This window comes from Myotis nattereri (assembly GCF_964212035.1).
Source record: "Myotis nattereri genome assembly, chromosome: 3".
Taxonomy (NCBI): Eukaryota; Metazoa; Chordata; class Mammalia; order Chiroptera; family Vespertilionidae; genus Myotis; species Myotis nattereri.
In genome coordinates, this window is record NC_138077.1 from 42,236,328 (window position 1) to 42,373,228 (window position 136,901).

The 136,901-nt window shown below is 42.3% G+C and overlaps 3 protein-coding genes across 6 annotated transcripts; 1 reads left to right on the forward strand and 2 right to left on the reverse strand.

Moving 5' to 3' along the window:
- Nucleotides 1-7,521: 7,521 nt before the first annotated feature.
- Nucleotides 7,522-81,171, forward strand: YEATS2 (YEATS domain containing 2; the record flags this gene model as incomplete). The annotated part of the gene is made up of 30 exons (XM_081086391.1): nt 7,522-7,621; nt 11,540-11,637; nt 12,167-12,259; nt 15,760-16,005; nt 17,939-18,054; nt 25,504-25,665; nt 27,730-27,841; nt 31,469-31,513; nt 33,661-33,841; nt 37,033-37,272; nt 38,733-38,891; nt 40,774-40,877; nt 42,790-42,897; nt 43,389-43,571; nt 53,093-53,351; nt 53,870-54,031; nt 55,895-56,067; nt 57,078-57,236; nt 58,651-58,827; nt 59,867-60,050; nt 68,212-68,340; nt 68,916-69,014; nt 70,369-70,471; nt 71,597-71,670; nt 73,081-73,160; nt 73,770-73,971; nt 75,806-76,032; nt 76,786-76,860; nt 77,804-77,877; nt 79,424-81,171. 30 exons carry the CDS (start codon nt 7,522-7,524, stop codon nt 79,530-79,532), a joined length of 4,233 nt encoding a protein of 1,410 aa, XP_080942517.1. The 3' UTR covers nt 79,533-81,171.
- Nucleotides 81,172-85,385: 4,214 nt separating this feature from the next.
- Nucleotides 85,386-90,670, reverse strand: MAP6D1 (MAP6 domain containing 1; the record flags this gene model as incomplete). The annotated part of the gene is made up of 3 exons (XM_081086389.1): nt 85,386-85,466; nt 85,975-86,092; nt 90,291-90,670. 3 exons carry the CDS (start codon nt 90,668-90,670, stop codon nt 85,386-85,388), a joined length of 579 nt encoding a protein of 192 aa, XP_080942515.1.
- A 2,352-nt stretch (nt 90,671-93,022) lies between these two features.
- Nucleotides 93,023-119,205, reverse strand: PARL (presenilin associated rhomboid like). 4 transcript variants are annotated; one of them, XM_081086383.1, is made up of 11 exons: nt 119,050-119,202; nt 116,051-116,243; nt 115,205-115,345; nt 111,252-111,300; nt 110,824-110,866; nt 103,115-103,210; nt 101,465-101,614; nt 99,047-99,117; nt 97,245-97,346; nt 97,008-97,105; nt 93,023-93,335 (listed from the first exon to the last, which is right to left on the reverse strand). In XM_081086383.1, the coding sequence occupies exons 6-11, from the start codon at nt 103,146-103,148 to the stop codon at nt 93,224-93,226; spliced, it is 567 nt and encodes a 188-aa protein (XP_080942509.1). In that variant the 5' UTR covers nt 103,149-103,210; nt 110,824-110,866; nt 111,252-111,300; nt 115,205-115,345; nt 116,051-116,243; nt 119,050-119,202; the 3' UTR covers nt 93,023-93,223. The 4 variants fall into 4 exon arrangements, with proteins under 4 accessions (XP_080942509.1, XP_080942510.1, XP_080942507.1 ...); XM_081086384.1 differs by having other exon boundaries at nt 111,196-111,300; nt 119,050-119,180; XM_081086381.1 differs by lacking the exon at nt 110,824-110,866 and having other exon boundaries at nt 119,050-119,205.
- Nucleotides 119,206-136,901: the final 17,696 nt, after the last annotated feature.

The window sequence follows — 136,901 nt, forward strand, 5'->3', positions numbered from 1 at the left end:
TCACAACTGTAAACCTACTTTTGCCTTCCCCTGTATGATTCATGATATGGATCATATGTATTTAGATTACTAACAGGAAGTTGCATTGTGTTCTTAAAGGTCCAGCATTAAATGTGTCTAGTACACATTACCTTGCTTCTGGATCTGCTTTGTTTATTGCTGCAGTAATACCTTCTAGTTATGGTGTACTATTCTTTTAATACCCTGTTGGAAAGGAATTGTAATCTGTATTCACAAATGAAAAAACATGTCTGTCATTTTCCTCTGAGGATACCTTTAGACCACATCTCCATAGGTTTAGATATATTGTTGTTAACTTTTCAATAGTCTGTTCTTTTAATTTTCTCTTTGAGTCATGAGTTATTTAGAATATCATATTTTCCATATCATAGTGAGTTTTTGTTAATAATTTCATATTTAATTTTATTAGGATCAGAGAATATAACATTTTCACATTTTCAAATTGTTGAGGCTTTCTTCATATTCTGTTATATGATTTAATTTTAATGAAGTTTTATAAATATTTCAAATGGATTATTCCATGCTGCGTTCATAGTTGTATGTATCTGTTAAATCTGGCTTCTTAATCACATCTATATTACCTGTATATTTATCTGTTGTTATCTTGGTCTTTTAAATTTCTGAGAGAGATATATTCAGATTCTATTATAATGGTGATTTTCTTAAATCCTCCTTATATTTCTGCTTTGTTTTGTATTTTGTATATTTTGACACTATGTTGTTTGGTGTATAGGTTATGATATATCTTTGTGATTGTGCCTTTTAATAGTAGCAGTCATTATTAAGTGTTTTCTTTGCCTTAAATTATTGTCTGTTATTAATCTTGCTAAGCCTGCTATCTTTTTGTTTGCACATGCCTGTGTATAACTTTGCACATCTCTTTTGTTTTAATACGTTTGTATTGATTTCAGAGAGGAAGGGGAGAGAGAGGGAGAAGCATCAGTGATGAGAGAGAATCATTGATCTGCTGCCTCTTGCACACCCCGTACTGGGGATCAAGCCTGCAACCCAGACATGTACCTTGACCGGGAATCGAATTGTGACCTCCTGGTTCATGGGTTGATGCTCAATGGCCAGACATTTTTGCACGTCTCTTTATTTTAAACAGTTAGCCATAGTGCTTTTGAAGTTGTAGCAGTACAAACAAATAGATTTGTAAGTATAGTATTGTGGAAAGCATGATGAAAGCTAGTGTAAACTAGTAGTTATAGTCCCTGTGGATATTTATATTTTATCATGTATTTTAGTTAGCCATTAATTTATTCATCAAGTAGTTTATTGAGACCTTACAGGAACTGTGTAGGGGAAAGATAGGGAGAGCTGTATTGGAAGGTATGATCTGGGAAGGCTTTCTCTGATAAGGTGGACATTTGAGTTGGGATCTGGTAAAACTAACCTAGGGGAAGAGCATTCCAGAGAGAAGGAACCTTAAGTCCAAAAACCCTAAGGAAAGATTGAGGTGTATTTAGGGAACAGAAAGAAAACCAGTATGTCTGAATGTTAATGATGAAGAATGGAGAGGAAGGCTGGACCCAATTCATGTATGATCTTGTAGGTCATGTGAAAGAGAGTGATTTTATTCTAAGTGTTAGGAGAAGCAATTGAAGATTTCAAGCAGGGATGACATGATCAGATATATATTTTTATAGTCCTAAACTGAGGTATAGTGAAGTACACAAACAGTTGAAATACACGGATTTTAAGTGTATGGTTGGATGAGTTTTCACGATTGCATATTACCCATGTAACCCCCTTCATTATTAAGATATAAAATATTTCTATCACCCCAGAATGATCCTTATTCCTCTTCCCAATCAGTCTCCACCACCAGCACCCCACTACTATTCTCATTTCATTCACCAAAGATAAATTTGTCTGCTTCAGAATTTCATATAAGTGGAATCATTTTAAACACTCTTTTATGTCTGGCTCTTTTACTTACCATAATGATTTTGAAATTCATTCCTATAGTTGCTTGGATAAGGAGTTCATTGGGTATACCACAGTTTGTTTGCCCATTCTGTTTTGGATTTTGTAGATATTTTTTAAATGTCTCTTTGGCTAATAGAGGAGAATGGTTGCAGATTCTCTCATTCAAATATTTGATAAAGAAACACTGGTTGTCATGTTAACAAAGGGGAAAATATTTTGAGGGAAGTGAAGACTATAGAAACAGGGCCAAAGAATTATAAAAACCATTATTAACATCTTAGAAACATTTGTCTATATGGAAGCAGATGGAAAATGATTGTTCTGCTCCTCCCTATTCTCCTTTTTAAATCAGATGGGCAAAGTTGTCTTGAATGAGAGCACAAAATCCAGTGATTCTAATGAGATTCAAATGCCATAAAGATCATAGAATTTTAAATAAATTTTTATTGATTTCAGAGAGGAAGGGAGAGGGATAGAAACATCAATGATGCGAAAGAATCATTGATTAGCCCTAACCGGTTTGGCTCAGTGGATAGAGCGTCGGCCTGCAGACTGAAGGGTCCCAGGTTCGATTCCTCTCAAGGGCATGTACCTTGGTTGCTGGCACATCCCAGCAGGGGGTGTGCAGGAGGCAGCTGATCGATGTTTCTCTCTCTCATCGATGTTTCTAACTTTCTATTCTCTCCCTTCCTCTCTAAAAAAATCAATAAAATATTTTTTTAAAAAAAGAATCATTGATTAGCTGCCTCCTGTATGCCCCCTACTGGGGATCGAGCCTGCAACCCTGGCATTTACCATGACTGGGAATCAAATCCTGACCTCCTGGCTCAACCACTGAGCCACACCAACCGGGCGATCATAGAATTTTATATTGAGAAGATACCTCACATAGTACATAGCAAATTTTTCCCTAAGAATTGGCCACCTTGTAAGCTATGTCTGCAAGACAGGGTTCTAGGACTAAATTCTAGGTTTTCTCTGACATGAGAACTAAAACATTTTACTAAGAATATCTAGTGACTATGTATTACCTAATTTTTATGTTTTTAATTATATAATTTTTAAAAAATTATTTTCTCTTGGAGTTTATTTCAAAATATAGAATATTAAAAGGTTTTGGTCTTCAGTCTTTTTAAAAAATCCAGACTAGTTTATGTTATTTGAATAGGTGTGATACAGGCTAGTTTTGCTTTTTTACATTATACATGGGAAAAATGTGTATTTTTTAAGGTTAACTGGACAACATTTACTGTTTATAATGAGGCTGTTTCAATGAGATGAAAATTTTAAATTACAGGAATGAATATTACAGATATTTCTGTATTTGTATTAGTATTTGACTCCATGGTATGGAGAAAGTCCTTTCTCACAGACAAATTATAAACAGTAACAGATTTTTTTAACAGTTCACAGTAACATTTCAGTATTCTTTTTTATTTCATTTTATTTAAAACCTAAAAAGGATTTGTAGGACATTTTGTTTCAGAGTTGAATCTGAAAATATCTAACAACTGTTCACATTTCCTTTTCATAAATCTTGAAACCAGACAAGAAGAATCCAAAGGTTCATATTACCATGGTTTGTTACATATTCCATTCACTTATTTATTACATCATGATGATAGCATGCTTCAGCATACGTGCCTAGCCTTAGCTAGCATATACTTGAATGCAGCATGTGTATACTTTAGTATTCTTGCTAGACTGAAGCAGACCTGACTTATTTAAACACTAGAGGCCCGGTGCACAAAAATATGTGCACGGGGGGGTGGGGGGGGGGATCCCTCAGCCCGGCCTGCGCCCATTTTCAGTCCAGGACCCCTTGGGGATGTCCACCTGTCGACTTAGGCCCACTCCCCGGGGGATCAGGCCTAAGCTTGCAGTCAGACATCCTTCTGGCAGCCAGGGAGCCCTCGGGGGATGTCCGACTAAAGGCTTAGGCCCCCAAGGGAGCTGTGATGAGGAAGCTGGGGTGATAGAGGAGCCACGCTGTCCTGCCCTGGGTTGGGTCGCACACGGGACACCCAGGCGGGCTGGCCGATCGCTGCTGCCCGCCCAGCCGCCCTGGGTCAGATCAAACATGGGACGCCCGGGCGGGCCGGTGGGTCGCTGCTGCCCCACCTGGCCACCCCGGGTTGCGTTGCACACGGGACGCCTAGGCAGGCAGGCCGATCGCTGCTGCCCCACCCAGCTGCCCCGGGTTGGGTCACACATGGGATGCCCGCCGCCCCAGGTCACAAATAGTAGGTCCAGATGGCGGTGGGGCAGGCGGGATGGCGCTGACCTGCCCTGCCTGCAGCATGCAAATTAGCCGCCATCTTTGTTGGCGGTTAATTTGCATATCATGCTGATTAGCCAATGGGAGGCATAGTGAAGGTACAGTCAATTACCATGTTTGTCTATTATTAGATAGGATGGTCAGTACACTCCTAAATCTTCCGATAATGTTTATCGGAAGCTCAAGTCTATGCCCAAAGATGGCAGAAGGTTGCTTACAAGGGCTGCGTGAAATAGGGATTACCTTGGCTGAACAAGTTAACTCACTGGTGGTTTCTTCCTTACTTACCCAAGCCCTCCACTACCAAATCCTTCCATTTTTCCTCTTCTATTTCCCCAGCTTCAGAGCAAAAGTTAAAAGGGAGGTTTTGCTTCATTCCTTAAGTGAGGGTAAAATAAGTACTGTTTTCTTCAAGAAACCCCAACCTTTCTGAGGAATAACCACTGTAATCTTGAGATTACTTGAGGGGTGGTGGGAAGAGAATATGCAGATTATGAGCTCCATGGAATGGGTTAGTGAAGATGATACTGGACTCACTCATCTTCACAGGTAGTCCATAAGACTCTTGGAAAACTGGAAGACAGGTGGTCTCTAAGGAAATGGTATGATGCAGAAACACATTTGGAGATCTGCTGGGTTGTCTCTGCCTCCGATTTTAGATTTGTCTGAGAGTAAGAGTGTTATTTTTTTTTTCTTATTTGCATTAAGGAAAAAGGAATGGGGTTTATTGATTTTTTTAAAGAATGTATTCTTCATAAACTGTTCCAGAATTTCACTAGAAATTCTTAGTGACAATTTGTCTAAAACTAGTTGCAGACCAAATGGAGAAGGCTGAAAGAAAAGAATAAGACTTTACTCTCACTTTTTATAAGCTCTAAAAACAGAAAATAATAGATTCAGGGTCTCTATAAAAATAAAGACTTATTTATATTCTGAATTAGAGCAGGTTAGGTCATGATGGTGAATAACATTAAATGGCTTGATTAAATATGTTTATTAACACTGAAGTTTTTAAAACATTTTAAAGCTTAGGGCTATTATGCACGATAACAGTTATAGGGAAAATGTTCTCTTAAATCCAGGATTTACATATACATATATCAGTACATGAGTCTGACACCTGAATCAAGTGAGTCTGTCTCTGGGATGGGTGAAAGAACTGAACTAAGAGCTGAGAGACTTCTCTTTTTTAAAGAATAGATTTTTTTTTAAATTCTCACCTGAGGATGTTTATTGATAAGAGAGAGAGAGGTGAGAGAGATGGGAAAGAAACATTGATCCATTGCCTCCTGTACACTCCCCCACTTGGTATTGAACCTGCTACCTAGGTATGTGCCCTGACCAGGAATTGAACCCACTTTTTTGGTGTATTGGACATGCTCCAAACAGAGCCACCCAGCCGGGCAAGAGACATTTAAATTGTTATTTCTGTTAACTTTGAGTGAATAAAAAATAAATATTTTTGAGTTAACATTTCATCTTCATTAATTTTATTTTGAAACTTTGTATTACCTCAATAAATACTCATTGTATTTTTGTCTTTGGTTAGGTACATAATCTCTGTTAGTGATAGAGCTGAGGTTTGGAAATCAGAGAACTCTTCTTGTCTTTTTTTTTTTTTTTTAAATATATTTTATTGATTTTTTACAGAGAGGAAGGGAGAGAGAGAGTTAGAAACATCAATGGGAGAGTAACATCGATCAGCCGCCTCCTGCACATCTCCCACTGGGGATGTGCCCGCAGCCCAGGTACATGCCCTTGACCAGAATCGAACCTGGGACCCCTCAGTCCGCAGGCCGATGCTCTATCCACTGAGCCAAACTGGTTTCGGCATCTCTTGTCTTTTTTTATGTCATAGATTAATACTAAGGGGCAATTCATGTAACCACCCTGGAGCAGTTTCTTTTTTTGTGTGTCAGTAGAAGCTGGCTGCCCAATAAGGAGCCACTAGCCATGGTTGGTTATTGAACCTTTGAAATGTGGCTATTCTAAATCGAGATGTGCTCTCAGTTTAAAATACACACTGGATTTTAAAGACTTAGTACAAAGATAAGAATGTAAAAAGTATCTTATTGCTAATTTGTTTACATTGATTACATTACTGGAATGATAATATTTTGGGTATATTGGTTGAATGAAATACATTATTAAAATTATTTTCCCTCTTTTAAATGTGGCTGCTAGGCCCTGGCTGGTTTGCTCAGTTGGTTAGAGCATCATCCTGATGCATCAAGGTTGTGGGTTTGATCCCTGGCCAAGGCATATACAAGAATAAACCAATGAATGCATCAATGGGTGGGACAGCAAATTGATCGATCTCTCTCTCTCTCTCTCTCTCTCTCTCAAATAAATAAATAAATAAGGCTGCTAGAAGATACTAAATTTGTTTGTGGCACACATTATATTTATTTTGGATAGTGCTGGTCTAGACAGCATATACTACAATGACTTATGAAATGTTAATAAATGCTCAGTGAAACACAGTTTGGAAGAGGAGCAGTGTCTAGTAGAACTTTTTGCATTGATATAATTCTTCTATGTCTTTGCTTATAGTAGTAGCTACTAGCTACTGATGACTATTGAGCACGTAAAATGTAGCTAGTTCTGAAATGTGAAATATTGAAATGTGGAACAAAACTGAATTCTAAATTTTATTTAATTTTAATTAACTTTAAATAGCCATGTGTGAGTAGTGGCTCATATATCAGGACAATGCAATCTAGAAGATTTATTGGACTTTACTATAAGTTTATACAGCTTATTATGAGTAATAATAAACTATCAGTAACAATATTTATTGAGTACCTGTTCTGTAGTAGGTATTGTGTAAGTACCAGAGAGAGGATTTATATAATAATTTTTTTATTGAGACTAACTATATTGCTCATATTTTGTAATATGCTTGATGCATTATGAATTTCAAGATAATGTGTAGGCCTACCATGTTTTCATTCAAGTCTGTTTTTTTTCCCTTTCCTTTTCCTTACGATGTCCTTCTGTGAAAGCCTGGCCCTTTAAAAAGTCTGAACAGTGTGCTGCCTTGTTAAAGGATTTTCTCTTGGAAGGAAATCCATGCTTTGTAACAGATCATGATGACATGATGATTTTTTTTATTAAACTTTTGAAGTTGTGTCTTGGGGTTGAGAGGGATATGTACGTATTTACACTGACTTTTAAGTGTCAGTATTTATTCCCTTTGTGTGTACACATATATTTATAAGTACTAATACCCAGCTGTGTTATTAATGAATTAATTTATTATTGCTTCACAGTGAAGAACGGATGTCATCATGTCTGGAATCAAGCGAACAATTAAAGAAACTGACCCTGATTATGAGGATGTATCTGTGGCTCTTCCAAATAAGCGGCATAAAGCAATTGAGAATTCAGGTAGAAATTCAGCTACCTTAGGAAATTATGTGGGTTTTTTTTGTTGGCACATGCTAAAATGAAATGCATTTCCACTGTTGTATATAATTTGAAGAGGCTTGTGAGAGGGATAACTAAGTGCTCTGTTTAATAGTAATATACCATGTGTGGCATAAAAGATAGGAACAATCAGGTAGACTGTGAAGCATCAGTAATGAGACAGGCTGTAAGTTTTAGTCATTATTATATGTTAGGTGTAATCATAAAGTTTTATATAAGCTATGTGTACTACAGTGTGGTGTCATGTGAGATGATTATAGGTGGTACATGGATTCAGGTTTTTTTATATTAATAGTTATATATTATTTTAATATCTATAGAAAACGATGATGGTCTCATGAGACTTGTAGTTGCATGACTAATGTTGCTAAGGATAAGGCTAAAATTATTTAAAAATATTATTTAATTATATGTTTCACGTGGTTCTCAGATCTGGTAGGTATCTTGAAGGTGGTATATGAATGATGGAAATTTGGGAAATATTGATCTAGTTTACCTCTGCACATAGAGGATAGTAGTTCAGGCTCAAGAGCATTAAATTACTTGCTCAAGATCATATAATTAGTAGTTCTAAGTTGAAGAGTAGATCATCAATTAAGTGTCTGTAATTACCCAGAATGTTTTAAGCTATTTTTAAAAATGGAGCTAAATTTTGAGTTTTCAAAACAAATTACTATTGAAATTTATTATTGTTCATTTAAATGATAAATCTATGTAAGTTAATACTTATTGCTGAGTAAAGAAGACATCAAAGTCATAAAAAGGTGTTGCAGCTGCAACAAAGATGAAGACCCCTAGAGTTTAAGTAGTAAAGTAAATTCCTGTCTCTGTAAGTGCAGTCAAGTCATACTGTATCCTCCACCAAAGTCTTTGTAGAGCAAAAATTACCAAATCTAATTCCAAATAATGAAAACATTTCACTGCAACCCCCCCATTCAGTAGTAATTTTATTTACAAGGAAATGTTGTTTCCTTTTAGAAACAAACAAAATAAATGTGAAAGTATCATGCAACTCAAATGTATCACGTGACATAACTTTTTTTAAAATACATTTTTATTGATTTCAGAGAGGGAAGGAGAGGGAGGGAGAGATAGAAACATCAGTGATGAGAGAGAATCATCAATTGCTTGCCTCCTGCACACCCCATACTTGGGATCGAGTCTGCAACCTGGGCATATGCCCTGACCAGGAATTGAACCGTGACCTCCTGGTTTATAGGTCGACACTCAACCACTGACCCACACCAGCCGGGCAACATAACTTTTTAAAAATAAAATGAGAATAGGGAAAACTGAATGCTTTAGTAAACGTCATAATTTCAATTTAATCTAGTTTAAATTCCCAAGCACTGAGCCTGCGCAGGGATACTTTTTTGTTATTGAGTCACAATTTGCTATTCTTCCTCTTGATGTTCATATCCTACCTAATTCCCAATCATATTTTTCAGAATTTTCTCAAAGTAGATTTGGTAGGATGCTTCCTTTCCCTGTATTTTATTTTGTTTGTTGTTTTTACTTATTCCATGAAAGAGATAATTTAGAAGAGTTTCTTTTTGAGGAGCTTATAATAAAATAGCATACAGTGATCATTGTCTCTAGGGAGACTTTCAGTCTCTGCTGGTTTCTGTACACAAGGTTTGTATAAAGGATATATACAGTAATACTAGAAAATATTCTTTATCTCAAATATGAGAAAAATTGGTCATTTGCCTTTGGTCATATGCAGACATCTAGAAGACTGTTTATATCATTACTAGTTTTAAATTGCCAATTTAATGGCTTATTTTATGGGGAGAAAGTGACATGGGTAATCACGGGGTCCAAATTTTCTCTGTAATTTTTCATATACTCCAAAGCATAGGGATTTTTTTTTTTCATCTTACAAATTCAGAGTTGTTTTTCAAAATCCCAGGTTGTTCAAGTGGTTATTTGGCTCTTCTATTTTTAAAAATTATCAAGCCACATTTTATATTCTGATATTTTTAACTCTTTGAGTTGCATATTACTTTGAGTAGTCATCATCTAAATTGTATCACCTTCAGAGGCATTTTCTTTCCTTTTGAATTTTCTTTATTCATTCCTTTGGGTAGTTGTGGTCAGAAACTGATGAATTGCTTGCTAGATCCTTTTCTACAGAAGGAAACTTCCTGTGTTGTTATAAACTGCTCTCATGTTACTGCTCTAGCTAATTCTTTACTTCTTTCTCCTAAGTCACCAAATATTTCTCTCAAAATCTTCATGTGTTTTTTTTTTAACATTTTGGTAATTTTATTTTGATGTAATTTCAAACAAGAAAATTTCAAGAATTACCCATACTTTTAAAATTAAGATTAATTACCAGTTGTTTACATTTTGCCTCCTTTGGTTGATTATTCTCCCTCACCTCCAGTGGGAGCACGCGCGCACACACACACACACATGTGTATACATGCACGCAGGTATTTGCACACATCATTCTTTCTAAATCATTGGGAAATAAATTGGACACATGTAAACACTCCTAAGGACATTCTCTTATGTAACCACAGTACAGTTATCAAAAGCAGGAAATTTTTTTTTTTAATATATTTTATTGATTTTTTTACAGAGAGGAAGGGAGAGAGATAGAGAGTTAGAAACATCGATGAGACAGAAACATCGATCAGCTGCCTCCTGCACATCTCCTACTGGGGATACGCCCGCAACCCAGGTACATGCCCTTGACCGGAATCGAACCTGGGACCTTTCAGTCCGCAGGCCGACGCTCTATCCACTGAGCCAAACCAGTTTCGGCAAAAGCAGGAAATTTTAACATTTATCCAGTACATTATCTAATCTGTGGTCCCTATTCAAGTTGTACCAGTTAGCCCAGTATTGTGTTTTATAATGTCAACATAAGAAATATTCAAACCTATAGAGAAGTTTTGTGAGTTTACTTGAGCCAAACTGTCAACAGTTCCTGGGAAGCAAAATCTCAACAGATTGAAATAATGCTCCAGAGAATGGCAGTTTTGCACCTTATTTTATACATTATAATAAAAAAAGAAGACAAGTAAGTTACATAAAATCCATTGGTGATAGACTAGGGAGATGGGAGAAAGCAAAGTGGAGAAGCCTTTGGGTTTGGGTGAAAAGTAAAATAATAGACATATATCTTTTACATAGGTGGGTACAAGATAGTTAACAGTCCACAGTTAACATGATAAAATAATGAGAGGCTTTATGGTCTCCGCCCTGGTGCATTAATTGTGCTCTGAGGGGTCTGGAAAAAGGGGGAGTTACCCTGACATTCCAAAGGAATGTTATCGAAGATGCATTGACTTTTGTCAGGGAAGATTCTAGTCTGGGACATGACTACCTGCCATAAACTGCTTTTAGTTAAAATTTTTTTAATTTCAGACCATTCACTGTGGTTACTTTAAGTCCCTGAGCTTGCAAGGCCATCATCCTGCAGGTCTTCCCTAACCTTGTCAGGTTATCATGTGGCCCCTTTTCAACCACAGTAACTATTTTTCCCTCTCTGGGAACCAGTCCAGGATCGCACAGTGCATTTAGTTGTCATATCTCTTTAGTCTCTTTTAATCTCCTCAAATAGTGATGTTTGAATTATATAGGCCAGTTATTTTATAGAATGTCCTTTAGTTTAGGTTTGTTTGTTGTCCCTGTAACTAGATTCAGCTTTTTGGCTGAGTGATATAGTCTTCTCAGTGCATCCTATCAGAAAACACAGACGTCAGTTTGCCCCAGTATTTGTGATGTTCACTTTTCGTCATTGGTTAAGATGATGGCCACTAGGTTTCTCCACTTCAGAGTTACTATTTTCCTGGGTTTCTTTTTTGCTTGCTGACTTAAGACAACCACTGATTAATTAGACCATGGATTATTTTGTTCTTTGTGTAGCTCGAGATGCTGCTGTGCAGAAGATAGAGACTATTATCAAGGAGCAATTTGCACTTGAAATGAAGAATAAGGAACATGAAATTGAAGTCATTGACCAGGTATAATGATGACAAATTAAAAAAGCACACAAAGCTATTGAAAAAAATCTACACGTGATGACTTGAAAAAAAATCTCTTGAGATAGAATCATAGTTTGTTTTTTCCCTTTGCTTTTTTTTTTTTTTTAAAAGAGCTTTCTCATTTTTTGAAAAAAGACATGCCCCCTCCCTTTTTTTTAATTAATGAAATTACAGGAAAAGATAAAAAAATTTACCTGAAATTTCATCCCCAAAATAATTCCTCTTTGCTCTTGTGCTCAAATCTTTGTGGATGTTTCAATGACAATGCATGTGTACACATAAATATACATATTAATATGTCTGTATACTCTTGCAAAAACATTGGTTTTTGTCTTCTTTTAGGTCTTTTGCCAACCTGATTGGTGGGAAATGGTCATTTTTATTTGTCTTTGATTATTAGAGAGGTCGAGCTTTTGTTGGTCATTTGCATTTCTTATTTTATGAATTATTTATATATCCGTCCTGTCATTTCTATTTTTTAAAGTAATGAGTTGACATTTGTTTTTAGCGACTGATTGAGGCAAGAAGGATGATGGATAAACTTCGTGCCTGCATTGTCGCAAACTACTATGCTTCTGCAGGACTTCTAAAAGTTTCTGAGGTAACTTTTCCTCATATGCAGTCATTTCTGGCCACCCATATTGGTTGTGTGAAGGGGAAATTAGTAGTGTTGATGTGGAATTCCTGCCTTTGAAACATATCTTATATTGACCTTTAGAATTCAAGAAGCCTAGCCTACTTTCCTGGGAATGTACATAAACTTATTGTGTTCACCCATAATCCTTTATTCGTCCTTTAATCATACCTCTCTACGTTGTCAATAATCCTAAGTAACATTTTTTTCTTTTTAATTAGTCCCTTTCCTACTAATATTTAGCAGTGTTGTTAGGCTTTGCAGATACAAAAATAACTTGCCTTCTTTCTCTTCATTTGATTATGGTTGGCTTTGGAGTAAGTTGTAGGTTGATTTTTTTTTCTTTGACCTTTTATCTAATGAATGGGATTTTTTTGTTTCAGTAGATTTGCCCTGTTCAGGAAGCCCTGATTTCCATCCCCCCTTACTTTTTATGAAAAATTTCAAATATGCAGAAAAAGTTAAATAAGCACCTCTTAATGCATCACTTAGAATGAACAGTTTTAACATTTTTGCCACATTTATTTTATCTGTTTTATTTTTCTCTGAAGCATTTGAAAATAAGTTTCAGGCATCATGACACTTCACCTCTAAACATTTAATTACATATTTCCTAACGGCCATTCTTTTATGTAATCACAATACCTAAGAGAATGATTCACTGCTATTATCTGTTAACCAGTCCATATTCAAAAATTTTCCTAGTTGTCCCCAAAATATCTTTTAAAGCTGGCTTGTGGTGGTGGTTTTTTTAAACACAACCAGGATCTAATCAGGGTTCGTAGCTACATTTGGCTATTTAGTTTCTCTAGATTAATTTTATCTAGACTGGCTCTCCCACCTATTTTTCCCCCAGAATATTGACTTATTTTAAGAGACCAGGACATTTATCTTGTAGAATGTTCCACATTTTTAATTTATTTTTTCCCTTGTTTATTTCTTCATTCCCTCTATTTTTCCTGTAAACTGAAAGTCAAGTCTAAATACTGGATTATTTTAAGGTTAAATCTTTTTGGCAATAATGCTTCATAGGAGATGCTATATACCTCATGTTGTTTCACTTCAGGAGATATAATAATCAGGTTGTCCTGCTGTTGGTGATAAGAGTGTAATTATTTGGTTACTGTGATTGCTACTAGATCACTCCAGTTCTAAAGGATGTGGATAGGATTGAAGGCAATAGGACAGATTGTTTGACATTTTGATAATTTCAGCATAACTTTGTTGTTCACTCTTAAATTTTTTTTTTCTTAAGTTTTTTTCAATTAGAGTTAGGTAATTCTTCTTTTGGACAGTACTGGCTCTGTGAGAATGGCGGGAGGTATGATGGCATACTGCTTTGCATCGTTTCCTACGGTTTTTATAGATAAGAGGTACCTTTCATATTTAGGCATTCATGTCATCCCATGGAGCTTTAGGGTGCCTGGTATTGGTGATACTCCTGTTGTTGTCTTAGAGAAATCTGGAGTATTATTCGAATTTAATTTTAGGTGGTAGACAGTTGTCTCTTCTATTGCAGGAGTTTCCATAAAACATTAGAGTCTGAACCACTTTTCTGCAGCTAACAAATCATAACAAATTACCACAAGCTTGGTTGGCTTTAAACAACAGGAGGTTATGATTCTGGAGCCCAGCAGTCCAAAATCAAGGTGCTGGCTGGCGGATGCTCTCTCTGAAGACTCTTAGGAAGAATCTTCCTAGCCTTGTCCTAGCTTCTAGTGGTTGCTGGCAATCCTTGGTGTTCTTGTTTGGAGCTGCATCACTCTAATTTCTGCCTCTGTCTTCACATGGATGTTTTCCCTCTGCATATCTTCTCTTTCTCTGATGTTCAAGTTTCCCCTTTTTTAAAAAAAGAAATATGTTTTTGTTGATTTTAGTGAGAGAGGGAGGGAGAGAGAGAAACTACCAAGTGAGAGAGAAACATTGATCCGCTACCTCCTGCACCACCCCTGGGGGATTGAGCCCAGAACCCGGGTATGTTCTCTGGCCGGGAATCAAACTGGTGACCTTTTGGTGCATGGGATGGCAATCAAACAACTGAGCCACCCACGCCAGGCCAAATTTCCCTCAAAAAAGCACTTTAAATTGGATTAGGGCCTACCTTCACCCAAATGACTTCATCTGAACTTGATTACATCTGCAAAAACCCTATTTCCAAATAAAGTCACATTCATAGGTTTAGGGTGGACATGAATTTTTGGAGACACTGTTTAACCCAGAGTAGATTCTGATGTCATTTGTTATGTGGCTTGCTGTTGGATTCAACAAAATGGACATCATGATCAAATGTTGTATGATGTAGGACTGTAGCTATTCTGAAGAGCTGATTATTCATTTAATGTTTTGTTTCCTTTTTTCTTTCTTTTTTCATCATTAGCAGTTTTGAGTTGTGCTATTTTGTGGTCCAGAAATGTAATGATTTTTATCTTATATTCTGATTAGGATATATTCAATGATATTTAGTTATAATAATTTTTAGTTTGTTGTAAAAAATATATTATAGCTCTAAAAGATACCTTTATTATTGAAATTCAACAGCTTTGTTGCTTTGATTCTGAAATACAAGTATCTGGCTCCTTTTTCTTTCTAAAACAATTATTTTAATAGCACAAGGTTTTTTTTGTTTTTTAATTTTATTAATTAAATTGATAGGGTGAAATTGTTCAACATGAACATAGTTTTCGTATGTGGGTTTCTATGTTACAAGATCTGTATATTTCAGTATGAATGGCACAAGTTTTAAAAGCTGGGCTTCCTAGGAATGTAGCACAGTGTATCATACTAGGTAATAGAACACACTGTATTTTGTATGCAGGTTAATGAGATACAGAAAAATACCCTAGGCTTCAGTACTGAACTGAGGGCAAAGTTTATGTCAGTATTAATAATTTTAAAGCATTGTATACTACATTTTTCCCCTACGTGGGAACTATTTAACATATGCATATATTTTTATATTTCTTACAGGAATGTTTTATTCAGAGCTGTTCTAGCTATGTAAAGCGATGTGAAACTTATTTTTTTTAATTTTTATTGATATGAGAGAGAGAGAGAGATCAATTTGTTGTTCCATTTTTTTACATTCATTGGTTGATTCTTGTATGTGCTCTGACTGGGGATCAAACCTGCAACCTTGGCAGTATCAGGACAATGCTCTGACTGAAACATATTTTTTTAAAGTCCAATTTTGCTTTCCATATGTTACTATGTATTTACCTTTATTTTTCATTTACCTAATACTAAAGGCTAAAGAGGACTTGTATCTTTAGCCTTTGGTGTTAGGATCTTTGCATAATTACTTATCACTTTCTTGTTTTGGTGGTTCAGACCATGTTAAGGAATTAGGACTTTATTTTATTGGTTTGGAGAGATTTTGAAAGATTTTAAGCATGATCTTACAGTAGATAATTTTGCCTACTTTTGATGAATTTGATTAAAGTTTATTTTGATTGCTTTCACTTTTGCAGGGATCAAAGACGTGTGATACAATGGTTTTTAATCATCCTGCTATCAAGAAATTTTTGGAATCACCATCTAGGTCATCATCTCCTGCCAATCAGAGATCAGAAACTCCATCAGCCAATCATTCTGAAAGTGATTCTTTATCTCAACACAATGACTTCTTGTCTGACAAAGACAATAACAGCAATATGGATATAGAGGAAAGACTCTCAAACAGCATGGAACAGAGACCAAGTCGAAATACTGGAAGGGTATAGTTGGATGGACGGGAGGGAACCAAAGGAAAAGGGAACTATATTTATTAAGAGTATGTACATGTTATTTCATGTAACCTATTCTATAGGAACCCTGGGAAATAATTATATTCCTTTTAGAGATGGGGAAACTGAGTCTCAATGAGATTCAAGTTATATGTGTCCACAAGTATCAGAACTGAGAGCTAAACCTATGTCTTGCGTTTTTGTTGTTGTTGTTTTTGTTACTCCTCACCCAAGGGCATTTTTCCATTGATTTTCAGAGAAAGTAGAAAGGAGGGAGAGAGACACATCAATAAGCTGCCTCCCGCACATGCCCCCATCAAGGCTAGGGATCGAGCCTGCAACCGAGGCATGTGCCCATGACTGGAATTGAATTTGGGACCCTTTAATCTGCAGGCTGACACTCTATCCACGGAGCCAAACCAGCTAGGGCTAAACCTATGTCTTTCTGATTTTAAAATTCAGTGCCCCTGCGTATGGCGTCACTCCTAGTGCCATTCACATGGATATGAAAGAAATGTTAAGGAGTTGGCAATGCTGTGACCTTGCCCAAGGTCTTTCCACTCTGTCATGTTTATTTGCAAGAGCAGTGATTCTTTAGCATTTTGCTCTGTGAAACTTGATATTCTAAGATACTTTGATAACTGGAGGAAATTTGACAAATGATAAATAGAATTAAAAACCATTTATTGCTCTTTGATCCTGCCAGTTTATGGAGTTGCCATCTCAAGATACTCTGAATTTGTTGGTATAATATTTGGCTTCATTTGTTTTTAAAATAATTTTTATTAAAAAAAAAAACTTTTTGAGAGAGAAAAAGGGAGAAGGAGAGAGAGAAACATTGATGTGACAGTGAAACAGCCCTGGCCAGGAATCAAACCAGCAACCTTTTGGTACAGGGGCAATGCCTACTAACTGAGCCACACCAGCCAGGGCAATATTTGGCTTTGGAAATAAGACTGATGGTTTTTCTCATCTAGGTGTTCTATGATAGAAAACATTTCAGGGTTGCTTTTCACAAACTCAGACATCAAGGATTTGATTTATTTTTTATAAAAATGAAAGTGGACATTTTTATTATTATAAATTCATGTATTCATTGCTGAAAAATTTAAACTACAGAAAAGTAAAAAATAATAGAAAATCAATCATAATGCCACTAAAAAATCGGAACTCTTACTGTTTGGATTTACTTGCCTTTTCCAGTATTATTTCTGGGAAAATACTGTATATTTTTTCTTTTTATAATAAAAAAGAATTTAGGTTGTATAGATCATTGGATTTAGAAATTTATCATCTTTTATATAATATACATACTCATGTTTATGTAACAAATATTTAGTACTTACTATGTTTCAGGCACTTTTCTAAGAATTGTACAAAGCAATCATGTAAGGTAAAAACTATTATCATCCTTATTTTATAGGTGAGGAAACTGAGACAGAAGTTAAATAATTACCCAAGATTACACATTTACTAAATGGAAAAACCAGGATTTAAACCCTGGCAGTCTGTCTCCATAATTAAACTTGAACTATTGTGTTTAAATTACTTCTCATCGAAAATGTTTTGATAGTATAGAAGGTTGAAAAGAAAGTAAATTCCATTGAGCTCTTTACCATTTCCCAGAGGTAATCATTGTAATTAGTTTCTTGTGTATCCTTCCACGCCCTATTTGCATAGACAAAGCATATGTGTATGCCCATTGAGCACACACACGTAGAAATAATAGTGTACAAACTTTTTGCCTCAACTAATGCAAAAGTTAGAGTAAAATTATTCTTTTATGCTCTGAGGTGCCACGAAGCCAGAGAATTTTATAATTAAAAAAATTGCAATTTATTCTATTCATACCTTGTATGATTTTACAGTTTCTGCCTATTGAAAATTTTCCAAATTGAAAATGAAAATTATGATTTCTTTTCAGGACACCTCTAGTATTACTGGCTCCCATAAAACAGAGCAGCGGAATGCTGATCTTACAGGAGATGAGACTTCACGACTTTTTGTAAAGAAAACAATAGTAGTGGGCAATGTGTCCAAGTGAGTATCCAGTTGAATTGTCTCATTTTCAGTCATCTATTTATGTTAATAGAACTCTGGCATACTCCTGTAGTATTATAATAGATAGAGAGCTCAGGAATTCTTTTTTTCAAACTCTCAGTTGTTTTGTTTTAAAATATATTTTTATTGATTTCAGAGAGGAAGGGAGAAGGAGAGAGAGATAGAAACATCAATAATGAGAGAGAATTGTTGATTGGCTGCCTCCTGCACACCCCCTACTGGGGATCGAGCCCACAACCTGGGCATGTGCCCTGACCTGGAATCAAACACTGACCTCCTCGTTCATGGGTCGATGCTCATCTACTTAGCCACACTGGCTGGGCAAACTCTTAGTTGTTTTTTTTTTTTTTAAATATATTTTATTGATTTTTCACAGAGAGGAAGGGAGAGGGATAGAGAGTCAGAAACATCGATGAGAGAGAAACATCGATCAGCTGCCTCCTGCACATCCCCCAATGGGGAAGTGCCCGCAACCCAGGTACATGCCCTTGACCGGAATCGAACCCGGGACCCTTCAGTCCGCAGGCCGACGCTCTATCCACTGAGCCAAACCGGTTTCGGCCTCTTAGTTGTTTTAAAAGAAAAGTAATATCCAGAGACTCGAGAACTCTGCCTTAGTGTGTCTGCCAATCTTTGACATAGAGTAAATTATGATTGGTAAAAATTTCTAAGACATGAGGTTTTACACAAATGGTGTATTTCAATAAGCATGTAAGCGTGGATAAGTTTAGAGGAACTTTTGACTTCTTCTGACCTCGTTTTAACTTAGGTAGGTAGTTCCTAAAAATGTTTATTTGGTTGCCAAATTGAAGTGTTTTTAATTTATAGCAAAAGGTTGCAGACCAGTTCTTGAAGACAGAATTCCTTCAAGTTAAAGAGCTATCTATCTCTTTTAACAGTATGATCGCATGCTATCTTTTGGGAGTGTGAACATTTTTGCCAAGTATCTAGGAATGAATAAAGACATCATAAATCTTCAAATAGCGAAAGATTGATATTTACTCACAGTCTTATTTGCCCTTTTCCAACCCTGTTAGGTATATTTCCCGTTTTTCCTTGTCATTTTTCTCAAATAATCATTTTCTGTTTTCGTACATTTTCCCCAAATCAGACTGGAATCTCTTTTGGGTAGGAACTATGTATTATTTATTTTGTACCTTATATTAGTTGGATTTCAGTAAATATTTGCTTGATGAATAAATTGATATATTTATGGAAATTATAATTAGATTCAATTATTTTTAAAAGGATTTGTAATTACAGTAATTATCTGGGAGGAAAATCAGACGGGGGCGGGGCGGGGGGCGAGGAGGGGATCTTTCAAGCCCCAATTAATGGATCATTAATAACAAACAAGAGGTACATAAAATCTCAGGATACTAGAAACAAAGATTCTTAATGATCCATGTGAAAGTATTTAAATGGAACCATAAAATATGATTAGGCAATTAGATTTCTGTTTTATAGATTATTTTAGAGTTAGCATGTATTCAGCTAAGGAAACGAAATAGTTTTGTGTGAAGTGTTAGAGCTGGGGTCTTATATATAGTACAGGACAGATCAGCCCAGGAAAGGTCTAAACTAGAAATCTAAATAGATCCACTGGGCCACAAGAAGATTGGGTAGAAACAGTCATTGACATTTTCAAACAATTATGTCTAATTTGTAGGTTTTGGGGTTTTTTAAAGACAAGCTAGAACTAAAATACTGGTTAATCATAAATTTTAAGTAGAGGGAGTGATTGGCATGAAAATTGTAAGGTCTTTGTTCTGGAAGAGGGTAAAAATACTGCTTTACCCTACGTTTTGTTAGGAGTGCTTGCTGCAATATCTAAGATAACTAAAAGAATAGATAGAGAAATTTAAACTTTAACAATAAGGGAGGGGTGGAAAATGAATGAGAAAAAGGGGGAAAACTGATTCTAGAAAAAGGCAAGCAGGGGCAGGAGGAGGGATATAAAGAAAAGAAAAAATAAGACGTATAAAATAATTTAGTAATAACAAATCTAAATGTCTAAACAGTCATAAAAATGCATATGAATTTAACTAGTTAGAATATAGTAATTCTTATATTGAGATAAAATAACCTAAAATTCAGATCTATGTTATTTATCAGGGACATCTAAATACAGAAAGATTGAGAGTAAGCTAATAAATAGGATCTTGCTCCCAGCATATGTCCTCAGTTTGGCCCAAAAAGAAAAGAAAGTAAGCAAATAGATAAACTAGCAGATTGTAACCAAAAGAAAACCAGTGTAACATATTAATATCAGGCAAAAGAGACTTTAAGACCAAAAACATTCATAGAGGTAAAGATTTATTATATAATGATAAAAGGTTTTCTTCACCAAGAAGATAAAAAAAATTCTTAGCTTCTGTGTACTTGATAACATAGTCTTAAAATGTCTTAAAATGATAACAGTCTTGAAATTGATAGAACCGCAAGCAGAAATTACCAAATGCACTACCACTGACTTTATATACATCTCTCAGTAATTGGTACATCCAGCAAACTACTTATATGAATATGAAAAGTTGGAATATCAATTAACAAAGCTAAAGTACACACATAGAAGATTACACAGAACGAGAAAAAAATTTAAGCATACAAGGAACATTTATGAAAATTGACTATATAGTAAGCCATAAAGCAAGCTTCAACAAAGGACTTGTATTTTTTCTAACCACTAGTGCAGTAAAGCTAGAAATCAATGACAGTAGGATAACTAAAAAAACCTCCAATATATCTGGAAATTCAAAACACTCACAACAACTCATTAAGGCAATGAAAAAAAATCACATTAAAATAACCAGAACTAGCCGAAACTGGTTTGGCTCAGTGGATGGAGTGTCGGCCTGCGGACTGAAAGGTCCCAGGTTCGATTCCAGTCAAGGGCATGTGCCTGGGTTGCGGGCACATCCCCAGTAGGAGATGTGCGGGAGGCAGCTGATCGATGTTTCTCTCTCATCAATATTTCTATCTCTCTATCTCTCTCCCTTCCTCTCTGTAAAAAATCAATAAATTATATTAAAAAAAAAAAAACAGAACTAAATAATAACTCAAAAGTTGTAGGCTAACACTAAAGGGATAGTTAAATGGAAATTTAAAGTCTTAAAAGACTACAGTAGGAAGAAAGCTTAAAATTAATGAACTAAGCAGCTTAATTAGACAATGCAGTGGGGGAAGCAAATAATTTAGAGAGGAGCCCTAGCTGGCTTGGCTCAGTGGATAAAGCGTCAGCCTGCAGACTGAAGGGTCCCAGGTTCGATTCCGGCCAAGGGCACATGCCTGGGTTGTGGGCTCAGTCCCCAGTAGGGGGCATGCGGGAGGCAGCCAATCAATGATTCTCTCATCATTGATGTTTCTATCTCTTTCTCCTTCTCCCTTCCTCCCTGAAACCAATAGAAATATATTTAAAAAAATAAATAAATAAAAAGAATTTAGAGAGGAAAAAAATAAACAGCATACATAAACATGGTGGAATTAAGTAAGGAAAAAAGATACAAATAAATATTAGAACTGAAAAAAGACATAACTTCAGATACTGCACTATTAAAGAGATAAGTGTATTTGAAAATTTAGATGAACTGAAGAATCCCTAGAAAAATACAACTTAAAAGTGATACGACAAAGGAAACTTGAAATAGTCAAAGAACTACTAAGTAAATTTAATTATTGATTTTTTTAAACATTCCTGGGACAAAACCAAACCACACCACTTGGCTTAGATTGCTTTACAGGCAGCATGAATAGATAATTCTAGTTGTATACAAAATCTTCTGGGGACAAAGAAACAACACTTACCAACTTAACATTATGAGGATATCCTAACTGTTCATAAAGCTTGACATGGAGTTCATAAGAAAATAGAAATTATAGGACATCACACTTATGAATATAGATACAAAAATACTGAACAAAATCCTGAGCAAACTGAATTCAGTAACTATAGAAATGGTTATTGTGAGCAAGAAATGCAAGTTTGGAATAACATTAGATATCAATAAGTATAATAAACACATTAACAGATTAAAGAAGATAAATACTTGATCAAAAATGCAGAAACAGCCGGAACCGGTTTGGCTCAGTGGATAGAGTGTCGGCCTGCGGACTGGGGGGTCCCAGGTTCGGTTCCGGTCAGGGGCATGTGCCTGGGTTGCGGGCACATCCCCAGTGGGAGGTGTGCAGGAGGCAGCTGATCGATGTTTCTCTCTCATCGATGTTTCTAACTCTCTATCTCTCTCCCTTCCTCTCTGTAAAAAATCAATAAAGTATATTTAAAAAAAAAAAAATGCAGAAACAACCTTTGACAAAACTCAACATCTATTTGTGATAAGTCTTCATGGCAGACTTAGAATTTAGTTAACTCAGATAAAGAATATCTTTGAAAAACCTACAGTATATTTTATACTCAGTGGTGAACTCAAGTCTTCCCTTTAGGATTAGGAACAAGACAAGAGATGTCTGGGGCCACCACTCCTGTTCAGTATTGCTCTTGGAGATACTAATGTAGTCCTGTTTAAAAAATTAAAAAGTATATGGATTAAAAAATAAAATGTCTTTAACAGATGATACTGTCTACATAGAAAAATATAAAGCAATTTTTGACAAAGTTTTAGAGTTAATGAGAGAACTTCACCAGGTTGTTGAATATAATATCAATACACAGAGATCAGTTGTTTCCGTGTGACAGCCACAAAATTAGAAAACATGATTTTAAAAGATGTATTTACTATAGCAATAAAAATACAGTAAATAAGAGACAAGTAAGCTTTTCATGAATTATAAAAACTTTAAAGACTTAAAAGAACTTAATAGTATACTATGTTCGTGGATAGAAAGGCTCAGTATAATAAAGATAACACTTCTCTTCAAATTGATATGTAGATATTCTGATTAAAATCCTGACAGGATTCATGAAATCCAGAGGCTGGTTTTTATATATGGAAGAGCAAAGAATCAAGACTGAACAAGAATACTGTTGATGAAGAACCAGATTAGGCAACGTGGCCTACTGCATCACTAAGGATAACTATAGGCATAGATGACATATAGAAGGCTATGACCATATTTTCTAAAAGAATGTGATAAGGGGGCCTTGTGAAATAAAATCACCTGCATAAGGGAGGGCTAAAGATACTGGCTTTACTATGGGCAGAACTTAAGGGAATGGCTTGTTCTTTTTTTTTTTTTTTAAATCTTTATTGTTCAGATTATTACAGTTGTTCCTCTTTTTCCCCCCATAGCTCCCCTCCACCAGTTTCCACCCCACTCTCCTCCCTCACTCCCCACCCACTGTCCTCATCCTTAGGTGCATGATTGTTGTCCAGTCTTTTCCCGCATCCCCCTCATCCCTTCCCCCCCCCAAGAATAGTCAGTCCACTCCCTTCCTATGCCCCTGATTCTATTATAATCACCAGTTCATTCTGTTCATCAGATTATTCACTTGATTTTCAGATTCACTGTGTATTTGTTGTTCATAATTTGTATCTTTACCTTTTTCTTCTTCCTCTTCTTAAATGATACCTTTCAGCATTTCATATAATACTGGTTTGGTGTTGATGAACTCCTTTAGCTTTTTCTTATCTGTGAAGCTCTTTATCTGACCTTCAATTCTGAGTGATAGCTTTGCTGGATAAAGTAATCTTGGTTGTAGGTTCTTGTCATTCATCACTTCAAATATTTCTTGCCACTCCCTTCTGGCCTGCAAAGTTTCTGTTGAGAAATCAGCTGACAGTCGTATGGGTGCTCCCTTGTAGGTGACTGACTTTCTTTCTCTTGCTGCTTTTAAGATTCTCTCTTTGTCTTTTGCTCTTGGCATTTTAATTATGATGTGTCTTGGTGTGGTCCTCTTTGGATTCCTTTTGTTTGGGGTTCTCTGCGCTTCCTGGACTTGTAAGTCTATTTCTTTCACCAGGTAGGGGAAGTTTTCTGTCATTATTTCTTCAAATAGGTTTTCAATATCTTACCCTCTCTCTTCTTCTGGCACCCCTATAATTCTGATGTTGGTATGCTTGAAGCTGTCTCAGAGGCTCCTTACACTATCTTCGTATTTTTGGATTCTTTTTTCATTTTGCTTTTCCGGTTGGGTGTTTTTTGCTTCTTCATATTTCAAATCGTTGACTTGATTCTTGTGATCCTCTAGTCTGCTGTTGGGAGTCTATATAATATTCTTTATTTCAGTCAGTGCATGCTTAATTTCTAGTTGGTCCTTTATCACAACTTCGAGGGTCTCATTAGATTTCTTGTAGGTCTCATTAAGTTTATCGGCACTTTCTAGAAAATTCTTGAAAAACCTTAAAAGTGTGGTTTTGAACTCTATATCCAGTTGTTTGCTATCCTCCATTTCTGTTATTTGTGTCCTTTTTCTTTGTCTCCGCATTTTTTATGCTTCCCTGTGTTGATAAAGTGGTTTTCTATGCTAAGTGTCCTCTAGAGCCCAGTGGTTCAGCCTCCCCAATTATCTGAGGAGGACACTCTTGGTGCACCCCCTTGTGGGCTTTGTGCACAGTCTTGTTGTAGTTAAGCCTTGATTGTTGTAGGAATCACTGGGAGGAATTGACCTCCAGGCCAATTGGCTATGAGAATCCACTGTGTCTGCAATGGGAGAACTTCTGTGCTGGAGACACCCGTCTGGGGCAAGACTTGCTTCAATGGGGCTTTGGTGCTCACTGAGTCTGCCCCCTGAGTGTGTCCTTTATGGTTCCACAGAGCTGCAAACTGTATGGTCCCACTCTGACCTCTGGGTTTCCTGGCTCCTGGATCTCTAGGAAGGTGCTAATCTAGCCTTTGCCCGAGGCTATCCCCAAAAGCCTCCCTGCAGGGCTTAGGCAGGGCGAGTCCCACGGGATCAACAGGGCGGGGCTAGCAGTTATGGCTGCTCTCAGTCTTGCCCTCAGAGGCTCTGCTTCTCAGTGTCCCGGTAATCGCTGCAAGCCCCTCGGAGAGAAAGCTGCCCTCAAGTTCTGACCGATGCCAGACAGTCCTGCTTCTCCCGTATGAGTCTGGGTCCCTAGAGACTCGCCCGGAACTGGAGCTCAGAGCCTGAGACTACCTCCCGATTGAAAACGACAACCGCGCCCTCAGCCGCCTGCCCTCTCTGCATGCACCTCCGCACCTTAGTATTTTACTTTCATACTGCGCCTCCTCTGAGTCTCGGTATGCTTTTCTCTTTCCTTCTAGTTGTGGAATTTCCACTCAGCCAGCCTTCCTGTGGTTGTGGATGATGTCCGTTCTGTCTTTTAGTTGTATTTTTGAAGTGGTTGTTCGACACAGCAAACTCCAGTGTTTACCTATGCCGCCATCTTGGTTTTTCCTCCCAGTTTTCTTTTTGTAATTTATTTTTAATCTTGTTTTAAGTAGGTGTTAATTGTTTCATTAGGCTTTTGAAGGAAAAAAAGGATTCTGTTTCTTTTTCTTTTCCTCTAGGTATATACCTCCCGATAAGAGAGAAGAAAATGACCAATCAACCCACAAATGGATGGTGTATGTCCGAGGGTCTCGTAGAGAACCCAGCATTAATCATTTTGTCAAGAAAGTTTGGTTTTTCCTTCATCCCAGCTATAAACCAAATGACCTTGTGGAAGTTAGGTAAGCATACTTGAGTTTAAAGAAGTGCAGATTTATTGAAGTGGAAGAAAAGTGATTTAATTTGAAAACACTCCCTTGAAATCCTTTCTTCCCTCGTCCCACCCTCTCTCCCCCCCCCCCTCCTTTTCTTACTTCCTTCACTTCTAGTCTTACATCTATCTTTTTTTTTTTTTTTTAAATATATTTTATTGAGTTTTTACAGAGAGGAAAGGAGAGAGATAGAGAGTTAGAAACATCGATGAGAGAGAAACATCGACCAGCTGCCTCCTGCACACTCCCCACTGGGGATGTGCCCGCAACCCAGGTACATGCCCTTGACCGGAATCGAACCTGGGACCTTTCAGTCCGCAGGCCGACGCTCTATCCACTGAGCCAAACCGGTTTCGGCGCATCTATCTTTTTTAAATTTAATATTTTAATTGATTTCAGAGAAAGGAAAATTTCAAACATATACAAAAGCAGAGTATATTGAACCCTAATGGATCCAAAACCAATTATTAACAGTTTGCCAGTCTTTTTTTCCATCAAATTTTCTTTTTCTTTCCTTTACAAATTAGGTTCTGACTGAAAATTCATTGGTTCAATTAGCATTCTCATGAGTTCCTCTCTATCCTCTGAAATCATAGTCACTATTTGGGGAAGATCATATTGTGAACATATCTTTTAAGTCCTCTTAGCAGATACATTCAAGTAAATTGTCACTTTCAAATAGAGTATTCATGACTTACTTTGTTTTTGCCAGAGTGGAGGAATAAATGAGTGTCAGGGGTAGCGAACATAATATTTCAGCCTATGTCTGTCAAGTAGCTATCAAGGATTCTGACTCAATATTGTGACATTCATCAAAAACTTTATTTTTTAAAATATATTTTTATTGATTTCAGAGAGGAAGTGAGAGGGAGAGAGAGATAGAAACATCAGTGATGAGAAGGAATCATTGATTGGCTGCCTCCTGCACACCCCTTACTGGGATTCGAGCATGTGCCTGACTGGGAATTGAACCATAACCTCCTGGTTCATGGGTTGAAGCTCAACCATTGAGTCACACTGGTTGGGCCATCCAGTCACTCTAGTTCTTTATCTGTGAAAATAATGACATTGTATTATATGGTACCAGGTGCTCAGTGCATGAATTCGTGCACCTTGAAAGGAACTGTGGGCCGCGAGGCTACGGTGGGTACAGGGGTGGGTTTTGGCCCATCTTCCGTGCCCCCGGGCCCCTCCTACCGTGGCCACACACCCCTGCCCCTGTCCCCTGTCTGAGGCAACCCTGCTCCCACCGCCACCTATCCCACATGCTGATGGCGCTGGCCCCACTCGCACCAGCTCGCACCCGCTGATGGCACGGAGTGATTGGGGCTGGCACCAGCAGTGGATGGGAGCAGGGCCGGCACCGTCAGCAAGTGCAAGTGGCAGCTGCTGCCTCGATAACCCCTCAGGAGCAGGGGTAGGTGGAGAAGCCCTTGGGCGATTGGGGCTGGCAGCCACAACTTGCACCCACTGATGGCGCCGAATGATCTGGACTGATGCCAGGCGCCGGCAGTGGGTACGAGCATTGGCTCCAGCGCTGGCTGCGGTGCAGGCGCTGGGCAGGACCTCAGTGCATGGGAGCAAAGAATTTTCAGTAACCACCAGAGGCTCGCCCCAATGACAGCAACCAGCGCCCTGCCTTGGTCTGGTGCCCCCACTCACCTGCTCCACCATCCTTCCGCGGCCAACGCCTGCCATGTTCCACGTGCACCCCCTGGTGGTCAGCGCATGTCATGGTGACTGGTTGTTCAGTTGTTCTGCCATTTGGTCTATTTGCATGTTAGCCTTTTATTATATAGGAAAAGTGTCTTAGCTCTAAGTATCCAGTAATTGAAAATTTAATGTAGGTTTGAGTTAAATTTTTCTTTTATAATTTAGCATTTTAGCATAATGCAGCATACTGATTTAACTTTAAATGAGGAAATGTAAATGATTGTCAGAAGGATGTGAATTTCTAACTTATCCATTATGAGAAAACTTTTCCTCCAGAATGATTACACGTGGATTAATGTGTTAATATCTGCTCTTCCATAGAGAGCCTCCTTTTCACCTGACCAGAAGGGGCTGGGGTGAGTTTCCTGTCAGAGTTCAAGTTCACTTTAAGGACAGCCAGAACAAGCGGATAGATATCATACATAATCTGAAGGTATTGTAACAAATCACTGTTCTCTGGAAATGAAGTATCTCTTTCACCTGGTATTGAACAGTAGTAGGTTAGTCCTGAGAGAAGCAGCCAGGTGAAGGATAGTGGAAGCAGGATAAATCTTTTTGAGTGTGTTATGCTATAACACTCCTTTGTCCCCTGAAGGTTGGGGGAGCAGGGGGGGCCTTTACAGTTGAATGTATGTTCTTTAAATCAGATCATCAGAACACTTGAATTTCTGACCAGATCTCACTGTTACTGTGTTACCTGTGGTTAATCTCTTTTTTAAAAAATTTTACTTTTCTATAAAATGAAGCAAATACAGCCCGGCTGGCATGGCTCAGTGGTTGAGCGTCAACCTATGAACCAGGAGGTCACAGTTTGATCCCTGGTCAGGGCACATGCCCGGGTTTCGGGCTCGATCCCCAATGTGAGGTGTGCAGGAAGTCACTGATCAGTGATTCTCTCTCATCATTGATGTTTCTATCTCTCTTTCCCTCTCCCTTCCTCTCTGAAATCAATAAATATATATATATTAAAAAAATAAGGCAAATACAGAAAGTCCTAAAATGATGCTTCATTCAGTGTCATTATAATGATGAGATGTCGTAGGAACTTAACTCTTTTATATATCATTTAACCTATAGTAGGTTTGGTTTCATTATACTACTAGAGGCCTGATGCACGATATTCGTGCAAGGGGCTTGGCCCTCACAGCCCCAGCTTTGTCCGCAAGGTCGTCCGCAAGGTCGTTTGGCTGTCCGGTCTAATTAGCATATTACACTTTTATTATTATAGATAGATGTTTTGCTTAAAGTTGTAGAACCTATCAACGACATTAGGTGAGGAGTTCCTGAAGTAAGCCTTGTCTGTTTATCTCCTAAGGATAAAGAATATATTTATTTCCGAAGAGTAACAATTGAAGTGAACATGTTTTAGAAAATGTAAAGTACTGTAGCAGGTTGTAAAACTTTAGTTATTTATCCTCACCTGAGGATATGTTTATTTATTTTTAGAGAGAGGAAGGATTGATCAGTTGCCTCCTGTATGTGCCCTGACTGGGGATCAAACCCCCAACCTTGTGGTATACAGGAGGACAGTCCAACCAATTGAGCCATCTGACCAGGGTGAAGGTTGTAATACTTTTGATTTGTATTGTCAGAAATCCTTTTCTGATATATCCACGTGGTTTGTTATGCAGCTATTATAAGTTATATTTTACAAAGTGTTTCCTATGCCTGGGGGGTAATTACCATTATATAGTAAGCAAAAAGCCCTGAGTATAAAGTATATGTATAGAATGAGGTCACCATGATTTTAAAAAAACACAAAAGAAATATACCAAAATGTTGGAGTACATAATTGAAGTAATGATGTTGTGATCTATTTCCTATGGCCTTTTTATCTGTGTGTGGTATTTTGAAAGTATTTTTACATAATGAACAGTTATAAAAATATTTTTTATAGTTGGAAGACACACAATTTTTAAAATGTTCCTCTATGCCAGCGGTTCTCAACCTGTGGGTCGCGACCCCTTTGGCGGTCGAACGACCCTTTCACAGGGGTTGCCTAAGACCATCCTGCATATCAGATATTTACATTACGATTCATAACAGTAGCAACATTACAGTTATGAAGTAGCAACGAACATAATTTTATGGTTGGGTCACAACATGAGGAACTGTATTTAAAGGGCCAGAAGGTTGAGAACCACTGCTTAGGCCCTCACTATAGTAGTCTTGTATATATTTTCTTATATTGAACTTCTCCTATAGCACCCTTACTTGTGGCTTACTACATTGTTCTCATTAATGACTCCCAAAACTGAGCTAAATGAAACTGAGTACATCTGCAGAAATCCATTTTTTGTTTCCTTTGTTCTATAAATACAACTTTTCAACCTTAAGGCATGTTGAAATTTGTCCTCCATTGCTTGTTATGCAGCCAATGTAAGATAGCTTAACTTAATGTACACATTATTTTCTAGAGATTACTGTGAGATTAGATTGCTTTATGACCTCAGAGAAGAACTCAAATCAAATAAAGAATTTACTGCCTCTTTGTTCAGAGGAGCAAAATATGGTCCTACTTACTTAGAAGATCTAAATTAGTTTTGCTTTCTTTTTATCTTTAAACATCACATATACCATTTTATAGCACTGGGCCCAGCCCTTATCCCGATGATTAAGGAAGTTGTTTGCATAATTTTGCATATTGTATTCTCCATATCACTTAGAATTCCTGTTGAAAGATTGAGGCACAGTATTTTAAAATGAGGTATTTAAAGCATTTCTTGTCAAGTTTTTTGAAAACTTAATTTTACTACATATTATATATCAACTAGAGGCCTGATGCATGAAAATTCGTGCAAGAGTAGGCCTTCCTTCCCCTGGCTTCCGGCACTGGCTTTGCTCCAGCACCCGGGACCCAGGCGGCTTCCCTCTGGCTGCCAGCAGGCACCCGGGACCCAAGTGGCTTCCCTCCAGCCCCAGCTTCGTCTGGAAGGATGTCTGGAAGGATATCCAGAAGGACGTCCGGTCTAATTAGTGTATTACCCTTTTATTTTTATAGATTGGCCTTGAAACCTTAAACACCTGTATTGTGACCATGTGATTTTCATTTGTACTAGAGTATCATTTTTCCTGTCATTTCTATGTCAGCCCTCAAAGCCATCTTTGCTTCTTCCATTTTTGTTCTAAATATTCATTTAGTTGCAGACCACTATTCTTCATAATCTTTCTTATATTCTGCCCTTTTATTGTTTCCTGATTGGCTTCTTTAATTCTAATCTATCTTCATTCTGCACACCACCATCAGATTAGGCTTCCCAAACTAAGAGAACTATTATGGTATTCTGGTCTGAGAAACCTATATTGCTTTTATTTTTTGTGATTATAGATAATGCTGAGTAAACATCTTTTTTTGTAAAATGTCCTCCATGTTTGGATTTTCCTTAGAATGGGTTGTTCGAAGTGTATACTTTATATTAAAAGTATAATTACTACATGTATGTCTGAGGTTGTTTATATTAATTTTACTCAATTCTTCCCCACAATATTAAGAGGGTTTTTGTTGAAGTGATGAATTTATATTATGAAAAAGTAGTTATGGTATGAAAACTTGTGGTGAAAGAGGTTTTAGGTAAGATCCTATCTAATAATAGACAAACATGGTAATTGACCGTACCTTCACTATGCCTCCCATTGGCTAATCAACACGATATGCAAATTAACCGCCAACAAAGATTGCGGCTAATTTGCATACTGCAGGCAGGGCTGGCAGCACGCGACGCTGCCCACGGGCCCCGGGCCCCAGACCCCTGACCCGGCGAGGCGGGGCCGCCAGTGCGCGAGGCTGCCTGCGGTACCCGGGCCTTGGACCCGTGACCCAGGAGGGAGCAAAGCAGTGGAGAAGGGAGAGAGCCCAGGTGGCAGAGAAGGGAGGGAGCCGAGGGCTAAGCGGTGAAGGGAGGGAGCGAGGCAGCGGAGAAGGGAGCGAAGCCCGCCTTGGTGGGCTGCTTCACTGCAGTCTCAGGAAGCCCTATTCTTGCAGGAATCTCCCTGCAACGGGCCTCTAGTATATGTATAAGTACGCTTGTGAAACCTAACTCTTCCTTTTGTCTTTAAATAGCTGGATAGAACTTACACTGGCTTGCAGACTCTTGGAGCAGAGACGGTAGGTTTTTTCCCCTATAGCATTATATGGGAACAAATAGACTGAAAATTGATCTTCATTTTTAGTTAGAAAAAAAAAGAGTGCTAAATTTAGAAAAATTTTATATCCCCCTCATTTATTTTTTAGTGTGAGAAAAATACACATAAAATTTACTATTTTTAAGTATACATTTAAGTATTATTACATATACTCACATTTTGTGCAATGATTGCTATCACCCTTTTGGAAAACTGAAACTGTAACAATTTACAATAATTCTCTATTCTCCTCTGCCTCTAGCTCCTGGCACTCACCCCTCTACTTTCTCTCTCTCTGAATTTGACTACACTAGATGCAATATAAGTGGTATCGTCCAGTGTGTTTTTTTTTTTTTTGTAACTGGCATGTTTCACTTAGCATAATGTTTTCAAGATTTCTCCACATTGTAGATGTGTCCGAATTTCCTTCCCAAAAAGGCTGAATAATGTTTCATTATATGTATACACTACATTGTGTTTATCCATTTATCTATCTGTGAACACTTGAGTTGCTTACATCTTTGGGCTATTGTGAATGCTAAGAACGTGGGTCTGTTTGTTCCAATCCCTGCTTTTAATTCTTTTGGATAGATACCCAGCAGTCAGATTGCTGGATGATACTGTAATTCTTTTTTTAATTTTCTGAGGACCTGCCATACTGTTTTCCATAACAGCAGCACCATTTTATATTCTACCAACAGTGCTTAAGGATTCCAATTCTCCAGCACTTGTTGTTTTATGTCTTTTTTATAGTAACCAGGTATTTCATTGTGGGTTTGGTTTATATTTCCCTAATGGTAATTGATGTTGAGCATCTTTTCATGTGTTTATTGGCCATTTGTTTATCTTCTTTTGAGAAATGTCTTCAAATCCTTTACCCATTTTTGAATCGGGTTGTTTGTTTTTTTGTTGTTGAATTTTAGGAGTTCTCTCTATATTCTTGGTATTAGTCTCTTTTAGATATATGAAATATAAATATTTTCTCCCATTGTGTGGGTGATGTTTACATTCTTTTTTTAAAAAATTTTTCATTCTTGATTATGTCCTTTGATGCACAAAAGTTTTTAGTTTTGACGTAGTTCAATTTATGTTTTTTTCTTTTGTTACATGTTTTTTTGTGTCATATCCAAGAAATCATTGTCAAAGCCAATGTCACGAAGCTTCGCTCCTATGTTTTCTTCTAAGATTTTTATTGTTTTAGGTCTTTGATCCATTTTGAATTAATTTTTGTATATGGTGTAAGGTAAAGATCCACGTTCATTCTAATGCACATGGGTATCTAATTTTCTCAGCACCATTTTGTGAAAGACTGTCCTTTTCACATTGAATCGTCTTGGCATACTTGTTAAAAATAATTTGACCATATATGTGAGGGTGTATTCTGTCTTTATGCCAGTACTACACTCTTTTAATTAATATAGCTTTGTAATTATATAAGTTTTGAAATCTGGAAGTATGAGACTCCAACTTCACTTTTTTTCTTCTTACCACCTCCCCCCACCTTTTTTTGGAATTTATGATATATCAGCAGTAGTCATTATAATTATAATTAGCTATTTATAGTTTGTGTTGTATTAGAAGATATTTTTTGAGCACAGAGTATATGCGAGGCACCGGTCTAGGTAGTGGGGATACAGATTTCTATACAAGATAGCTATTGTTCTCAAGTTTTCTTGGTTGTGTTGAGAACTGGCAGATGGTATACAGTAAGCATAAAAGCAGATAAGGTTTCATTTACAAATAAGTGCAATAAAGAAGAGAGTAGCCGGGGGACAAGAGAGTTGCTTTAGCTAGGTTGGTTAGGGAGGCCTGAGAAGACGACATTGGATTGAGACCTAATGGTGAGAATGAGGCAGACATGCAAAGATTTGGAGGAAGAGTGTTCTAAGGCATTGAAACAACAAATGGAAAGACCTCAGTTTTATGATTAGTATTAATAATTATCTATTAAACCAGAATAGGTTATATTTCTGGGATAAAATCCTTCAGTTCTTGAGATGGAAATTGCCTTTGAAGTATGATTAGAAATCATTTGTCACATCTCTTGGAGTACTGTGATCTTAGAAGGTTTGGGGCTTTCTGGGACACTGATGATGAATTCATGAGCCCAATTATTGCCCGATTTTGTAGGTAGTGGATGTTGAGCTCCACCGGCATTCTCTTGGAGAAGACTCCATTTACCCTCAGTCCTCGGAGTCAGACATCTCTGATGCCCCACCGTCTTTGCCTTTGACCATTCCAGCCCCCGTGAAAGCTTCCTCACCAATAAAGCAGTCACATGAGGCAGTACCTGATACCTCCGTGGAGAAAGGTAATATATTTTTTCTTGTACATTCATGTATTTTTCCTTACATGGAGGAGTCATCCTGGGGCATTTATTTTTCTCATTTACATAATATGATAGTGAACTGCTGCCTTCAGAGACTGAGGAAAAGGAAATTTTCCGTAAGTAGGCATGCTGCCTCTACCCAGTACTATTATGAAAATACCAAAATGCTTATTACTCTTCTCAGAAAATATCTTTCATTAAGTTCTAACGTTTTGTAGAATACAAAACTCACTAAAAAGCATTAAATTTTTAAAATAGAAATTACTTTATTTTTATGGTTATATTGCTATTTTTGTAGATTCAACAGAAAGCTCTATGTTTCTCTATAGGACATACTTGAATAAATCAGTGTTGCAAACTAGACCATGCCACAATTTTTATTTTATTTTTTTACAATTTTTTTTTTGATTGATTTTAGAGAGGAAGGGAGAGGGAGAGAGAGATAGAAACATCAATGATGAGAGAGAATCATTGATTGGCTGCCTCCTGCACACTGCCTACTGGGGATCGCACCCGTAACCCAGGCATGTGCCCTTGGCTGGAATCAAACCTGGGACCCTTTAGTCTGCAGGCTGACGCTCTATCTACTGAGCCAAACCAGTTAGGGCCACAAATCTTAACTTTAAGTATGACAAATTGTTTATTAAGGAATAGATACCATTCTTCCCACATGATAAAATAGAGCAAAACATCAAAGTAATAACTGTGAATTGGAAAAATCAAATAATAAACTTATATGTGCATTAGGGAAGGGGACTTGAACACAGTCTCAATTATAGCTGAGCAGGGAGAAACAAAACCTCTTCTACTGTGAGATACACTGTTGATAAATAAGGTGACCCTGCCTCCTCCTCCTCACCAAAGTAAATGAATTCATTAACATTTCCTGTAACTGGATGATTCCCTAACAAAACATTAGTTCTGATTTTGCAGTATCAATGTTGAATTTTACAGCACAAACTTTATAAAACCATTTTCTCTGTTAAATGCTTTTGTCTCTTGAGACTTCCTTTTACAACAGGTAACTCAGAGAAAAGTAAGGCTTGCCGAACAAAATTCATGAGGTTGGGCCGTATCATAAAACTGAATTTCTGCTCTAGTTTGGGTTTGTAGATGTGTCTCACTGGAGGAGAATGTGGGTATTTTAGCAACCATATTGGAGAAAAGATAGGCATTAAAAGTATGACGAAGATAATTTCCCTGTTTTTACCTTAAGGCTTTTCAGTCCAACTTAGGGAACTCTTATCATAATTAAAATCAGGCAGATAAATAAAGTTGCATTTTTGAATTGCATCAGTCTTTTTCATTAATGGAAAAACTACTTCTCGTTGGCTCAACAAGGGGAAACTATAAATAGCCATCCTAGAACAGCCCTGTGATGTGATTATGTCCAGCATCATCAATATCATGGAGCATAGATATATATTTTTTTATTTAATTTTTCCCATCACCACTTATTCCTTCTATGCCCTCTTCCCTCTCCACCTCCCCCCCGCTTACCCCCTGCAGTCACCACACTGTTGTCCATGAGTTCTCATGGAGCATAGATCTTAATGTTTCTTTCCAGCCTGTCGTTGCACTCAATCCCTTTTATTAAATTGCAACTAATTCATTGAGTTACAATTCTTGCATATAGTAGATATTAATTAAAATACAATGTATTTTAAGCCATGTTATGACTATATGTAGTAAATACAGAAAAATATTGAATTTTGTTAGTTCTTCAGGTGAAAGGAAATTGTATTTTTTTCTGAGTTAAAAACCATTAAATTTTTATTCCTTGATGATTATAGTTTCTTGTAATTCTGGTCTGGTTCCCAATTATGTGAACAAGAAACTTAAATAATAAGTATCTAATCTTATTTAAAATATAAGACTCACTGTCAATAAATGTTTAAGTATTAAGTATTCACTTGTATAACTTATGTACAAGAAATAAAATTGACTCTAAATGGTATTAGTTTGTCTCTTAGCCTGCATTTTAATATGATGTTAATATTTTCATTCTTTTGTTCCTCTTTAAATTTCAATTACATCTTCTTTATGGGCATTTAATAAGACAGGACATCATTAGATTAAGTGAATCCTTTGGAGTTTTTCCTCCTCTCTAATTTAAACAGGTTTCAATTTATAAAAAAAAAAAAATAGAACAAAATGAGCTTATATATACTGTTTATAGTTAATATGTTTCCTAATTTTTTAAAGAAACTTTTTAACAAAATATGATTCTAGGCATATTCACATTTGTTAAAAAACAAGACAACAAGCTCCAAATGTGGTCACCTATGCCAAGCTCACATCACCAAATTCAAACTTATAGTTTCAGCCTCTTCCAGAAATGAATCTTAAATCAGTCAATCAGGAATCCCCTAGTCAGCACTAGATGGGTAATTGGCCTGATAGACCCCTGCTGTCCCCTAAGAAAAGTGACCTTACCACAGCCGATCTGCTTTTTGCTCAATAACTTCCTTGCTCCTGGTCCCTTCTGCCTCTAAAAGTCCTTCATTTTGTACAGCTCCTGAGAGCTGCTTTTTCTCTGCTACACTGGATGCTGCTTGATTCATGCATCATTGAATAAAGCCAATTAAACCTTTAAAATTTACTCAGTTGATGCCCTAGCTAGTGGGTTTGGCTCAGTGGATAGAGCCTCGGCCTGCAGACTGAAGGGTTCCAGGTTCGATTCCGGTCAAGGGCACATGCCTGGGTTGCGGGCTCGGTCCCCAGTGGGGGGCATGCAGGAGACGGCCAATCAATGATTCTCTCTCATCACTGATGTTTCTATGTCTCTCTTCCTCTCCCTTCCTCTCTGAAATCAATAAAAAGTATTTTTTTATAAAAATGTACTCAGTTGAAATTTATTTACTTATTTTTATTTTATTTTATTTCCCTTGAATGGAATCGAACCCAGGACCCTCCAGTCCACAGGCTGATGCTCTATCCACTGAGCCAAACCAGCTAGGGCTGAAATTTATTTTTTAACACACTTCACCCAAAAATGTATAAAAGGATAATAAATACTGTGGATTGTATTTACTGTACTACTAGTAAATGGCTTAAATGGTTGTTGAAATGATAAGGGATTTTTATTGTTTCATTCTTTTCCCACAGTGGTAAGATTTTATTATTGCAAAGATATTAACGACTTAATCATTTGCCTGTTTCATTTCAAGCAGGATTACCAGCCAATACTGAAACTGAGAGGCATACTACATTTTATTCTTTGCCATCTTCATTGGAACGAACACCTACCAAAATGACAACATCCCAGAAAGTTATGTTTTGTTCTCATGGCAATTCAGCTTTTCAGCCAATAGCATCAAGCTGCAAAATTGTTCCACAGAGCCAGGTTCCTAATCCCGAGTCACCTGGGAAATCCTTCCAGCCCATCACCATGAGCTGCAAGATCGTCTCAGGTATACAGAGGATGTGTGCGAAGTTGATGTGTGTAAAGTTATTGGAATGACAAAACAAAATACTGTGGTTTAAAATAATTTTTTTTAGTTCTAAGCAAGGCTTTTGTTTATTTAACAAGTGAGCTAATCACTTTTGATTAGCAGAACAAAGGTGTCAGGAAGCAAAAACAAAAGTCATCTATGTGGAAACAATTTTTGAATGAAGCAAGAAATGAAATTCAGAGAGATCAAATTTTCATCTAGAATCAGCACAGGTAAAATGTTTGCTAGGATTGTGGTTGAACTTAAAGTAGGAATTATGGTTTGTGATTATATATGGAAACCAGAGCAACTAGTAATAGAACAAGTGTAGAGGCCTTTTAGTTTGGAGTTGAAATATCTTTTATACTCTAACCACATGAGAAAAATTACTCATTTCAATTATTATCAGGAAGGTTGAATTTCCATTGCCTTACAACAATTTCACATTTATATTAGGTAAACTTTTAGTCGGACTATACGTTTTTGGCCAAACCACCTCAGGAAAGACTGAAAGAGAGTCAGTGAAGTATGTAGGCGCTGGGAGGTTTCTGTATAATACTTAAATGAAGGGGAAGGAGGGAGCCTTTGTTGTTAAAAACAGGAAACTGAGCAGTAATATGATCCAAGTCTTTGAAGTTTATGAGAAGTAAAGAATGTATAATTTTATCTACCAATTAGAAGCACTTTGGAACTTGCTGCTTCAGAGGTAGATGTTGAATGTATAAATTGGTTTGAAGTTTAGAGAAATTGAGGGATGACAAATTCGATCACTAGAAGACAGTAGAGGACGTTTAATGGCACATTGGCACCTTTAGAGCATATTCTGTGGGAACATGACTCTCTCTGGATTGTGGCTGTGACATAGTATTGACAGAGACTTTGGTTTTGAGTGGGTGAGTTTCTTATTTTCCTATTGGAAATTAATCCCAAATCAAGACTCCTGGTTCCTAAATCCAATTTATCGCTTACAAATTTCCTCCCTCATTTTAGCGTCTTCAAATACAACCTGCCTAAGTTGTTAAGAGATTTATTATCTAGTGATTCAACAGTTTCACACTGTTATGTAAAGCACTGCTTTTTTAACTTTAATGTGCCTACAGGGGAACTTGTTAAAATACAGATTTATATTTGGTAGGTCTGGGTAGGACCTCAGAATCCGTTTCTAACAGGCTCCCAGAAGATGCAGATGCTAATGCTGCTGGTCACCAGATAAGGCTGTAGAGAGTGAAGCACACTAGTCCCTGGCCTTAGCTACGCCGAGGCCGCTGCTCCTGCTGCTGCTCAGTCCCTGAAATCGACAGTCTCATTCACTTTTTCCAGTTTGTCACCTTGGTCCTGGCAGCCCTGCCCTTCTTTCATTATCTCCCAGCATCTTCTTAGATGGGTTGAATATATCTATTTTGTTTAGTTTATTTTTTTTCTCTTTTTAATTAATAAAGGTTCCCCCATATCAACGCCAAGTCCATCACCATTGCCTCGAACCCCAACTTCCACTCCAGTCCATGTGAAGCAAGGCACTGCCAGCTCTGTTATTAGTAACCCTTATGTTATCATGGACAAGCCAGGGCAGGTTATTGGAGCCACCACTCCCACTACAGGTGTGTGTTTGATCAATATGTATGCGATCCAAAAGATTTGATCTTTTTTAAAGATGAAATCCTAGTGTAACTTAGTAGCCATATAATGGGAAAATGAAATCTCCATCCATAAACAAGAGGAGGGACTATATAAGAGTAACACTAGTGCTGTTTCTCTGAGGAAGATTTACTCTTGTTGTAAAAGTTGTATTTTTAAAAATATATATCTTTATTGATTTCAGAGAGAGGAAGGGAGAGGGAGAGAAACATCAATGATGAGAGAGAATCATAGATCAGCTGACTCCTGCACAACCCCCACCGGGGATCGAGCCCTCATCGTGGGCATGTGCCCTGACCAGGAATCAAACCGTGACTTCCTGGTTCCTAGGTCGATGCTCAATCACTGAGCCACGCCAACCAGGCAAAAGTTATATTTTTAAGAATTGACTTACATTTTCTCTTTAGTTTCTAAAGATTAAAAGTGAGCCGTAATTAATTTAAAAAGAGAGAGTTGATTTTATTTCATTTGGAAGACATTCTTTTTGGGCCTGCAAGCAATGTGGTTATTTCTAAATTAAGCTTTAGTTCAAGAATAACTTTGTGAGCAATATGTATTTCACCCCAGTCAAATAAAAAAGTCATCTTTACTTTTCTGTGAATAAGATAAATTTTGCATCTGGGAGGAAAATTGTACCCTACCATTATAAAAAGAAAACACTAATAGGAAGAATAAGACAGATTTGGATTCACCATGTTTGTCATCATAATCTCATATAACTACAGACTGCTCTTCAGGTTTTTTTTAAGTACTTTCACTAACATTAGTTTAATTGAAGGTAATAAATAGAATATTTAAACACATGCTCCTAAGTGTAAACATTCCTGTAGTTTTTCACTCCTAATTAAGAGAAATGGTAAAAAGAGAAATGAAATAAGAGAGATGATTGTAAGGTAATGAAACCTTTCTTCCCCATGTGTGTTGGGCCATTTCAGGTAGGTTTTTGGAAAAGTTGGTTCCTTTAACAGTGATTGTAATTGTGGAACGCCTTTAAAAAAATGCTACTTTCAGAAATTACCTAAGAGCCTTTTGAATATACTTAGGGATGCCAAGTAGGTGTGCTCTGAGGTTACTTAGTTTTAGCAGTCAGCCAAACGTCTTTGCAGACAAGTTTGGTAAATGGGTAGGTGACCAAATACCATTTTGGGTCTTGACTTTTTTTTTTTTAATATATTTTTATTGATTTCAGAGAGGAAGGAAGGAGAGAGAGAGAGAAACATCAGTGATGAGAATCATTAATTGGCTGCTTCCCACACACCTCACACTGGGGATCCAGCCCACAACCCAAGCATGTGCCCTGACCGGGAATTGAACTGTGACCTCCTGGTTCATAGGTCGATGCTCAAACACTGAGCCACGTCAGCCGGGCTTGACTTATTTTTGACTGTAGATAATGTAAGTGATTTTTATCAGAGCCTAAAGTCAGTTGTACAGATGGAGTATAAAATGTTTAATGTTGGCAGGATTTTCAAATAAGTATTCCTTCTAGTGAAACTACTTTGAAGGAGCTCGCATTCACTTGAATGTATACATTTTGGCTCATTAAATAACCAATTCCATTATGTTATAGTATCTTTTTATCTTTTTATACAGTAAAACTACTTTACTTATTCTACACATTCTTACAGGCTTCTTGTCCCTTTTCAGATTGGTGAAGTGGTCACCTTTGTAGGATGAATCCTTAAGTGTTTCTTCTGTAACAGTTTCAAGGTTGTAGGTTTTCAACCCTTAAAGATGAAAACTAAATAGTGTGGAAAAGGGAAGTGTGGTGGAAAATGCTTTAAAGTTCCATTTCGCAAATTTTATTTTGTTTATACTTAACTTTTAAATCTGCCTTGCTTACAGGAAGTCCTACAAACAAGCTCTCTACTGCCTCTCAAGCCTCCCAAGGAACAGGTTCCCCTATTCCTAAAATTCATGGAAGTAGTTTTGTAACATCTACTGTCAAGGTAACCTTCTATTACATTATTGCACTTCGCTAGTTTTAAAGATCGTGTGTTTGAGTTCAACAGTAATTTGTTAGTTATTGCAAACTTCATAAAGTAAAACCTTCAGGCTAATAAGTATCTTGAAGATCATCTTACTCCAGACTTCTGTACCTTTCCTTGATCTTTTCCTTGTGTAGAAAATGTTTCTCAACACTTCTGTCAATTGGTAACCCAGTCTCTATTTGAAAACTTACTATGGTGAGGCAGCCTATTTTTTGGGTGGACGGGAACAGCTTTGTTATAAATTTTTCCTTCTAAAAATATTCATCAGGCAAAACATCCTTTTTTCCTATATTTTCACCAGCAAGAAGTAAATATATTTTCTTTTCCACATGTCAGCCATTTAGTTACTTGAAAATAATTCCTCTTTCCAAAATTTATTCTTTTATTTTTCAGGGAATAAGTCCTTTGAAATTTGGAATTCCAAATGTTATCTGACTTATTCAGATCAAAGTGCTAGCTATCTGTTCACTGTTTGGCAAAGACAATTCTTGCTGTTTGGTTAGTTATTTAACTTATTTGTCATTGTCATGGCTGTCTTAAGGCTAGAGTTTTTGAGGTATAAACTCCTGTGTGAGAATTGCCAAGAATTCAAAGATCATCTCTTACATGACTAAGTGTAAGAATCTATTGGTGGTGATATTGAATAGTTTCCTAGTCCAGGGCAAGGTTTTTCTCTAAATTCAGTGTAATGTGTGAGCACTGTGTTTATACAAATGTCTGAATTGTAATAATTTTGTTTCTTGCCCCTAACATTTATTTATGACAAATTGACTCTGAGATTTGCATTTTGCATTTGAGAATTGGAGACAAATGACAGTATTTTAAATGTTGACTTTTGCTGTCTTTACAGTTGCTGTTTGTTCAAGTTCTTTTTGTTGTTGTTGTTTTTTTTTATTTTTTAAATACATTTTATTGATTTTTACAGAGAGGAAGGGAGAGGGATAGAGAGTTAGAAACATCAATGAGAGAGAAACATCGACCAGCTGCCTCTTGCACACCCCCTACTGGGGATGTGCCTGCAACCAAGGTACATGCCCTTGACCAGAATCAAACCTGGGACCTTTCAGTCCGCAGGCCAACGCTCTATCCACTGAGCCAAACTGGTTAGGGCGTGTTGTTTTGCTTTTTAAATGTTTATTGAAAAATTTCCATGTCCTGGGTATTCATTCTGAGTACAGACAACAAGTCATGTTGTGAATATTATAAAAAGGATATGCTGAAGCACTGACTGCTCTTTCATTCATTTATTTAGTGCCTAGGCTCTAGGGAGAGAAAAGAAATAAAACATAGCGCCTGTCCTTTACTAGCTTACCATTTGGCAGGAGACTAGACCCAGAATCCAGTGAGTTGACCAAATATGAGAGGTAGTATGATAGGCATCTTCTAGTATACAGTGGGGCACAAATGAGTAGCTTCCTGCCAAGTTACTAGTCTTGCTTTGCATTTGGTTTCCTTTTTAAATGTATTTTTATTGATTTCAGAGAGGAAGGGAGAGGGAGAAAGAGAGAGAAGCATCAGTGAGGAGAGGGTATCATTGATCGGCTGCCTCCTGCATGCCCCTCACTGGGGATTGAGCCCTCAACCCGGGCATGTGCCCTGATCGGGATTCGAACCATGACCTCCTGGTTTATAGGTCAATGCTCAACCACTGAGCCACACCGGCCAGGCGCATGTGGTTTCTAAAATAATATTAAAATGCAGGTGTTGAGGCTTAGAAGACCCCAAAGAGTTTTGGGCTTTTTGTTTTGGTTTGGTTTTTGATTGTTTATCGTGCTAGAGAATGTTACAGATTTGTATTAAATATGACTATAAAGTATCTAAAGTCACTCGTTTTATCTTAATTGTGCAATATGTATTTTTACATTCACAGCAGGAGGATTCTTTGTTTGCATCTATGCCGCCTCTTTGCCCAATTGGGAGTCACCCTAAGGTTCAAAGCCCCAAACCTATAACTGGAGGACTTGGAGCTTTCACAAAAGTGAGTATTTTTTCAGGGATCATCCTGCAAGTCAGTATGGTCTTACATAGTCTTTTTTGTGGCATGTTGGAGTTGGTTGACACTACCTCACAACATGTAACTTTTTAATCAGCCTCAGTTCTAAGACCAGATCCTATTTTGGAGACATGCTTCCGTTTATTCAGTGGTGTCCACAGGGCAGCCCTTGGAGCCCAGGGAGATGGCAACTTCAGAGAGCACGGTGTGTTTCTCTCTGCTGCCAGTGTGCCAGTATCTAAAACAAACGAGTAGGTTGAGTTTGCAGATACACAGGATCAAATCCAGATCCTGCTTTGTCCCTTTAGTAGCTGTTATGGGCTACCTTTAAGCCGTGGTTTTACTCTTCTGGTGGAGCCATTCTTTACAGACCAGGCTTCATTAATTTATTCATTCCTGTGAACAGAATAGATTCAGATATTAGTAGCTCTTTTCTTGGGATGTTTATTCAGTATCATTATCGTATTTGTTGCAAGGTAATCATCAAACAGGAACCTGGCGACGCCTCTCACGTGCCCACAACTGGAGCTGCCAGCCAGTCACCACTCCCCCAGTATGTGACTGTGAAAGGGGGTCACATGATAGCCGTGTCCCCTCAAAAACAGGTCATAGCTGCTGGAGAAGGGACTGCCCAATCACCAAAGATTCAGCCCTCCAAGGTTTGTGTTGGGTAGGGATGGGGAGGTAACAAGTATGGCCATTCTTTGTCTAAATAATTGACAAGTGCTGAAAAGATACAGGGTAACAGGGTTGCTGATCCCAGAAAAGCCTGTAGATGAAAGCCCCACTGGAAAAGCAAGTTAGTCAACATGCAGTCCATCTGCTCTTTAACCATTGACCAGGGCAGGGCATGTCTTATAGAGGGTCCTGGGACAGCCAGGCACAGGGCACAACGTCATCTCTGGCAGTGAGGGTGATTGACTTCCTGAGCACAGCTTTCCACAGGATTCAGTCTAAAGTGGGTAACCAACAGGACCAAGGCCTACTGTTTTACTTCATTATTTCTGATAGGAGAGTGCATAGTTTATACCTCTGATGTCCACGCTGTGTGATCTGTTTAATAATTCTTGGCTCTTTGGAGAGTTTCCTTTCTTTACAATTTGGAGGTGTGGGGAATTATGTGTTGGGAGAACTGTAAAATTGCACATAGATTCATGTTTTATAGCTAATAAGTAACAGGATTTGAACCCAAGTCTGTTGACTCCAAGACTCCTTATTCCAGAACTAATTAAAATTTGCGAGACATAACCTAAACATGCTTTTAGAACATCCAGAATTAAATTACCTCACTTTTAGGGCAGATATATTCTAAAGCTCTTGAGAATATTATGTGAAGTGTTTGCTTTTCAACTTGAGAGCCAGGCTGTGTAGGGAGAGTGAATTGTTTTAGAGGAATACTTTAAAGTAGAAAAAGGTTTTAGATATTTTGGTTAGACTACATAGCTACAGAGGGATCAAGATAAAAATTTATAGTGTTGCCCAGCCGGCGAGGCTCAGTGGTTGAGCATTGACCTATGAACCAGGAGGTCACACTTGGATTTCCAGTCACATGCCAGGGTTTCAGGCTCAATCCCCAGTGTGTGTGGCCTGCAGGAGGCAGACAATCAATGATTCTCTCACATTGATGTTTCTATCTCTTACTCCCTCTCCATCTTGGAAATCAAGATAAATTTTTTTTTTTTAATTTATAGTGTTACGTAAGTGGTTCTAAAATCTGTAAGAGTCCGTTACCTACTTTCCCAAACTTATCTGGTCATAAGAATCGTCTTCTGATTTAAAAACATAAACGCGTAGGCCCCTATCTCAAACTTACTGAATCAGAATCTTCCTGGGGGCCTCGGGAATCTGGATTGTTAAAAAGCTCCCCTACTGACTCACGATTAGGCAAATTTAGGAACCACTGTGCTGCAGCATCAAATTTGACTTTGTGGCTTCCATAGCCCAAATCACTAAGACAGGTGCCTCAGTTGCATCCTAATCTCCCTCTGTTGTTTGGTCAGAGACAGCATTTTGTCAATGTTCTTTTTTTTTTTTTTAATTAAATCTTTATTGTTCAGATTATTACATTTGTTCCTCTTTTTTCCCCCCATAACTCCCCTCCTCCCAGTTCCCGCCCCACCCTCCGCCCTCACTCCCCACCCACTGTCCTCATCCATAGGTGCACGATTTTTGTCCAGTCTCTTCCCGCATCTCCCACACCCCTTTCCCCCCCAAAAATAGTCAGTCCATTCCCTTTCTATGTCCCTGATTCTATTATGATCACCAGATTATTTATTCACTTGATTCTTAGATTCACTTGTTGATAGATGCGTATTTGTTGTTCATAATTTGTATCTTTACCTTTTTCTTCTTCTTCCTCTTCTTAAAGGATACCTTTCAGCATTTCATATAATCCTGGTTTGGTGGTGATGAACTCCTTTAGCTTTTCCTTATCTGTGAAGCTCTTTATCTGACCTTCAATTCTGAATGACAGCTTTGCTGGATAAAGTAATCTTGGTTGTAGGTTCTTGGTATTCATCACTTTGAATATTTCTTGCCATTCCCTTCTGGCCTGCAAAGTTTCTGTTGAGAAATCAGCTGAGAGTCGTATGGGTACTCCCTTGTAGGTAATTGACTGTCTTTCTCTTGCTGCTTTTAAGATTCTCTCTTTGTCTTTTGCTCTTGGCATTTTAATTATGATGTGTCTTGGTGTGGTCCTCTTTGGATTCCTTTTGTTTGGGGTTCTCTGCGCTTCCTGGACCTGTAAGTCTATTTCTTTCACCAGGTAGGGGAAATTTTCTGTCATTATTTCTTCAAATAGGTTTTCAATATCTTGCTCTCTCTCATCTTCTGGCACCCCTATAATTCTAATGTTGGTACGCTTGAAGCTGTCCCAGAGGCTCCTTACACTATCTTCGTATTTTCGGATTCTTTTTTCATTTTGCTTTTCTGGTTGGGTGTTTTTTGCTTCTTCGCATTTCAAATCTCTGCCTTGATTCTTGTGCTCCTCTGGTCTGCTGTTAGGAGTCTGTATAGTATTTGTTATTTCACTCAGTGTATGCTTAATTTCTAGTTGGTTCTTTATCATAACATCGAGGGTCTCATTAATTTTCTTGAGGATCTCACTACATTTATCGGCGGCTTCTAGACAGTTCTTAAGAGACCTTAAAAGTGTGGTTCTGAACTCAATATCCTCCATTGACAGTTTTGTCCTGTTTCTTTGTCTCCGCATTTTTTATGCTTTCTTGGTACACCCCCTAGTGGTCTTTGTGCGCAGTCTTGTTGTAGTTAAGCCTTGATTGTTGTCGGCAATACCGGGGGTGATTTGACCTCCAGGCTAACTGGCTATGAGAGTCCGCTGTGTCTGCAGTGGGAGAGCTTCTGTGCTGGATCTCTAGGGCAGTGCTATTCTAGCGTTTGCCTGAGGCTATCCGGCAAATGGCTCTGCGCAGGGCTTGGGCGGGGCGGGTCCCCGGGGATCTACAGGGCGGGCCAGAGCGAGCAGTTATGGCTGCTCTCAGTTCCGTCCCTAGGGGGTCTGCCTCACAGAGTCCCAGCAACCGCTGCAAACCTCGGAGAGAAAGCTGCCTTCGAGTTCTGACCAAAGCCAGACAGTCCCGCTTCTCCCGTTTGAGTCTGGGTCCCTAGAGACTCGCCCAGATCTGGAGCTCAGAGTCTGAAACTCCCTCCCGATTGAAAACAACAACCGCGCCCTCCGCCGCCAGCCCGCTCCGCGCGCACTCCGCACCAGAGTATTTCACTTCAGCACTGCGCCTCCTCTGAGTCTGGGTATGATATTCTCTTTACTCCTAGTTGTAGAATTTCCACTCAGCCAGCCTTCCTGTGGTTCTGGATGATGTCCGTTCCGTCTTTAGTTGTTTTTTGAAGTGGTTGTTCGAGGCAGCAATCTCCGGCGTTAACCTATGCCGCCATCTTGGTTTCTCCCTTGTCAATGTTCTTAAGTGAGCAAATTATTGCCATGAGGACTTCCTACTCAGATACTTCCTGTATGTTTTTCAAAATCTATTTACTTCACCTGGCGATGGTATGGTATTACTGATGTAGGTTTTTGAATTAATACAGCATTTCTGTTTATGCTCAGGATAAGTTAGTGGATTTTGCAAATCCACTTATCCAGTAATGCTCTACTGGCTTTTTTGTCACATTGCCACCTACCTAATGGCAATGACAACTGAGAGGGAGTGGATGGGTTTGTGCTAGAATGCTCTGAATAAAGTTTAAGGGCACCTGAAAAGAAAGCCACATAAGAATGTGAAAGAACTGCAAAGGAGCAGTAGGAGCATGAGGAAAGACATCACTGTTCATCCAGGAAATTTAAGTCATGCTTTGGACTCGAGATCAGGAGCTATCTGCAAGTACACCCTGGTTATTGCTGAAGTGCATTTGTAGAAACTGCTGGAAAACAGAAGGGTGAACCAAATGGTGTTGTTTTACAACTTCAATACAACTTCAGCACAATGAAAACACAGCATATCATATTCATGAGAGTAGAGAGAAGTACTGCTTTTGACATGCAAGGGGACAAGAATTAGTGGGTTCATGTGGGAGTTAAGCAGTATAGATAGTAAAAAAGCATATACAGAATCTTGCTGACTTGGAAAGGTCTGTAAAGGGCGCAGGAAAGGCAGAAATAGAAACATTGCATCAAAATGATCTATATAATAAAAGCCTAAGCGACCATTATGGCCAAACAACCAGAACAACCAGTCACTATGATGCGCACTGACCACGAGGCGGCAGACGCTCAATGCAGGAGCTGCCCCCTGGTGGTCAGTGTGCTCCCCCGGGGAGCGCCGCTCAGCCAGAAGCCGGGCTCACGGCTGGTGAGCGCAGCAGTGGTGGCAGCAGGAGCAACAAATTGAGCTGTAAGGAGCAAGGAGTCCCAGACCTCTCTTCCCAACCCAGTGCACGAATATTGTGCACTGGGCCTCTAGTATATTTATAACAATACAGAACAAAGAGTGTCTGCCTTGTAAAACTAGAAGGAAATTAGGAATATAGAGAAGGTTTTAGGCCAAAATGTTGTATTATTTTTAAAAAAAAGGGCAAAGCTAATTTGGCGTTGTAGTGTCCTACTTAAGAGCCTTCCTTGTGGTGTCCATAGACAGCTGTGTGTAGGATTCCCACCAATAGAATGCCAGACTTAACTCATTCTTGGTTATTTTAGAACAGAGGAGGAGCTGTTATCCTGTGAGTGCTATGCTCCTGGTGCAGTATTTCTCAACCTGTGGGTCGCGACCCCTTTGGCGGTCGAACGACCCTTTCACAGGGGTCGCCTAAGACCATCCTGCATATCAGATATTTACATTACGATTCATAACAGTAGCAACATTACAGTTATGAAGTAGCAACAAAAATAATTTTATGGTTGGGTCACAACATGAGGAACTGTATTTAAAGGCCAGAGGTTGAGAACCACTGTCCTAGTGGATAAGCTTGGCTAATAAAAACTGTCCTCCTGTGGCCAACTTAGGATACCATGTTTTATTTGGCTCTGGGAGAGATTGTGTCATATCCTGGAAATTTTGAAGCAATTGAATGTAAGGATAGAGATTGGCACATGGAGGGAAAAGCAAGTCAGATGCATGGAATTTGGGGGAAGAAATTAAAATGTGTCCTATATGTGTGTATTATCTTCTTTAAGAACTTTGCTTTCTTTAGGAACATGAAAATAGATTACGTATAATTTAACTTATGCAATAGGTTATTAAATTTGATATATTTAAGAAATGTGCCCTAGCCGGCCGGTTTGGCTCAGTGGATAGAGCATCAGCCTGCAGACCGAAGGGTCCCAGGTTCGATTCCAGTCAAGGGCACATGCCTGGGTTGCGGGCTCGGTCCAACGTGCAGGAGGCAGCCAATCAATGATTCCCTCTCATCATTGATGTTTCTATCTCTCTCTTCCTCTCCCTTCCTCTCTGAAATCAATAAAAATATATTAAAAAAAAAAAAAGAAATGTGAAGACTAGTCTTAGGAAAAAAAAGTTCAACTGCTGTACCCAAGATATCCAAAAATCAGACTTACGTAAGTTTATTTCTATCATACATAAAGAACCAGTGGGCAGCTTTGTATTGATTCCACAGTCATCAAGAATCTAGACTTCTATTTAGTTGCTCTGTCATTCTCAAAATTTGATTTTCATCTTGTGGGCTAAGAGAGCTATTTCAACTCAAGCTACCATATTCATATTTCTGGCCAGTAGGGGGAGAGAAGAGGAAGGGCAGAGGGGAGAAGCATAACCCAAAAGTTGCACTTATCACTTCTGTTCATGAGCCTTTAGCCAGAAATCAGATGACAAACCTACTTGTTCGGGGGCTGGGAGATATAGTCAGTAGTCTATGTGACTGTATCCCTAGCTGAAAATTGGGGCCTCTATGAGAGAGAAAACAGAATGAATATTGAAGTTCAACTGGCAGTTTCTGCTTTACACCAAAAATATTTTTCTACTATTAGAAACTTTTTTTTAATGAATGCACAGAAAACTTTTTGATTAGTAAGAAGAGTTTTTATATCTCCACATCTCTAGGGGGAATGACTTTCCCAGCTCTGTTGCAGCCACAGCAACTCCATTGCCTGCAGAATGAGGGTGGTAGTCAGAATAAAGAGATTTGGGTAATCCTAAGGGATTGGTTCAACCATGCCAGGATAGCTGGGAGAATTTCTTTTCATTTTAGGCTAACTTGATTCTTTAAAAATTGGTTCTTTCTTTTGTTTCTTCCTTCTTTCCTTCCCTCCTCTCTAAACTTTTTTTTTTTTAAATATATTTTATTGATTTTTTTCAGATAGGAAGGGAGAAGGATAGAGAGTTAGAAACATCGATGAGAGAGAAACATCAATCAGCTGCCTCCTGCACACCTCCCACCGGGGATGCGCCCGCAACCCAGGTACGTGCCCTTGACCGGAATCGAACCTGGGACCTTCCAGTCCGCAGGCTGACGCTCCATCCACTGAGCCAAACCGGTTTTGGCTAAACTTTTTTTTAAATATATTTTATTGATTTTTCACAGAGAGGAAGGGAGAGGGATAGAGAGTTAGAAACATCAATGGGAGAGAAACATTGATCAGCTGCCTCCTGCACCCCCCCCACTGGGGATGTGCCCGCAACCAAGGTACATGCCCTTGACCAGAATGGAACCCAGGACCCTTGAGTCCGCAGGCCGACGCTCTATCCACTGAGCCAAACCAGTCAGGGCTTAAGTAATACCATTATTGTTTAATTTAGAAATATTCTAAGACTCTTTAGAATTCTTTTTTTTTTTTAATATATTTTATTGATTTTTTACAGAGAGGAAGGGAGAGAGATAGAGAGTTAGAAACATCAGTGAGAGAGAAATGTCGATCAGCTGCCTCCTGCACACCCCCCACTGGGGATGTGCCCACAACCAAGGTACATGCCCTTGACCGGAATCGAACCTGGAACCCTTCAGTCCGCAGGCTGACGCTCTATCCACTGAGCCAAACCGGTGACGGCTAGAATTCTTTAAAATAGAGAATAATATAGTCATTACTCACATATCCTCCACCCTAAATTAGCATGTTCATATTTAATTTAAATCATTTTTTCTCCAAATAAAACATGATTGATAAAGGTGAAGTCCACTTTGTTCTTTCCAAAAGCAACACTATCATGAATTTGAATGTGTAGTTTCTCAGTCCAGACTGTTATTATGTAAAAACACATAGCTATAAATAACATGTGATGTTTGTGTGTTTGAAGATTTACATCAGAGATACAGTTGACCCTTGAACAAATAGGTTTCAACCGCACAGGTCCACGTAGTCACACAGTTTTTTCAAGAAATACCTGTACTGTTTGATCTGTGGTTGGGAGTCCACGGATGCAGAGGGCTGACTGTATCCTTTGAGCTACACTATTTTATATGGGGGACTTGAGCATCCGTGGATTTTGGTATCTGCAGGGGTTCCTGAAACCAGCCCCTTTAGATACTGAGGGATACCTGATGCAGTTATGTTTTAGTGGAGACAAAAGTTATACTTGGATTTTTTTTTTACTGTGGGGGTAATGGTATCCCAGATGCCTATGTTCAGGGGCCAACTATATTCTTAAAAGTAAAATTGCTACAACATGTTTATGTGAATTCTCAGTTTTATTAGATATGCCAGTACCTCTCTGAGTGGCTGTACAGATACACTTAAACAAGCAGTGAACAAAAGCTCCTGTTTCTTCATATCCTCCAGCCAATTCTTTTTTTTAAAATATATTTTATTGATTTTTTACAGAGAGGAAGGGAGAAGGATAGAGAGTTAGAAACATCGATGAGAGAGAAACATCGATCAGCTGCCTCCTGCACACCCCCCATTGGGGATGTGCCCACAACCAAGGTATATGCCCATGACCGGAATCGAACCCGTGACCCCTCAGTCCGCAGGCCGACGCTCTATCCACTGAGCCAAACCGGTCAGGGCCTCCAGTCAATTCTTGGTGTTATCAGACTTTTAAAATTTCCCCCTCCAATCTGATGGGTAAAAGTACTTTCTATTTTCTTTTTTGCCTTTTGAAGGCAGATCTTTTGCCATTCTTGTAAAAATGTTTTCATCTAGATCTGGTGAGAAGGTGTTTTTATGAAATAAATTGTGTCTTCTAATTGAGCATCCTACTGTTTTGTCTTAAAAGAGCTCTGAAGTATTTTCTCACTTTGAAAGAGTTCACTCTATAGTATTTCCAGAACCAGATATTTCTAATGTTCATAATTTGGGTACTGGGTCTTTTTTTAAAAAGTCATTTAAATATTCTTTTTGTTTACACTTTTCCATTTTTAACCAAATGTCTATCTTTAGGAAAGATTAGAAGTATATAGAAAGAGGTGGCTTCTTAAAAGTCAGTTGAAAGAAAAAAAATCAGTTGGAAGAGGTGACATCATTGTTAGGAAGGAATTCTAGAGATAAAGAAATAATAGTTTCAGATAGAGGTAATATAGAAGGGTTACGGAAGAGGTGATATTTGCCCTAGCCAGTTTGGTTCAGTGGATAAAGCATTGACCTGCAGACTGAAGGATCCAGGTTCAATTCTGGTCAAGGGCACATACCCGGGTAGCAGGCTCGATCCCCAGTAGGGAGCATGGAGGAGACAACTGATCAGTGATTCTCTCTCATTATTGATGTTTCTATCTCTCTCTCCCCCTCGCCCTTCCTCTCTGAAATCAATAAAAATATATTTTTTTTAAAAATATATATATAGGGTTATTTAAAAAAATGAAGAGGTGATATTTACATTTTCATAGTGGAGTTTATAGTTCATATATCAGAATGTTTATTGCACAGTTTTTCATAATGTAAAGTTTAGAATTACCTAAATATCCATGCAGTTATGAAATGTTTACATACATTATGGTATATCAATTCTATTATATTATTACTTGGTTATCTAAAAATGTATTTAAAAAACAATAACTGCTAATGGCTTGTGATATGATGAAGAATTAAAAATTATATGTGTGATCCTAATCTGATTTAAAATGAATATTAAAAAGAATTGGAAGTAAATTCACATTTTATTTATTTAACTTTTGTTTTCCTCTGAAAAATCACAAGTCAGGTAGGGCCAGTGTAATTTGTTGAAGCTTACTGCTGTACATTAAGGGAAATTCTAACCAATGGTTCAGTGGCAACAATTTTTTTAAAGTGCCATGGTTCTTTGACATAATTAGTAGTATGTAGAAGTAAATTAAGACCAATCTAGAATAATCTTTGTGGAGTAATGTACATGAAAAATGCTAATAAACAGTGTTTTAGGGTTACAAAATAACTGAATATTTTGCTGTTTACAATGCTTCCATGTATTTTAAATAAAGATGAAAAATTAAAAAAAGAAAAGTAAATTCACTAAAAATATTGAGAGGATTTTTTTTCTGAATAAGTAGGATTTTTTCTTACACTTCTATATTTTCTATGAAAACACATATTTGTATAATTAAAACAACTAATAGTAGCAGGGGTTAAGAGAAAAATTATAACCTCTTATTGTAATAATTTCCAAATTGTAAGAAATATTGCTGTTCGCATCTATCATAGGTTGCCTTGCTACATTGGATTAGACCTCAAGTACTGTATGTAGAACAGTGCTTTGTTCTTTGCTAGTACACAGTGACTATTCTGTTCTAAGTGCTCTCGAAGGACTTTGAGAAGAAGCACTGCTGGACTTTCCTCTGTTTTGAACAGGTTGTTGGGGTGCCAGTTGGGTCTACTTTACCTTCAACAGTGAAACAGGCTGTGGCAATCAGTGGTGGCCAAATCCTCGTAGCCAAGGCCAGCTCTACCGTTGCCAAAGCAGTTGGTCCAAAGCAAGTTGTGACCCAAGGAGTTGCCAAAGCAATTGTGAGTGGAGGTGGAGGAACCATTGTCGCTCAGCCAGTGCAAACCTTAACCAAGGCCCAGGTCACTGCTGCTGGCCCTCAGAAGAGTGGATCCCAGGGTTCAGGTAACTAATACTGTTTGGGGGTACTCAGCAGCAGTGCCTACCAAAATGTTCTTTGCTAGTGATTTTATTTGGTATTTGGTTCTGTCTAGAAAACCTAGTAAGGTGTGTGTGTGTGTGTGTGTGTGTGTGTGTGTGTGTGTGTGTGTGTAAGCAGTAATAATAAAAATATAGCTTGTTTCTTATGATACTGCTTTTAGGTTTGAAGAATAATTCTCATTTGTCCTCATTTCCACTTTGGGTTGTATTTCATACTTAAAACTTTGTTCAGTCATTGCAGCATTTTGAGATATTAAACATTTGAATGTGTCCTAGGCTTTGATGTGTTGTTTCAGTGAAGGCATGCTACTTAAGAACATCTGCCTTTAAAGCACTGTGTATCTGAGAAACAAACTTTAGAGTTTACTTTTTGTTACCTCTTTTTAGTAAGTATTTTATTCTGTGTTTTAATTTTAGAGTCTGTATTGCCCTAAGTTCCATTTTATCTGTCTTTCTTCTCTTTTTCTTCTTTATCATTTTAGTAATGGCGACGTTGCAGCTACCAGCCACTAACTTGGCCAACTTGGCAAATTTGCCTCCTGGCACCAAACTTTACCTTACAACAAACAGCAAGAACCCTTCCGGAAAAGGAAAACTGCTGCTCATCCCTCAAGGAGCCATCCTGCGAGCCACCAACAGTGCTAGTTAGTCCATCATTAACTCGTTTGGTTCTTGGGTCTCTGGGTATGTGCATCTCACCCACCTGAGGCTCAGTTTTTACCTGTTTCAGGAAGCATTGCCATAGCTTTGGTGGCATAATGGTAGTATTTGCCCAAATGCACTTAAAACATGCGCATAATTTAACAAGAATTGGCTTTAAGTAATCATAGTCTTACAAGGTGGCACTATTATTTTGGGCTTATCTACTCAGAGTTTGGGATCAGGGCCGGATTACACTGAAGAGGTGTGGCTCTTGAGGCTGTGATGGGAGAAAGCTGTCTGTGTGAACTGTAAATGAAGAAAGGTCTTCGTTTCAGAGGTAACTGACAACAGGTGATACCTGGGGAGAAGTTCTATACTTCCAGTAGCCGGAACCTATTTCTATTTTAAAGGAGACAGGAATAGGACTTGGATCAAGAGTCTCCACTTGCCATTGTTCAGATATGCTGCTTAAGTGTGCTAGGTTTGGAGATGGAAAGAGAAATACTGGTTCAGCCTAAATATATGTCTTAAAGCCCCAAGGAATTAAGTGGTGTATCAGACTTATATAAACTGCTTTGACATACAGAGAAAAACAATTTGAGTAGTGTTGTAAAGGGAAAGGTCAAAGGGAATACTTCCCTCTGAATCAGAAATACAATTAGTACAGCATTCAGGTTCATTAGAAATTAGCCACTGCTGCCAGAATGCAGTGTGTGTAAGCTAATCACCATTTTGTTTATTGTGTCTAATGGGTGATTTCCAGTCTCTTAACCTGGTATTTTTTTCTTCATACCCAATTTTTTTCTTTATTCCAGAATTCATCAGTTACTTAGATGTTAGTTAATGTACAGTATGTTACCCAAAGGGAAGTAAAAAGGGTCCATAGGCTTTAAAGTGGAATTTGAAGAGCTAACAAGAATGGGACCCTGCCCTAGCCAGTTTGGCTTAGTGGATAGAGCGTCAGCCTGGGAACTGAAATGTCCCAGGTTCAATTCCGGTCAAGGGCACCTGCCCAGGTTGTGGGCTCGATACCCAGTGGGGGACTTGCAGGAGGCAGCTGATCCATGATTCTCATTGTGGATGTTTCTCTCTCTCTCTCTCTCTCTCTCTCTCTCTCTCTCTCTCTCTCTCTCTTCCTCTCTAAAATCAATAAAAATTTATTTAAAAAAAAAAAAAAAAAAGAATGGGACCCTGAAGTCATCATAAATATGAAGAAAGTCTTAATGTTTTCCAGGGGGATAGAAAGAGTACTGTAAAATCACACTAAATTCTAGCAATTCCACTGAACTTGAATCAGATGCCAAAAAGTTTGGAAGCATGTCAGTGAGTATATTGAAGTGTTGATTAAAATCAATCAGTGGTTGAGCATCAACCCATGAACCAGGAGGTCACAGTTAGATTTCTAATCCGGGCACATGCTCAGGTTGCTGGCTCAGTCCCCTGTAGGGGGCGTGCAGGAGGCAGCCAATTGATGATCCTCATTGTTGATGTTTCTATCTCTCCCTTTCTCTCTGAAATCAATAATATATTTTTAAAAAATAGTTGGTTAGAAAATGTCAGTATCAGACTTTCTCATGCTCTTCCACAACTAAGTCAAAACAGTTGTCAAAGGTAAGTTCTTCGTTGTACTCAGAGCTGTACTAGTCAAATGTCATGCAGTTGAAAGTAAATAGATGTCACTCTTCAATTCTAGGAAGTTCTCACTCTTCAATTCTAGGAAGTTCTCACTCTTGTCAGAGAAAGAAGAAGAAAAATAGGGAAGGGAGGGAATGGTGCTGTAAAGGAAATATCTCTGGGCTCACCTGTTTTTCTGTTAAGCTTCTTGATACTTTTTGTAATGTTGCTGTCATTCATTGTATTTGCAGACCTACAGTCCAGCTCAGCTGCCAGCAGTGCTGGTGGTGCTGGAGGCAGCGGCAGTGGAGGTGGCAGCAGTGGAGGAGGGGGAGGAACAGGAGGAGCCCAAAGCCCCGCTGGGCCTGGAGGGATATCCCAGCACCTGACCTACACATCTTATATCCTCAAGCAAACGCCTCAGGTCTGCTCATAATGACTGGTGTCTTTTAAATCATTCTGTTATTTAATAACTGCTTTTAGCTATACTGGATTTTCCAATACAGCTCTGGGATCAGGAGTCAAAAACTGACATTTTAGCTGTGTTGTAAATCTATATTATCCTATATAATAAAAGGCTGATAAGTAAATTGTCCCCTCTGGAGTTCCACTGATCAGGAGTTCGACTGCTCACTATGACGTGCGCTGACCACCAGGGGGCAGCGCAGAACGAAGGACGGCCCCAGCCAGTAACTGGCAGTTGAAGGAAGGAAGGCCCCAATTGGCCGTGATTGCTGGCTAGGCCTAGGGACCCTACCTATGCACGAATTTCATGCCCTTAGTTTGTTATAAATGTTACAAATCTATATTTTGTTTTGAGAGAAGAGGGAGTAGAGATTCAGAAAGACTTAAGTAACTTATTCAAGGCTTCTCTGCTAAGCCAGTGCAGGCTTTGGATTTAAACCCAGATCTTTCTGACACAAAGATTTTCACTCTGCTAATGCTTCCCAAATCCATGAGGTAATAAACAGTCTTAATGTGCAGTTCAAAATGTTCTCTCACAAAGGAGTAACCAAAGAGATGCTATCAGACTGTGGTATTTGGAGTTAGGTTGGATTCAAGATGAGGACCGGGTTTCTGCCTTCTTCCCCTGTCACAAAGTCTTGGCTCTCCTCTAAGGAAAGTGGTAGAATTTTAATTCCAGACATTTTTTTGAGAGGGATGGGTAGTAATCATTCTGAATGATTAAATCCAGCTTTCAGGACTAGATTACATGAGTTTCCCACACCTGCTCTGTAACTACTGTGCACAGTTTGAGAATTAGGATAACTGTTGGTAGTGACGCCGAGCACTATTCTTTTCAGTTATTTTGGCTGAGTTGCAGAATAAGGAAGCATTGTAGCTTGTAACATGGAACCTTGTGATTTAAAGGATCAGAGGAAGTTATTTGAATTTAACAAGTTACTGATTCGGTCTTTATTTTTTCTAACTTAGGGCACATTTTTAGTTGGCCAGCCATCACCCCAGACATCTGGAAAACAGCTGACTACTGGGTCAGTGGTCCAAGGTACACTGGGAGTCAGCACATCTTCCGCTCAAGGACAACAAACATTGAAAGTTATCTCTGGACAAAAGACCACTTTGTTTACCCAGGTAAATACACACACATACACACACACACACACAAATACATGGTGATTGTGGCATTTATTTACAAATTTACACCTTATTCTTTCCACAAAGAAATTAAGGTTACATGAGAAAATGAGCAATAAAGTAGTATAGAAAAAATAAGAATAAAATCTTGAGATTTGGGAAAACATATGTAGAATGAGAAGATAAAGCTTGAATTATTTAGATCTACAAATAGTAATGTCCTATATAGTTAATAAAATTTGCCAAACCAGAGCAAGAAGCATTATCAGTCATAACGTTTACACTATTTGTGAGAGAAAAAAACTAACCACATAATATTTCCTAGAAGAAACAAACATTTTCTTGACATTTCATTCTAATATTTCTCTGGAGGGACTTCATGCAGGAGAAGCTAAATACTGAGAGATGATTTCAGCTACACTGTACACACAGGAAGTGAACGCTGCAGGGAGTTTAGTGTACGTTTCCACGGCACTTTTTAATATAAGCCAAAAAGATCATCATTTTTTTTAATTTTAGTCATTTTTGTGACTATGAAATGATACTCAGGGTGTAAGACTCTAATGCAAATTGTGCTGTGGCTGCCGTTCCTGGATTCTAATCATGGCTCCTTCAGTTATTAGCTGTGTGACCCTGGTAGTCATTGAAATGATCTCGCATCTTTAAAGTGGGACTAAAATCTACCCTATAAAGTTTATGAAAAGATTAAGTGATATAAGATAAGTAAATGACATATGTAATGACATAGTATGCCCACAGAGACTGAAAAATGGTATGATTTGTGGGATGCATTAATCTGGGGCACAAAGCAATCATTTAGACCAGGGGTCAGCAAATTACACCCAAAGCTTCCTATTTTTATAAATAACATTTTATTCGGACATAGCCACACCCATTTAATGCTATAGAAGTAGAGTTGAGGAGTTGCAACAGAGATCTTATGGCCTGACATGCTCACTCATGCTGTTGCTGAGCCTTGTTTTAAACTGTTAAAAGTATAAGTTGTTGAATGATTCTCCAGGACTAAATGCTAATCCTGTACTAGCCTAAAGAACCATTAATTTGCCCATTTAAATCTGGCCCTCTCAGTTCAATTTTCATGTTTAAAGATTATATTTAAGAGTACTTTGGACTCAATTATTTTAATAACAAATGGCCTGGTGTCTCTGAAGACACTGCTGCCAAATAGTAGCTTGCAATTGCATTCATTTTCTTGTTCTATATTAGGGGTAAAGGAACATTTGTAGGTACAAGGTCATAAACTTGAGAATTTGCACAAACACTTCCCATAGTTTTCATCAGCAAGAGTTTCTTGGACATGCTCTAATTCTGCAGGCATCTGTAAGTAAGGAATGAATTGTGCCTTTTAACCAGGGCAATATTATTACTTCAACCCATTTTGTTTTTGCAGGCAGCCCCTGGGGGACAGGCCTCTCTAATGAAAATATCTGATGGTACATTGAAGTCTGTGCCAGCCACCTCACAACTCTCAAAGCCTGGAACCACCATGCTGAGAGTAGCAGGAGGGGTTATCACAACTGCCACTTCGCCAGCTGTGGCCCTCTCAGCAAATGGTCCTGCACAACAGGTGAGAATTAGCATGAACATACAAAATCATAATGAAACATAAAAGCACTAAAAACCCAAGATACTCAGAAGGCACACAAGTGGGCCATATTACTCTTTTTAAAAATAGAAATGTAATTTACATTTCCTAAAATTCACCATTTTTAAGTGTACAATTTAGTGGTTTAGATTATATCCCTAAGGTTGTGCAACCATTGCCATCTAATTCTACGAACATTTTTTTTCCATCCTGATAAATAATGCTCTGTACCCAGTAGCAATCGACAGACATTTGTGGTGTGTCTACCTTTTAACCAGAATGTATAATGCTGCCATAAACGTTTTGTACACGTTTTTGTATAATATATTTTCATTTCTCTTGGCTGTATACCTAGGAAAGGAATTGCTAGATCATCTAGTAACTATGTTTAAGTTTTTAAGGAACTGCCAAACTTTTCCAAGCGGCTGCACCATTTTAGATTTCATCAGCAATGTATGAGGATTCCAGTTTTTCCACATCCTTGCTGACACTTGTTCGTACTCATTTTTTAGAATTATAGCCAGTCTAGTGGGTGTGAACTCGTGATTCATTGTGGTTTTAATTTGCATCTCCCTGTAGCTAATGATACTGAGTATCTTGTGGGTTTTTTGTGTTGTTGTTTTTTTTAAGATTTGTGTACCTTTAGAGAAATGTCTATTCAGATCGTTTGCCCATTATTTAATTGAGTTATTTATTATCTTTTCCTTATTGATTTAGATATACAGTGTGGCAGATCCATAAAATTGAATATGATTCAGCTATAAATAGGAATGAAATCTTTTATAAATGTGGTCACACTGTGATACCGCCTCATTTAAAAAATTTCCTGGCTCATGAAATCTAGAAATGTAGGAACCACCAAACTAGAGAAGCAGTCTTTCTAAATGGCATTACATTTAATAAGTAGGCAATAATAGCTAGTGGATAATATTTATTGAGTATGCTGCATGGCCGTCACTATTCTCCATAAGTTACTGCTGTCTTTTGTATTTCTGTTATATCTGGCCCTGCGGATGAGCAGTCAGAAGGAACAGCTCCCAGTTCATCATCCACTGTAGGTTCCATAATGAAAACTGCTGGGCAGCAGCAAGTGTGTGTGAGCCAGGCCACCATGGGAACCTGCAAGGCTGCTGCTCCCTCTGTCATCAGTGCCACGTCCCTGGTGTCCACACCTAACCCCATCTCCGGGAAGGCTACAGTGTCAGGTCAGTTGTGTCATAATGATATTATTTCTCCCTTCCTTCTTTGGCTATCATATTTTTGCAAGGTCTTAAACAATATTTTTATAATTTAATCCTCTCCCAAGGATATTTTTTTATTGATTTTAGTGAGAGGTGGGGAGAGAGAGAGAGAGAAACATAGATTGGTTGCCTCCTGAACATACCTCAGCCGGGGACAAACCTGCAAACTGGGTGTTTGCCCTCACTATGAATTAAACCAGCAACCTTTCAGTGCACTGGACAACGCTCAACCATCTGAGCCACACTGATTTTTTTATTGTATTTATTCACTAGAGGCCCGATGCACAAAATTCATGCAAGAGTAGGCCTTCCTTCCCCCAGCTGCCAGCACCAGCTTCCCTCTGGCACCCAGGACCCGGGCTTCCTTCGCAGCCCCGGCTTCATCCGGAAGGTTATCCGGGAGGATGTCCGTTCTAGTTAGCATATTACACTTTTATTATTATAGATTTGTTTGTTTATTTTTATTAATCCTCACCCAAGGATATTTTTCCAATTTTTTTTTTTTAAAGGGAGAGGGAAAGACGGAGAGAAACATCGATGTGAGAGAAACACATCGATTGGTTGCCTCCTGCACAAGCCATGACCAGGGCCTGGGCCAGAGAGGGGCCTGCAACCAATGTACATGCCTTGATCAGAATCGAACCTGGGACCCTTTGGTCTGCAGGCCCATACTTTATCCACTGAGCCAAACCAGCTAGGGCCACACTGATTTTTAAGTAAATAATTTAATGATTTTTAAATGCCATAATAAAATCTTAGCCATCTGGAGCTTTATTGTGTATTTTAGCTGCTTTCATAGTGTAATTTTGTTACCAAGTACCAATTTTTTTTAAATCAGTTTTAAATGGAACTCATAAAATATCATACATCTCTTTGCTTTTACAAACAAAACATATGAATTAGCTTTGCTGACTCTTTAACATTAGTTATTGTGTTGGGTAGTATTAGGGTGACATGCTTGAGGTCTGACAAGATGAATGGTGTATTTTTGACACTGAAGGGCACCAGAAAAGTGTGCCTTTTGCTCTGTTGGGTAACATAGCACATACATCTGGGAGCCTTATTTCAAATAACTTGCATATGCACAGGTTGCGGGAGTGTGTAGGAGGGGGTTGATGGATGTTTCTCTCTCATCGATGTTTCTGTAATCTCTATCCCTTTCCCTTCCTATCTCTTTAAAAAACAAAACAAAACAAAAAAAAACTTGCTTCAGTTTCCTGATAATAATACTTGCCTCATAAAGTTGAGAGGATTGAATGAGTTAATTTATTAATGCATGTCTGGCATGTAGTAGCTAGTCCTATATAATAAAAGGGTAGTATGCAAATAGACTGGTCACTATGATGTGCACTGACCACCAGGGGGGGCAGACGTTCAATGCAAGAGCTGCCCCCTGGTGGTCTGTGCGCTCCCACAGGGGAAGCACCACTGAGCCACAAGCTCTGCAGCAGTGCTAAGGACGGCTTACTTCTGTCAGTCAGAATCCTCCGAGGGCTCCCAGACTGCAAAAGGGTACAGGCCAGGGTGAGGGACCCCCCAGCCCCCACATGCACAGATGTCATGCACCTGGCCTCTAGTATATAAATAATTGCTGCTATTATCATTTTCAGTGTCAGCATTGTTGTTAATCTACATTTCCTTATCCACAATTCTAAAATTCAAAAGCTGTGAAAACCAAAGGTTTGTTTTTTACTTTCATAACTAATTTTAGGGTGAAATTTAACCTCCATTAATAGGCTATTTATACTACTTAATATGGATATTTGTATTTTGCTGAAGAAATATTAATGTATTTTATTGCATTGTGCTGTCCTAGATGCCAGGGGCTGATGTAGTTTGCAGCATTGTCTCAGACTTGAGAGAGATCAGTTTTGTTTTTTTCTACAGTCTAATCCAGATGCTTTTCTAAAATACTATAAAAATGTCACAGCAATGTCAAACTGTTATAAAAGTTTCTGAACACTCTTAATTTCCATAGTAATATAACAGATTAGTGTCTTATTGTAGATTGATAACAGTGTACCAATTGGCATGATAAACAGAAAAAAATGAGTATCACTTAATCATGCATAAACACACACACACACACACCTTAATCCCTTTGGATAAAAGATTGAGGATATTGTTGTTCTTATTATAATCATTGTCATCACTACATTCTGTACATGACTCTAAATCAGGGGTGGGCAAACTTTTAGACTCGAGGGCCACAATGGGTTCTTAAACTGGACCGGAGGGCCGGAACAAAAGCATGGATGGAGTGTTTGTGTGAACTAATATAAATTCAAAGTAAACATCATTACATAAAAGGGTACGGTCTTTTTTATTTTTTAGTTTTATTCATTTCAAATGGGCCGGATCCGGCCCGCGGGCCGTAGTTTGCCCACGGTTCCTCTACACCAAGCCCCATGTCTTGTTTGCTTTGGGGTTGTTAGAGGAGACCAGAAGATTAAGGCTAATCCGTTTATCCATGACTTCCACCTCCCAGTTGAAATGATCAAGTTCTATCTAGTATAAGTAGTGTTCTGCTTTACTAACTGTTTGGAGGCACGTGTCAGAACCAGAGTAGATACTATAAGAACTGAATGCCCTCCCCTTTTCTAAGTTTTTAGCATGCAGTAAATGAAGTCTCCCTGCCTTTACGTTCTAGTTTCATAAGATGCTGTGATGAAACTTTCTGAATAATATTTTCATAACAGAATCAAAGTATTTCCTACTGACCAGTAACTTTTTAATTACAGTTTGTGTGCATTATAAACTAGTTTGAACAGGTCAGTCATCAGTGGGACTGGAGCAGAGTGGGCAAGGGAAAGAGCACTAGAGATGAAGTCAGGGTGATGGGGCCAAATCACTAGGGCCTCTAGCTCTTCCTAAGAACTTTGATTTTTACTCCAAGGGAAGCCACTGATGGGTTTTAAGCTAAAGGGTAACATGATCTGCCTTATCTTTTAACAGGATCACTGGCTGCAGCCTTTAGACTAAACTATGGGGCCCAAAGTGGAAGCAGGGAACGGACCAAGAAGTAGGCACTAAGAAAGAAAAGTCAATGATGTAAAAGGGAAACCCGTCAACATTAGACTAAAAGGAGTTCCAGAAAGAAAAGAGAAAATAGTGGGAAGGAAATGATCCGAAAAATGAAACAATTTAACCCAGAATTGAAGGGCATGAACTTCCAGGTTCAAAAGTCACAATGAATGAAAGATGGCTCACGTCAAGGCACAATTTGTTCATGAAATCACAACACCAGGGACAAAGAGAAGATCTTAAGAGCTGTCAGACAAAGAAAAGTTCAGAAATTACATATCATTGGCTTTTCAGCAGCAATGCCGGAAGCTAGAATACAGCTTTTCAAAATTCTAGAGGGAAATTACTTATAGTTTAGAATTCTGTAGTCAGCCCAAACAGTACTGAGTGTGAGGGTTGCCAGTGTATGTCCTATGCACCCTGTCTCAAGACATGACTAAAATACAAGTTTTATCAGAGTGAGGAGTTGTAGACCAAAATAGAGGAAGAGAACAGAATCCGACATGGAAGGCAAAGGGGACTCCAGAGTAACGGTGGAGGATATCCCCAGGATGAGAGCTTTGCCGCAGGCCTAGAAAGCAACATCCAAATTGGAGCAGATCAGCGAGCTCCAGGAAGGACATCTCTTATAAAATGGAACTGTAAATTATTTAGATTTGACTATGTGGAGAACTGTATTAAAGGGTGGTTTGCAGCAATCTTGAAGAAGTGAAGACTTAGATGTTAAAAGAGAATTAAACAAATGAGAAGGAGGAAATTATTAAGCCCAGAAAATAAAATGGAATCATAGTATCGTGGTATTCTTTGCATCGATAGAGAATAATATTTGAGTATTAAGAAAGAAAGAGTATAAGTACCTTAATGTGCTTAAGTCTTAATAGTCAGTATGTAACATCAAAATGAATCAAGACTTACAATATATACATTCTTTTAAGAAATACTGAAATAAATATTAAAAGAAACGACCAAAAGGGTTAAAAGTGGGTGCTACTGCCCTGGCTGGTTTGGCTCGGTGGATAGAGCATCGGCCTGCGGACTGAAGGGTCCTGGGTTCAATTCCAGTCAAGGCCACATGCCCGGGTTGCGGGCTAGATCCCCATTGGGGGACGTGCAGCAGGCAGCCGATCAATGAATCTCACATCATTGATGTTTCTTTCTCTCCCTCTTCCTTCCTTTCTGAAATCAATAAAAAATATATTGAAAAAAAAAGTGGATGCTGCCTTAACCGATTTGGCTCAGTGGATAGAGTGTCGGCCTGTGGACTGAAAGGTCCCAGGTTTGATTCTGGTCAAGGGCATGTACCTTGGTTGTGGGCACATCCCCAGCAGGAGGCAGCTGATTGATGCTTCTCTCTCATCAATGTATCTAACTCTCTATCCCTCTCCCTTCCTCTCTGTAAAAAAATCAATAAAAAAAATTTATATGTATATATATTTTTTAAGTGTATGCTACTGATGAACTAGACAATGCTAGGGAGGTTGAGCAAAGGATGACTATTTTTAGTTATAAGCGTGTTAGCACTTTTTATTTTCAACTGATAAGCATGTAATATTTTAATAAAAAAGAATTTAAAAAACATGAAAATAGCCTGGCTGGTGTTGCTCAGTGGTTGAGCATCAACACAAGTACCAGGAGGTCATGGTTCAATTCCTGGTCAGAGCACATGCCTGGGTTGTAGATCAATTCCTTCCTCTCTCTGAAATAAAAATGTGTTTTTTTATAAAATGAAAATATCAGGTCATTGTTTTACTCTCCAGTGGCATGTCTCAAGAAGTACTTGTAACGATTGGTTTAACATTCATCTATTGCAAAAAAAGGTTTTCTTTTTTTATTTAAGGCTTTCTTCTAGAAAGTACTTCAGGTATTCCTTTCCTTAAAGCAACTGCTTTCCGCTCGCTAAAGTATCTTTAGCTGCTGATGCTGTTTCTTTTTTTTTAAATTAAATCTTTATTGTTCAGATTATTACAGTTGTTCCTCTTTTTTCCCCCCATAACTCCCCTCCACCCAGTTCCCACCCCACCCTCTGTCCTTCCCCTCCCCGCACTGTCCTCATCCATAGGTGCACGATTTTTGTCCAGTCTCTTCCCGCATCCCCCACACCCCTTCCCCCCCAAGAATAGTCAGTCCACTCCCTTTCTATGACCCTGATTCTATTATAATCACCAGTTTATTCTGTTCATCAGATTATTTATTCACTTAATTTTTAGATTCACTTGTTGATAGATGTGTATTTGTTGTTCATAATTTGTATCTTTACCTTTTTCTTCTTCTTCTTCTTCTTAAAGGATACCTTTCAGCATTTCATATAATACTGGTTTGGTGGTGATGAACTCCTGTAGCTTTTTCTTACCAGTGAAGCTCTTTATCTGACCTTCAATTTTGAATGATAGCTTTGCTGGATAAAGTAATCTTGGTTGTAGGTTCTTGGTATTCATCACTTTGAATATTTCTTGCCACTCCCTTCTGGCCTGCATAGTTTCTGTTGAGAAATCAGCTGACAGTCGTATGGGTACTCCCTTATAGGTAACTGAGTTTCTTTCTCTTGCTGCTTTTAAGATTCTCTCTTTGTCTTTTGCTCTTGGCATTTTAATTATGATGTGTCTTGGTGTGGTCCTCTTTGGATTCCTTTTGTTTGGGGTTCTCTGTGCTTCCTGGACTTGTAAGTCTATTTCTTTCACCAGGTAGGGGACGTTTTCTGTCATTATTTCTTCAAATAAGTTTTCAATATCTTGCTTTCTCTCTTCTTCTGGCACCCCTATAATTCGGATGTTGGTACACTTGAAGTTGTCCCAGAGACTCCTTACACTATCTTCGTATTTTTGGATTCTTTTTTCTTTTTGTTTTTCTGGTTGGGTGTTTTTTGCTTCTTTGTATTTCAAATCTTTGACTTGATTCTTGGGATCCTCTAGTCTGCTGTTGGAACTCTGTATAATATTCTTTATTTCAGTCAGTGTATGCTTAATTTCTATTTGGTCCTTTTTCATAACCTCGAGGGTCTCACTAGATTTCTTGAGGGTCTCACTAAATTTATCAGCGGCTTCTAGAAAATTCTTGAAAAACCTTATAAGTCTGGTTTTGAACTCTATATCCAGTCGTTTGCTTTCCTCCATTTCTGTCATTTGTGACCTGTTTCTTTGTCTCCGCATTTTTTATGCTTCCCTGTGTTGATAGAGTGGCTTTCTGTGTTAGGTGTCCTATAGGGCCCAGTGGCTCAGCCTCCCCAATTACCTGAGGTGGACACTCTTGGTGCACCCTTTTGTGGGCTTTGTGCACAGTCTTGTTGTAGTTAAGCCTTGATTGTTGTAGGTATCACTGGGAGGAATTGACCTCCAGGCTAATTGGCTGTGAGAATCAGCTGTGTCTGCAGTGGGAGAACTTCTGTGCTGGAGACACCCTTCTGGGGCAAGACTTGCTTCAGTGGGGCTTTAGTGCTCACTGAGTCTGCCCCCTGAGTGTGTCCCTTATGGATCTGAGGAGTTGTAATCTGGATGGTCCCACTCTGACCACGGGGTACACTGGCTGTTGGAACTCTAAGGAGGTACTAATTTAGCCTCTGCCTGAGGCTACCCAGCAGGAGCTATGGAGAGATCTGCAGATTCCTCTTCTTTGTTTGGGGTTTGGAGATGCCCAGATGAGGCCCAGCTGTGAAGCAATGCAAGCTGCTGTGGGGCCTTGGGCCTTCTTTTGGAAGTTCTGGGCCTCTCTGACCCAGCTGCAGTTTGTTAGGTAATTTTCAGATTGTAGAGGGCCAGGCCTTTGATATGCAAAAGCCTCTGCGCACAGCTTGGGTGGGGCGGGGTCTCAGGGGATCAACAGGGTGGAGCAAGCTGCTATGGTTGCTCCTCAGTCCTACCCTAAGAGGCCCCCCGGGTCTCACTGTCCCGTGGTAATCGCTGCAGGCACCTCTGAGAGAAAGCCGCCTTCGAGTTCCGAATGATGCCAGACAGTCCAGTTTCTCCCCGTATGAGTCTGGGTCCCCAGAGACTCATCCGGAACTGGAGTTCAGAGCAGTTGGGAGCTTGAGACTCCCTCCCGATTGAAAAAGACAACCGTGTCCTCAGTTGCCAGCCCTTTCCACATGCGCCTCCTTACCTCTGCACTTTACTTCCGCACCTCCTCTGAGTCTCAGTGTGCTTTTCTCTTTCCTTCTAGTTGTAGAATTTCCACTCAGCCAGCCTTCCTGTGGTTCTGGATGATGTCCGTTTTGTCTTTTAGTTGTATTTTTGAAGTGGTTGTTCGAGGCAGCAATTTCCGGTGTTTACCTATGCCGCCATTTTGGTTTCTCTGCTGATGCTGTTTTAAGTAATGACATTGTAACAGGGGTTTGTGTTGTACCTGTTGTGCTCTCTCACAGCAACGCCCTTTGCATTTTACTGGCCCTCTGAATGCCTAGCACAGTTCTGTAGTGGAAATGGGAATGTGGAAACAACCTTTAAAGGAAAGTGGGGGAGGATGACCCTTTCTAAAATTCCAAGTTGAGAATCTCTGGTGTTTGACAAATAGAGGCTGCACAGAGATAGGCGCTTGTAAGGGACAGCGAGTAGACAGAGTGAAGTATTAACACACAGGGATGGTATGAGGGGATGCAGGTCAGTTGGGACCAGATGAAAATGGACTCTGAATGCTTTGAAACTAATTTTGGAAACTTTCTATAGGCAGTCAGGAGTCAGAGAAGATTTTTAATGGCAGAGAAATGGCAGTTATTTAAATCAAAATATAAATTCTATATCCAGATTTGTACGTATTACAGCTATATACAAAATAAATTGTCATAGGAAACAAGCATGAAAAAGAACTCTCAAAATGTTCAATACTGGTTGTCTTTGTAGTAGAACTTTAGGTGACTTTTTCTTTTCTATTCTGCTTTTCCAAAAATTTCTGTATTTGTGATTGTGAGGCAAAAATAAATCATTATCATCACACCATTGTTTCATTGTGAAATCTGTCACATCCATGGCCTCATACTTACAGCTCTTTGTTTATTGAAAGGGTGAGTGTCCTAAGAACTTCCTCTTGTGAGAAAATATAAATGCTCACGAGGGCAGGAACTTCAAGGAAGCATCTGATCTTCAGCTTGGCCCTATCTTCCAACTTATTTTAGGATTGCTAAAGATTCACTCCAGTCAATCCAATCCCCAGCAGGCGGTCCTGACCATCCCCAGCCAGCTCAAACCACTCAGTGTAAATACATCTGGAGGTGTGCAGACTATACTGATGCCCGTGAATAAAGGTAAGACCTTCAGCAGGGCTGTCCTACTGTGGTTGTCTGCAGGTCTGTCGTGGGGGAAGTCCATGTTCTGTCAGGTGGTGACTGCTCCCCCTTGCACAGCCTGCCTTTGGCTGTCACCTTCTCCCTGGCACCTTGAGCTCTAGAACAGCAGCGCCAACCGTTTGGACCTCGCGGACCACCAGTGATCCGTGGACCACCAATTGGCGAGCGCTATTTTAGAGCACCAACTCTAGGACTGACCGTACAACCCAGGGGGCCTGTGGCTTCTAATAGCTGCCCATTTTTAAAGTTGAATAGAGAAGGAGCACTGTAAGCATTTATGAGACTTCATAAATGGATTTTTATTTTCTTAATGACAAACCCCCATTTCCACAGTTGATGGATATGATTCAGTTACCCTAGTACTAATAGTAAATAGCCTGCCTTGTCAAAATCACTATTAAAAAGGACCTTCATTTCAGTTGCACTGTGATTGTCTTGGGCTATTAGTCTAAATTGGGCTCTCATCTGTTAGATCATCCTCATTATACAATACTTCCTTTATTATATCCTCCCCTGCCCTTTCTTGCTTTTAGTGGTTCAGTCATTTTCTGCCAGCAAATCACCTACCATCCTGCCGGTAGCCGCCCCCACTGCAGTTGTCCCCAGCTCTGCTCCAGCAGCTGTTACAAAAGGTATGTAGTTTCTCACAGTATATCTGCCCTCAGGTTTTATGCAGGACATTAATGAGTCCCTTGGGTCTACAACCCAAATATTTTTCAGCATCTGTGGATCAGCCACCTCAAAAATGCTTACTGTTTACATATAGACTTGACATTGAGGGAAGCATAGAGATGTAGCATCATTTCTGCCCTTCAAGAACGTGTAATCATGTTGAAGAGAGTTGACTGAGAGATAGTAAGTAATGAGTGATAAATGCAGGATAAATGGATTCTGGAATGTTTCAGTCTAGGACAGGGGTGGGCAACCTTTTTGTGAGTGCGTGCCAAAACCAGCAAAATCTCTGACTCAAAATTCCTCTGCGTGCCAACCCTAATTTTTTTGAGAACATGTTACACCTACTTGATATCTCTTAAGGTGTACGTATGTGAAGAACCTTGAAGAAATAATAAAATTCATTTGAGCGACAAAAACACAGTATATGATGATGAAAAATACATTTATTTTTTAATGTATACATGTACACTGATAGTCGGACAGAAAACATAATTTATGACTCGGTTTGATATTATCAGTGGGACTTTCGCTGCTGCATCACTGATGACAGAGATTTTAAATCAGGTTTATATTTCGTGACCTTCAAAGATATGCACGAGCTACTACTTTCATCCGTCAGGCTACTCCTATTACGAGACTTAACAAAAGTCATCAGTGAGAACAAAGCGTATGTGGATGAAACCAAAACACTGGTCGGATCTAGGAAGGCAGGGAGAGTTAAGACAGAAGCATAGAAATTGCTCTCCCCTCTCTCGTCAATCCATGTCTATGGTCTTTAAGATAACTTGTTATGTAAAATTATTTATCTAAGATGCACCTACACTGAATTTATCTGAAAAATAAAAAAGTCGATACTAAGAAAAAAATTGTAAATGGAAGATTATAAGAGAGAGTTTCGTGTGCCAGCAAAAGTTACTGGCGTGCCATGTTTGGCACGTGTGCCAGGGGTTGCCCACCCCTAGTCTAGGATGTCTGATCAGGGTTGGTGGATGTGGAGGAGGATAGGACTTTGTATGGACATGGATTGTCGCCTGGATTTTGAAAGGATGAAGACTTTGTAGCTGTGGAGAGTCAGGAGCATGCTGGACTAAGGGGACAGTCGAGACAGACCCACAAGACCAAAGCTAACAGTTCTTCCCTTGTCTGCTGACTGTGATGACAGGCGCCATCTCAGGCCCCCACCATGTCCCTACCACAGCTGCTGTGGCACTTCCCTCACTGGGTTTCCACGAAGGGCTTTTGTTTCTGCTTGCACGTGTCCTTCCATCATTGCTCCCTAACAGCTCTCTCTTTGTTACTCTTCCCTTGTAGTGAAGACTGAACCAGAAACTCCTGGGCCAAGCTGCCTCACTCAGGAGGGTCAGACAGCAGTGAAAACAGAAGAGAGTTCTGAGCTGGGGAACTATGCTATTAAGTAATTATTTCCGTCCTTGCTAAGGGAGTTGTGCTCTGGATGTTTTTCTGAAACATTTAAAAAGCCATGCCTGGGACAGTTGAGTGTGTGTAGAGTTGTGGGTGTGTATTATTAAGCCCCTTGCCGGGTGGAGACCTGTCCGTGTGGTGATCAGGTATTGATGCACAGCTCCCGAGTCTCCATTTTACACGTTGATGGGCCTGAGGCATCACCTTACCTGTTGTCTCCGGAGCCTCAGGTGGAATTACAGACCTCCCTCCAGCGCTTGCCAGCATGTATATACTTTGCACATGATGTAATTACTCAGGTGTGTACACATTTTTTGTCCAAGTACCCACGTACCTGCCTAAACAGCTGCCTTTTCATGGGCCATACGCACTCATTGCTTCTAAAAACACTTCATGCCCTGGCTGGTGTTGGTCAGTGGTTGGAGCATCAGCCCATGCACCAAAGAGTTGATTCTGTGTCAAGGGCACGTACCTGGGTTTGGCAGGTTTGGTCCCTGGCCCTGGTTGGGGCATGTGGGGGAAGAGGCAACCAATCGATGTGTATCTCACATTGATGTTTCTCTTCCCTCTCTCCCCCCCACCCCCAAAATCAATGAAAAAAATATCCTCAGGTGAGGATTAACAAACAAACCAAAAAAACTTCATATGATTTTCCAGTTTCCAAATTTGTGCCCATCTCTGACCACATATTTTGATGTATCTCAGGCTGCTGGGGACAGTAGAAAATTATCCGTTTTCCCACGATAGTGGACAGCTTTTGACCTGGAATAACACTAAGACAGGCATTTTTATTACAGGAATTTTTGCTCTAATGGCAAGTCACCATGCAAAAAGGTTCTGTGGCTATTTACAAATATAAGTAAAATAATGTCTACTATTTGCATAATTTGCCATTCCTGGGGTCTCATCTGTTTATTTAATCTGATGTTTTCTTTGTAAGTATAGAATGATCTCCTTTTATAGAGAAGGGTGTCTATGGAAGGAAAGACTGCCTGTATAATTAGTTTAAGTTTTAACTCCCTCAGAGAGGGGGGAATAAGTATATAAATTTATGTGTATATATGGCTAGAAACTGTTATATGCATTTACAACCTCAATTTTCTTTTCTCCTTCTCAGGATAGACCATTTAGAGACTATCCAGCAACTCTTAACGGCAGTAGTAAAGAAGATCCCATTAATCACTGCAAAAAGTAAGACACTTATACTAAATATATGGCTGCATTTTTTAAAAGCTGTGAACTACTTGGGATATTGAGTCAGCTTAATCACTTGTACTGTAATTCATACTGCAGTGGTTATCTTAGAGGTTTGGCTACAGCTATAGCTCATTTACAGGGTTTTAGAATTCATAGTATCTTGGTCAACTAGTTAGTCTTTTACTGTCTTTAGTGTTTGACCTGCAAGAGGAATTTTTCACATTTTTTGTATATAAATCATTAATGTGTTATGTATATCATTAAAGCTGCATTCGTTTTTAATATTTATAAGGAAAGAAATTAACATTTGCCTACAGTGTGCCAGAATAAATCATTAATGTGTTATGTATATCATTAAAGCTGCATTCGTTTTTAATATTCATTTATAAGGAAAGAAATTAACATTTGCCTACAGTGTGCCAGACTCTGCAGGCTCATTGCATTTACTGTCTTATTTAATCAGTCTCTTGTGGGCTGTCATCTCTGTTTACAGATGAGAAAGTCAAGGGTAGTAAAATTAAGTAACTGCGGAAGCTGTGGGTGGTGAAGTAGGCTACAGCCCCAGTTCTGTTTGACTCCAAGGCCTCTCATCCTCCCTCCTCCACTCGCTGTCGCTGCGAAATGCATGATTGTCTGCCCTGTTGCTGCCGTTGTTGGCCAGACTGAAGCTGGCTTCTCAGCACAGGTGTTCTAACATTAGCAGCCTCTTCTGAGGGCAGGCTGCCTGTGATACTTGGGCAAGATCACCCTGAACATTTAGAGGGAAGGGATGGAGCACATGAGCGTACTATATTCATGCAAGTGTGAGAATGGTAGGCCGAGTACAGACTGCCCTGCTCATTTTACTCCCAACAGTAATAACAAAGGAAGTATCTTTTTTCCGTGGTTGAAGTTTAAGGGGTCATTTTGAGGCAGTTCAAAGAATACTTTCAATAACATGTTCCTAGCCCAGCAGAAAAAATCACTCAAAAATCTTTTTTTAAAAATTTAGGTACAAATGCCTCAGGGTATTAGAGCTGGAAGGCAGTTCAGAACCGTCTCTCCCAGCAGTCTCATCCTCCAGATGAGAACACTGGAGCCCAGAGAGGTGACGCCAGGTCCCCGCCCACGAAGTTAAGGGCACAGCCAGAGCCAGGTCTTGGGTCGTCTGGCTCCTGGAGGAGTTTTATTTCCACTTATTTTAATAGCTTCAGCCAGTGGATTACCTTTCTCTACCAAAGAAGGGTGCTGTTTTGAGTGCGCACAAAGGAGATGCCTTCTCTTAAGGAGAAGCATCTGAACTTGCCCGGTAAGGAACATACTTCAATGAGGAAGTCTAAAGAAACTTTGGGACATGCTTCCAACAAATAAGGCTTGAATTAAATCATGGTTTTATTCAGAGTTTGCTGGATCTGTGCCTTCTAGGTGAAGATGCCAGCTGTTTTTCTGCCAAGTCTGTGCAGCAGTATTATGGCTGGAACATCGGAAAGAGGAGAGCCGCCGAGGTAACCCATGTCTACCGTGTGCATTCTGCCCGCTTCCACAAGGCTTGTCTTATGGACCAGTGATAAAATGTGAAGCCTATTTTGTTAATATTTGGTGATAGAATCTTTTCCTCAGTTGCATATCTCGTTCTTCAAGACTTGTAGCTAGCCTTTGAAAGGTCCATTTTCTTTTTTTGCATTGGTAAACACTTTTACAAAATTCTTTAATGAATTTCAGTATATTAAAATTCAGTCAAGTGTTTATTGAGTACCTCCAGTGCCAGACAGTGGGGTTATGAGGAAACAGGGTGTACAAAGGCATGCTTGGGAGCTATGAGAAGGTCATTGCAAAGGGTTTGGGGGAGGTTGGAGGAGAGGAAGTGGGAGATAATAGGTTGAGACCAGGTGAAACGCCTTGTAGGCCAACTTACATTGAGGAGAGCCATTTTATTTTATAAGCACTATGTAAAAGTTCTTTCCCCCTTTTTTTAAATTGAGGATTAACACAGATTGTTTTCTTTAGAAAAAAATGATTCTAACAAGTTAGCAGGGTGATTTACAATTGGGTGATTTGTTTGAACACTACTAAGTTGAAGAATTTGGTTATGATTCAAAAAAATTTTTTTTAAGTGGCAAAGAGCAATGACAATGCGAAAGGTCTTACAAGAAATACTGGAGAAGAACCCCAGATTTCACCACCTGACACCCCTGAAAACCAAACACATTGCTCACTGGTGTCGCTGCCACGGCTACACCCCACCTGATCCCGAGAGCCTGAGGAGCGACGGAGACTCCATTGAGGACGTGCTGACGCAGATCGACAGCGAGCCAGGTCAGCCTTCAGGGGAGCAGCCGGAGGCCTGTCCCCTTGGCACACGCTCATCTCTTCCAACCCCTGCAGTTTACTCAGGACTCCACGAGCTACCGTGGAGAACAGGAGCCTTTGCTCACTTCTGACCCTGTGACTCTGCCCTCCCCTAACACAGCCCCTGTAGAACTATTTATACCCAAGTGCCATGTCCCACCAGCAGTGTTGTCCCAGGTCATACAATAGGCACACTGTGTGTTCAGGAGTCTCCTCCTCAGCACCATTTCTTCTTGGAAGACTGTGCTAATCCACCTCCTTTCTTCCAGGCAGAAGTGACCTCTTCCTTTGTGACCTTATAACCCGCCTAGACGGGTCCGACCTCCCTGAATCTGGGGACACTGCCTTATCTGTCTCTTCATCTGCGGACGTGGCTAGGAAATGTACCACCCAGCGTTGGGAGGACGTACAGACGTAAACAACTAACAGTGTTGCAGATAAAATGAATTTTTTTATGATAAAAACATAAGCAGCTGTGTTGTTGTGGGGTGAGGGATCAGTGCCTAAAAGATATATTGGGAGAATATTTTGAGTTTCACCTTAAAGAGTAAGAAAGGTTGCCTGACTGGTGTGTCTCAGCGGTTGAGTGTCAACCTATGAACCAGGAGGTCAGTTTATTCCCGGTCAGGGCACATGCCCGATCCCTAGTGGGGGGCATGCAGGAGGCAGCCAATCAGTGATTCTCTTTCATCATTGATGTTTCTATCTCTCCCTCTCTGAAATCAATGAAAAAATTATATATATATATATAATTTTTTAAAGAATAGGAAGGGTTGTTTTCTCCTCCAAACCCCATTTCTGTAGAAAAACAGAAGTTCTGCCTCCCCGTCTGAGGAAACCTGGAGCACAGGGAGGGTGGGGAGGGTCCTTTAAGACTTAGTGCAAGTCTCATTTCCCCCACGGAGCTTTCCCAAGACCCCCCAATGCAGGATGACCCCTCCCTGCCCTGATCTCCAGCAGCACTTAATGCAGAGCCTGGGAGTTTGTCATATTTATGCAACTAAGCTCTGGAGAGCAGAGACCACGTTGGTTACTTCTGTGCTTCACTGGTAGTAAATGTAAGGCATGATGCTCCACATATAATGGGATCCCCGTTAATATGACTGATTAATTGTGGGCGCCCAGTCAGTAAAGCAGAAGTAGCCAGGAGCAAGGTGCTCCTCCTCCATCCCATGGCTGGTCTGACTCACTCGTCCAGAGAGTGAGGGGGTGTGCTAGACCAGCGGTCGCCAACCTTTCGACCTCACAGACCACCAGAGGTCCACGGACCACCGGTTGGCGACCGCTGCACGGGAACATGCCTAGAGCCCCTGCCGGCTTGAAGTGCTAATGCTCTTTGTTAGGTTTTGTGTAAATCAGCTTATGAAAGACTGGGTGTGAGCTGTACCTAAAATGATAGCGGTACTTCTCTCTGAGCAGTGAGAACATGGGTGATTTTCGTTTTCTTCACTGCACATTTCTAAATTTTCCACATTTAAAAATATGAAAAAAATTAGTCATTAATATTTGAGGGATGGGGAGATGGTCTAGTTTTGGGTGGTATGAGTCAGAATTATGTACTGGCTGTGTCGTCTCAGGTGGCAGTGCTATCAACATACACCTAGCAGGGTGCCTTCTGCTTGTCTACCTCATGAGTTACTAGTTCTCATAATTACAGAGCCATCGCATTTTAGGGCCAGACGCTCAGTTCCCTTGATACTTACTCCTCTTCTCTGGGTCTCAGGCCCTTGGTCTTACCCAAGTGGCAAGTCCTTTTCTTTGGTCACCACAGCTGTTCTGAGACTGATCACCTGTCCTTTAGAGTGCCCGTCGTCATTCTCCTCTGCCGACAACCTGTGCCGGAAGCTAGAGGACCTCCAGCAGTTTCAGAAGAGAGAGCCGGAGAATGAGGAGGAGGTGGACGTCCTCAACCTCTCAGAGCCATTGCAGATAAACGTCAAAAAAGAACAGGAGGAGAAGCAGGAAGAAATGAAATTCTACCTGCCACCAACACCAGGGGCTGAGTTTATTGGCGACATCACACAGAAGGTAGGCGCTGCGGCTTGTGACGCTAGATCACAAACCAGATGCGAGATGCTCGGACGTTCACCTGATAAACTCAGGCTGTGTTTCCCTTGGGCAAGAAGTTAATTACACGTGAAAAGGGTGCTTGCTGAGCGTGGAATTAAAGCAAAGGCAGTAGATTTTGTTATTTTCCATCTCCTTTTTTCTCATTTGCCTCAGTAGAAACACCTTTCTCTCGTGAGGGAGGCATATCATAATCTTTCCAAGTCAGACTTCAGAGGGTGAGCTTCCCCTTGCGTTTCCATAGCCCCCGGTGCCCTGTCTGCGGTGCAGATGCACCTCATGGCACAGGAGAGCAGTTGTCCCCTTTGAGAGAGCTCAGCAGCTGTCCAGCGTCTGCACCTACAGTTACTCAGGACCCACAGGGAAAGGCAGTGTGTGTTGCCACTTGCAGGAGGAAGTGAAAAACGCAGCCAGGCACTATTTCCAAGTATATCTACGCCACCTTTTGCAAACAGTGCCTTAGTCTGAGTCCAGACTTTCCAGTGTTTTGATCCCACTGTCGGGATTCATGGCAAATCCTGATCACGGTCTCCCATGAAGAGGATGTGGGGGTAAATGTGGGGTTATAATAGCATTTTAACCATCACTTAGAATCATGAGAAATAGGATATCTTTTCCAGCTGGACATCTCCTTGGGTATCAGAGAAATGTGCTTTGTTTAAAGAGGCTGTTCTCGTGTGCAAATAGGAGCTAATGCTTCCTTGGCTCTTCCAGATTGGGATCACCCTGCAGCCCGTGGCGCTTCACAGGAACGTGTATGCGTCGGTGGTGGAGGACATGATTCTAAAGGTGGGTGCCTGCTGGCAGCAGAGCGCCAGCCAGGTGCGGCAGGCTGGACGGGTGGCAAGCTGTTGAGGGTTAGGGACAAGGACAAACAGAACAGAGATGACAAGGTTTTCTTTCGTGTTTTGTTGTTGTAAATCCTCACGCGAGAATATTTTTCCATTGGTTTTTAGAGAGAGTGGAAGGGATGGGGAGAGGCAGAGAAAGAAACATTGATGTGAGACACACATCGATTGGTTGCCTCCCATATGCACCCTGGCCTGGGGCTGGGGATCGACCTGCCACTGAGGTACGAGGTACATGCCGGTGACTGGAATCAAACCTGGGACCCTTCAATGTATAGGCCAACTGAGCCAAACCGGCGAGGCCCCCAAGTTTTAAGATTTCTCACCGTATTCAGGCTTAAAGTTTTCTCTTTTTTGTCTTCGGACTTTGAAGTGAAGTATGGTTCTTCTAAGTGTAAACGCATCTCCAGTAAGAGTCGCTTTCCTGACGTCACTGTGATATTTTTAGTGTTACTTCAAGTGCTTTTTAAGGAGTTGGAGGTGAGAGTCGGTGCTCTCTCTGCTTCAAGAGGTGACAAAGGCAGTGCCTTGGGTTTCCTGCACAGATCACAACACAGCAGAGAAGCAGCCCCTCTCCAGCCCAGCCCGGGTTCAGCTGTTCCTTTCCTGGTGTCCTTCCCGCAGCAGAGGGTGCCACGTAACCCTCCCCTTGTTTCCTTTAAAACAACTCCTGATGGAGAATCACCCCGTTCCACTTGGCGTCGTGGCTTCTGTCATTGTGGCCTACTCTGTGGTCTGTTATTCCCACTTTTAATGTTTCCTTGAGGACTTCTGACCCTTAGGCACAGTTGTTTCCAAGGCGTAGGGTACGGGCTGGGGTCAGATCTAGCCCTTCTTGCCAGAGCAGGTGGCCGTTGCGAGAGTAACAGTGCGTTCTGTTGCAGGCTACAGAGCAGCTGGTGAGTGACATCCTGAGGCAGGCGCTGGCGGTCGGATACCAGGCAGCATCCCACCACAGGTACCGTTCTCCCTGCAGCCCATGGTGTCAGGCCTGCAGATACTTCCTGACAGTTCAGTTGCTCAGTAAGATGTTTTCTACTTAAGTCAGTCCAGGAGGAGATGGAGGTGTCCGTGCCTGGAACATTCTCAGAGGCAGACAGACTCCAGGTTCTAGTTGGTTATTTTGAGAAAACCTGTTGGTGGTGGAAGCTCAGATTTGCCCAGAGTCTGCATCTGCCCAGTCACGGCTCTGTGGATACCGTTCAGTAGGGCTGTGCTATGCTCCAGGGTTGGACAATTACCAGCTCTTTGCAATTAAAGATGGTAACTGTGTCCATTATATGTCAGACGTTGGGGCCAGGCATCCATATATTACCTGATTTTTTTTTTCATTGCAAAGCCCATAGTCCCCTTTTGGAAATTGGGAAACCTGGCTTTGTAAGGTGATCTTCCCTGGCTTTACCAACACATCCATGATAAACCTAGAGGCAGACCCAGAGCTCCCTGGCTGCGAAGCCCACTCACAGGCTCCCCACCAGCTTGCTGCCGCTCTCATTATCATTGATTGGAACACTGAGTTTTGTTCTTTTCCTGGGCCCTGACAGAATGGTAGCCAGGCCCTTGTTCCACATCCTGGCATTCCTTTCAGAGGAAGCAAATATTTTATCTCATTGTGATAAAGTTGTAAGAGTGACTGCGGACAGACGTAGAGGCCTGTCAGAGGACAAGGTCAGATTTCACAGGAACGTGGCATCGGGCACAGAGGCGTTCTGGTGGGCCGCTTTCTGTCCACTTGAAGTCCAGCAGCGGGCTGAGTGCCTTCTGGGCCCTTTCCCGCCCCCTGGCCTGATTGTGGAGATGGGGGGACTGGTGCTTTTGATGAGAACATTTGACATCACACATGGCCCGGCAGGACTCCAGCTACCATCTTCCCAGGAGACAGGCACTGAGGCCCAGAGCCGGGTACTTTGACTCAGCTCTCAGTCTGCGGAGACTGAGCCACAGCATACCATTGTTCTGCACTGCACGTGGCGTCCTTTTCCTCAGTCCCCAGCATCTATTTCTTAATCATTCAACCAGCTTTTTGAAGTCCATCTCATACCTATGGCTGGGAAGTCAGATTTGAGCCCTAAATAGGGCTGAATAAAGTGGGTAGGCCAAGTCTTCACCAAAGTTTTAAAAAATTAATAGGAAAGAAGAGAGAGAATGCCCCTGGCCACTCCCCAAGTGGCCCTAAGCCCGTGGTCGGCAAACTGCGGCTCGCGAGCCACATGCGGCTCTTTGGCCCCTTGAGTGTGGCTCTTCCTAAGCCTTAGGAATACCCTAATTAAGTTAATAACAATGTACCTACCTATATAGTTTAAGTTTAAAAAATTTGGCTCTCGAAATTTCAATCGTTGTACTGTTGGTGTTTGGCTCTATTGACTAATGAGTTTGCCGACCACTGGCCTATGCCTTGTCACTTACCATTACCCCCACCAGGGCCTGTGCAGGAGTTGGCCCTTTAGATAAACCAGTAGATACTTGAGAGAATTGCACCTAACCGCCTTTGTTTTTTGGACCAGGATTCCCAAAGAAATTACAGTGACTAACATTCACCAGGCCATTTGCAACATTCCTTTTCTGGACTTCCTCACAAACAAACACATGGGGATACTGAATGAAGATCAGTGAGTGGAATGAAGACACCCCTAGAAAAGCAGGATCTGTAGCTACAGCTGAAGCTTTGCACTGTGATGACTCTTCTGTTTGAGGAAGGAGGTGTATGTGCCTCAGAATATCATGGTTAACGCACCGTTCCCTCCACCTATTCAGTGAATCACCAGAGTGTTCAGTCCCAGGTCAGATCCCTTTAGGACAGGTTTCCTGGTTCTGGGGTGAAGCTGTGGGTGCATGCTGTCAGCTTGCATCTGTCCACTCTCTGTAAAGCTCACTAGAGGGTCCAGAGCTGGGCCAGGCCTGTGTATCAGGTCCTTCTCCCCTTGGGGCGTCCTTAAGGGGAAACCTTGGGCCTGACTCTCCCTCCAGGAGGAGAACATGAGTCTGGCAGGCTAGAGATTTCGCCCATTCTGTGGGTGGGTTATAGGCAGCCCAACGGTTAACCAGGCAACACCTGAAGGACTGGGCTCAGCACTCAGCGAGTGGCCACGGTGTGGAGAGCTGGCACTCGGCCCACGTGCATCGGTGACAGGACGCGGCAATGCTGTGTGGAAAACAAAGACCCGAAGGCTGCAGCCTGAGCAGAAGTCTTACTTTATGGAGCACGGGAGCATCACTACGGCCAGTCTGAGAGAGGAGGGATGGCCAAGTCACAGGCAAGGAACAGATACATTCCAGCGTTGGTCTGGAAAGGTTCGAGTATAACCAGGAGCCCTTAATATGTTCTTAAGAGACAATGCCCACAATGCCGGCTCCTGGCAGTCTCGCACAGCTTCGTGTGTGTGCCAGGCAGCAAGCTGGTGCCACAGTTCTCGGGTCACCCAGGCTGCACCAGGCTGAACGGCCAGCGGGAGCAGCTCCTGCGACAGCCCTGCCAGGGCTGTCTGTCCTATCGTGGATTCCATTTCCCCTTCTCAGTCAAGTTTTTTTGCACGAAGGAAAGTGTTTCAAAGAAACACTTGTGAGTGCCTTAAAGGTGGAGAAATGACTGCGGAAGCCGAAAGACAGGGGTACCTGCTCAGCAGTGAGAATAGATGATCCATGAGCAGGTGGGAGGGAGAAGTGAGGAGGAAGGTAGCCCTGTACCTGGATGACTTCCAGTTCCACTGAAGGTCCGCTACCCAGGCCTCCTAACAGTCTGTGGAAGTAATGAGTTTATTCCCAGTCAGGAAGCTGCCGAAGACTATTTGAAACCTGTGAGTCGGAGTCAAAGGAACTTACCTAGGCAACATAACTCGTGTTTTCATGAGTCCTGCAGACATTTGTCAGGAAAAGAAGGTGGGGAGGTGACACTATGAGAAACCTACCCACTTTTATTCATCTGAGGATTGCAAATGCAGGGGAAGGTCTGTTCAGTAAGGCAAGGGTGCCCCTGGCTTAGTGGTAAAACAGGTAGTAAAGGCTCAGCTAGTCACACACGGATGGGGTGTGGGCAAGTGCGTGGGTTCATTCAGCATTGGAATGTGACAGCCACAGGACAGAGTTTCATCCCAGTGAGAACAGACGGACTACAGGGACGAAAGCCTAAAGAAGTTACCTTTTTGAAAAAGAAATATTAAATGATTTAACAGCCCCCATATGTCTGTATTTGTATCATAATGTGTAATATAATTGTGTAACAGAAATACCTACAATAAATCTTTTAGTATTTGTGATGGGTTTTCTGAATTTGAATCACTACGCTTTGGTCAAGTTCTTATATTGCGTTAGAAAGAACCAGAATGGGGCAAAGATACAGGTATTTGTGTTAAATTCTCCCTCTTCTTTCCAAAAAAGAACATGAGGCTATCTGTGCAAGGAAAGGATAACAGCTACGTGTCTGAAAAAATTTTGGAAGATCCGTGTTGACACTGGACATACTGATTTCTGACAGCATGAGGCAAAGGAAAGCGGCTGAGCTCAGTTCAGAGCCTCCTTACAGCCACCGTGGAGAGGGACCAGCTCTGCCTGACACGTGTGGGCGTGGCTGGCAGGAGAGAACTGTCTGTACTGAGGTCTTGAAGAAGTTACTCCTGAGAGAGTCCTGCATGGCCATCTGCTATCATGGTGGCTAAAAACTACAGAAATGCAGAAACATTTCAGAATGACCACTCTGTGTCCACCCTTCCTTCACAGGGAGGGGCTTTGTGACATCCAAGTGCAGAGCTTTCTTGGGACCAGACCTCACTGGTGCCGACCTTCAGGGAGCTGAGTGCCTGGAGGAAGGAGAACGGGGCACTGCTGGGCTCCCTTCCTGCGTGTTCTCTCAGCGGAGACCCGACACAGCGGCCCCGTGCTCAGGACCCTCTTGCTGGTGGAGGATGGCGTGGGCGGGCTGCAGGGCCCAGGCTTCCTCAGAAGCTGCTCTCGTAGTTTAGCCTAAAGTCCTGGCGTTGCTAAATTCACAGGTGCAGAAGGATTAGTATTTGAGGCGGGTTTCTGAGCTCGAAGCACCACAGAGCGGGACTTGCTCTGAATGACCAGCTGGAAGGACCGCGGGGCTTCCCTCCACGGGGCCTCTGGGCTGCCTCCAGCTGGTGGCGGCGCTGCCGGCAGGGCTAACCTTGCTTATGGAATCAGGAATATTGAACTCTTCCTTTTGGCTGACGTTAGCTAACAGATTGAACTTTTATTTTTAAAAACTTGTCTCTTTACAGAATTAATACAAAAGTGCTTATTATATAGAAACTTTAGTAAATATGAGTAAAAAATTTAATTACCCGTAAATCCGCATCTTAAGGATATCTACCATTAGTATTCTAATGCATTTGTCACTGTATATTATATATGTGATTTGGGACCACATGGTTGAAACTGTTGTCTCAATTGCCTTTTTTTTAAAACTTTTTTTAAAGTATATTTTTATTGATTTCAGAGAGGGAGAGAAACATTAATGATGAGAATCGTTGATCACCCGCCTCTTGCATGCCCCCTACTGCGGACTGAGCCTGCAACATGGGCATGTGCCCTGACTGGCAATTGAACCCTAACCTGGAGACACTCAACCACAGAGCCACACCAGCCGGGTCTGTGGCTTCTTAAGTCCACTCCAGTAACACCACGTTAGGCCTTACTAAGACCTAGAGCCAGTGAGAGGAAGTTTCTTCGAACCCAGATGTCCTTTTAATTAATGAAGTCTGGTTAGGAAGGTTGTCAGGTGGGGTGTTTGAAAAGCCCTGTTCTAGTGCAATTCAAAAAGGTCTTTGGATGCAAGTATGCCAGCAAGAGGCAGGCTCGGGGAGGGAAGGCACCGCCAGGTGTGCCGGGTGAAGGGCAGGTCTGAGTGGGAGGGACTGTGTCAGCATCGGGGGAGATGGAGCAAAGCTGCACATGAGAATAGAGCTGACTCCCTGAGAAAGGGGTAGGAAAGAATTATTACAAAGCTGTACTCTGCTTACCGTCCTAAGCACCCTGCACATACACCCAGACTCTTAGCCAGGTCAGGGGGTTCGCCTCATTTTGCAGACGAGGAAACGGAAGCTTAAACTGCTCAGAGCTAGCAAATGGAGAAGTCAAGATCTGAGCCCAAAACTAGCTTCAAAGACAGTTGTTTACCTAGGCTCCTGGGAGGGGGGCACGTGAGGGAGCTAAGTGGCGGGAGGTTGGTGGGTTTTGTGAGGCCACATGCAACACCGGTGTGGACTGCAGCCAAGCGAGGGTTCTCGGGCTCAGTGAGCCTCCAGGGTATCAGCTGCAGCCAGGAGACATTCAAGTGCTTGTTATCAAGAGGAGGATGAAGGAAATCGTAGGAGAAGGTGCTCGTTTATAATTAAAGAAATAAACAAAAAATTGAAATAGTATATTTTTGCGTTTTAGTAAAATCTGAAACTCTCTCATTAATCTGTTCATTTCCCACAGAATGCCCTGCAGCAGTCTCTTAGCAACATCTAGTGTGCAAACCAATGAAGTCTGAAATAATAGAACCCTTTGTGTCAGCATATGGTTTTGGTTTTGCCTTTAAAATGATTCTCGGAGCATTTCCTTTGCTGGAATGAGGGGAAGGGCTATCCTACCAGAGGTAGCACCTCTGAGGGGTCACTCCCTTTGCAGCCTGAGCTAAAACACAGCCCCACCTCCACGCTGAAGGGCTTCTAAGACCCAAATGTCACGTCTTGTGGCTGAAATAAGTGCTCCAGACTAGAGTCCCCCTCGGGCTGGAGAGAGAAAAGTCCAAAGGGAATCCTTGTGCCTCCTTACCAAATTGACCTAGGCTGTGCTTCCAGTCTTAAAGATGGGACATAAACACCTTCAAGGGTTTGAAGGGCTGCTGTGCAAAGAGGGGACCAGGCTTGTTCCCCACAGACACACTGGCTGGAATTTTAAAGGAAAGAGAGTTTTCCAAAGACAAAATGAGCTGCCTCCTCAACAGGCAGTGAGCTCCCTGTCACTGTGGCAGGGCAGGCTTGAGAATAAAGGCTGGTGTAGATGACATTTAGGACTTTCAGGGAATGAAGCTAATACTGCAGTTTTCTTTAAAAAAAAAAAAAAAAAAAAAGCTCCCGGCCGGTGTGGTTCAGTGATTGAGAATCTACCTAGGAACCAGGAGGTCACAGTTCAATTCCCAGTCCGGGCACATGCCCAGTAGGGGGCATGCAGGAGGCAGCCGATCAATGATGCTCATCATTAATGTAACTCTCCCTCCCTCGCTCTGAAATCAATACAAATATATATCTTTAAAATAACATTAAATTAGAATTTTTTTAAAAAGCTCCCAGTCATGGCTGTGTAGCTCACTTGGTTAGAGCATCATCCCAATACGCCAAGGCTGTAGGTTCGATCCCTAGTCAGGGCACATACAAGAAATAGCCAGTGCATGCATGAATGTGGTAGAACAGCAAAGCAATATTTCTCCCTCCCTCTCTCTAAAATCAGTAAATAAAATTTGAAAATTACAAAAGAAAGAAGAGCTCTTAATTCTTAGCCAGCGTGGATGGTAGTTCCCTTCTAGTTATCAGTACGTTAAGGGAGAAGCTGGAATTAGTAAGAAAATGTGGGCTCAGACACCTTCCACAAGGTAAATGGCATTCATTCATTCAATACTTCAAGCATCCCGAGAAATTCTTTGTTAAAAATGTAAGGGTCACCCAAGCGGGTTTGGCTCAATGGATAGAGCATCGGCCTGCGGACGAAATTGAACCTGCGGAGTCCCAGGTTCAATTCCAGTCAAGAGCACATGCCTGGGTTGTGGGCTCAATCCTCAGTAGGAGGTATGCAGGAGGAAGCCAATCAATGTTCTCTCTCATCGTTGATGTTTCTATCTCTCCCTCTCCAGTCCTCTCTGAAATCAATAAAAAACAGAAAAAAAGAAAAATAAAAACACCAGGGTGATCTTGGCCATAAAGAAGCTATGTCTTTAAAATTGAAACCCTGTGATTGATCTGTGTGTTTTTTTGGCAACTTCTTGCTGGTAATTATGGATCACATGCAGGTGATAACCTAAGGTTTCTTCTACAGCTTGAACATGTGGGACCATTTGTAGGAACAGCCAAGAACGTTACCTTGGTTACCGCAGGCTGTACGTTACCATGCAGCCAGGAAAACAGGCATGACTGGCTCTTTCAGGGACCTGCTGTCCACATGCCTCAGCGCCCCTGGGCCAGTTCAGTTCACAACAGAATTCATCCTCGAGTTCTTCCGGTTTAAAAATAAGGGCGGCCCTAATGGGCAATTGAAAGATCAGGAGACTTCGCACGCTTCCCGAGGATGGCTGAGGTCCAGAGTTGGGCTGAGTGGTGCCATGTCCTTCTGTGCCAGGCCTGCAGCCCGGTGGCAGCTGGGGGGAGTGCACCCCAGGGTGAGAAGGCAGGAGCCGTCCCCCTCTGACAGCAGGGGACTGTCGGTCCCAGATCTCACCCGTTTCCAGCCCGCTGGCTCTCTCCTCGGTGGGAGTCACACGTTGAGGATCCGGGGAGCCGGAGCCTGGAAGATGGCTGAGGCGTTAGGAGTGAACGTCTTCCTCACCTCAGGGACCTGAAACACGAGTCGTGGCACAGATCAGTGGGCCTCTCCCTCCACTTCCCCTCCCTCGGCTCCGGAAACAGTTCCTCCTCTGGGCCCCGCTTTGTCCTCTGCGAGTTGAAGGGTCTTCGGGGGAACCTCCAGTGGCAGGGTCACTGCACAGTCGGTCAGATAGGGCACATGACCCTCCATCCTGCTCCCTGAAGCCGCCTCTGGGTGGAATCGGGAGCCGAACAGTCCCCACCTCCCATCTCCACGCGAACCTGTCGCTACTGCTTGGCCGTCAAAGGTAAGACGGGCTTCGGCGGGAAAGACACCTGCTCACCAGAGAAGCCAGCACTGGGGACACCACCTGGCCAGTGCAAAGGACCTGGGGTTTCTGTTTAGACACTGCTGCCCCAGCCATAATGCCATTTACACCCTGCAGTCCGACCCCTAGTCCCTAACCTGGGGGGAGAAGGGGGGGTGGGGAAGGAGAAAGGCCTGTCCCACAGGCCCTGCAGCACCAGCGCAGGCTGACCTGGAATCCGGCCCCAGGGCCGCCGGCCCATCCCGAGCTGTGGGCTGTGATCACCGTGGTCGGTTTCGCCTTTGTGGATCTTGCCGGCTTGACTCCAGTCCAGGCCTGGAATTCCTGCCTGGGACAGAGACCAGGGTCACAACCTCACAGCCGCCTCCCCCTGCTCCTGCAGGGCCACTGCCCTGGCCCGCGCTTCGTGGAGAACCCCCGGCCACGCCCGCTGCGGCCACGCCCGCTGCGGCCACGCCCGCTGCGGCCACGCCCGCTGCGGCCACGCCCGCTGCGGCCACGCCCGCTGCGGCCACGCCCGCTGCGGCCACGCCCACTGCTGAAACGCTGCTTGGGCTCCGGGGGCTCCTCCCTCACAAAAACTAGTTGTAGTTGCAAGGGATGTGTGCTGCCCGGGCACAGCCGCGTCCTGGAGGAAGCACACCTAGCTGTGCTGCTCACTTCTGAGTCTCCACCTGCTCCGTGAAGTTGGCCCACCTGACCCCCCAAGGAAGTAGCAGCAGAAACTTAACGCCCACGTTGCAGATGAGCAGCTGGCTTGGCTGCGCGGAGAGTTAGGAAAGAACTGTTGGCACTGCGTCTTATTCGTCCCAAACTGCAAACACCTGGTGTGTGCTGGGCCTAGGAGACGGCCAAGCCCCAGCCCTTCCCTCCAGTGCTCCCTGCATTGCCTCTGGGACGCCTCGGGGGCCCCAGCGGCCCAGAGCCAGGGAAGGTGCCCACTTGCAGCACAGGTCACTGAGGACCCGTGCCCAGGGGAGGTGCCGGCCTGGAGAGTGCCCAGCTCAGCAAAGTCCTCCGCCCCTGGTTGCGAGTGAGAAGGAAAATAAGGCTCAATGTTGCTTCTAGTTTTTAACCATTTGTCTTAACTCGTGCAAAAGAGAATAATCATAGTGACCATCGCAAACCCTACAAGATGGTCTGGCTCTTTTGCAAGGCTCTGCACTCAAGCATGGGTGCAGGGAGGGGAGGCGGCATGCAGCAGGGAAAGCCAGCTCCCTGGGGGGAGGTGGCAAGTGATGGGCTGCCACCGCCTCCCTCCATGTCCTTGGAGTAGCATTCTTTAGATGAAGACGTAATTCCTCTGAGCAGAAAAGGCCTATTTTAATTACATCAACCCTACTAGCCGGCGAGCTCAGGAAGGCAGAGACCTGCCGTGTCCACAGGAGCACCTGGCCCGCGGAGGCTCTATTTGGTGGAAAGTGTCCAGCTGGCTGGGCAGCACCACGTGTGGGCTGGATCCACTCCTGTTTCATCCCACCCACAGCCCTGGCCTGGTTTCAGGCCCTGCAGTCAACAAAGCTGCCTTTTCTTGGCAGCGGTGCAGCTGGGCCGCGTGTGCAGGGAGCAGCCGGGTCTGTCCGGGATCAGCACTCGGATGCCAGGAGGCGAGCGGGCCAGGGCCCTATCGGGTCAGTTTTGCCTCTGAAGCCGCAGGGTTCCCGAGACCGGCTGCCTGAGCCATCTGCTGCTCTGTTTCTCCTGGGGGAGCAGGTCCTCCCCTGGGCAAGCCCGTCTGTCTCCAAACTGAGCTGGGCCTAGGGCAGCGATGGCGAACCTTTTGAGCTCGGCGTGTTAGCATTTTGAAAAACCCTAACTTAACTCTGGTGCCGTGTCACATATAGAAATTTTTTGATATTTGCAACCATAGTAAAACAAAGACTTATATTTTTGATATTTATTTTATATATTTAAATGCCATTTAACAAAAATCAACCAAAAAAATGAGTTCGCGTGTCACCTCTGACGTGTGTCATAGGTTCGCCATCACTGCCCTAGGGAATAGCTTGTGGGGTACACATTTGGTCTCTGAGGTGAGACACACTGTGCCACTGCCTGCTCCTTGGGCCTGTGCCAGCTGCTCGACAAGACGGAGCTGATTGCAGAGGTTCCTGTGAGGCCTTGGGGAGAGAACCGGAGGAAGTCCTGAGCCTGGTGCCCAGTACGTGCTACGCAGAGTGGCAGCTAGTGCCTGACGTGTCACTGGAGCGGGGAGGACCCAGCAGGACGTTCAGACCTGCCATCTGCTCACCACGGAGGAGGGACTGCTTCTAAAGCCCAGCCTCCAAACACCCAGCGAGGAGGAGCCAGTACCACACGAGGCAGCTGCTCCCTGCCCGTCACTTCTGACTCTTGGAAAGTGCTCCTTGCCCTGAGCCGAGGCTGCTCCCTGCCATCACCCCATCCTGCTGCTGGCCCCCAGAACATCAGCCGCGTGAAGGCGCTGCACACCCAGGACCGCTGCCCTCCCAGACCTCCTCCTGGCTCAGGGCCCCGGAGTGCAGCAGTCAGGACCCGCCACCTCCTTCCCTGCCCCGACTCCCACACACTGAGAACAGGAGTCCATGAACACAGACCACCCGCTAACAATCACTCCCCATCAAGCTCTTAAAAACTGCAGGCCCCGTGAAGGCGTGCTACATGTCTTGATAATGGTGGTGGTGCCCAGGCTTCTACCAGTCATCCATTTACAGTGGATGTATTTCACTGTACGGAAATTATACCTCAGTTGATTCGAGCCCCAGCTGGTTTGGCTCAGTAGACAGAGCATTGGCCTGCGGACGGACCGAAAGGTCCCGGGTTTGATTCCAGTCAAGGGCAGTACCTTGGTTGTTGGCTCCTCCCCGGCCTAGGCCCTGGTCAGGGCTCGTGCAGGAGGCAACCAATTAATAGGTTTCTCTCACATCGCTATTTCTTTCCCTCTCTCTTCCACTCTCTTTAAAAATAATAAATGAAAAAATATCCTCGGGTGAGGATTAAAGAAAAAAAAAATACAGTTGATTCGAAAATAAAACTGAGGTGGAAAGTTTATACCTCTTTGCTCCTTTAATACCACAAGTAGGAATTTATACTAAAGAAATTATTATAGGAACAAAGATTTAGCTATAAGGACGCTTATAATAGAAGTGTTTTTTCCCCTCTAACATTTTTAAAAAATATATTTTATTGATTTTAGAGAGGAAGGGAGAGGGACAGAAACATCAATGATGAGAGAGAATCATTGATTGGCTGCCTCCTGCACACCCCCCACTGGGGATCGAGCCCACAACCCAGGCATGTGCCCTTGGCCGGAATGGAACCTGGGACCCTTCAGTCCACAGGCTGACGCTCTATCCACTGAGCCAAACCAGCCAGGGCTTCCCTCTAAAATTTTATTTATTTTTGGTTACTCCTCACCCGAGGATATTTTTTCCATTGATTTTTTTACAGAGAGTGGGAGGGAGAGAGGAAGGTGGGGGGGCGTCAGAACATCCCTGTGAGAGACACATGGATTGGCTGCATCCCCCACGCCCGACTGAGGTCGAGGATCAAATCTGCAACGGAGGCATGTGCCCTAGACCTGGAATCGAACCCTCGGTCTTTCGGTGCGCCGCCGGCCAACCGGTCAAGGCAAAATATTATTTGCTTTAAAAAGGTAACACCTGGGCGCTTTTTCTTTTTAAAGCAACAGTGTGAGACAGAGTATCGTGCAAAGTCGGTCTCCTTCCTCGCTAGCATGATCCACCCTCTCCCCCCTGCCCCCCCCCCCCCCCCCCCGCACAGGTTACCACCCATCAGCGATCTCCTTGCTTGTATGTGTACATCAACACCCCTTTTGAAAACGGAGTAGCAGGCATGCTGTTTGCATCTTGCTGGTTTGACCTGGGCCTGTTGAGGAGCTTCTGTTATCAGTACCTTCTCGGCTCCCAGTGGCCCATCCTTTGGCGGAGCTGCAACTAACCAGACCCTCCGCGGGACAGCGGGTTGTTTCCACCTTCGGCTGTACAATGTGCAACGGACCTTGTATTCCTTAGCTCCACCCCCATAGGGCGATTCCTGGGAGCGAAGTAACTGCTCAAAGGGGCAGTGTTTTTAACAGCCCAGCCGCTTGGGCTTCACCCCCAATCCCCCAGAGCGCACGGGCCGGAGGGAGCTGAGGCAGTCCGCCTGCGCGCACCCCTCCTGAGGCCGGGCCCACCTGGTGGGGGTTAAAGGGAAGCAGATTTACCTCCAAGGCAGGCTTTCTGACGGCGCAGCCCGAGATGGGTGCGGGGCTGGAGGTGAGGTAGTGAGCTCTCCGTCGGCGGAGGTATTGGCTCATTCACTCTGAGGCGGGTCGGGGAGCAGCGAAGAGACCCCTGCCGCGCCCAGGGGCCAAAGGGAATGATCTTCGAGGCCGCCCGCCGCTCTCGAAGTCGTGTGGGATGGGGGTTCCAGGCGCCCCCTCGCCCCCACCCACCCGTGTCCTCCGGGCTCCCAGCCTCGGTTTCCTGCGCCCACCGGGTCTGGACGCGATGCGCTCCCCGGCCCCAGCCCCAGCCCCATACCTGTACGACGAGGTCGCTGCTGCAGCCGCGTCCGCATCGCCGATGGGGAGCACGTAGATCCCCCGGCCAGGGGGCGCGGGAGAGGTGCCCCTCCGGCCGCCTGCCCCCGGCCTGCGCCCCTGCGTCGCATCTCTGGGCCTCGCGGGCGCGGGCCACGCGCAGAAGTCCCGCTGGTACTGAGTGAGCGGCACGTCCCGGCCGGGGTCCCGGGCGCCTGCGGGGGACGCGCCCGTGCGCGAGGCGGCGCCGCCCGGGCCCGGCTCCTCGCTCCCAACGTCCGAGTAGTTGTGCAGGGTCAGCGGCACCGCCACGTCCGAGCGGTCCAGCTGGTTCCAGCGCCGCGCCAGGCAGCAGAGGCGGCTGATGCAGGGCCACGCCATGCCGCCCCGCGCCCGCCCGGCGCCCGGCTCCCCGCGCTCGGGCAGCGCCGCCCCCGCCCGGCGTCCCCGCCCCTGCGGCCCTCCCCGCGCCGCCGCAGCGCCGCAGCTTGGCCGGGGGTGGCCGTAGGCGAGTGGGGAGGACCGGGGAGGTGCGGCTGGGACCCGGTGTGCACAGCTGGAGCGGAGCGAGCCAGGGAAGAGCGCGCGGCCGGAAGGGCGCCGAAGCGGAGATCAGGGGGTGGACGAAGCTGCCTGGAGGCATTGACAAAGGTCCAACTTTTAGAATGTTCCCTAATTTAGTCCAAGTTCCCTAAAGGTTACCGTATAAATCAGGCCTGGCTTTGTGGATCGCCCTCAGCCAGCGCCCGGGGCAGCCGCCTCAGCGCGGGTTTGTCTTGGGACCGCGTGGCCGTGGCGAGGCTGCCGCATTCGGGCCGGGCTGCACCCCAGGGACTCGCAGTCACGCAGGCGAGGCGCAGCGATGGGAGGGACACAGGGAAAACTTGGGGCCATGCTTCCCAGAGAAAACGCATCTATCAGCTGTGAGGCACCAGCATTTGCCATAACAATGCTCAGTGTGTGACAACCAACCCACTTTTCACTGGGAATTGGCATTAGCCCTCAGCGGACCTTTCCCACGTTCTAATTTGAAAGCATGGTGGAAGGCTTTTAGTTTATAAAACTGCCACATCTTTGGCCACTATGCTACAAACATAGTGGAAGATCTAGTAACGTGGACAGACAGCCACAACGTGTGGTCAGAAGCTAACCCTGGAATGATGACTGTAAATGATCATTATAATCACTATAAATTCCCTTCCCTCCTGGGCCTATATTCGTCTTATTGCAAAGCTAAATTTGGGTAATCCTCCAGGCTAATGGTCAGTCTACTGCATGCAAGCATCAGAAACAAGCCCCTGGCCACAACCACAGGTTTCCTGAATATATTTTTAAATATATTTTTATTTATTTCAGAGAGGAAAGAGAAAGAGATAGAAACATCAATTTTGAGAGTGAATGAATCATTGATTGGCTGCCTCCTGCACGTTGGACCGAGCCCGCAACCCAGGCATGTGCCCTGAGCGGGAATTGAACCCAGAACCCTTTGGTCCGCAGGCTGACACTCTACCCACTGAGCCAAACTGGCTAGGGCAAAGGTCTCCTGAATTTCTGACACCTGGCCTCGGTGCACACTGCAGAGCGATCACACCAATAACACTAATGAAACAGCACTGGTTACCCAGAGCTGCATTCCAAGCACTTGCTTGGATGGTATCCAGGGTGTTGCACCTCAGAGAGAAGTGCAGTACAGCCCAGCCCTCACAGTAGGGTTCCTCTTCCAAACCACTGCCTGTCTTAGCTTGGATTCACAGCCAAGGGACACAGGGCTCCCCTGGCCAGGCTATGGCGTAGGAGGCTCCAGGAGAGGAGCATACTGTGAACACCAGTGGAGCAGCTGCCCTGTGTGACCTCCATGGACCAGGAATTAGCCACCTAGATTTGGTGACTGAAATATTTAGTCCTGCCCAGCTGGTGTGGTCAGTGGTTGAGCATCAACCTATGAACCAGGAGGTCACGGTTTGATTCCCAGTCAAGGCCTATGCCCAGGTTGCAGGCTCAATCCCCAATGGGGGGGTTTGCAGGAAGCAGCCGATGGATTCTCATTATGATGTTTCTCTCCCCCCCGCTTTCCCTTCCTCTCTGAAATCAATAAAAATATTTTTTTAAAAAACTCCTCTGTAAATCTACTCAAGAAAAACTTAAATTCTCAAATTGCATTTCCTAGAAATAACTCTCAATCATGAGGGCAAGTTAGTTCCACAAAAGTGTAGCTACTATGATGACCACTGTCTGGTACTTCAGTAAAATGCTTACATTCAAAGAATGTACCTTTTCCAATGTAAGAGGCAATTAGGCTCAGGCTCTAGTCTGAATTTATCCGAGATACTTCCTTTAAGTCTCATTAAGTTTCAATGTTAACCAAGAAAGCAAAAGCCTAAAAATAGCTTTTTGTGTATGCCACTAACTGCCAGGAAACATTAACTCTCTTGGGAAACTTTATAAAATAATGCAGCTGTTGTTTCAGACCGTGTCAGAGAGAAGATACTCTTAACTTTTACCTATTAGTCAACCCGGGAAAGGGGCAGGTAGGTAAGGGTAAATGCTTAGCAGAGATGTGAGAAGGCCAATGTGCAAAAACCTGGGAGCCATTCCAGATTCCCCTCCAAGTTTCCATCAGGTCTTCCCCTGTGCGCCCAGCTGGGTTCACAGCTCAACCTACATCAGATATAACAGGCTCCCAGGGCAACACTGCTGCTCTTCAGAAGAGACACACACCCTCTGTTTACAAACTAGAGTATAAACCTTTATGTCACAACATCGTCAGAGTTCACTTTCTAGTGAGACATGTACTGAGGACACAGTTTAGAATTCTGGGAAAGCAGAAGCCGGTGTCTTCCAGGCAGGAGCAAAGACGTGGTCACTCCAGGGCCGATGCGTTCCTGGGGCTTCCCGGCAGCAAGGACCAGATGCACCAGGGTCGTCCAACCCGTTTTACTTAGAGCCACCTCCTTTTTTGGGGCCATTAGTCCTCATTTCATGCCAAATTTTCACTAGAGGCTCCCTGTTCTTCCAAATGAGTTCATGACCGTAAGTAATATACCATCTGGGAAAAAGAAAAACAAAGCAGGCCCACATTCAAACAGTATGACATACACATGCTAAGCACCATGATGACATTTACAAAATTAATGCCGCCGTCATTTACTATCTAGCTTATTAAAGTAGCTGATTAACTTATGTGATATATAGCCATGATTTACCTTTAATATTTGGAGTACATAAAGGGTCGAAGTAGGATGGGACCACATGGGACTGAACTGGGAAGTGTAAGTACTTCACACACACTACTCTGGATTCACCACAGCCCTGCAAGTTAAGCATCACGTCTCCTGTTACAGACACGAGGAGGCCAAGTCTGAGAGAAGGTAATCTACCCAAGGTGCTAACAGCTTCTAAGTGGCCCATCTAGGACTCACCACCAGGTCAGACCAATTCTAATCCTGGTAAGGAAATTGAGAAATAGAGCTGACTTACTAGTGATGGCTAGTTTAAATGTTTCGCCATTTTCCACCTGGCTAAGCAAAGGGTCGTTTGCTGATCCAAATTCTACCCATCTTTTAAAGTACAATTCTAATCCCCATTCTCCTGTTAAAAAACTGCCCAAAAGCAGCCTGAACTAAGGAAGATGAAACACTGACAGATTTAGTGACTTCACTAGCTCAGGTTGCACAACTAGGAATCACCAGAACTGAGACCAGAACCCAGACCTGATTCTGAAACCTGTGCTCTAACCACTGCCCACCTAGGAGCACAGAGTGCGGGACCAATGAGAAGGGCCTGCTTTTGAGAAGCTGACAGGTCCAGGTACTGCAAGACCAGGTGCTCAACCTCATGGCAGCGCAAGTTGCAAGTGTGACTCAGGGGCATCTACCTCTCCTGGGCTGGGGGAGGCTGGGAGGGTTCCTGGAGGAGGTGGGATTGATTTGAAATGGCTGTTAATGACATTGTTTATTACTGAAACCTTTACTTTTGTCCTGGTTTCCCCAGATTTCTTGTCCCCTGAGGGAAAGACCAGATTTTGTTGATTTTTGCATCTCTCTGACACCTGACTGAAAAAAATGCACTATTTGCTTTACATGTGTATCAGAATAGCAGTTTAAGGTTTTAACATTTTAAATGTTCTGAGTATTTATTTTTATTATAAGTGGTTGACTTTGTACCTAAATTTTAATATTCAATAAAAATAATTAAAATCTGATCATAAAGTCACCATTACCATTTTGAAAAATTAAGAAAACCAGTAAACTCACAGAAAGAAATTTATAAAAACATGCAGCCCTGGGCCAGTGTGGCTCAGTTGGTAAGGTGTCACCCAGTATACTGAGAAGCTGCCGTGCCCTGCTTGTGGGCTCAATCCCCGGTAGGGGGCATGCAGGAGGCAGCCAATTGATTTTTTTGCTCTCACATCAGTATTTCTCTCTCTCCCTCTCACACTACAAAAATCAATTAAAAATATTTTAAAAGTATGCAAATTAATAGTCATGTAACAAGATTTTGGGTTTAGAGTCAAATTCTGTGGTAAACTTAGAATAAGAAAAAAAGTATCACTTTAAGATTCAAATGCAATTGTAAAACTCTTGCAAGAAATGACTCATTTGTCAGAAACTCTCCATTAATACCATGTTCTTCCCAAACATTTTTAACCTCCTTATTTCAAGCAGTCAAATATGTTAATCCTACCGGTACACCTTTCTGATTATAATGTAAGTTCAAATGTAAATTGGTTATTTCGCTAAATTTAAATTAGGAAAACACTACAGAACAACCAATTTCTGGGTGTATTTTTTTTTACAGACTCAGTCTGGTGTGCAGTCTGACACTCTCGCTCTGCAATGACTCTGTGACCTGGAACGAGTACTCTTCTTTAAGGTAAAAAGGACACCTCACAGGATTTTCAGAGTATTACACACATCAGTCCGTAGCTCAGGCAACCGCACATATTCACTCTGTCAGCTATTATTATTGCAGCAGCACAAGGTGAAGACCATAAAATTTGGGGAGGGACATAACGTCAAGGAAATGTGCAGGAGGATGCTAATGGAACCTTTACTATTAGCAAGGACTTCTATATCTGAAGATGTTCTGGATATGATGAGACAGAGTAAATACAAGAAGTTGAAATTAGAAACAGCAAAGAAAATGAATTCCTCTGCCTTTCAGATCCTGGACTTAAAATGTATTTGATCCAATTATTTTCAGAATGGAAAAAAGTCACCTAATTATAGTTGAGAAGAATAAAACCTGCTGGGGATAAGATCCTTTAAGTACACATGGAAGGATTCAGATAAATTTAGAGTTCATAAAACAGAACGCTTTTTCATAAGTCTTCGTTTCTCATGCTGTAATATCAGGTCAGTGTCTACTATTTATAATGTGCTGATGTTAAAGCTAGAACTCACATATGCTATTCTTTAATCATCACTAAAAATTAAAAATGGCATTTAATTCTACCGCCTACTGGGCAAAACTGCTCCACTGAGAATAGATTCTTCTTTTCTAAAAAAAATTTAAAAACTTCAGTTTTCCCATTGTCATGAAACAAAGTAAAAACCAAGTAACAGCAAAAGGCAACATTTATACAAGAAAAGACAGGCCATCAGGGGATCCAGCACATCAGACGGACGATAACTCTGCGAAGGGGACTCTCCTGGTCAGAGGGCTCCAGGAGTCCTGGGGAAGTTCTGTGACAAAGACGCCATATACAGAACGTCCACTGTCTGAAGCACACGTGAAGGACCTTGTGACCACAATGCAATTATACTCACGTATGACAGGGCGGAAGGGCTCTGGAACTGAGTTCTGCTGGGCTACTTAAGAGCAGTTTGACATTTCTCATTTAAGGGCAAGAATTCAGTCAATATAAAAATACCACCACTGCCCTGACCGGTTTGGCTCAGTGGATAGAGCGTCGGCCTGCAGACTGAAGGGTCCCAGGTCTGATTCCGGTCAAGGGCATGTATCTTGGTTGCAGGCACATCCCCAGTAGGAGTTGTGCAGGAGGCAGCTGATCGATGTTTCTCTCTCATCGATGTTTCTAACTCTCTCTCTTTCTCCCTTCCTCTCTCTTAAAAAAAAGGACACCTCTTAAAAAAAAATACCACCACTGTCCCCACACCTCACTTCATGAAAATACTGCTCCAAGTGATGGTCCATATCTTCCTGTAGCAACTGAGCTCATTCATAGAGGTAATGATAGTGTAACGTGAGGCAGTAGCTCAGTGCCTGCCATGTAACAGATGCTCAGAAGTGGTCACCACTGGCCTGTCACACAGTGTGCACGCACGCACATGCTCACTGCAGGCAAAGCACAGCCCTGCCCACTCGGTGTCTGCCTAGCACCTGTGCGATGGAGGTCAGGGTGGGGTCTGGGCAGGGGAGAGGAGGTCTGAGAGTTGGGAAAGGAGATGATAGCCCAGACTGGGGGCTGGGGAGCAGTCTCCAAAAGAGGCTGGGAATCATGACACGTGAGGAGTGGGGGTGGCCTGAGGTTAAGGGTAGGGTAAAGGCACAGCCGGTCTCTCTCTACAAGTGACTGAGGCAGGGGCAGGGCTGATATTCTCATGTCCCACCTCACATGTGAAACTGGGCAAGGCCAAAGCAAACCATGTGGAGGATTCCTCGCCCTCCCAACCCCACCTGCCCCGCCTTACTGTCTTCTTTAAGAGGAAAATGACCTGAAAAAGCCACGTAGCAATCAATTACACTCAAAACTTACATTCCAAAGAGAGCTCCCCCAAGATGTGCTGCATGATCAAAAAATTTCCATCCCAGGATCATTCCAGCTGTATCCATGGCAATAATGGCTTTTAGGGCCTGCAAGCCAGCAAAAAAAGAACATAACTGGTACAACTCTGCTTCCTTCAGCACTGACATTTCTAATTTAAGGGCAAGAATTCAGTCAATATAAAAACACCACCACCATCCCCACACCTCACTTCATGAAAATACTCACAGTCCCGGCGGTGAACGTGAACATCGGCAGAAAGATAATGGCGAGCCTCCCCTCTGGGATCTTAGTGCAGACAGCTGCCAGGACCGTCATGATGGCGCCCGACTGCAAATGGACACACTGGTGAAACAAACGCTCAGCAGGCAGCTGCTTGGTGACCTCAACATCTCTAAAGCAGAAGTACTTTCCAGAAAGCTAACAAGCCACAAGTTTCTAGGTGAGCACAAAGCTTAAAAGTTTCAGTTACTGCTTAGTAGGTTGCAACATTGTCCCATATACCAAAAGGTTGCGGGTTCAAGCAGGGTCAGGGTGAGTGGGAGGCAACTAACTGATGTTTCTCTCTCACACTGATGTTTCCGTTCTCTCTCTCTTTCTCTATCTCTCTTTCTCCCCCCGCCGCCCCCCCCCCCCGCCCCCTCCGCTAAAAAAAAAATCAATAAAATAGCCCTGGCCGGTTTGGCTCCGTGGATGGAGCACTGGCCTACGGACTGAAGGGTTCCAGGTTCAATTCCAGTCAAGGGCACATGCCTGGGTTGCATGCAGGAGGCAGCCAATCAGTGATTCTCTCATCATTGATGTTTCTATCTCTCTCTCCCTCTCCCTTCCTCTCTGAAATCAATAAAAATATATTTAAAAAAAAAATGAAACATATCCTCGGGTGAAGATTAAAAAAAAAGTATTCAGTTACTACTGTACAAAATATTGGGCAAAGGGGTTAAAAAATGGGCAAAGAATCTGAACAGACATTTTCTCAAAGACATACAAATGACCAACAGGTACACAAAAGGTGCTCAACATCACAAATCATCAAAATCAAAACCAGGCATCACCTCACATCTGTTAGAATGCCGTTCATAGAAAGGACACGAAATAACGGGTGTTGGCAAGAATGTGGAGAAAAGGGAACCCCGTGCACTGCTGATGGGAATGTAAACTGGTGCGGCCAATTTACTTAACTGAGCGTAATACTCTCTAGGCCTGTGGTTCTCAATCTTCTTAAGGCCGCGACCCTTTAATACAGTTCCTCATGTTGTGGTGACCCCCAACCATAAAATTATTTTCGTTGCTACTTCATAACTGTAATTTTGCTACTGTTATGAATCGTAATGTAAATATCTGATATGCAGGATGTATTTTCATTGTTACAAATTGAACATAATTAAAACATAGTGATTAATCATCACAAAGACAATATGTAATTATATATGTGTTTTCCGATGGTTTTAGGCGACCCCTGTGAAAGGGTCGTTCAACCCCCAAAGGGGTCGCGACCCACAGGTTGAGAATCGCTGCTCTAGGTCCATCCATGTTGATGTAAATGGCAAGATTTCATTGTTTCTAATGGTTAATACTCCATTGTGTGTATGTGTGTGTGTGTGTGTGTGTGTGTGTGTGTGTGTGTAAGCTACATCTTTATTCATTCATCTCTTGATGGCCACCTAGGTTGATTTCCTGTCTTGTTGGCTACTCTTGATATGTACTCTATTCCAGTAAGCATATATAAATGACCAATAGTTAAAATTTATAGCCTCAAATTTACAAGGCTTTAGAAATGTATAAATTCTAAATTAGATATAGGTTAGTTAACAGTTAACAGAAATAACTGTTTCAATGCTAATTTCCTGGCTTTGATAACTGTGTGGTCCTTCTGTAGTTAACAGTAGGGTGAAGGGCATACAGGAACTCTCTGTACTAATTTTGCCACTTTTTGTAACTCTAAAATTATTTGAAAATGAAGTTAAAAACTTCTGTAAACTTTTAATTTTATCTGTAAAATTAAAATATTTTAAGTTAGAAATACTTACTGCTCCAAGTGATGGTCCATATCTTCCTGTAGCAACTTTACACACATAACTGACAAAATTGGAAATAACACCTGAGAAATAAGCACATTTCAGTCATTTTAGTGAGGTATCACAATGGTTCCCATTTCTGATCTCCATGCACAGAGACGAACAGTGTGGGGACCCAGCTGGGTCATAGGAGGTGCAGGCATGTCTCACTCAGGTATTTTACAGGGAAAGAAAAGCCAGACCGGAGGTAGCTCAGCTGGATAGAGCATTGTTCTGACATGCCAAGATTTTGGGTTTGATCTCGTCAGGGCACATACAAAATCACCAATAAATGCATAAATAAGTGGAACAAATCAATGTTTCTCCCTCTCCCCCTAAAATCAATAAAAGAAATAAAGAAAAAATTAAAAGTTCTCTAAAACAAAAAAAGAAAAGCCAGACCGACAGCACAACTTTCTGAGTAACAGTCATTTACGTGACCTCTCAGTTACCTTTTTCCTCGTCTATATCGTGAAGAAAAGAGACTGATTCCAAACTCACCAACTGTCTGGGAATCCTCTGGGCTGCATTCCAAACACTAAATCAGAACCCTGCAGGGGGACTGGGAGTCCTTATTTACCTAGCTCACCCACTGATTCTGCTGCAGACTTAGATAGATGGTCCTTTACAGATGCCTTTGCCTCCAACATCACCTGAGCTGAGTGTGGCTCATTTATAAAAACAACTTCCTACAGAGCAGGTATTAATGGCACTTAAAAGGCTTTTTGACCTACAATACAACTAATGCTTGGGGGGAAACTACACCCTTATCTTACCCAGAGAAACCACTCAAGCTTCTAGTTCTGAGGGACTAGATGAACACGAGTATTTGATAATTAAGTACTCATTCTGGGCCTTGTGGTAGATGCTTCTATTTTTTTTTTTTTAACTTTATTTATTTATTTATTTAAAAATATATTTTATTGATTTTTTACAGAGAGGAAGGGAGAGAGATAAAGAGTTAGAAACATCGATGAGAGAGAAACATTGATCAGCTGCCTCCTGCACACTCCCCACTGGAGATGTGCCCGCAACCAAGGTACATGCCCTTGACCAGAATCGAACCTGGGATCTTTCAGTCTGCAGGCAGACGCTCTATCCACTGAGCCAAACCGGTCACGGCAGATGCTTCTATTTAATCTTTCTACATATCATTATCCTCAGAGAGGTATATAGTCTTTTCTGTAACATCACACAGCTGGTGGCAGAAAAAGTATCTAAACCTAGGTCTTCCATTTCTAAGCTCACTACAGAATAACTACCAGATATCCTGCTTTAAATGGAGGGATTTAAAAGATGAATTTTATACTTTATGGCTTTAATTAAGTACATTTTACAAAGAGAGATAAACAAAATTTAACGAATCAATTCAAGTTAGCAACATCAGGAACCTGGAATCCTGCACTACCACTTCCTGGCTGAAATAAGGAAATGATGCTACCTCCTGGACCACAACCAAAGTGGGTTCCTGCTAACACGTACGCTTGCAAGAATAAACTCATTCCTGACAATCTTACAGGAGAGCCCTGGAAAAAGCGTTCTGGAAGCTGAACACACTGTGGGAAATGCGCTTAAGGTTACTGAATAAAGATTCAGATGACTGCGACAGCCGGGAAGTCTAGGAACTATTTATCTGTAAAATAAAGAGACCAAGCCCAGCCGGAGTAGCTCAGTGGTTGAGCATCAACCTATGAACCAGGAGGTCCCAGTCATGGCACATGCTTGAGTTGTGGGCTCGATCCCCAGTGTGGGGCATGCAGGAGGCAGCCAATCAATGATTCTCTCTCATCATTGATGTTTCTCTCTCTCTTTTCCTCTCTGAAATCAATAAAAATATTTTTTAAATAAAATAAACCAAGACCGCCGAAACCGGTTTGGTTCAGTGGATAGAGCGTCGGCTTGCGGACTGAAGGGTCCCGGGTTCGATTCTGGCCAAGGGCATGTACCTGGGTTGAGGGCACATCCCCAGTAGGAGATGTGCAGGAGGCAGCTGATCGATGTTTCTCTCTCATCGATGTTTCTGGCTCTCTATCTCTCTCCCTTCCTCTCTGTAAAAAATCAATGGAATATATTTTAAATAAATAAATAAATAAAAATAAACCAAGACCTAGTGACATAAAAAGGACATGTTTAAGTTCAACACGAAACTTTACTGTTTAACTGACTAATTTAAAACTAAGCAGTAGCTAAATAATTCACAGTAAGAGAAAATCTGCAAAAGTGAAGCAACAGCCCCACCAGTCTGTGGTTGTCTTCTGTGCGTACAACCTGAGAAACAAATGCATACTGAGCACTTCCTGTGCGTAGAACATGGCTCTAGTCATTTCCTTTGTCCCTTCTCCACATGGGTGATGAGTGCACTCTGAAAAGCCCAGGAATAAAGCTTGTTACCTGCAGATAAGTACACTGCCATGAACTGCTCCTGGCCCAGGATGTTCACGATGCTGGAGGAGAAGCTCCACAACACATACATATTTGCTGCCATGTGAAACAAGGAGAAATGACTGAATGTGGACAGCAACATTGGAGAACAAAGGACCCCTAGGAGAGAAGAACAACATAGACTGGTAATCGTGAAACATACCACTAGTAAAAATAGTCTATTTTAGATTTTTTCATTATTGTTGTGAAATCAAACATGGGAAACAAAAACAGAGCCAGTTAAAGATTAAATAAGCGCTGGCCAGTCTGGCTCAGTGGATGGAGCGTCAGCCCAAGGACTGAAGGGTCCCAGGTTTGATTCTGATCACCCCCAGCCCTGGTCAGGGCCGTGTGGGAGGCAACCAATCGATGTGTTTCTCTTACATCAATGTTTCTCTCTCTCTCTCTCTCTTTCTCTCTCTCTCTCCTTTCCCCTGACCCCCTCCCCCCCTCCACTATCTCTAAAAAAAAAATCAATGGAAAAATATTCTCAGGTGAGGATTAACAAAAAGGTTAAATAAACTACCCTGGCTGGTGTGATTCAGTTGGTCGAGCATCGTCCCATTCACCAAAAGGTAACTAGTTTGATTCCCAGTCAGGGCACATGCCCGGGGTGCGGGCTCAATCCCTGGTAAGGGGTGTGAAGGAGGCAGCTGATCAATGTTCTGCTCTCATATTGATATATCTCTTTCTCCCTCTCCCTTCCTCTCTCGGAAAATCAATTAAAATAGGAGAGAAAGAAACATCAATGATAGATTGGCTGCCTCCTGCATGACCCTACTGGGGATCGAGTCCACTACCTGGGCCTTGACCTGGAATTGAATCATGACCTCCTGGTTCGAAGATGATGCTCAACCACTGAGCCACACGGGCTGAGCTAAATCTCTTTTCTACTTTTTTTTTTTTTCAAAAGGCTCTGGAGAGCCTTTTTAAAAATATATATATATATTTTATTGATTTTTTACAGAGAGGAAGGGAGAGGGATAGAGAGTTAGAAACATCGATGAGAGAGAAACATCAATAAGCTGCCTCCTGCACACCCCCCACTGGGATGTCCCCACAACCAAGGTACATGCCTTGACCGGAATCGAACCTGGGACCCTTCAGTCCGCAGGCCAACGCTCCCTCCACTGAGCCAAACCGGTTAGGTCTTTTCTACTTATTAAGCAACCAGTAACAATTCTCAGTTCAATGAAAGTAACTTGTCACTATGGTGAAAGTTGGTTAGAAGAAAGAATTAGTAAATAACAGTCTTCTCAAAGAGTAGTAAACAATGGTGATTCTCATCACTGATGTTTCTATCTCTCACTCCCTCTCCTTCCTCTCTGAAATCAATAAAAATATACTTAAAAATGTACAAGAGTAAACTTGTAGTGATCGTGAATTTAAGTTACTAAGTAATATTTAGATATCTATTACATGCAAGGCACATTGTGGGTACCCAGGACATAGCAGTAAGAAAGTGGGGGTCCCTGTTCTTGAAGAGCTTATAGGCTATCCTCTGATTTTGCTTATAACTGTTAATAAGAACTCATCCTTTTTATAACATTCAGTTAACATAAAGCGTATTTCTTTCATATTACCTCTACCTCAAAATAAAATTACACAAGTCAGACTTACTTGAGGCTGGATTGGATGTGAAATATCTGATCATTCCCCGCTGTAGAGAAGGTACTCTCCATAAACAGAATACAAAGACATTTGCAGCTATGATACCTACAAAATAAATATTTATAACTTAGGATAGTTAAAAATAAAAGCAAAGAAAGTCAGACTAGAAGTCCACCTGAATAAGATTTTCTACCACAACTATATAGCAGTATTACACACTTGGGGAGAAAAAGTGAGCTAAGGATTTTAAGTATCAAAACTGTCACGTGTTGGTAAAGTCAGAGAATTCCTGAAAAATCGCAAATGCTCTAGGAGCTAACTTCTCTCACTCAGATCCATAGTTTACTTCGTCACAACAGTCTACTCTCCTAAATCAATAATTAGATCTATAATTACTTTTTAGTAATGGCCAACCCATAAACAGAAATAATGTACAGACTAGGTCCTTCGGCCAAAGGAGAAAAACTATGTAACATCACTTCTTTTTCTACAGAGAATGGTACACTCCTTAAACTTAGGGATAGCTTATGAAACATCTATATATTATCTATGTAGATGAAGATCCACATGTTTGAGAAAAATACATTGGCTAAGAGTTCAGGAATAATGTGGAAGATTTATGCAGTTGCTTTTAAAAATGTTTACATTTGGGAGTTGGGTCATTTTCGTATTTCGGCAAGAACTGATGTTACCCGAACTACCACTCAACTGAGTTGGTTGATTTAATGACAGAATTAACAATTTAGTCACAAAATTATTAGAGGCTGGATTGGATGTGAAAACTACAAACTTTGCCTGGCTGGATGGCTCAGTGGTTGAGAATCAACCTATGAACCAGGAAGTCATTCAGGGCACATGCCCAGGTTGCAGGCTTGATCCTTAGTGTGGGGCATGCAGGAGGCAGCCAATCAATGATTCTCTCTTACCATTGATGTGTCTCTCTCTGTCTCCCTCTCCCTTCCTCTAGAAAATCAATAAAAATATATTTTTTAAAAAACTACAAACTTTAAAACTACATTAATTTTATGTACCACAGCTCTGTGCACATAGTAAGCACTCATCTAATTGAATTTAAAAAATTGAAACATTTATTCATTCCTCAGTCTCTTTAGGCAACAGGCAACTAGCCCTTTCAACATCTACAATCATAATTAGGACTGCTTCCGACATTCTGGTAAGAGGATTTTTTAGAAAATATTCATGTTCAGGCCCTGCCGGCTGCTACATCTTGGGGTTGCCGCTGGCTTCCCTATGTGCTCACTCTATGAAGCTCTCAGCTACTCCCTGGCTTTCCTAGTCTCTCCAGGGTTTGCTCTCCTACTTAGAGTTAGGTAGGTACAGAAGGAAACTTCCACTTTCATAGATTCTAAGATGATTCCCATTTAACATCTGCAATCAGGATGCATCTTACCATTGGTGGAATCTCACAGGTGAACTGGAAGCATTTTTCCTTTCTCCAAAGTACATTAAATGGTGTTTACTGGTATTGCATCTAACTGACTTGATTCCATCAATTTTATCAGATTCTTATTAGTGGGGATGTGACAGCTGTTATACCATTTTTGGTAACTAACTGGAACTCTTTCAAAGATGGTGAGAGGGACAGTATTTATGAAAGGATAAGAAAAAGGACTCATAGCAAGGTAAGTATGAGCACTGTGTATGTGCATCTCCTAACGAGGCGCCTGGAACTCCAGGCAAGGCGGGTGAGCAGAAGGGCAGAACCTCCTCAGATGGGAGGAAAGACCTCAGGGGGCTAGCCTAAAGGAAGTGAGCAGTGATTACTGTGGTACCTGGGGTTCTTTAGTTTCTTTGGGGTGAGGTAAATACCTTGCCTTCCCAGAGAACTCTCTTAGGTCTAGGTTGTTGTACACAGTGACTGGGATATCTCAGGGTAAAGAAGACCAAGAATAGTTTTGCCTAGGTTTCCAACGATCAGAAAGATGAAATCAGTCAGAGCTTTGAAATTGCTCCAATTGTGATTCAATGCAAAGAGAGCAAGATAGGGCCCCTGAACCTGCCTGCCAAGGTGAAAATGGCCACAACTATTCTGCCTACTCTGCCGGTTCCACAAGCTCCTTCAGGTTCCTTCCAGAAACCAGTGACAGCACACACGTCTGGAAATCACAAGCACCACAACACTGTAGGGAAGTAGAGAGCGTCTCTGGCTGTAGAGACTACAATTGGGGAAAAGACTTGAAAAAGGGAAAAATAACCACATATATCAAGGTCAACAGTAGTCAAAGAATTAACATTGCCAAGTTTTCAACCCAAATATAAGAAACCTTTCTGGTAAATTATGACAGAACTGGAGGCCTGGTGCATTGCATTTGTGCACTGCGCGGGGGGGGGGGGGGGGGAGGGCGTCCCTTAGCTTGGCCTGCATCCTTTCACAGTCCTGGAGCCCTTGGGGGATGTCTGACTGATGGCTTAGGCCCTCCCTCTGTCTATGCCGCAGTTGGACATTCTTAGTGCTGCCGCAGAGGCAGGCCGCTACGCTTGCCATCCTGGCTTGTGGTTGAGCAGCATTTCCCCTGTGGGAGCACACTGACCACCAGGGGGCAGCTCCTGCATTGAGCATCTGCCCCTTGGTGGTCAGTGCATGTCATAGAGACCAGTCATTCCGCAGTTCGGTCGATTTGCGTATTACCCTTTTATTATACAGGATTTGGCCCTGGAACACACTGTAGTCCAAACTCCTCACACTTCATAGACCAGGGATCTATGGTTAGACATCCCACCAATGAACTACCTAACAAACATACCCAAATCATGTATATGAACCACTATTATTCATTATAAACACACTAACAAATTAAAAAGAAATGAGAAAAGTAGCAGGTATTTTCTTCCTTGCATATCCCATTTTGAAGGCCAATTATAGCTGAGGAAACTGTGGCGCTAAGGGGTATAAGCTTTCACAGAGCCAAATTTAGTAGCCAAGCCAGAATTTCTAATCCAGAGCTCTTTCTAGTAGAGACATGGGTAGCCAAGAGGATTTCGTCTGACCTTGGTCACTCTAAAACTTTGGACACCAGACAAAGGTCTCCTTACCAGGGAAAAAGCATAGACTGTTCCCAGCAGCAGGTGAACAGAAAAAGGTGTGGTAATCCCTGGCCTATGAAGCAGCGCAAAGGTATGGGTGAAGGAGTCCAGTAGAACTGACTGTGCTAATTACACTTTAACCTGAGCAAGAGGTCTAACCTCTCAGCCTCAGTTTCCTCTTTTGTAAAATGGGGGTAATAAAATCTACCTTACAGAATTGAGTGACGACTAAATGAAAAAGTATGATTGAATATAGCAGTCACACAGTGACAGCCCAATAAATCAGCGGTCGCTAACCTTTCAGACCTCATGGACCACCAGTTGGCAACTGCTGCAATAAATGAAACATATAGTAGAAAGGAAATGGCCTTTACAGGTCTGAATCCTAGGTATGTCACTTAATAGCTTTGTGGCCTGTAGCATTTCACCCACTTCACTTCAGTTTCCTCATTTATAAAATGAGGATAATACTCCTACACCTCATGAAGGTTGTAGTGAAGCTTAAATAAGATAGTACATGTACCTAGTATGCAAACGCTCAAAGAAGTAGTTTCTTCCAGAAGAAGAAAGAACATAGGAACATAGTTAAAAATAAAATGGCAATAAATGAGTACCTATCAATAATCACTTTAAATATAAATGGCCTAAAAGCTCCAATCAAAAGACAGGAATTGCTAAAGGTTTCTACTTATATCTCCATTTAGAAGGAGTGTTACCTACCTCCACTTGACTCAGTAACTTCATGGATAAGCTCAGAGCTACTGATTTGCGAAGGTTTCTGCTGCCTCAGTGCCTACCTTTACCAAAAGTGATGGGTTGGCCCTTCTGGTTTGGCTCAGTGGATAGAGCATTGGCCTGTGGACTGAAGGGTCCCAGGTTCAATTCTGGTCAAGGGCACATGCCCGAGTTGTGGGTTTAAACCCCAGTAGGGGGTGTGCAGGAGGCAGCCAATCAATGATTCTCTCTCATCACTGATGTTTCTCTCTCTCTCCCTCTCCCTTCATCTCTGAAATCAATAAAAACATATTTTTTAAAAAGTGATGCACTGCGCCCTGACCAGTTTGGCTCAGTGGATAGAGGGTTGGCCTGCGGACTGAAGGGTCCCAGGTTCGATTCCAGTCAAGGGCATGTACCTTGGTTGCAGGCATATCCCCAGTGGGGGGTGTGCAAGAGGCAGCTAATCGATGTTTCTCTCTCATCGATGTTTCTGGCTCTCTATCCCTCTCCCTTCCTCTTTGTAAAAAATCAATAAAATATACTTTTTAAAAAAGTGATGCACTGATTACATCAGCGAGAATAATGAAGTAAAGAAATCTCTCCTTCATAAAAAGTTTAAAAATTGGCAAAAATTGTCAGAATTTACTTTTTCAGAACTCTGCAAACTAGCCAAAGACTTGCAACAGCCCAGTATTTAAGAAAAATGGTAGAATCCTGCTAAGAACAGTGAGCTTGAGGCATTTTAACTTGCCTAGTCCCATCCCCCACTTTCTAGCTATAAGTTATCCTTGAAAACAATCCACTCTCCTAGTGCAGCCTGGCAACCAACAGGTAACAGAGTGGACCTAGAACTCTTTCAAAGCCTCATTCCTAAACAATTGTTATCATCTGACCTATCTGATAATAGTTCTCTGGAAGACCCCATCCACTTGCAAGGCAATCGTCAATATTTGACCTGCCTGGGAGATCAAGTACAAAACCCCTTTTCCAAGAGGGCGTTTGTCAAATACAATTACAGGCAAATGTTTTAAGTTTGAGGCTGCCTCAGGTGAGAATAATATTTAGGGCAAACAAGAGATTAAACAAAGCCACAATCTCTTCCTATTCCGTGTAACACTCAGAGAACATCTATAAATCCAAGGAAAGAGAGTGGCACAAGTGAATCTGTCACCCCATAGATCTATCCTCAATTAAAACCAGGGCTGCCGAAACCGGTTTGGCTCAGTGGATAGAGCGTTGGCCTGCGGACTGAAAGGTCCCAGGTTCGATTCCGGTCAAGGGCATGTACCTGGGTTGCGGGCACATCCCCAGTAAGAGATGTGCAGGAGGCAGCTGATCGATGTTTCTCTCTCATCGATGTTTCTAACTCTCTATCTCTCTCCCTTCCTCTCTGTAAAAAATCAGTAAAATATATTTAAAAAAAAAAAAAAAGAGTTCCTACTTTAAAAAAAAAAAATAATAAAACCAGGGCTGAGCTAACCTCCCTTAGGACCAGAATAAGGAAAGCAATCAGGAGAGCTAAGCAAGTTAACAACTGGCACCTCTGAAAAGAGACAAGACGTAACTAAAGCACTAGTTTGTTAACCATGAGAATCTTAGTATGTAGTTAATTTATTATTAAGCTTTACTACCAAATGTTGTAAAATTAGAATCACTACTACCAGAATAATTACTTCACACAAGAGAAGCTTGAGGTCACACTGAACCTTTCTTCAGCCTTTAAAAGTCACTTAGCCCGCCCAGAGCTCCTCTGTTCCAGGCAGCCAGAACCGAGGGGTAGAGTAGCCCTTGGCGGCCCAGGGGGTGGGTGGCCTTGCCCGTCCTGGTGCCGCGCAAGGCACAGACAAAAAAAAAAAAAAAGTCACTTAGATAATCTGACAAAAAGGATTTAAGATCATTAGAAAGATCATTCACATTTATGTGGTTCGAAGCACTTTACACTCAATGTTTGTCTCTCTACTGCTATGTTCTTCATGTCAAATAACTAGATTTGACTAAAGAAAAAGCAGGCTAGGCAAAAGAATTCGGATTTTTAATTCTATACCGACTTCTTTGAATAAATTATTTATTGACATGAGAAAGGTTTTAAATTCTGATCCCAGGTTTCCTCAAAATTAAATGGCATAAAATCTTCATCATCTTCAAAGAATACAAGGTATCAACTAATTTTAAGATACTTTGAAAATATCAAAGATATCAAAACTTTGCTATCCTAAGGGAGTTAATTTTGGATACTTTCAGAAAACAAAGCACACCCACAAAAAAACAAAACAAAAACCCAAACCCATTAATTCCATTGGGAACAGATGTGCTATTACAGCTATCTTGAAGTCATTTTTATTAAGACCTCACTGACCAATCAGTCTACTTTACGACGATGACATATCTTTAAAAATCTCAACCCTCTGACTCAAGATCCCACTCAACATTCATTCACTTAACAGATTTTAACTGAGTGCCTTTACTGTGTGCAAGTTATGTGCTAGGTGCTATAACCAAATGAAAAATCTCATTGATGTCCTCAAGGATGTTACATGTAAATTATGTAAGGCAGGTTCTGTTATAACTTACTAAAAGGCGCAATGAGTTCAGAAAAAATATGCACTTCCTGTAGGAAGCAATGTCTGAACCATAAGCTTGAAGACTAGATCAGGTACCAATGAGGACACAGAAAAACTGAAAGTTAAACACCTTTTCTCCATTTAGGTACAGAAAATTTAAGAGTATCATTTGGTCTAGTCATATTTGAGAAAAAGCAATATTTTGCTATTTCCCTAGTCCAGTGGTCGGCAAACTCATTAGTCAACAGAGCCAAATATCAACAGTACAACGACTGAAATTTCTTTTGAGAGCCAAATTTTTTAAACTTAAACTATACAGGTAGGTACATTGTTATTAACTTAATTAGGGTACTCCTAAGGCTTAGGTAGAGCCACACTCAAGGGGCCAAAGAGCCGCATGTGGCTGTGAGCCATGGTTTGCCGACCACGGCCCTAGGAAGTTATTTTTTTCCTATGTGCACAATTGTTCAAGAACTTTCAAATCTCGCCCTGGCCAAGTAGCTCAGTTGGTTAGAGCATTGACCCAGTGCACCAAGTTTGCAGGTTCGATCCCAGTCAGGGCACGTCAAGAATCAACCAATGGCCCTAGCTCAGCTGTGGGCAAACTACGGCCCGCGGGCCGGATCCGGCCCGTCTGAAATGAATAAAACTAAAAAAAAAAAAAAAAAAAAAAAAAAAAGACCGTACCCTTTTATGTAATGATGTTTACTTTGAATTTATATTAGTTCACACAAACACCCCATCCATGCTTTTGGTCCAGCCCTCCGGTTCAGTTTAAGAACCCATTGTGGCCCTCGAGTCAAAAAGTTTGCCCACCCCTGTCCTAGCTGGTTTGGCTCAGTGGATAGAGCGTCAGCCTGTGGACTGAAGGGTCCCGGGTTCGATTCCGGCCAAGGGCACATGCCTGGGTTACAGGCTCAATCCCTAGTGGGGGGCGTGCAGGAGGCAGCCAATCAGTGATGTTTCTCTCATCATTGATGTTTCTATTTCTCTCTCCCTCTTCCTTCCTCTCTAAAATCAATAAAATATATTTTTAAAAAAATCAACCAATGAATGCATAAATAAGTGGAACAACAAATGGGTGTTTTTCTCTCTCTTCCTACCCCTCTCTCTAAAAATCAATAAATGTAATTTTTTTTAAAAAGGACTTTCAAATCCATTTCCCCAAATTTCTCAAATAACTAGGTTCATATAATAGGTCTCAAATAACAAATGTTATCCTGAAGAGTCAGATTTGTCTTTCTATAAAAATTTACAAAGAATAAAAATTATCATGATGATATGCATGACATGCTTACATTTAAAGAGGATTTTGTAAACAGCATGACACAGTAAAGAGAAAATCGCTTTAGAATCAGACAGACCCAGGTTTTGAACCTTGGTTCTACTACTTACTAGCAGTGTCGAAAGTTCCTTCTCTGAAAGCCAGTTTCCTTATCTGTAAAAAGGGAAATAACTAACCTGTAAGCAGCCTTGTGAGGAAGGGAAAGTGTATAAAGAATTCTGCATAAAGAAAGTACTTAATCAATGTCCCCTTTTGTTTTTTTAATAGCGGAAGTAATAATTATTCATAGCCTATTTCACAAGCTAGGATTCTACAACAAAGATAGATCAAAATTAAAAATAATTGACCCAGAGCATCATGTACACCTTTATGCCACACTATTGCTTACACTGTGATATTAGCCTAAAGGTACAGAGACTCCCTATGTCTTCTAAACCATTGGTGAGCATGGTACAAAAGCCATTGACTGTGACATACTGTACCTTTTGGTTTGATTTCTCTTTCCTTGAATGGCTAAAACGTGTAAGCTAACACAAACCTGTCACAGTCCGCTGGCCATCACTTAGGTTATTCCACCACTTGTTAATCTAAAACAGAAGGAAAAATGCACATCACCATATGGTAAATGCTTTCAGGGTAGGCAAATGAAAAGCTAGAAAGAAAATGCTTTGTGCATGTGAAAATCACTGGTGAACAACAAACATAATACATGTGATAGAGTGGAAAGCACAAGTGCTTTATAGGAGACGGTCTATCCTCTACCCAGAGCCACTGATTAGCTCTGTGATCTCCTAGTAGATTACTTCTAAACCTCAGTTTCCTGATTATAAAATAGAGATAGTAAGAGATATGTAATAGCATGCTTGTGAGAAGTAACAACAAAGTAAAGCACTTACCACCCTATCAGATATAGGTAAGTATCAGTACGTGATTATTCACCAAGGTCCAATCTAGTTTTAAAATTCTGATAATATTTTCTACTAAAATTACCTTTTTTAGGTATAATAATAATACCGAGGTTTAAAAAAAGAGAAACAGAGAATCCTAGTCTTTCAGGGACACCCACTGACATTTTTAAGGATGAAATATGCTAGGATTTGTTTTATAGTAATCAGTGCTGGGGAGGGAAGAGAAAGAAAGGGGACTAGATGAACACAAAGCTGCCTGGCCAGTGTGGCTCAGTGGTTGAGCATTGACCCATGAACCAGGGGGTCAGGGCTCAATCTTCCTGGTCAGGATACATGCCAGGGTTTTGGGCTCGATCCCCAGTAGGGGGCGTGCAGGATGATGATTTTTCTCATCATTGATGTTTCTATCTCTCTCTCCCTCTACCCTCCTCTCTGAAATCAATAAAAACATTTAAAAAAGAAAAAAAAAGAAAAACAAAGTTGGCCATGTGTCAATTATCACTGAAGCGGAATAATAAGAGTGCACTGTACTATTCTCTTTACTTCTTTTATCTGTTTAAAGTTTTTCATGATTAAAGTTTTTAAATAAAAAATATGCGAATTATGAAATTGAACCAGGCTTTATACGAATACAAATATACAAGGTTTTCTAAAATAAAATGTTATAGATCAATATGTACATGGATCCATCCTGTGAACCAGGAGGTTGCAGTTCAATTCCTGATCAGGGCACATGCCTGGGTTGCCGGCTCAATCCCCAGTGTGGGGTGTAGGACGCGGCCGATCAATGATTCCCTCTCATCATTGATGTTTCTCTCTCCCTCTCCCTTCCTCTCTGAAATCAGTTAAAATATTTTTTAAAAAACCAACAAAGCCCTGATCGGTTTGGCTCAGTGGATAGAGCGTCGGCCTGCGGACTGAAAGGTCCCAAGTTTGATTCCGGTCAAGGGCATGTGCCTTGGTTGCGGGCACATCCCCAGTAGGAGGTATGCAGGAGGCAGCTGATCAATGATTCTCTCTCATCATCGATGTTTCTAACTCTCTATCTCTCTCCCTTCCTCTCTGTAAAAAATCAATAAAATATATTTAAAAAAAACAAACCAACAAAAATCTATAATGCAGACGTGTTGGAAACCTGTAACTTTCTAAGGGATCTGGGATTATGGAATAAATTAGTTTTACTATTTCTCAAACAAATTGTACTGGATAAAAATCACTAACTGCCCGGCCAGCATGGCTCAGTGGTTGCGTATCAATTTATGAACCAGGAGGTCACGGTTCGCTTCCCAAATAGGGCATATGCCCAGGTTTTGGGTTTGATCCCCAGGGTGGGGCATGGAAGAGGCAGCCGATCAATGATTCTCTCTCATCATTGATGTTTCTCTCTCCCTTCCTCTCTAAAATCAATAAAAAAATACATTTTAAAAAATCACGGCTGTATTGTAGTTTTCACCTATATATACTCTATCCATTGTTCTGCTGACATAAAGCCTCTCTGAAACAGGTAGGACTCATGCTTCTTGTATGTGTCTATAGGGAAGCAAAGTGAAAGGAATCCTTCTCTCTACTTGGAGGAACCTTTCTTAGGAAAAGAGAACCCAAGGCTGCCCTCTCAGACTCTTGCTGGCCAGGATTAAATTCCTAGGAAGGAGAAAACTGAAGAGGACATTGACCATCTCTCCAAATTGGAGGGGCAATTGCCGGGAGCCGGTCCATGCTTGCTGTTTCAAGGGACCTGGCATATATGGCATACTGTTCTTAATATGTTTGCTCACCTTCTAGGCACTATGTGTTTTAACCAAGGTCTCTGAGAAAGGTTGTTTCCCCAGGTAGGGATTTTCCCCTGAAGTTAGGGAGGGGATAAAACCTCTTAACTAAGTGCCAGGCGGGTAATTAATCACTTTAACTATGAACAATCATGCTTAAGCTACATAATCTTTACTCCCTGGAATGGAGATAAGAACCGCCCTAACCTTTGTAATAGAGATTGATAGGATTGAATCAACTGGTATAAATACAGATGTAACAAGACAGCAAGAGACAGAAGAGAGACAGAACCTAGGCACAGAACCTACACAGAACGTTCTCTAGAGACAGAAGAACTTCGCTGGAGAGAACATGGCAAAAGATCCTGGACAGAAACTGGCCTCAGAACCTAGAGACAGAACCTAGCGAGAGAACATGGCAAAAGATCCTGGACTGAACCTGACTACAGAAATTGGCAAGAGAACCTGACTAGAACCTGGTGACTGAACCTGGCTTGAGAACCTGGAGAACCTGGCTGGAGATCCGAACCAGAACTTCGCTGGAGATCCAGACCAGAACTTGGCTGGAGATCCTGGCTAGAGATCCTGGCTAGGCTGCTGATCAACTGAACGCTGCCTCCGTGTCATTCATTCTTCGCCAACTCCGTCCACGCCTTTGGGGACCCCTGGATCTGCTGGGGTTGGAACCCGGCAGGCAATGTGTCATAAAAAATGAAGGTGCTTAAAAACGACATGGGCCTGGATCCGCATAATAGCTTATGGCCTCAGTGCTCAATAAATATTGTCAAGTGAAATAAAATATATGTTTTATCTAAAAGGCAGTATTTTTTAAAAAGTCAATTAAGAGGAAAGAGGGCCAGGTGTGTGTGTGTATGGGTGTGTGTGTGTGTGTAAGAGATCAACCGAAGGACTTGTATGCATGCATATAAGCATAACCAATGGACACAAGACACTGGGAAGTAGGGGAGCGCGGGGGAAGGTCAAGGGGGAAAAAAATATGTACTACTCTTTGTAATACTTTAAGCAATAAAACAAAATTTAAAAAAAAAAAGAGGAAAGAAGGCCATCAACTTGCATATGAAGTAATGAAAGCTCTAAAGCTATGTAGTATTTGTACCTTCTTGCATCCATCGCAACAATGGATATTTACCAGAGGCATATAAACATCATGTCACTGAGAAGTTTTCTAAAATATACATAGTATCTCTACCCCCAAGGCATAAATATAGAATCAAAATAGCCCAGGAAGGCGATGCAAGTAAAACTGGCCCTTAAACTTTAGTAGGCCTGGGAGTGGCCCTCAAAACATTAACAACTATCCCTAGTGATTCTTTTTTTTTTTTTTAGAGTAAGGATTGTTTAAAAAATATATTTTTTTATTGATTTCAGAGAGGAAGGGAAAGGGAGAGAGAGATAGAAACATCAATGAGAGAGAATCATTGATTGGCTGACTCCTGCATGCCTCCTTATGGGGATCAAACCCACAACCTGGGCATGTGCCCTTGACCAGAATCAAACCCAGGACCCTTCAGTCGCAGGCTGATGCTCTATTCACTGAGCCAAGCCAGCTAGGGCTCCCTAGTGATTCTTGATACACATGGGTAGAGGGACAAGCCGCCAGGAACACTGTCAAGTACAACAGTGCCAGATAGACAAAATATTAATACATACTTGTACATACTTGACTCCAAAGAATATTAAGTGTATTGATTTCACATATGCTGATTTAATGTTGTCATTAACTAAAAACACTTCATAAATAACTACACTTCAAGAATTGTGATCAATAGAACAAAGAAAGCAATGTTTATCTTTACCTCCTTTCTGAAGTCTCCTTCCTTTTGTGGTCTTATGCTATCCAACCAATCAGCTTTTATACCATCAAAATAACTCTGGACCCTGGATTTCAGTGATTCATATTGCCAAATAGCAGCTGATCCAAATGCAAAGCCTGTAAACTATAAAAAATAGATTACAAAATAAACTTAAAAGAGAAATAAACCTATACATACTTCCAAGAACAATACTTCATTTTCATGGCTTTATACAAGCCAACAGAAGGGACATCTGACACAGTGAAACCTATTAGGTGAAAATAACACTTGTTTCCCATTTTCATGGTACCCTCAGGCCTATTAGCAGCTAGAAATTTTTTTTTTTTAAATATATTTTATTGATTTTTTACAGAGAGGAAGGGAGAGAGATAGAGAGTTAGAAACATCGATGAGAGAGAAACATCGATCAGCCGCCTCCTGCACATCTCCTACTGGGGATGTGCCCGCAACCCAGGTACATGCCCTTGACCGGAATCGAACCTGGGACCTTTCAGTCCGCAGGCCGACGCTCTATCCACTGAGCCAAACCGGTTTCAGCAGCAGCTAGAAATTTTTTAAGAAAATTCAAAATATTAACTTAATATCACTTGAAATGTTATACCAAATAAGAGGCCCATAAGTTTCTTCTTCAGGGCTTACATAAGTGAACCAGATTCTAACAGCAATTATTAAATTCATGCTCTCCTGTAATTATTTATGACCCGAAGATACCCAGATCCTTTTGACCCCTCCCCTCCAGTTGTCTTTAAGGAATCCAAATAGGACAAATGGTACTTTAACACTGCACCTGCAGCAAAGTATGTAACTCCTAGTAATATGAGCTCTTACCCCAACAGTGAAAAAAAAAGGCTTTACAAGAGTCCTTATGGGATAGGGAGAAGGGTAAAAGACTGTTTCTTCTACAGGAGGAACCAAAGCACTTCTCTTGTATGCTTCACCACTTGTTCCTGTGTCTGATTTTCGTTCAACCTTCCTGGGTGCTTTTCGGAATCCACATTTTTGCTGAATAAAAAAATTAAACCTATAGAGGAAAATAACAGATTAGAAACAGAACTGCATCTTGCAAACATCAAAACCTCTATGAACCTCCCCACTTGGCCTGCATCATCACCACCTCAATTTATTCACACGCAATAGCCCAAAAGAAGCCAAAACTCCCCCCAGGTAGGATTTAAAGTCGAATCATTGAGCTGTGGAGGGAACTTGTTTGGGCTGTTACTGAGTATCAATCAACAAAATAATTGTATCCATCCTCCACACAGAGTTTGCAGTCCTGTAAAAAGCGGAAGAACTCCAGGGGAGTAGGGGGATAGGGAGATGGAGAAAAAGATGAGGAGGATTAAGATGCAAAACTGCCAGTTATAAAATTAATCACAGAAATGTAATGTACAACATAGGGAATATAGTCAATAATATTGTAATAACTACGTATGGTGACAGATGGTTGGTTGACTTATTGTGGTGATTACTTTGAAAAGTATATAAATGTCTAATCAATACATTGTATATCTGAAAATAATACATACTGCATGTCAACTGTAATTTAAAATAAATGTTTAAAAAAGAGAAAGCAAAAATATAGGGAAATGGAGCGAAAATACATTTTAAAAAAGCTGAGCCCTGGCTGCTGTGGCTGAGTTGGCTGGGCATCGGCCCATGAACCAAGAGGTGGGCTCCATCCCCAGGAGAGGGGCGTGTGTGCAGGAAGCAGCCAATCAATGTTCTGCTCTCACATGGATGTTTCTCTCTAAAAATCAATAAAAACATGTTTTCTTAAAATATATATTTAAGAAAAAATATTTTTATTGATTTCTGAGAGAAAGGGAGAGGGAAAGAGAGAAACATCAATGATGAGAGCAATTCCTTGATCAGCTACCTCCTACAAGCCCCATACTGGGGCTCAAACCTGCAACCTGGGCATGAACCCAACCGGAATCGAACCTGGAAACAGGCTAACGCTCTATCCACTGAGCCAAACCAGCTAGGGCAAAACAAAAAAAATTTTTTTTAAAAAGCTGGAGGACTCCAAGCTGTCAACTTGAATTAGCACAGAATGGCTTTGTTATTTGTTTGCAGTTTGGTCAATTTCCAGAACATTTATTTAAATCTTTATTGTTGAAAGTATTATATATGTCCCCTTTTTTCCCCCATTGACCCCTTTTAGCCCGCCCTCCCTCTCCCCACAACTCCCAGGGTTCCAGAACATTTAATGTAAGTATAGCCCTTGAAGTCACTCCAAATTCAAATGAACGATTTCCTTTTATGAATACTGATCATTATAAATTGATGGATTTTCCCCATCTCCCTCCCTTCTATTTATTTCACTACCAGTTTTGGGGACACCCATCAAATGTTTTATAAAGGGTTTTTTAAAAATATATTTTTATTGATTTCAGAGAAGGGAGAGGGTGAGAGAGATAGAAGCATCAACAATGAGAGAAAACCATTGATCAGCTGCCTTCTGCATGCCCCCTACCAGGTCCTAAATTAGTCTAATGCAAAAGCAACAAATACTGATAAACCACACTCTTTACACAGCTTCTACTTGGACAGACTCGAGTAATTTTCTTTCCAAATCATCTGGAATCTAAGTATTCCACCATCTCAGTTCTTCAACAGAAAAGCCTCTCCTAGGACTACGCTAGAGGCAAAACGATGCTCTCCTCTGATTCCATCCTCCCTCACTTCTCTAAACGCTGAATAAGGTAATCTGTAGAACACAGGCTTGAAAAAGACAGAAAGAAAATCAAATCTCGGTACTACCATCCTGCCAGCTACCTAAGTGCTTCACCTAAAAAATGAGTCCACCCCAGTCTGAGCGGCTCAGGTGCTTGGAGCATTGTCCCCTGCACGATAAGGTCATGGGTTCGATCCTGGCCAATGGGAGTGCATATGGAAGGCAACTGATCAATGTTTCTCTCTCTCTCAAATCAATAAAAACATATCCTTGAGTGAGGATTAAAGAAAAAGAGTCCAGAAATGGGTGAAAAGGTGAAGGGGTATAAGAGGTACAAACTTCCAATTACAAAACAAATAAATTACGAGGATAAACACAATACAGGACAGGGAATATAATCAATCTATATATATATAAAAGCCTAAGCAACCATTAAGACCTAATGACCGGAACAATGGGAATGACCAGTAGACCAGTTGCTATGATGTGCACTGACCACCAGGGGGCAGACGCTTAACGCAGGAGCTGCCTCCTGGTGGTTAGTGCGCTCCCACAGCCAAGCAACCTCCCCATCCAGCAGGCCCCAGCGGGCAGCCAGTCAGGCCTGATCAGGACTGGGGAGACAGCCCCAGCAGGCTCTGATCGCAGGCCAGGCCTAGGAACCCCACCCCCGCACGAATTTCGTGCACCAGGCCTCTAGTATCTTATTAACTTTGTATGGTTACTAGGCATATTGGAGACTCGCTCTTGGACACTTGAAAATATTATATTGTGTGTCAACTATACTTTTTTTTTGAAAGAATGCTTGACGATTAAAAAGATCAAAATCTAAAAAAGGGAGGGCGGGGCATGTGTCCAATGCCTTCCTCGCGGGATCATGAGGCTGGCACGCCCGCAGCCCTGAGATTACTTCCCCTCCCGCCCTCCCCACGGAAAAGGGGCGGCACGGCTCGCGGAGCTGGACCGGCGGACACTGCGCACCCGGCCCGGGGCAGGGTGTCGGCGAGAAGCGAGCACTGGGCGGCCGCGAGAGAAGGGGGAGGGATGGAAGACGGGGCCGGGAAGAGAGGGGATGAGCCGGAGCAGCAAGCGAGCCCCGCGCGGCCGGAGCTACGGGCCCAGAGGCGAGACGCCCAGCGGCGGTCTTTACCTGCGTCCGAGCAGCCGCGGCCGGGCCAGGGCCGCGGGGAGCTCCTCGCAGCTGCGGGCGGCCCCCGGCGCGGCCCACGCCTGACCGCAGCACCAGCCTCTCTGCGCCCAGCCTCGCCACGCCATCTTCCCAACCTCTGCCCCACCATGGCCCGACCTTACCAACCCCTGCCCGGAACCACTTCCGGGGCGGAGGGGGGGGGGAACCATAGAGAGCCGCGGAACAGCCTAGAGCGCCCCCGCGCGGCTGAGCGGAGGCTGGACCATCCCGAGGAACCAGGGACCGCCCGCTGGCCGCTCTCCCCGCCGCCGCTGAGCCCCGACCTGGGCGGGGCGTGAGAGAGTGGGCCACCCTCCACCGCCTTTGCAGGTGAAGCCCAGGGGAAAAAGAGGAGGGAAAACTAGCATTTACTGAGTAATGCCGTGTGCCAGGCACTTTCCCTAGTTGACTGTATTAATCCTCCCCAAACTCCTGAGGTTGGTATTACTACTGTTTGCAGTGGCTCAGAGGTCCAAAGCGAGTAGGTTTTCTTTTTCTTTTTTTTTTTTAATATATTTTATTGATTTTTTACAGAGAGGAAGGGAGAGGGATAGAGAGTTAGAAACATCGATGAGCGAGAAACATCAATCAGCTGCCTCCTGCACACCCCCTCCTGGGGATGTGGCCACAACCAAGGTACATGCCCTTGACTGGAATCGAACCTGGGACCCTTAAGTCCGCAGGCCGACGCTCTATCCACTGAGCCAAACCGGTCAGGGCAAGGTTTTCTTAAATTACTATTTTTTTCTGCATCTCACCATTTCATGTTATGACATACTTAAGAGAATGTGTCGCATATCTTTACTAAAAAGTCTAAGCCTGAATTGAAAATATGGATGCTAGAGAAAATTCAAACTTCAGGATTCAGCTCTTGCTCTCTGTCAGTCAGCTTTATCCCCTGCCACTCCGTCACCCCCTCCGACCTTAGCTGCAGCCACACTGAACCATTTGCAGTTTCTAAAAGGCACCTACTTCTTCCGAGTTCACATGCCATTCTCACTGCCCGAGACCCCTTTCATGTCTCTCCCTTCTCAACCGACCTGACCTAACCGACTCGTCCTTCGGACCAACCCCAATCATCACCTCTTCTAGGAGACTATACGGGAGGAAAAAGTTTTCCTTGATACTTAGGGTCCCTAGCGGGGTCTGAAAATTAGCTGACAATGACATAGTAACAGAAGAAAGCACACAAATCTTACTGAATTTTTAGTGTTCATAGGAGCCTTTATGAAATGAAATGACCAGAGAAGAAAGCTTTTACAGCTTTTAGACCAGCGGTTCTCAACCTTCCTAATGCCACGAGCCTTTAATACAGTTCCTCATGTTGTGGTGACCCCCAACCATAAAATTATTTTCGTTGCTACTTCATAACTGTAATTTTGCTACTGTTATGAATCGTAATGTAAATATCTGATATGCAGGATGTATTTAGGCGACCCCTGTGAAAGGGTTGTTTGACCCCCAAAGGGGTCGCGACCCACAGGTTGAGAACCGCTATTAGACAGTGTGGTAGGCAGTTAGACAGACAGGAGCAGAGCAAGGACAATGGGCCAGGTACAGGAGGTCCCCAGGATGGCCTAGCAATAGACAATCACCTGTGGGTGACATTTCCTCCCCTCGCATACAGTTGGACACAGTGGTTGGGACCCCCTGATCTTTCCTCCCTAGAGATAACATCTATGCCTCCGTTGTATGTATTTCAGCTCCAGCCCCAGATAAGCAACAAAACCAACCACAGCTGACCTCAGCGCCAGCTGCATTGAATAATGACCCCTGCCCTGGTGCCAGCCAGTCAATCAGTGGAGACCACAATCCAGAAAGGACGCACCTGGAAAACAGCTGAATATTCTATTGAGATCTTCCCCTGAGAGCTCCCCTAAACTCTCCACCCTTAAGGCCCTTAGGATGGAGGACCCAGTGCGCTCTCTCTCCCGGGAGCACACCTGTGCCTTTCCCTTCCCCCTTCCTGCACCTTACCATTAGCTTCCTTACTCCCAAACTCCAAGGGCCCTTCCTTTGCCTCCACAACTTGTTTCCTAAGCCCATTTCTTCTAGGAATTACTTTTTCTACCTCTGTGATTTAGCAAATAAATGTTCTCTTACAGTTTGGGTCTTGGCTCTGAATTCTTTCTTAGCCAGAACCCAAGAACCGAGGTTGCTGAACCCAGGTTTGGTCTGACCCCACTGGTCCGACATCTAGTGCCTTCCAGCTGCCTACAACAAAAGAAACAATAACTTGTGAATAACTGACAGGACAGGGGGGTTTGGGCTAGCGGAAGTCCACCTAGGGCTAGGAAGTCCTTATCTTCCTTGACTAGGTGGATAAGACTTAGTTTACCAAGGTTTGCTTGCATATTACCCTGTGCCAGATCTCTGATCTCTGGGCTCATAAGAGTCTGTCTTGCCCTAGCCAGTTTGGCTCAGGAGATAGAGCGCCGGCCTGCGGACCAAAGGGTCCCGGGTTTGATTCCAGTTAAGGGCACGTACCTGGGTTGCAGGCTCCTCCCCAGCCTGGGCCCTGGACCTGGGCCCTGGTTGGGGCACGTGCAGGAGGCAACCAATTGGTGTGTTTCTCTCACATCAGTATTTCATCTTTCCCTGTCTCGTCTACTCTCTAAAAATCAATGGGAAAATATCCTCAGGTGAGGTTTAAAAAAAAAATAGGGTCTGTCTTCAGGAAATGAGACATTTATTTCTTGCCTGTAAGGTAGAAAAGTGGAAACATTTTCTCCTTTTACTGCTTCTTAATTGCCTTTAGCCCAAATAACTTTTATGTCAAAGAAGCATATATTGTGGTGACATATTCTGGTTTCCCTTAAGACCCTTCCTAGACCTTCACTTTAATTTAGATGACTATGTGTGCTTTAATACTGCTCTATGCATATTAGTAAAATAGCACTGCATTCATTCCATAAGTACTTATTAAGCATCCCTACAGTATGGCAGGCAATGTACTAATTCTGGAGTGTCTTTTAGAAAACACTGTCTCTGACATCACAGAGATCCTACTCTATTGGGAAAAAAGGGACCAAGTAAATAAACAGGCAATTGCAAGACACTGGGGGAAAGTGCTACAATTAGGGAAGAAGGCTTTGTGGGAGTTTAGAGGAAGGGAAATAACCAGTCGAGAGATGAGGAATAGGAGCCAGGAGAGAAGACTCCCCAGAGAAACTGAGGTAGGTCAGCAAGAGAAGTGAAGGGCCAACATGTTCTAGATAGAAAGAGTCGCATTTGTGATGTCTTCCAGGGCATGACTTGGGGAAACTAAAATAAATTCACTTTGGCTATGCCATAGGTATCAAGTCTGGGATTTGGGTTTTAGCCTCTTTGCAAGCTCGTAAGTTTGGGTGCTGAGGGAAACCAGAAGACTCTTGAGTCCGAGATGTAAGCTTATTGCCCACAGCTCAACAAGCAGTATGAGCATTATGTTTGCATGGGCTTCCCTTGTTCTCTAAGTCCCACAGCAGCAATGCCATGGGCCAGATGGATGCTGAACATGCAGTAGATTTGCATCTCAACTGAACTGGGGGTATCTATCATTTTCATGGTAAGCGGTAAGCAAGCAAACAACCTTGGAAGATAAAGATGTTTTTCTCCAGAGCACAGGCACAGGTTTGTTGAGTGGTTCTCAACCTTCCTAATGCCACGAGCCTTTAATACAGTTCCTCATGTTGTGGTGACCCCCAACCATAACATTATTTTCGTTGCTACTTCATTACTGTAATGTTGCTACTGTTATGAATCGTCATGTAAATATCTGATGTGCAGGATGTATTTTCATTGTTCGCGACCCACAGGTTGAGAATTGCTGGTTTATAGCCTTGTGTTTAGCCTCCTTGGGCTAAGTGGCTAACAGTGCAACGATTGAAGTGTGTAGGCCAGTGGCTCACACAACAGAAATGTATTTCTCACAGTTCTGGAGGGTGGAAGTCTGAGGGCAAGGTGCTAGCATGGTCAAGCTCTGCTGGGAGCTCCTTGCTGTGTCCTCACATTGGCAGAGAGACAGCAAGCTCTCTGGTGTCTCTCCTACAAGGAATACTAATCCCATCCCGAGGGTCCACCCTCATGATCTCATCTACACCTGATTATCTTCCAAAGGCCCATCTCCAAATACCATCACCTTGAGGATTAGGGCGTCAACATATAAATTTTAAAATTAAGGGGGACATGCCCGGCCGGTGTGGCTCAGTGGTTGAGCGTCAACCTAAGAACCTGGAGGTCTCGGTTTGATTCCGGGTCAGGGCACACGCCTGGGTTGCAGGCTCAGTCCCCCGAGTGAGGTGTGCAGGAGGCAGCCAATCAATGATTCTCTCTCATCATTGATGTTTCTATCTCTCTCTCCCTCTCCTTCCTCTCTGAAATCAATAAAAATGTATATTAAAATAAATTAAGGGGGACATAACTTAGTCCATAACACTTTGTTTTGTTTTAAATATATCTTTAATGATTTCAGAGAGGATGGGAGAGGGAGAGAGAGAGAAACATTGATGAGAGAGAATCATGGATCAGCTGCCTCCTGCACGCCCCCTACTGGGGATCAAGCCCACAACCTGGGCCTGTGCCCTGAGCGGGAATTGAACCTGGGACCCTTCAGTCTGCAGGCTGACACTCTATCCACTGAGCCAAACCGGCTAGGGCAAGTCCATAGCACTTTGGAAGAAAAAGATACTGTTGCCCTCCAGAGCAAAGGCACACTTACTGCCTATTATAAAAGATTTCAATTCCCTGACCTCAGCATTCCTCTCCTATAATGCAACCCAGCCCACCGAGTGTGCAGGTGTCCTTCAGCCCTCTCTGAGTTGCCCCATGGGAATTGGAACTCAGGGACCCAACACAGAAATGCTGACACTCCAGCTAATGCTATTGCTATGAGCAATAAACTGTCCTTCATCTCTGACTCAAAAGTCTCGTGTTTTCTACCAGCATCCATAAAACTGTCAGGCTGACGTGTTAGCTTTCAAGTAGGGTAAACTACCAGAGCACGCACAGCCAGCTCCTAAGTGGGACCTATTGTCAACAGAGTAAAGTCCAAAGCTGTCGGTAATTTTTATGGGTTTCTTTGAGCTACACTGATGACCATTGTCCGGAAGCAAGATTAAAAACTGCTCCGGAGAATGACAGTTTTACAGTTTCTTTTATGGATTTGTAGTTAAGGAAGATCACATGAGGGTCGGAGAAAGCAAGGTTGGGATTGAATTACAGGATAGTTACCAAGCATCTGTGCTCCTGGAGAGTGGTTATGCCTCCAAGGGGGTCTTAAAAAGATGATGACTCTGGCATTTCAAAGGTGTATTAACCTGGATGCACAAGAACAATGAACAGGGTTTGCTTAAGGCAAAGATAAACATTTCACTAAAGAAATGATATGCCTGAGGTGTGCTACCACCATGACCTACCCTGTTAGGAATTTATGATCAAATCACCCTGAGAGGTTATTTTCTATAAATCCCCCCCTTTTTTTTGTCTACACTGAAATGTTCATTTCAGAGGGAGAGCTTCCGTAGGTGCTGACAAGAACTTGGGGTGGCCATAGGCTGATGGCTGAAGAGGGATGAAACTGGACGTTACTAAAGATGAGGAAGCTCAGAGAGTGAGAGACCCGGATGTTGACTGGGCTGTTTACATTAACTTGGGGTCACTAGGATGGCAGCAGGACCTGGAGTGGAATCCTGAGATGTCACTGAGAGTGACAGTGAGCAGGTGATTGATAGTGCTGGAGAAGTGCTAGAGATACAGGGCAGAACGTCAACAGAGGAGAAATACATGCCCAAGGAGATCTGTGGACAGATGGTCTGAGAGAACCATTAGGCCACCCTGGCCGGTGTGGCTCAGTTGCTTGAGCATCGTCTCATGTAACAAGAGATCACCAGTTCAATGCCCCGTCAGGGCACATGCCCAGGTTGTGGGAGGTAGTAGATCAATGTGTTTCTTTGTCCTTCTCCTTTCCTCTCTCTCTCTCTAAAAAAAAAAAAAAAAAAAAAAAAATCAATAAAAACTTGTTTCTTAAGCCCATTTCTTCTAGGAATTACTTTTTCTATCTTTGTGATTTTATCAATAAATGTTCTCTTACATCTTACATTTTGAGTCTTGGCTTTGGATTCTTTCCTAGCCAGAACCCAAGTACTGAGGTTGCTGAGCCCAGGCTCGGTCTGACCCCACTGGTCAGACACCTGGTGCGTTCCCACCACCTACAACAAAAGTACAGGCAGCGCTCTGCAAACACCACACAGCCCCTCATTGTTGTTGAGTTAATTGTTGACTGTTAGCTATCCTATGCCCGACTAAGTGAAAGAAGTACATATGAGTCTATCATTTTACTGTTTATCCAATCCCAGAGGTCTTCCTGCTGTGCTTTCTCCCACCGCCCTAATTGATCACCAATGGATTTCATGTAACCCACATATAGCTCCTCTCTTGATTGCAATGAATAAAATAAGGTGCAAAACTGCCATTCTCTGGAGCAGTATCTCAATCTGTGGAGATTTTGCTTCCCAGCAATTGTTGTCAGTTTGGCTCAAATAAACTCACAACAATTCTTCACAGGTTTGAATGTTTCTTACGTTGACACTCTAAAAAAGTCCATTAAAAACCTTATGACAGATATTATAAAGCATCCGGATGCATCGCCATATAAAGAGGTACACAGAGCAAGATCCAGAAGGCCCCAGCACAGGTGCTTCTGTCCCCACGGAGCTGGAGTGCACCACCCTCCCAGCACGTGGACGTACTCACCAACCGGAAAACTCATCCAATTGTTTGTTCCAGTCTTTACAGAAATTAATCTTCAGTCTCTCCCCACCCCTTTCCTGTGTGGGGCTGAAAGTTCCAGCCCTCTGCTGTAGGCTGGAGAACGGCACCAGGCGGGGTCAGATTGGACCTGAGTTCAGCAACCTGGTACTTGGGTCTGGCTAGGAAAGAATTCAGAGCCAAGACTCAAACTCTAAGAGAGCATCATCATAATAAAGGCTAATATGCAAATGGTCCTACTGATCAGCAGGGACCTGAGGCTGCGTGGCACCTGGCCGGGGTGGGGGACCTCAGGCCGTGCCCCCTGCCCTGTCGCCAGAGCCGGGGACCTGAGGCTGCGCTGGGGGACCTGAGGCTGTGCCCCTGCTCGGTGGGACTTGACGGGGTGGGCCGGCCGGATCTGGGTCTCCTGTGATTTCGAAGCATGTGCGGGTGGGCGGGGACTTGATTCTGGGTCCTGTGGTGCACCCCAGACTCTGACAGGAGGGAGATTTTCATATACATTTTACTAATTTTCTTTCATCTCTGACACTTCTATTATAGAGAGAGGGCAAATAGCAATATTAAAATATTTCCTCTAATTAATTCCCTTTTAATGTGCATGAATTTTGTGCACCGAGCCACTAGTTTATAGATAAAATCACAGGGAAGAAGTAATTCCTAGAAGAAATGGGCTGAGGAAACAAGTTATAGAGGCAGAGGAAGGGCCCTTGGAGCTTGGAAGTGAGAAAGGTAATGGTAACACCTGGGGAATGGAAATGGAGGGGAGGGAAGGGAAAGGTGCTGGGCCTGCATGCTAAATGCTGGGTCCTCCATCCTAAGGGCCTTAAGGATAGGGGAGGTCCCAGGGGAAGATCTCAATAGAATCATCAGCAGTTCTCCAGGTGTTTCCTTTCAGGATTGTGGTCTCCACTGATTGTTTGGCACCAGGGCAGCGGGTCATTGTTTAATGCAGCTGGCCCTGAGGTCAGCTGTAGCTGGTTTGGTTGCTCTTCTGAGCCTGGAGCTGAAATACAACTTAGGTCTAGATACTATCTCTAGGGAGGAAAGGTCAGGGGGTCCAAATCCCTTGATCATCTATATGCTGGGGTAGGAAAGATCACCTGGGGACTAGGTCTCACCCTACATTTGTCCTTTGCTAGGCACCCAGGGCCTTCCGCCCCGGTGACCTTCTGTGCCTAGCCCCGTAGTTGGCAAACTGCGGCTCTCGAGCCACATGCGGCTCTCGAGCCACATGCGGCTCTTTGGCCCCTTGAGTGTGGCTCTTCCTAAGCCTTAGGAGTACCCTAATGAAGTTAATAACAATGTACCTACCTATATAGCTTAAGTTTAAAAAATTTGGCTCTCAAAAGAAATTTCAATCGTTGTACTGTTGATATTTGGCTCTGTTGACTAATGAGTTTGCCGACCACTGGCTAGCCTACATCATCCTTGCTCTGCTCCTGTCTGACTGCCTGCCACAGATTGACCTTTGTTAGGGACAAAATACTGCCTTAGGACATGACTACCCACCATGAACCGCCTTTAGTTAAAAAGTGTTCATTTCAGACCAGCCTATATGGTTACCTTAAGTCTCCCAGTTTGTGAGGCCATGACACAGGCCTCCCCCACAGTTTAGTTTGTGGCCCCTTTTCATCCGCACAGTAATGATTGATAGCTTACTAATGCGAAACATTGGCTTGCTCATATGTCCGTCTTTTAAGTAACTCAAAGGAGCAAGGCGAGACTTCTTAGGACCCTGCAGCTTCACCGAAGCAACGCTGCCATGTGGACTCGGGGTGGGCACTCAGTCTTTCACCCACATGGGGCAGAGCCAAGCCTCTATCAGGCTTCTTGCCCCACCAGCACCTGCCCCCTTCTCCCCAACAGATAACTGTGTGCAGGGCCTGAGAGCAGCCAGAGAAGACCCATGGTTGTACCATTTTACATTCTGTATGGGCGTTCCAGTACCTTGGGATTGTCAGGGTTTTGTTGTTAGCAATTCTAATAGGTGTGTATTGGCATCTTATATTTTTTTAAAGTAGCTACTCTTTTTTAAAATATATATATATTATTGATTTTTTTACAGAGAGGGAGGGAGAGGGATAGAGAGTTAGAAACATTAATGAGAGAGAAACATCGATCAGCTGCCTCCTGCACACCCCCCACAGGGGATGTGCCCGAAACCAGGTACATGCCTTTGACTGGAATCGAACCCGGGACCCCCCAGTCCGCAGGCCAACGCTCTATCCACTGAGCCAAACCAGTTAGGGCAGCATCTTATTTTTATTGATTGATTTGAGAGAGAAGGGAGAGGGAGAAACATTTATTTGTTATTCCACTTATTCATGCATTCATTGGGTGATCCCTGTATGTGCCCTGATGGGGGATCGATCCCGCAACTGTGGGGTGTCAGGAGGATGCTCTAACGAACTGAGCTACCAGACCAGCTGGCATCTTATTTTATTTCCTTAATACAGGTTATTCTTTTTAAATAAACAAGACTTTTCTAGACACAATGTCTCAGATCTTGGCAATCCTCAGGGGAAGTACGGAGTCCTTGGTGGGGAACTTGGAGGGAAGCAGTGGCACTGGCTGCTGGCTGTACCTGATGGGAGAATAGGATGTTTTTTCGTCCCAGGTCTGCAGGGACCGGCACGTCTCCCCTCTGGTCAGCAGAGGGCAGGAGAGGGCAGAAAATAAGCTGCCCAGTTTGGGGCTTATCAGACACCAGCATCGATTGTATTTGGACACATTGTTATATTTACAGTTTTGCTCAAATGCCATTGCCACCGAACCTACTTAACTGCTACCTTGTGAGACTTGACAAATTAACCGTGTGTAATGATTCAGTGCCAAACCTTAACTAACCTCGTAACATCCTTCCATGCCAAAGCGTAACTAACCTAACCTAACTGAACCTCCCAAACTGAGCTACTCTACTCTGTAATGACACTCTGAAGAGTGAGCTTGTGTTAGGGCAGTGGTTCTCAACCTTGGCTGCACATTAGAATCACCTGGGAATCTTTTTAAAATCCTGATTTCTGGGCCTCATCCTCTGGAAATTGTTTCTTTGTTACTAATGTTGTGGCCCCACCCCTTAACAAAGAAACAGAATTTCCGGAGGATGAGGCCCAGAAATTGGGATTTTAAAAAGATTCCCAGGTGATTCTAATGTGCAGCCAAGGTTGAGAACCACTGTGTTGGGGGACTCATAAGCAGCTGAGCTAGGTGGGCTCCTGTTCTTCATCGCCTCCGACTTTGCAGGAGCCAAGAGACACCAATGAAAGACGGAGGGGGATAGGTCTCCACCCACCAGCTAGCTGTGAGCACTCTCCGTCGTGCCTGGGACAGGGAAACTCGGATGGTCCTGCACAGATTTCCTGGGGCTGGGGCTGGGGCTGCAGAGTGCCCCCGAAGATGTACTCCAGTCTGAGCCCCTGGCTCCCGTCTGGCAGTGGAACCGAAAGGTCCTAAGAAGGGTGGCAGACATCAGGAAGAGCTCCATCCTAGCCAGCTGGGCCCCTGGGCACACCCCACGCCCTGGACGCAGAGGGAAAGGCCAGAGGGTGGCAGCTGTCCCTGTCCTACCACACCCCCTACCCACCACCCATGACGCAGCCTTGTGCCCACTACCAGCGGAGGATGGCAGACAGGCCTCACTGACCACGAGGTTTCCCCCCTTGTCTGGGAAGTGACTGGGGTTGAACTGTTGGGGGGTCTCCCAATACTCAGGGTCACAGAGCACAGAGTCCAGGTTGGGCAAGATGATGGTGCCCTGCACAGAGGAGCTGGTGTGGCCCAGGGGGCCTCAGCTGGCCCAGCACCCAGCCCTGACCCTGGGCTGCAGTGAGCGTGGCGAGCACCCCATGTGCGGGTGAGTCGCCCAGGGGCCAGGGGGCCTCATGGAGACTCCGCAGGTGGGTCCTCTCTGGGTTCCCTCCCTCCCTCCACGTCAGTGAAGTGGCTGAGCACCTCTACCCTAAAAGCTCCCAACCCAGGCCAGACATGGCCACTGCATTCCTATTTGGGATGCATGGAGAAGCTGTAGGCATGACTGGAGGGACCAAGTTCTGCACAGGGCAACATACACTGTGTGTGTGTGTGTGTGTGTGTGTGTGTGTGTGTGTGTAAGAGAGAAGAAATGACATGGCAGGCAGACTAAGAGGAAGAAAGACCGAGTAATGAGAAAGAGGGGAGACAAAAAGCTTCACTCTAGGCCTGGGGAGAGGAGAGGTAAACCCTAACCCCAGCCCTCACTGTAGGAGAAGTGAGTGATTGGAAAGAGAATCCGACTGATCCGATGGGAGCCGAAAGGAGCCAAAGGCTCCTTCTGTCGGTGATTTCTGCTCCTTTCCACATGGGCCCTGGGCTGACCAGGAGGCCAGGGTGGAGCCAGGATGGGGTTGGTTATGGAACCGGGACCTGGGACACTCAGGGGTTCTGAGGAAGGCTCATTTAACAACCACCAGAGAATTAAATCAACCGCCTCTGTGGGGGCCAGGGGACTAGCCATAGGAGTCTTGGTTTTGACAAAGGAATCTTGAAATTAAAAACAAAACTGAGCAGTGGTTAGAGCATCGGCCCGCAGACTGAAGGGTCCAGGTTTGATTGCAGTCAAGGGCACGTACCTCTGTTGGAGGCACATGCAGAAGGCAACCAATCGATGTCTCTCTCTCTCTCTCTCTCTCCCCCTCCCTTCCACTCTCTAAAAATCAATGAAAAAAAATATCCTTGGGTGAGGATTAGCAAAACGAAACAAAAACACACACCCCCCCCCCAAAAAAAAAAAAAAAAACGCAGCAAAGTTTGAAGCCTGCTTCTCAAATAGGAGTCAGTAAGGAATGCAGAATTTGGACACTGTAAATACTTTCAGAAGGCACTTTTTTCTGTTTCAGTTGCATTACTGCAGCTTATGGGAGGGGCCTGGTCCTGGTCATCCAGACCTACAGGCGCCCAGACCTGGTCCCTCTATGGTTTTAAGCAGAGAGTTTGGGAGGCACATGTTCTTGCTGCTGCCTCGTGAGCAAACATTCCCTAACTATAGTCCCAGGAATTTCCCCGTTTTCCCTGCCTGGGATGAAGTAACCTCTGACTCACAGCAGTTCTTAATACTCACCTTCAGATGCAGAGGCTCCTGGCAAGATGCTCTTTTCCCTCCAAAATCATGTGTATCCTGCTTTGGGCGGTGTCCCGGGCTTCTTGCAAAGTGACGGACTGGTCTTAACTTCTGGAACAGGCTCAGAGCAGAGCCAGTCCAGTACACAAAAAGGCAACTTTCTCTCTCCTCCAAATTACAGAGCCACTGCCTGCGGGCTACCCCCCGGGGACTCTCCACCAGCTTCTTCCCAATAAGTGGCAATTTGAAGTTCATGATCGGGTAGAATGAGGAGAGACAGGCGTGAGACGCCACCGCTATGTCAGGAAGCATTGCTGTTGTCATCATCACTCCGTGGAATATCTGTAGCATTCAATGATCTACGGTCAAGCTTTGGTTCCACTTTCAGGAGACATCTCTTGCTCACATTGCACAAGCTCGGTATTGATTGCTAATTGTCCCCTGGAGCCCTGGTCACAGAACAGCTCCTAGAATCAAATGGGCAGGAATGGACTCTTACTGAGGACATTTCTAATCTCAAGTGGTAGTACACAGAGCTGAACCCTGGTTCCTTCCTTTTATTTTTTATTTTTTTAAATATATTTTATTGATTTATTACAGAGAGGAAGGGAGAGAGATAGAGAGAAACATCGATGAGAGAGAAACATCGATCAGCCGTCTCCTGCACACCTCCCACTGGGGATGTGCCTGCAACCAAGGTACATACCCTTGACCGGAATCAAACCTGGGACCTTTCAGTCCGAAGGCCGATGCTCTATCCACTGAGCCAAACCGGTTACGGCCCTTCCTTTTATTTATTAAAAATATATTTTTATTGATTTCAGAGAGGAAGGGAGAGGGAGGGAGAGCTAGAAACATCAATGATGAGAGAGAATCACCCATCGGCTGCCTCCTGCACACTTCGCACTGGGGATCGACCCCGCGACCCGGGCATGTGCCCTGACCAGGAATTGAACTTGGGACCCTTCAGTCCGAGGGCCGATGCTCCATCCACTGAGCCAAACCAGCTAGGGCCCTGGTTCTTTCCTTTTAAACTTGACCTAAATCGGCACAGCTTCAGACAATCAGGACACGGAGCATCCTGCCGGGCCAGTAGCTAGAGGAGCTGATGACATGGCCCTGTCGTCACATTCTGGGAGACATTCGTCAGACCTATGAACTGCTGGCCAATTACTGCCAAGGACAGTCCAGTATCAGGTGATCTAGCAGATCAATGGGCAATGCAAAACATCTCCACTTTACACATTAGTTCATTGATGTACGTAGAGAGGTATCTTTGGAGCAACACAAATAGGAGGGAGTGTGGTGGAAAGAGCAAAAACTTTGGATTCAGAGGGACATAAATTTGAAACTCAGTTAAGTCACTTACTGTGTGTTCGAGGCAGTTACTTGAGCGCTCTAAGCTGAAATTTCAAGTCTGTTAAAAAAAAAAAAAAAAAAGAATAACAGCCCTCGCCTATTTGACTCAGTGGATAGAGCATCAGCCTGCAGACTGAAGGGTCCTGGTTTTGATTCCAGTCAAGGGCACATGCCTGGGTTTTGGCTCCATCCTCAGTAGGGGGTGTGCAGGAGGCAGCCAATCAATGATTCTCTCTCATCATTGATGTTTCTCTCTCTCCTTCTCCTTTCCTCTCTGAAATCAATGAAAATATATTTTAAAAAAAGAATAACAATAACATCCAAAGGACAGGGCTGTTAAGAAATGTGTGTGGGAGCAGGACTCTCACACTTGATTAAATTAATAATAAATGAATAATCACAACCTGGCAGGGAGCTTGGAGTCAAAACTGCCCTGAACCACAGTTCTAAGAGTTAAACCAACACAGTCATGATGGAGAAGACTGGGCCCCCTACCTTTTTTCCCTATCAGTTTTTAAATTATGGAGATCATAATTTTAGCCATCTGCCTCATACAGTTGTACCAGGAGATACTCGGTACACTCAAGTTGGGTAAACGAAGATAGATTAGTAAAGAGATTGTTTACAAAGGTGCATGGGCAGGAGTTAGGAAAAACACAGGCATAGGGCTCGACACGATGGGGGTCCCCTTTATGCTCAAGTCTTAAAGACTCAGGAGGCATTGTTTAATGGGTTTAATGTGGAAAACCAACACCAACCTCTCCATCAACAGTCACTGCTTTCCCATTTCTACACCTTCGCCCATGCAGTTCCCTCCACCTGAAGTGCCTTCCCCCGCGTCTCCACTCTAGTGGGAGACTTGCTTGCTCTGTTCCCAAATAGATTGAACTTTGACAAATTCCATCATTGAGAAGTGAATAATTTCCTGATACCACATTCTGACAGGGCTTTTTTTTTAAAAAAATTGATTTGAGAGGGAGAGAGAGAGAGAAACATCAAGTTGTTGTTCCACTTATTTATGCAATAATTGGTTACTTGTAAGTGCCCTAACCAGGGACTGAATCCACAACTTTGGCGTAGGAGGACAACACTCTAACCAAATGAGCTACCTGGCCAGGGCCCCTGAAGAGGACTATTACCTAGTAGACAATGTTGTCAACAGAGATTTTCTGGAAGATGTAGCAGCAGCTTTCCTCATGCGCCTGTTTCTGAGGGTGACTGCAGTACTGGCCAAGGACAAAGTATTGAAACCAGAGTGGATGGTGGTCTTTCTGTGAGTATAACTTGGGGTGACTGGGGTGGGTGATTATGGGCATAACCCTATCATGTCTGGGAATGGGTGGGTGACATGTACCTTCCCAAACACTGTTTTTGCTTATCTAAATGTGAATGTGAGTGGTTGTATCACATGGTACATGGCCCATCTTGACCAGCTGCTGGCTCCCAGAGGAAATGTACATGAAGGTTGCTTCGGGCAAAACCCTCCCATTGATTTCTTCAAGGCTTTGGCTATGTCTCTGGGAAGCAGTTTGGTAAGTTAGTTTGGACAGTCTGTTGCCTGAGGACTCCTATGGCTAGTCTGGGGGAGGTCCAAGGCCTGGAGACCTTTTTGGCAGCAGCCTCTGGGCCTACATGCTGATATTAAACATTTATTATTATTATTTTTTATGTTTTTATTGATTTTAGAGAGAGAGGGAGAGGGGAAAGAAACATTGATGAGACAGAAACATCAATGGGCTGCCTCCTGCACGCCCCCTACTGGGAATCGAACCGCTGACCTCAGTGCATGGGTCGACACTCAACCAACTGAGCCACACTGGCCAGGGCTTTATATTATTTTATTAAAAAAAAAAATATATATATATATATATATATATATATATATATACATATATATATATATATCTCACTAATATATATATTAGTGATAAGAAAAAGCTAGAAAGGATACACCAATATAACTTTGACTATTTGGGGGTGATGGGTACCTCAGTAGTGTTGTATAACTACCCCCAAATATACTGTAGTGGCTTTAAAAAACATTTTATTTTGCTCAGGGATTTGGGAAGGGCTCAGCTGGTGGTTCATCTCTGATCTATGTGACATCAGCTGGGGTGGCTGAGGCTGGAGGTTCCACTTCCAAAATGGGTACAGGCAGCTTTTGGTTTCTTCACTGCACCTTTCTGCATGCATTGCTTTTAATATAAGGAAAAAGTTATTAAAAGAAATATGGCGCACAACAGTGCAGGCAATGATCAGTGTGAGACTTCAGTTAGCTCAGCCTTTCAGTGCCCCCTTGACTCATTTGCTTCCAATGCTAGGCCCTATATCTAGGTGATCAATTAGAAAGGAGCTGTCATGTCACTAAGCCATTCCCCAACACTGAGCATTCTCTTTTCTGGTTTTCCTGAAATCATTCCTCATAAAGGTTTCTTTTCCTTGATGCCACTTTTTTTGTCTCTTTGAAGTGATCAAATTCAAATGACCAAAATGGAAGTCTACAACACTTACTTCTTTTAACAAATATTCTTTGAACATCCATGTATAGGCACTATTCAAGAGTTAGTTGTGTAGTGTGATACTTATTAGGCTCTTATTATATGTAAAACATAATACTTAAGCCAGAAATGATAAGGTACACAAAAATAAGATGATTTTAAACCTCCAAGAAGTTTGAATTCATGGGCAGAAATATTTTAAAAAATCAACTATAATATGCAAAGTAAAAGCAAATAAACCTTACGTAGATGTGTAAGCGAAGGGCTGCAGGAACACAGAGGAATTTGGTTGGAAGAGAAAAGCCTTGTGGAGGGCATAGTATTTGAACTGAGTTTAAAAAGAAAAACATGCTTTTGCTTGACAAGATGACCAGGGATTCCAAGCTGAGAAAATTACAAAGATTTAAAAGTGTGAAAATATTGGCCTGCTTTAGGAATGCTGAGTAGAAAAGGAGGGTGGGAGCCCAATAGCGCACACCCTGACTGCCAGGCTAAGGAATATGGGCCACTCTACAAGCAACTGCCTGTGCCCTGAAGATTTCTTTTACACCCGCAGTCTCTTTTTAAAAATTTTATTTTTTAAAGTTGAATTTATTGGGGTGACACTGGCTCACAAAACCATACAGGTTTCAAGTGTACAACTCAACAAAACATCATCTGCACACTGCATCGTGCGCCCATCACCCAAAGCAAAGCCTCTTTCCGACCCCAGGTACCCTCACTTAGCCCACCTCCACCTCCCCCACCCCCCTCTCCTCTGGCCATCACCACGCTGTTGTCTGTGTCTATGTTATCTATGTTTTTTGGCGAATCCCTTCACGTTCTTTCATCCAGTCCTGTGCACCCCCGCCTCCTGCCCCAAACAGCTGTTAGTCTGCTCCATGTACCCATGCCTGTTTCTATTTTATTCATCAGTTTGTTCATTAGGTTCCACATGGGAGATCATATGATACTTGTCTTTCTCTGACTGGCTTATCTCACGAAGCATAATAACCTTCAGGTCTGTTCATACTGTTGCAAAAGGCAAGCCTTTCCTCTTTTTTATGGCCAAGTAGTATTCCATTGTGTAAATGCACCACCACCTCTTTCTACCAATGGGCACTTGGGCTATGAAGTATCTCACCAACTTGCATTTTTGGTTTCCATGTTGTCAGTAGTAAATACAATGGCTCAGAGAGGGGCACCAAGGCAGGGCGACCATGAGGCTGTAATTATATTATGAACAGAGGGAAGGAGAAAGGTGGGTGGTGATGCACAGGACCTGGAGTGACTGAATTTACTGGGAAGGGGAAGGAGAGTAAATTAACTCAAGGCCTCCAGCCTGATAGACTCCAGAGGACAATGGTACTACTAAAGAAGCACTGATTTTCAAGCAGCTGTTTGAGGCACCGGCGATGCCCAGTGGAGGCACTTAGCAGGCAGCTGGAGGCTGGTACCAAGGAGAAGCCAAGCCCACCGTGAAAGCTTTGTCACTAAACCTGTGGGAGGGAAAGAACCTGTGCAGAGAGAAGAGGGAGTGGGCAGAGGCAGGAAAAAGCTTTCCTTTAAGAGGGCAAAGCAGGTTAAGAGAGGTGGGAGGACACCCGAGGTGAGAACAGAGCTGACAGGAGGGGGAGTGAGTCCAGTGCAGCAGAGCTTGAACAGGACAAGGACCAGGAGGCCCTTTCGCTGCCCGTTCCCCTCTGGGAAGGTAAGTCCAGGCATCAACGGAAGTGCGTGTTCATGTCAGTGCCGTCCAACAGAACTCCCTGCAGCGACGGGCATGTTCTGCATCTGTGTCAGACACAGTAGCCGCAGGCCACGTGGCTCCTGAGCACTCGACATGTGGGAGGAAAATTTCAACTTTAGAGTCAAGCCTCTGTGTTTCCAAGGCAGCAGTTTACGAAAAGGCTGGGTTCAGGGGATGAGCCCTGCTGCTGGTCGGCCGAACCGGTACCAAGCAGGCTAAAAGCTTCTTGGCTGCATTCAATGCACTCTATCCGGAAACTCCATAATAATGACCCTTTCGGACGGGCACTTCATTCTCAATGAGGGAAGCTGAAGGCATTGGCCAAAAAGGCAGTTATGTTGTTTGAGTTGCTGAGAACCCTTAACCAACCGTTCATTTGAAA

Coding starts and splice junctions, on each gene's coding strand:
- PARL (XM_081086381.1), bottom strand. CDS start 119,174: ATGGCGTGGCGAGGCTGGGCGCAGAGAGGCTGGTGCTGCGGTCAGGCG. Junction 115,346..116,050: donor CTTTTTTTTTCACTGTTGGG/GTAAGAGCTCAT, acceptor TATTTTTTATAG/TTTACAGGCTTTGCATTTGG. Junction 97,106..97,244: donor TCACGTTCACCGCCGGGACT/GTGAGTATTTTC, acceptor GCTGGCTTGCAG/GCCCTAAAAGCCATTATTGC.